We start from the raw sequence: 128,153 nt of genomic DNA, 5'->3' as shown, positions 1-128,153 counted from the left end.
AGGTCTTATCAATGTATTATCATTATCATTATTATGATTATTTATTTCAATTTTATTTTTTAATTCTATTTCTGTATATACTTGCCTCTTTTAACTCTCACGCAGTGCATGCTGGTAAGTCTGTGCTGATGGTGTTTCTTTAGAAACTTAACTTAATGAGTTAATTGAAATCTGTACAGAAAATTTATTTAACTCATCTAATCAAGTCAAAAGATATCATGTTGGAAGAACACGTCTTTATAACTTCTGAAGTATTTTGAAAATACTGGAAATTTTAAGTTTAATGAACTTGAGTAAATAAAACTTGTATATTTGCCTTAAGTTAATGAGAAAAAAATGGTTGATTCCACTACCACAACCAAATACTCTCAGCATGGTGGCCTACAGTATTTCTACTTGAAAAGCTGAAGCGGAAGAGCATGAAACCTGCTAACCTTTGCTTTAAAAAGTGCCTTGTTGTACATATAACTCATACATGGCTGTCTTGATATTCCAGTCAACAGGTCCTGCAGGGAGAACAACATTGTGATTTCTGGGAGGACAATTTAACTACAAAAGATTTAGGAGGAGCTTTAGAGGGACAGCAGTTCACTACAGTGCCGCCTTGTTTGAGATGTTAGGCCAGTTTAAACAGAAGAGGTAATGTTGTCAGACAAGATGCATAAAGAAACCAAACTCTCAGACCGGTCAGGCAACATTGTCTGTATACTTAAGACAAGCAGGGTGACAAAGAGAGAAAAATACTTCTGTTAAATGTAGCCTGTTTGTATGAGTGTTTGAATAGTGTCCATAATGACTCCTGTACTTTCTTTCTTAGTTGCATGCTTTTATCTTGCTTTTTTCAGTCTTGTTGAATTTAGGACTACATTATCATCATAACCACAGCTATTTCCAGCTATTTCTTGCACTTGCCTCCAACCAAGTAAAACAAAAAGCGGAAAGGGATTCAGTCAGAAACACATTTAATTTACAGCACTTGTATCACAGAGCAATTAGAAAAATATTAATCAGCTCAGGATGCTCTTTTCGACAGGTGGCCTGTTGTCCTACGGGGGTCGGCCGTAATTGTGTAAGTGCATAAGATTAAAGTATTTACATAAAAATAGAGAAAAGAAGAAAATGATTCATGCAGAAAATACAAAAGTTTCTTTAAAGACAACTATTTACAAATGGAGTTTAGCATCATTTGCAGAATGTAAAAGGCAGCCAGTAAACTTCATCTCAATATAATTTTTCTTCAAAGCAATGTAAGTTTTCTTTTTATGCTTCACTGTTACAGTAATACTCTTCATTTTCCATAACTGCACTGTAGGCATACACCTGTCATGTGTTATAATGATGTCAGCATTAATCATAACCCAGTTAATAAGTCTCATCAAGCCACACGCCACAAGTCACTCATACATCATTTAACACTATTATATATGTTTGCCTTCAAGTATGAAACACTGTAATACTCAACCAGGTGTTTAACTGAAGTGATTCGGCTTCACTTAAAGGATCAGTGTGTAGGATTTAGAGGCATCTAATGGTGGGCTCGCAGATTGCAAACACCTCATCTCTCCCTCCCATCGAGCATGTAGGAGAAATTACAGTGGCTGAGAAATGTGTGAAAAACACAAAAGTCTATCTACAGCCAGCGTTTGGTTTGTCTGTTCTGGGCCACTGTAGAAATATGGCAGTGTAACATGGCAGCCACAGTGGAAGAGGACCTGCTGGGTATCAGGCATAATAAAAAAAAAAAGTTCATTTCAGTTGCACCAGGGAAACAATCTGCATGAGCAATTTTTTTTTTTACATCTTTTGAGTTTCCCACATGTCCCAGAGACTTTACATTACGGGCTCTTGGACAGTTTTATAAATATAAATATATATCACAGTTCACCATGTTTGCAGTTCGAGGTGTCCTGTCAATAGTTTTACAGATGTCCCTTTAATCTTACACACTGAACCTTTAATAGTGAGTTTACAGTAATTTCATAATATTTAAGGTTTTTATTTCCTTATGGGCTCATAATAATTCCACACCACTCAACAATGAGTGCACGGTGACTTTAAGGTACTTCACTCACTATGTACTCCAGGACATTATACAGTTTTATTATGGTGAGCTAGATTTGTGATGTTATAAAGTCAATTACCATTTCTTCTTTCTAGATTATTTTCCTCTCTCAGTCCCTTGTCCAAATGTCCATCTTCAAGGTGTTTCCTCTCTTGCGTTATTTTTGTGCGTCTTCAGATGTTTTATAGATCTGCGTCGTAGGGTCTGCCGCTGTAGGACGTGTTGACAGACCGGGCTGCGGGGCTCTTGGCTCGGGGGAAGGACACGTCTTCATCCATGGAGTCCTTGGAGTAGGGCACACTGCTGCTGGCGCTGCTCCTGGCCCGGTTCAGGCTCGGCACGTCAACTCGTCTTGGCGGTGGCTTCTGGTGGCTGAACCGATTCGCGACCTCCTCCACCCGGACCTCCCCTCGGTTCTTACCCCCGCAGCACCGGCAGATCCCGATGAACATGACGAAGCCGCCCAGGATCTCAAATATCCCACCGATGAAGCCCAGGATGATGCAGTAGCCGACGCGCACAGTTGCGAGTGGAGTCACGGTGGTGATTGACTCGAGGATGTGGGTGTACCAGGCGATGGGGATGATAGTCATGACGCCCGAGAGGAAGATCAACAGCCCGCCCAAGCCGGCCACCGTCCAGTTAGGCCTGTCTTTCCAGCAGCGGACCCCCGGGATGGCCACGGCCAGCCCGAGCAGAGTCACGATGAGGGAGGCAACCATCAAACCCTGGGCCACCTCGATGATCTGGTTGCCGAAGTAAGTGGTGTCCTGCAGGCTGCACTCCTCTCTGGTGTTGGTGGAGGTGGCCCTGCAGATGTCCCAGATGCCCTGCTGGATGAACTGGTCGTCTGGGGTGTTCGGGACGTTACTGATGGTCCTCCAGTTTGGGGCCACGGTGGCGGTGAGGTCCAGGATCCAGCCGCACGGAGCCATGACCATCCCGAAGATCAGGATGCCCGGAGTGCGCAGGGATAAGCGGATCCATTCCTGCGTTGATCGCCTCGGCATGATTGTTGCTGCTGCTGTTGTTGTTGTTGTTGCTGATGTGGTTGTTCCAACTCCCAGACTCGGTGTAATAACTTAAAACAGCAGCGACAGAGTTTTGACAGCAACGGCTGCTCCTTAAAAACAAGTCGGACTGAAACCTGGCAGTGGGCGGGGCTTCAGCCTCACCTGTCTCACTCCAAAAGTCTCCATATAGGACAGGTGTGGCGCGCCGTGCGCAGCCGGGCTGCCTGGGAGCTTTTTCATCCTCACCTGTAGCAGCAAAGAGAGGGGAGTTTCGACGAGACGTTTATCATGCAAATGTAGGTGATAAGTGATAAAAACTGAAGAACAAGAAACAGATTTAAACTCTGGTCAGTGAAGAGTCTCTGGAGTTGTGCGCCTTTTCACCTTAAAGTTCTATAATTATATGTAAACGCACCCAAACTCTCCTTGTTCCATTAACTTTAGATGCCTGTAATAAAGGACTGTAATTCTCAAATACTGTCTAAAAAAGGAAAATCTAACGCTACTACTACTACTTTCTCTGTCCCTGTCCAGAACTTACAATCAAATATAGATTAGCTTAACAAAATACATGATTAATAGAAGTTCTCCCTATGATTTCTAACAATTAACCACAAAATATCCAACAAAGGAAATTATTTCCAGTCCAAAGTTTTATTCACAAAAGCATGTAGACTTATTTAACCAGATAGATATAAATGGGGTGCAATTAATGCAATAAACCAAGAATGAGATTTCTTAAAACAGCTAAATAGATTCCACAGCAGCCATTTTGACATGAAATAATTGGGATAACACAAATGTTACTGATGATACTATTTAATTTAGTTATGAATAGAGTCAGGATGCTGCTGTTGGCTTATTGGAAAGAGTCTGCTACACTAATTAGTAACATTGGTAACGCCTGTGTTAACCCTACAGTTTCATATCACTATGGCTGTCGTGAAAAAGGCCTATTAAATGAGAAATAAAACCAAAGCTTGTGGGATTCCTCAAACTTTTATAGTAAAAAATATAACTTAATTTAATACTTTTATGTATCATGGGCCTCAGCTCTGGAAAACACACAACAGGCTACTGTTTTTGAAAGTTGATTCAATTTCTATTTTCATTACATTCACATTTAAATACTCCAACAGCAGAACAGTAGAACACAGTCAGGCTCGAAGATCATGATGATGTCTTTGGTTGGAAAATGCCACCATGGCTGCGTGTGTGGGAACCATTTTTGTTGAGAATGTAGTTCTGCAGGAATCTTCAACAGCTCAAATACCATTCAGCCACATTGTGTCTGTCTTCTTGTCCTACCTCCTTCATTTACTCTTATTAGTGTATCTGTCTCTTTCCATTTATCTCTTAATTTATCTCTCTCTGACTACCCCTGCTCTTTCAGAGGTTTCCTCTCATGTCAGTCTGATAATCCCATGAAAGTGGACTATTTACAAATGCTAATTAAGTTTCTGCAGGGTGTTAAGTTCATAGATGCAAATTAATCTTGCTCGAACTCCTAACATGAACAACTCTCATTTCTTCATTGTGGATGACCCTGAAAGCAGAGGAGGAGTCTCACTCTCACACAGCCATCAGCATTCTCAACCTAACATGAAGGTGATTAAAAGAACAACTGGTGAACAGCTGATGTTAAGAGACTACATTGATCTGTCGGTTGCAGTAGCTGTTTTCAACAACTATAAGGTTTCCTGTGTGTTTTTTCTTTTTTTAAAAGCACCAGTATGCAGGATTTACCGGCATCTAGCAGTGAGCTTGCAGTTTTAAAACGCTTCCCATCACCCTCCCCTTCCAAGTGTGTAGGAGAACCTATGGAGGCCACAAAACTGGCAGAAAATGCAAAGGCTGAATCTAGAGTGAGTGTTTGGTTTGTCCATTCTGGGCTACTATAGAAATGTGGTGGGAGCAACAAAGTGGACTTTGGTTTTCAATTGGTTTTCAATCCAATACCAAGTAATACCAGGATGAGGATTGATATAATTAATAGCTAATGTACTATCATGTAAGGTAACAAAATATGTCATAATTTATTACCATTCTACTTCTGTATTACCACCAAATAATTTTAATGGTAAATAACAGCTGCTGGTAAATAAGCAAATTCAATATGTGACTGATGAGATGCAAACATTGTAGCACCAAGAAGAATGTAAATGTGCCCAGGATGTAATTTAACATGTGATGGATTTATTTTTTGTTTTTTCTTTGGTATCGACACAAATCAAGTTTTTACCTGCAGCAGGTAAAACTCCACCATATGTTGCTAATAAATCCCTATAATGCAATGCAGGGACTGCCTTTCAATCATCACTGTTCCTATTTCTTTTAATTTCCTCTTATTCATATTTCTTGTTTACTTACTTGCTTGATGCTTATTCTATTTTGATATCCCCTTGCAGTTGTAAAACTGCAGTTTTCCCCACTGTGGGACTTATAAAGGATTATCTTATCTTAAAGAAAACAAACAAATCTCAATACATGACCAGATATCCAGGCAAAGACCATTTGAATAAGACTCATGTTATCTCTAGGGATTTCAGTCCACAGAGGCATCTCTGTAAAATTTGTGCAACATCAATGTGATTTCAGAAGGAGCCAGATTTTATAGAATTTGAACTGACTTAGATTTTAATGTCCCCCAAGGGAAATTCATGTCCACAGCACTGTACACACTGGACAACAGACAACATACAGTAGCAGCATACAGTATATAGACAACGGTGTACACTAAAGTTCAGCAAGGCCTGAGTACAGTTCATGCTCTTGCAGGAAAGTATGCACCATGGAGAGAGATCGAAGGTTCGCCTTGTTCCAGCAGGCCACAGCTTCCTTGTAATCACCATGAGGGCTTGAAAGTTTTGTGATCTACAGTAAAATAGTAAGTAAGTAAGTAAGTAAGTAAGTAAGTAAAATACATCTTCTAGCACCAAACAAAACAACATCAAGCAGTTTTAACATAAAACAGATTCAGTGTAAACTGTAATCCAAGAATACAAGAAAGAAGTTTAAGCTCTTGACTTGAGTGAAGGTGTGTTTAATCCCTTTAAACGTGTGAAAAGTATACAAGCGTAACCTTTGTCACTGACTGTATACATTCAAACACGCGAGTCACATGTTCTTGAGGTCGTTGGGATCCTTTTGTTGTTGTTCTGAGAATAGTTTTTCAGGCCAGGTTTGAGCTTTGGCACACAAAGAGCAGCTGAAGGAGGTATGAGAGGTATGTCAACCAACCAACAACTCCACATACTCATCCTCTGACACCACCGTCTTGTTTTATCACATCTACATGCTGAATCATTGTTGTAGCAGTTGTCACGCGTGATCAGCTGTCACGTTATTGGTTACTACTTATGGCAGACTTGGAAATAAAAACGACAGAGTATCTGTTATGAAACACTGTACATTTCCACACGTAATTGGTCTTTTGGTACTGATACTACCACCAAGAGTACTACTACTACTAAGGCCTAGATGTATTTTAAAGGAACAGTTCACCCCAAACCCCAAAATTCTGATTTTTCCTCTTATCTGAAGTGTTGTTTATCCTTCTAGATAGTTTAGCCATAGAGATTTTTGGTACTTTGTGCACCACAAGCTGAGTGCCATCTACTTCTACTATACTTGAGAGAAGAAAGACATCTCCATAAACTCAGCAACTCACACCAAGACAATCTAGACAGATGAACAGGATTACAGGACAGAGGTAATATATGTGTTCTTGATTATGTATTTTTGATGTTTGGGGGAACTGTCCCTATGATGAAGTGCAAAAAATGACAATATCAGTGCGCCAAAGTCTAAAATCTGCATCTGTGGTAGCTTATTAGCTCATAGTAACTAATCAATTAAACTTTTTTGGCTTCAAGTGGAGATTTTGGCTCTTTAAACACACCTTCCAGCCCACACCTGAAACAAAACATGAAAAGCTCTCTTATAAAGAGTTTTACAAGATGTTCTTTACCTTTAACTTTTTGGAAAAAATGAAGTACCCCATCTCTGGAATTGGTCAGTATGTTTGGTTTTTAATTTAGGTTTTATTATTATGTTTTTTTTATGGCCACAGGCACTATGTTTTTAGGTAATCCCATTCTTGTCAATGCGGTATCTCAAGAACACCTTGGGGGAATTTCTTCAAACTCGACTCAAATGTTCACTTGGAGTCAAGGATGAATTGATGAGATTTTGAAGGTCAAAGGTCACAGTGACCTCAATAAACACATTTTTTTGCCAAAAGAATCCATATGCTAATTATGACAAAACTTCACAACAGTATCTAATAGGATAAAATGATGAGGTGATGACTTTTGACTTTCAAAAGGTCAAAGGTCAGCTTCACTGTGGCATCATGATGTTCAGCTCTCTATCAGTCCTCTGAGCTCCTCTGTAAAAACAGTTTAAGTGGAACTGGAAATTATTCACTGTAATCATAAATGTATTGTGATAATTTCCATTTTGAAAAACAAAACAAATTCCTTCAAAATCTTCACTACATATATTATTTGACTCTGGATGTGAGCTGCAACTTGACTGGTGGAGACATACAACTATGAAGCAGTAGTTCTATTTTTTGACCGCTCTGTTTTACACGACCACTGACAGCTGACTTCTCACTCTCACTTCTTAACCAACTGCCAGGCACCACAAGTGATCGTTGTTTTCTAATCTATTTATTCATGTTGTTTTTATCATCCTTTTTTGTATTTATTCTATTCTTTGCTATTTACCTTGGTTATATGTCACTATAGTGCAGGTAAGTTACCAAAAAAGAAACAGACAATGATACATCTGAGCAACAGTTAAATACCAATAAACCCACAAACAGACTATCAACAGTCATCAGTCGAAGAAACTGGAGGCTTAGCATCAAAATCTGTGGAGATTTAAATAGGAAGAGGTTCTAAAGACTGGAGAAAGTCCAAAGTAAAACACGTTCTCAAAATATTTGAACCCCAGTTGCAACCATCATTGTGGTTCTAGAATGTTCTCGGGTCGCTTATGTTTAACTACTTCAAAATCGAAGGGTATCCAGCAGTGAGGACATTGACTAACATTTGATGACTTACTGTTTTTATCTATCTTAAAAGGACAGTTTATCCCAAAACCAAAGATGCATATTTTCTCCTGGCCTGTAGTGCTTTTAATCCATCTAGATTTTGTGGTGTGAATTGCAGAGCTTGTCTGCCTTCTCTCCGATATAATGGGATTAAAGGCACTTGGCTTGTGGAGCTCAAAGCACCAAAAATACAACTGAAAAATTCAAAACACACGTCTCTTCCCAAAAATCATGACCCCATTACTCAAAATAATCCACAGACCTTGTTGTGAGCATTTTCCTGTTGGAACTACTATTACTTACTTTCTATTAGAAAAACAAGTAGATTCTACTGCAGACAGAAAGTAGTTCCTATATATGAAACTGCTCACAACAAGGTCTGTGGATTATTTTTAGCCAATAGGTCATGTTTTCTTGAAAGGGACATTGCTGTTGAGCTTTCCAAATGTATGTTTTGGTGCTTTGAGCACCACAGGACTAGTGCCATCTAGTACCATTACATTGGAGAGAAAGCAGACATCTCTTATGGCTGATATTTCCAAAACTAGGCAACTCACATTAAAACAGTATAGATCGATAAATAGCACAACAGGTAAAATAAGTTTTTGTTTTTTTTTTCGGGGTGAGCTGTCCCTTTAAAATAGCCTCTTCTGAAGGAAAGAAGAAAAAACATCAGTGTAACAGGTGATTCCAACCCTTTGAATGTACATGCTTCAGGGTTTAATGAAGTTCATGAAAACATGTTTAAACTTAACTTTAAAATGCTAATGACTTAGGATGCTGAACTTCATCTCAACTGGTAATTCCTCATGTGAGGCTGCAACACTTGTAGGATGTCTGCTACTACCTGGTGGCCAGTTGATGTAACTACTGTAATATTCAGTTAACAAACCCTCCAACATGAAAGCAGTACAGCAGTACAAAACATACAGCTCAGTTAAGAAAAACTACAAATTCAATAATATGTCATTGCTTTTGTCTCTTCTGTAATAAACTACTGTTTAGTGTATTCTGAGTGAAACGGACTGTTTTGACAACAGCTTTATTGTTGACAAGTACAGATTTCTGAATGGAAAACTATAGCTTCATTTGGACAACAGGGTGCAGCTTGAATGGAGCTGAAATGGAACAATAAAACAGACAAAACCGGTGTGGAAACCAGTCTCTGGTGGCATCTCACATGGCAGAGTGTGATAGGCTGAGTCACGTCAGTTAATCAAAGATATATTAATTAACTTTATCCAGTTAATAGAAAGAAAGTTTTTTTTAAATGCATAAAATAAACAACCATTAAAAACTTGTGACATTGTCAACCGAATACTGTAAAATGTGTTTTTTTTTTAATTGCACAAAGATAAACAGAAAGGTTGATATATTAAATATGGTTACATCAGCACTATATAGATTGTCTGTCATAAACCTGCTGTGTAATGTTGTATAAATGTAAAATCTGTAGTAAAATGTCCATGAGAGTTTTTCCAAATTTAGTTTTCATTGAGAAAATTTCATGAATTATTCTGTTTTACACCATAGACCTATCTCACCCTTACTACCATGAATTTAGATGTAATCACAAACTAAAAATAAAGTGCAAAGCAAGATAAAGCATTCAAACCAACATAAAAAAAAAGAGAAAGACACTCAAAAGACTTCACAATAATTGTTTTCCTTGAAGTGACAATGGTAAGGAAATTAATTCATCCATTATTTACGCCCTAAAAATGATAGAATAAAATAACCTGGTAAAAGGTATTATAAAGTATTATTTCCATTTGACACAATATGACTGAAATCTGCTTACTTTTAGCTTGAAAGAACAAGTCATTTTCTCCATTACATGAATATTTCATAATACTTAAGGTCGGGCTGTAACAGTTTTCTAGTTATGGTTTACACTTGTTGGTTGTCAGCAGTGGGACTGGTGCAGCTCCTGTATTCTGAACTTATTATCAGATGTCTCCAGTAGATGGCATTATTGTATTCAACCAGGCCAGCTGACATCACTCATCTCCTCCACTACATCACTGTGGGGCTACAGAAGATATTTCTGATGCATTTGTGACATTATTTTTCTCCTTGATCCAAAGGCTGAAAAGGTGATATATACTCAAAAAAGATAAGTAACTATTATTGTGTCTGCCGCTGCCACAGATGAGTTAATGCTTTTTTTCAACAGCATCAGTAAAGATAATATGACACCTGAAAGCTCCTGTTTTGCACAAAAAGTATATTATTACATAAATATTATTACTGTTATATGTTATTACATAAATAAAATATATAAATAGAAATAACCTGTGTCAGTTTCTCTTGTTTAATTTGCAGTCATGCTCCCATGCTAAAACTGTTAGCTATGTAATAGCTGCTTGGTGTGCAGAGCTGATCCTGACCTCCACGGGGCCCTGAGCAAAATTCTGCTGAGTGGACCTCTGAACTGACCAGAGAGCCACGTAAACCACTGGCCACACAGTCACACTCAACACCCCACTTCCACTACAATCCCTCCTCCTTTCAAGCAGTTTGCTCCATCTGTCGGTCAAAGAATAAGATCTGAGAATAAGATCAATATAGAACAAAATGAGGTACAAGAAAAACAATATTTATTGAATAGAATGTTTTGTGTAGAATCCTCAGATTAGTGAATATTAACATTAACATGAATAAGACATGTTAGAATATATAAAATATATAAAATATTAAATCATAACACTGAGCTTAGGGTCTGATGTCTTGGTAATTAGTCAGTTAAATTATTTTAAATTCAATATTATTCAATCAACGGTGAATATCAGTCAATTAATTTCCATCTTGCATTAGTTCAGAGTTGTAATCAGTGGTGGACTGTAACTGAGTACATTTACATCAATTACTGTACTTATTTTGTACTTGACTTGAGTTTCATTTTATCCAACTTTATGCTGCTACACTACATCCCAGATGCAAATATTGCACTTTTTTTAATCCACAAAGCTGAAAAAAGGCTGTTTTCTGACTTTTGGAAGATACATGGTTCTCACAGGACAGTGATACTACAAGACATTTAATGGTCTCATAGACCATGATGCATTGCTGTAGATTAAACTAGCCAACAGGGGCCTATTAAGTAGTTAAAATGAGCTCAACCTTTAACATCTACAGCAGTAAACAGAAGTAACATTAAAGCAATAATACTTATCCAAAAACCATCAGACATAATAACACTGACAGGGAACATTTTACTGCAACATGAATACTTTTACTTTATGTATATTTATCTGATAATATTTCAATACTTTTACTTCAGTAAGGATTTGTGAATGCAGAACTTTTACTTGTAGTGAGTTATTTTTACAGTGTGATATTAGTACTTAGTAGTAAAGGATCTGAATACGTCCCCCTCAGAGGAGTAACATCATGTCCATTTATTGTCTGGACAGACAGACTGGTCTCCACGCAGGCTGCTGCAGGAAAGTGTGCATGCGGATATGAACTCATGTTCACATGCGAGACAAATATCATGTATCAAAGTTTAAGAGACCTAACACTAACAACCTCTGCTGATGCTCAAACAAAAAGTGTTGCTAACATCCCTGGTGTCCCAGATAAGGATGTCTTGAATGATGCTTCAATTAACATTAATATTCTCTTTTCTTTTCTTTTTGCTCTATATACTTATAACTCTATAATTTCAATCTCATATTAATTTTTTATGGTCACTTCTGGTACATTCACAGCAATGTTTATTAATATGCTCTGTCCCTGTTAAATAAACAAATAAAACAAAACAAAAAATCTATAAATAATATGTAATATATTGATTAGTAACATATTGTTATGTAGATGTATAAATAAATTATATATATATATATACACAGATAAAAGTTTCCGACTAAATATAACTTATATTTGTGTAAATTGGCAAGAAATTACATTTCACAAGATATTTAGTTTGTAACCTCTGAAGGACAAAAAAATATAAAATAATGATTAATAATTATTCCATTCATTCATACATAATGATTAGATAGAGAGAAAACCAAACACGTTTTAGCAATTTGTATGTTTACTTTATTTGTATTTTTGTGTAGTTTTACATTTATTTATTTATAAAGTTATTAATTTATGCACGTCTAAATTTATTTATTTATGCTTACATAATTTTCTGTCCGTCATAATAATCCTGCATAGAGATTCTGTTCTGTCCCAGTAAAGCCTTATTAAACACGTTTTGAGGATATGCAGTCCAGTAAATGTAATCCCAGTAAAGCTGAGCGGAAGTGTGTCTTTCCTGGCAGGAAATTGTCAGCAGTGTTTTTGTTGCTAGTGGGGACTGACTGTTGTGTTGTGAAAATGGCGACGCCTCGTCGCACCTCTCAGCAGCAGCAGCAGCCAAACTCCCTGCTGTCCTCCCCGCCCCGCGGCTCCTCTCTCCCCGGCACCCCGCCTGGCTCTCCCCCGGCGCCCACCGACGATGCCACCCCGCTTCCCCAACGAGGAGCGATGGAGAACGCGGCTGACGGTGAGGTAACCCCTGCCTCTCCCACCACCACCTCCCCAGCTCTGGCCCTCACCGCCAGCAGCAGCAGCAGCAGCAGCAGTAGCGGTGGCGGCGGCAGCAGCAGCCGCACTAGCAGCAGCGCTAGCTCCCCGACCACTACCGAGGGGAGCGGGACCAGCCCCGGCTCTACGCCCGACTCGGGCAGCGGTCCCCCGGGCAGCAGCGGCAGTAGCAGCGGCGGCGGCAGTGGTGCTAACGGGGCTTTCAGGGAGCTGTTTGAAGCCTGTCGAAATGGGGATGTTTCGAGGGTGAAGAAACTGGTGGATGCGGTGAATGTGAACGCTAAAGACATGGCAGGACGCAAATCGACACCCTTGCATTTCGCTGCAGGTAACCACAACGAAAATCACCTTTAACAAACTGGGCAGCTGCACCCAGGGGTGGGAGCGAGCAGAAAACAGCCAACATTAGCTTAGAGCCTTTAGCTGAATGTTTTAGCACAACGATATCAACAAAACATCTGACATGCACCAACAAATAAAAACATGATTTTCTGTTCTCAAAAACATTTAGCTAATCTATGATATTTACCCTGTTGGACTCCTTTTAAAAGGAAAATTTACCATTGTTCTGTCCAGCAAAAACCTAATGTTTACTTCTGTTGTCAAAAGCAACCCCCCATCTCTCTTTTTCCAGGATAATGATGTCATGCAATGATAACAAGTAAACAACATGGGCAGAGTTGCCTTGGAAAGCTTTGAAGATAGAGATTTACAATTATTTGTTTAGAACTGCTGCTTTTGATCCTTTTAGTTTTCTAGTTTTCTTGATTCTTCTAGCAGTGATGAAGTAGCATCTTTAGCTATGCTACCATCCAGTGTTGCAGGCAGACATGGGCAAAAAAACTTGCTCATCAAAAGTATCAAAATGAAATACTGAAATAAAGAATGAAATAAAGTATTTTATCACAAATTCCATCTTTTTTTTCTGTCTAACAAAATACAAATTACAAACTTCTCAGACATAATTAAATATATATATTTTAAATACGTTTGATTGAAATACTGTCCATCTCTGGTTATAGACCTCAGGCACATCAGAAAACCCAAATAATAAAGTTCAAAAGGACACCACAAAGTGTGTATGTACAGAGCGTTTCTTCTATTTTGAGTAATTGGCATTGTTATGACTCTGTAATTTTGTTCCCTTTTTAGAATATTCACTCTAGGCTAGTATGGAAAGATTATTTGCAGTTTCATTTGATTAAAGTTGTTGTCTTAAAATGATGGCTATAAACATGTCTGGAAAATAACTTTAAATCAGGGCAGGGCTGTCATCTCAGTTTGTTTGAGTCAAATACTGCAGCTGCACAGTAGTTGGACAGTTGCCTAATAGGTTAAGAGATGGATGCAAAGGCAGTAAAAATACACACTACAGCACTGAAAAATCTATGTACACAAGAATATATATAGTTTTAAAAAGTCAATTTGTATTGGCAAAAGCAGTTTATGTTACCTGACATCTGTCTGTTCAGTGAGATCTTCATTTCTCTTGACACATGGCATGTATTGAAAGTTCAGTCTGCTGCAGATAAACATTGACATTAAAGGGATAGTTCACCCAGAAATGAAAATTCAGTCATTATGTACTCATCCTCATGTCAGGTGAATATCAGGTTTACTTTTTTACTCACAAAACATTGCTGGAGTTTCACAGGAAAACAGCGCTGCAGAATCACCCAAACAATTTAAGTGAATGGTGACCAGTTTTCAAACATTAAAAAACAAACATAAAATGCCTCCATATAGCTTGTCTGGTGTAATCCAAATCTCCTAAAGCCCTGACACGCCAACAAAAAGTCAAAATATGGTGATATGAGGTTTGCGCCCAACAGAAACGATATTTAAATGTCACAAGCAAATCATAAAGACTCATCTCAACAATAGACAAGATTAGAGCTGACTGCAACTGGATTCTTGAGTCTGATGTCTATATGTTGCAGGAAAGTCAAATATTGACATATCAGCTGATAGAATCCAAAATGAAGGTCACTGAAACAGTTAACTTCACTGGTAATTATGAATAACTGTAAATGAAAAGAACTCAAATGCACCTATACATAAAATGCTGCCTATAAAACTAAAAACAAAACAACAACAAAAAACAATCACTATGTATCTGACAGCATATACCCTAATACAGATATAGACCTATATAGCTGTGCTATGTAAATAATGGTCAGCTGATATATCTGTGTGGCTCTAGACAATTATTTATTTTTTCATCTTAATCCTCACTGTACTTGTTCATCAATCAAAGAAGTCCACAGTTATGAAAATTGCTCGTTGTCTCTTCATGTGCAGACTTGGCTGTTTTTAATTACTTCATCAGTGAAGACAAAAAAGATTAACAAACAAAAAAAAGGCACATCTGTTTTATATCTCAGGCCGTCCTAATCCTCAGCAGCCTGAACAAGAACAGTCTCTCTCGAGTCTCATGACATGTTTGTAGTGAAGACATAAGAAGCTTCACTTGTGCGGCACTTTCCCAAGCAGCTGCTACAAGCGCAGAACAAAATGTATAAATAGAAGAAAGCCCAAAAGACGATTTAGAGTTAAGCATTAATTATTAACATGAAATGGGAGACTGAAAACAGATACAGCAGAAGAGAAACAGGACGTAAAATGAACAGCACAGAAATTCCTGATTCAGTGTTCCAGAATGTATTGAAACCTCTGAAATCTTCTTTCAGAGTTTCAGATTTTATTGAGTCCTGCACAAAACAGTTATGCGGAAGTTTTTCTACAGGTGTGACACTGATTTCCATGTTCATATCTCCTCCTGTCCTTTCTCTCTTCCCTTACATCTCCTTTCTCTCCACTCACAACTCTCTCTGTCCTTAACTCTTAAAACTTAAGGTTTTGGGCGTAAAGACGTGGTAGACCACCTGCTTCAGACTGGCGCTAATGTGCATGCGAGAGATGACGGGGGTCTGATTCCGCTTCATAACGCCTGCTCGTTTGGTCACTCTGAGGTGAGACTTCGCACAGCAACATTTTGATTATTATTGTGTTGATTTTGTCATATTTCTAATTTTGCCACTGTTTTGCTTCTGAGTTATAGAATGTAACTACTGTAATTAGGCTACATTTACTCAAGTACTGTACTTAAGTATAAATTTTAGGTACTTATCCTTTAGTATTGCATTTTCTGCAACTTTATACTTTTACTCCACTACATCTTAGAGGAAAATATTGTACTTTTTACTCACTAAATTTGTCTGAAGCTTTAGTTATTTTAAATTTATTTATTTATTTTTTTAAATAAACTGGAGGATGAAGTATTCCTTTATGCACTGAGAAAATTCTTCTACTTTTAAGCTAAATAAATTCTTCCAAAAACCTTGGATTATCTGTTAAATGCGTTGCCACAAAGCTGAAACACCATGACACTGTGAAAAGTTGTCATTTTTAGAGGCGCCTGGTTCTCACAGGACAGCGATGCCACAACAATATGATGGCTTACCCACAAGGTTCTTACACATGCTGGAAATCCTGGAAAATGCTTGAATTAATGGAGTATTTTCAAGGTTTTAAAAGTATTTGGAATTTAGATAAAGTGCTTGAAACTGCTTGAAATTGTAATTGCATTATTTTCATAATAAATCGCTACCTGACTGAATAGTTTGCATTTTAGATAAATAAATAAAATAAGTTGAAATTGACTTTATTTGTCTAATAATTGTTTGATCAATTTATAATGGCGTAGCTATGTTATACAGCATGCCAAGTCTACTTACAGACAGATGGCAAATTTTGTAACATGAAACTTTGTTGTGTTCCTTAAAGTCTGTCTCTCGTCTGCAGAACTTTATCACAAAACCTTTTTGGTTGTTTATAGCACAATGACATCTGATTTAATGTCATGAAGAAGTGAAATAGGGCCTAATCATTTTGAGAATATAAATGTATATAAATATGTCATGTAACACAGCTGTAAAGTGCTGCACCATGAAAATGATTAAAAAGTGCTGGAATTTGACTTTGGAGAAGGTGCAGGAACCCTGTGTTCTGGGCAAGCAAGCATGCTGAATATGCACAAATCCACATGAGAGCGGTGGAAGGGACTGTGAGTAGTCATTAGGGCGACACAAAGGTGAAAAATGTGCGCTACTCTTCCTACATCCCGCTCGCAACAAAATAACCCTGCCAAGCATTTAATACTTCAGTAGAATTTAAATGATTGCTGGTGATAAAAAAAGTTTAGGAGGCAGTTTTGTGCACAAAAATTGGTGTGGTGGTAAAAATCCAGACTGGATGTAGGAGTAAATTGCAGCTGGTGTTGTTATGAGAGCAAAGGATGGTTCTGTCCAAACATGCAAATCAGCTCTCTCTAACGTGCACAGTCAGCCTGAAAGATCACATTGAGGAAATCTGAACATTCAGTCTCGCTGCTACTTTGATATTCTGGTCGTTCCTGTGCGTGATGATGTTTTGGAATATCTGTGACAGATGTGCTAATGCTTTTTGTCCTCGCGGCCATTAACCACAGTGATCAATCTAATGTTTACAGTTTCAGATGTTTTAGAGGCTTTTAGAGCTTTCTAGGAGAGCACTTTGCAACCTTGTCAGAGAAGTGCCGTGCTAATGCAACTGCATGATCACAGTGATGATTAGCATGGTGATGAGAGTAAACACTGTCCGAACTGAAACCAATCACTCAGCCTCTACTCAGCTGAACTGCTGAAAGTGGTCGTTTGCCTTTTTTGGTCTAAGTGTGATTTGGTGCACTCTTAAACAAGAGGTGTCGTGGGTGGCGATGCGAGATTAGGTGTATGAGCCTGGTTCTCGCATCGTGGAATATCTCACCTGGAAAACTATCAGTCACTGCTGTGTTTGAGACAATGTCAGAGGTCGGAATTTCACAGCTGAATTATCCAACTTCCGGCCTCAAAGCCCACTGGGTGCACAACACCAAGAGTAAACAAAAAACATGGCTGACCGTGACAAATTAATGACTTTCATAGGTAAAACTAACCTGTGGCCCAAAAAGCATATTCTCCATAAACCACCATTATGGGATAAAAAACAGCATATGGGATCCTGCTGGGAAATAGCAGGGTCCTGTTTCAGAGCTAATGAGTGAATTTGTGCAAAGACTCGTGGATATCTGACTGAGCATTTTAGGCAGTATCAGAGGCTTTTCTGATACGGGTATCTAGGGTTTGGCTCAGGGACGATCCCATCGTCCATCATTAGCCAGACCTAAGGCTTCACAACCTCTCAGCTTGATTAAAGTTTACAGACTCGAGCAGGGAGAAAAACACCCATCGATCGGAAGAACCACCTGGGATTTGACGTTTTCCTGCCAAATAAAGAGTAAATACAGATGTTCTGTGTGCTGCTTCCAGGTGGTGTCCTTGTTGCTGTGTCAGGGGGCTGACCCTAATGCTCGAGACAACTGGAACTACACGCCGCTCCATGAAGCTGCCATCAAAGGCAAGATAGACGTCTGTATAGGTGAGTACATGAACAAACGCTGCAAATATTGTGGGCTAAGTACATGAGTATGTATGAATGTAAGTGATTAGTGGGAGGTCTGATTACATAGTGAGTGTCAGTATGTTTGTGATAAATTATCTGTTGGCATTTGTTTTTTTGTCTTAGTGTTTGTTGACAGAGTAAGAATGACTTAATCATGTGAACAGAGAACACTGAACAAAACACTTCCTGCAGTTACATCGTTCCTTCGGTTACAATAGGTCAGTGATTCTTCTACGACAATACGTTCCATCATTTGCAGAGGGGATGGTGGGGCATATTGAAGTCACAACCTGGAGTTCTGTATAATCATACAGTAATTTTAGAAACTATAATAAACCACCCACAGATGGTACGCTATTATTTTCCATTAAGCACAAAGCAGCAAATAACCTGTAAATTGCAATTACTGTGTTACTGCTTATTCCTAAACCCACACAGGGGACAAAAGAGCATTGATTTCTCTGTGTCTTACGATATATATGAGCTCCCACCAACATAGTTTTCATTTAAAAAGTGAAACAGCACCACAGGCTTGGTACAGAGAGGACATCCGTAGCAGCAGCTGATCTTTTAAGGTGGACTGAATAATAGAGAAGCTGTGTTACTGATCCCTGAGGAAAATCAGAAGTAGACAAGACACGCCACAGCAGGAGAAGGATCTGAGCAGTATTTTTGATGGGTAATCTTTATGATCTTAATGGAAAAGCATCGCTCACTGTGAGTAGTAATAACAAATGGTCGCGTTGATGGTCCGCGTCACCTTGCTGCCAGCATCAGTCTGGCGTGCTGAGAGCAACAAGGAGGGAATGTTGCTCCAGTCATTTTTATTTCTCCAGTAGCTGCTGCAGAGCATCTGCTGCACCCCGAATGACTGCAGAGCAGCAGCAGAGGGCTTGCTGGAGCTCTGATGATCACCATGCACAAACTTTACCCTGCGGTCAGGCCTGAGATCAGTTATTGATTTATCAATAATTATGAATGGCACTGAAACGGAGGTAAAATAATTTGTTTTTGTTGTCTGACTTTGAGTTCATTCAACCATGCTTGTTGTTGATTTTCAATCTGAGCAGTGCTTAAAGGGACAGTTCTCCCTAAAATCAAAAATATTAATTTTTCGTCTTACCTTTAGATCTATTTATCCATCTAGATAGTTTTGGTGTGAGTTTTGGCGATATCAGCCGTAGAGATGCCTTCTCTTTAATATAATGGAACTACATTGCTCTTGGTGTGTGGTGCTCAAAGCACCAAAAAATACACCTGAAAAAAATCAACAGGAACGTCACTTTTCAGAAATCATGACCCTCAAGATAACCCACCGACCGTGTTGTGAGCAGTTTCACGCAGGAACTATTTTCTTTATACAGCTGAAAGAAAGTCCATTAAAAGCAGCTGACAGGAACACTTAAGAAATAAGACAGGAAATCTAGAAACAACAGAAATTGTACTTTGAGCTTAGACTCACCGGAATATAGAATACAAAAAAAGACATAAGGAATATATTAATGTCTTGCTGTGTTACCGTATCACCACCTCCATTTCTAGGTTGATGAATTAATTCAGGATGCCTTATTTAACAGCATGACTGCTGTGTGCAAAGTGAGTCTCTCAGTTGGTTTGTTTTTAGCTTTGTATCAGCTTGTTGTAACTTCTCAATGGGAAAAAGTGACTCCTATGAAGAGATTTGAGAATTTGTGGCATTCACCAATTCGTTCATAATTTGAATTTTCTCTTAGGCATGAATGAAGAGATTAAATATGATATCAAAATCAACTAAAATGTAAACATGTAACAAAATGAAACATAATACAAAGTGAACATTACGTTCATCTCTTAGTTTTTTCACTCATTCGTTTACAGATCTTTCTTTTTCTTTTTTGCTAGATTGTATGATTTATCATCATGTTGGCAGCATGACATCTTGCACAATTCAGTTGGCAGATTCTTGCAGCTGCCTGAGAGTCTATATTAGGGCTGCACAATTAATTTAAAATTATATCGCAGTATGGTCAAGTATATCCAAATTACGGAAGCCCAACAAATATCACATCATCAGGATTTTAATCAGTGAAAATGAAAACTGTGATGCAAATTGATAATTCCCACCAATCGTGAATTATATTGCAATAGAGTGCCTAAGTCACGCCCCCCTACTGGCTTGTCCCAGGGGACCTAAATTCATAAAAAACTATGAGTGGCAATCTATGGTTAGAGACAAATTATTTTTTTATTCCATGTGAACTATGCCCCGAATTATATATATGTTGTTTGTGAATTTAAAACATGATTTTAAAATGAAAAAGTCTCAGTTTGTGGTAGGTTTGTCATAGTTTAGTTTAGTTTAGTTTAGTGTGAAACTGCTTAGTGAACTACATCTGTCGTCTCGCTCAATATTCATCACCAGCACCAATCTCACTGCCCTTAATAACGTTTTCTTACCTGAAACAACTCCAGCAATCCCTGATGCTTTTATCTGCCATGAAGAGGAAGAATGAGAAGGATCTGTTGTTGTGTGACTACATCCCAGTACGAAAACAAACAGGCATCGTAGTTTCAGCAGCTAACTTTAGCTTTTGGAGGGAGAAAATCATGACGTTTCTTACATGACTGAGGTAGTCTTTCTAATTTCTTGGCTTGAAAAAATATTTTTTAAATTGACAAACCTCATGTGTGGCTCATTGCACAATTCATATGGGATCAAACAATAATTTATCTCTCGGCATTGACTATAGTTCATATTTTTTTCTGAAGTTTGGTCCCATTGTGGTCCACCAGAAGGGTCATGACTTAGGCACTCTGTATCTGTCAGAATAATCGTAGTACATTTTTTCTTTAAACTTATCATAGAGTTAGAGTCTGTATGCCGGTCGTTGTCCAGGATTGTGCTCATTTGACAGGAGAAAATCACCTACTGTATAATTTTGTCCATTTCCGTGACTGTCTGACCACTTTGATGGCCTCCCATCTAAGTCACAACACGCTTTGCTACAGAAAGATGTGTTTTAACACCAGTCCTTTAATGACATGTCATTAGCAGCAGTATGACTATGTTGGAATTGTTTCAGGTCCTCTGATACAGCTACTGAAACCGCTAAAACTGTCGTGTTTTTGTCTGTGGATTCCAGACAGCTGAACGTCTGAGCTCCTCTCTGAGCACTAGTAAGCTCTCCTTCTTACCTATGTTTATGAATAAAACCTGCCTTTATGTAGAGAGTAGCTGTGTTTCTTATTCTTATGATCAAATGTCATAAATGCACAGCTCCTCATGTACTAGTGGCATTTGTCAGGTTGCGACAGGCAAGTTTTTGCAGCTAAGAGTGGAAAATACAAGGGATGTAGGACAAAAATACTTACATGTTGTTGCATCAGGCCCAACTTTTTGCAGTAACAGTCACCAGGCTTTGGAGGTAGCAGGTCGTACAGAGGATGTTGTTGTTCTGAGGTTCCTCTTAGCTCAGTTGTGCTCTGTGAAAATGTTATTGTGACATTTTGTCCTTGTGACAGAGAGGACTCAACCTGTTGTCATACACTGCTCTGATCGTCCCAATAGATAGCATGACTTAGTCATGCGCCCTCTGAAAATACATCCTGGCACATTTTCTGAAGCAAGAGGGTGATGAATATGTTCTTCACTAACACTTCAAAAGGCAAATATTTTCAGGTCACATTACCAATTTGTAAGATAATTTGAAAAGCTGCCACCTACACTCAAGTAGTTCCCCTCTGGCACAAAGGATCATCATTCTCAAGTCCTGGATGCGAGTGTCCTTGACTACAGCAATAACATTCCTCTGCATTACCACATGACAGTAAGAAAGCTGATAAAATATAAAGAGGATTAAATGTTTCCCTGGATATATTGTGTATCTAAGTTTTGTGTGTCTGATTGTCATAGTGTACCGAACCCACCAGATGTAGGAAAAGTCTAAAGAAAAAAGTTATTTTCAACTGTTCTGCAGTAAATGATCAGCAATAATGCTGTGTAAACATGACACATGCAAAGAAATGTTAGTGTTTGAATAGAAAAATGCAGTTTATAACTGAGGTCTCAACATTATAATGTTAGTTAGTTCTTCACTAACCAAATAATGTAGTATAAATAATTTACATATGATGGTAACACTTCATTTGAAGTGGTGTACAGGAAATAATCATTACACTATCATATCCATGTCATGACGCCTGTCATAAACATGAGGTCCAAAATGGTACCACTTCATCAACATTCATAGACTCAAGACTTGGTTAGACATATTTATGGTGATGTGATGACAACGTTATGCACACCTCTTCAAATTAAGTGCATTTGATTTGACTCCATCACAGAACAACATTATCATTTGTTTTGAGTACCAAAAATCTGTACTCAGCCAGTCAACAGAACAGGTTAAACCACTCAGATGGACCTCTGCAATTGCACAAATCACGTGTTTATTAAAGGTTAAAAGCTTTGTTGCATTTTTATGTTTGGTTTTCCATTCTAACTGCACAGCTACAAGCAAACTAATGCATGTAAACACAAATCACATGACCTCTAGCGGCTTGTTTATTGGACTGAGTTTTGGTAGCCTGTCACCCTGCCAGGTTAGAGATTTGGCAGCGGGATGAGAGTCAAATCAACTGTGATTCAAACTGTAACTTCGGCTCAGCATGATGGACTCTCGATCCTCTCCTCTGGTGCTCTGACAACTTGAGTGAGAAATTAATCTCTCGTTACCAAACCTGCATCTCTTCAAGCTCAAGGTCTGGAGAAAATCTCATCAGCAAACTTGGGATAAGGAGATCTTGGAAATCCCTAAGGCAGCCGTGCGATTGGTTTAAAAACAGCTGTTGCCGTAACAGTTGGGTGCATGTTTTAACCGTGTCCTCAGCTCTCCTCAGTGTCATTTGACTGGTTAGTGTTATGATCATATGAGACTCCACCCTTTCTTGCATAACATTTGGTTTGGAATTTCTCCATATGTCAGGTTTGATGAGATGGACAGAAGTTATTTGTTTTTTGTGAAGCACTTTGTAATCGATTAATTTTGATATGTGCTTTATAAATAGACTTTTCTTGTTCGTCATTAAGGATCCATTTATTATTTGGTTGAATTGAATGGAATTGAATTGCCAGATGCCTTGGCCAAAGGTTTCAAGGGAACTTGCTTAGATGTTACGTGACAGTTAAAGACAGTTGCATTAGTTAATGTGCCATAAAATATTAAATGTTTACGCCATGAAATGACAGAAAATTGTGAAAATTGCCCATCACAATTTCTCAGTGCCTCAGGTGATCTTTAAATAGCTTGTTTTGGGTGACTAATAGCACAGAACCCGAAGATACGGATTATAAATTTTTAAACAGGGAAAAGCAGTGTAATCGTCACATTTGAGAGGCTGAAAGCAGTAAATATAAATGACTGTAAAAATATAATATTATATAAATATATAAAATTGTTGACTATTTTTCTATGAATCAACTCATTCCAGTTCTTTCATGCATTTATTTTTTGCTCTGTAGCTCTGCTTTCTCAGTTCTTGCAAACAGTGACAGCAAAAGCGAGTTTCTTATCTTTATTATGTAGGCTGGAGGTTTGACTTTTGCCCAAAAAAGTGCCTACAGCTCTTTGCCCAAAATGTTCACTTGTGTAAAACTGGCAAAAAGCCACAAATGTAAATTTAGACCAACTAAAAGCTCCCGTGCCCACGTCTTCTCACAGAAAGGCTTTTACTGTGAAGCAGCTGCAGGAAGTGTCAAGACAGCATAACATTTCACCCGTCTGCTATCTGACTGTTGTTGTCTGCTGCTTTAAAGGGATAGTTCAGATTGTTTGAAGTGAGGTTGTATCAGGCACTTATTTATAGTCGGTCTATTACCTGCAGTAGATGCTGGTCAGCACGCCCTCTTTTTGGAAAAGCAGGGAAGCAAAGCATTGCACTGCTTTGGAGAGGGTCAGCAAAAATAACATATTTTAACCACTTAAAAAACTTACCACTTACTATCAGTTTAAGTGTATGCAGTATTTAGAATAGTTTCATTGCTTTACCTTTCTGTCAGACAGCCTTTCCTTTCCTGTCTTGCTCAGTGAGACTCTTTTTGGCAAAAACAGTAACTTTACCTCACAGAATATGGGAGTTGCTGGTCTGCTGCTGCCTTGATCTGTTAGGTTGTGTGTGGTCTTGTGTGACTTTGGTGAATCCGAACTAATCTTTTAAAGTCACACCAGTCACACCAATTGTGGCAGCAGTACTCCAGCAGTTCCCAAATTCTTACAAGGATAAATAACTGATTTTGCTTCTAATAATCCAAACTCGAGATGAGACCAGTCTGATGTCAGCACTGGGGGCTGACACTGATGTATTTCACTCACTGGATATTGGACAAATGTCCTTGATCCACATTCCACCCTTAATCCTACAGACCCCCGTGTTGTCTATTTATAAATAGTCTGCTACTCCACATAATTAAAAGATTAACAATTAACATCATACTTCATGTCATTTCCACCTTGCCACTAAACACAGGGGAAACACGTCCCAAACAACTGACTGAAAATAGAGATCAGGCTTCTCATTTTCTGTTTCCTGTACTTAGATAAGCTATGTGCAACCAAATTTTGAAGACTGTTAAAATATGTTTCTGAGGCACCTGTAAAAGCAACATGTACTGTATAGTCACATCTTAAGTTAGTATTAGCAAAATGTGAATTAGTTAGTTAACTATTAATGCAGTGAGCATTTTGCTAATACACAATGGCTGGAGGACTCCATTACACAAGTCTGAGGCTCTGTAATATATAACAAAGAAAAAATGTAATAAGAAAAAAGAGCTCTGGTATCAGTATAATATTGATAATGGCAGAGATCCAAATTCAGATATCAGAATTGGCTCAGGATTGAAAATGTGGATCGTCCTTCTCCAGTCCGAACTATCCCTTTAATCTTCATCAGCACAGTATCCCAGTGATGGGGCCAGTTTTATCCCTTTTTTTTTCTTCAGTTTTTGCATTTGAACACCACACTTAGGATATACCTGGATACCGCTGAATGAGGTTACTGATCGGACACAGACATGGCAGATAGTCATAAGATCATTTTTGCAAATCTGACATTGTCCTGAAAACTAATCCTGTCCAAAAAAAAAAAAAAAAGGATTTAGGATGTTCAGAGAGGGCTTTCTCAGGTATTATAGGCGAGCTGCAAAAAACTGGAAACATAAAATTAGAAGTTGGCATTTGTAAATGAATCAGAAACAGTGGTTCAGACTGTATTGTAAGAACTGTTTTAACCTGTACACGTGTTGCTGTGCAGCTGTCCATCATTTCTCTGTCTGCCTCACTATGAGAATATCTTTATTCTCTTCATCGTCGGGTACCAGTATCTGTCTGTGTGTGTGCTCGCTCATGTGTGTGTGTGGGATTGGTGCAGAGCTAAATCATATTTTTGTTGAGGGGTGAGTGGGTGACTAAGGTCTGCGTCAGTGCTGGGGCAGAGGCACACGCACACACGCATACATGTGCACATAAATACACACACATAAGCCTGTTTATCTCCTCTTCTCCCCTCCTCTCTGGCTGGGGTTGAGCACGGTAGTTTGAAGTGTACACAAGTCAAAGGGCATGTGCACCAAGGGACTGCTCAGCAACCACAATAGTGGGAAGTGAGATGGAGAGGAAGGCAGCGAGAATATTGACATTAGCCCCCTCAAAAGAGCTTATTTACAATAAAACTGAGTGCAGGCACAGTTTGTTATTCAGCTCATACCTGTTCGCTAGTCGCATGACTCTGCCCTCTCTCCTCTCCTCTCCTCTCCTCTCCTCTCCTCTCCTCTCCTCTCCTCTCCTCTCCTCTCCTCTCCTCTCCTCTCCTCTCCTCTCCTCCCTTTTCTTTCTTCTCCTTTCCTCTCATTTCCTGTTTCTTTTCATTGGCTGTAGTTTTCTTTCCTTCTCTTCTCCTTGACTCTACTCTCCTCCCTTCTCCTTAATTTCTACTCTCCTTTTTTCCTTTCCTTTTGTTTCCTTTCCTCTCTTTTCTCCTTTTTTCTTGTCCCCACGTATTTCCTCGCATTCCCCTTCTACTGTCCTCTCCTCCCCTCTTCTTCCCATTTCCCGTTTCCTTTTGTTTCCTTTCCTTTCTCCTTTCCTCTACTCTACTCCCCTCTCATTTCCTTTCCTTTCTGCTCTCCTCTCTTCTTTGGTTCCTTTGACTTTACTTTCCTTCTCTCTCATTTCCTTTGCCGTCCTTCCGTTTCCCATTTCTTTTTGTTTCCTTTAGTTTCCTGTTTCTTTTTTTAGTTTCCCCTTTTCTTTGCTTTCCTTTCATTTCCTTTCTCTCCCACTCTCCTTGACTCTACTCGCTTCCTTTTCCTTTTCTATTGTTTCCTTTCCTCTTTTCTTCTCTCTTTCCCTTGTGTTTCCTTAGCTTTTCTTTCCTTTCTCCTCTTACCTTTTCCTCCCCATTTCTGTCTTTACTTCTCCCTTTTCCTTTCCCTGCTTGTCATCTTGTCTCTTTTCTTTTCCTCCTCTCCTCTCCTCTCCTCTCCTCTCCTCTCCTCTCCTCTCCTCTCCTCTCCTCTCCTCTCCTCTCCGTCACACAAACACTCTTGTTTTGTTTTGCTCTCCATCTCCCCTCTTTCTGTCCTCTACCTCTCCCATTCTCCCTGACTCTCACCACCCCTCCCCTCCCCTCCTGTTCTCCTCTCGTCTCCTCTCTCATCTTGCTCTCCGCTGCATCGCTCAGTCAGTTGGAGAGGCGAGAGTCTCTCCACTCGCGCTGCCTGCCCGCCTTGTCGCTGCTGCCGCTGCCACCGCCGCTGCTGCTACCTCGATTAGCTGTAGCCGCTCATCTCTCCCCTCCTCACTCATTTTTATTTATTTTCTCAGCTTTAATCATAGCCTCCTCCTCCGCCTCCTCCTCCTCCGTGGAAGTGTGATGTGTTTTGTAGCCCGTCACGTAGCCGCTTTGTGAGGTCCGCTGTTTCTCTGGCGGTGTTGCTGTAGTGTAGCTCTCGCTGCTCTTGTTGTGGCATGTCTGTTTACATCAGCAGCATGGCTCGCAGGGCAGGGGCAGCCAGGGGCAGCCGAGGGAGCAGCGCTAGCAACAGAGGAGGAGCAGCTGGAGGAGGAGGAGAGAAATGTGAAGCAGGACGCGCGGAGGGGCTGCCAGGAGAGCCAGGAGACACAACCAGAGGAGGAGGAACAGGAGGGCAAGAGAGAGAGAAAGGAAGAGCAGTTTATGGAGCAGGATGTGGCTCAGGAGCAGCAGGAGGAGGTGGAGGAGGAGGAGGAGGAGGACAAGGACTAGGAGGAGGTGTGTGTCGGGGAGTTTGCATGTCAGTCCAGGAGCTCAGCTACTGTCTGTGTCTGCCCTGTTGTTGTACAGTGTTACTGCAGCATGGAGCTGACCCCAACATCCGCAACACCGACGGCAAGTCTGCCCTGGACCTCGCTGAACCCTCCGCCAAGGCTGTGCTCACAGGTCAGTGTCCAGTCTTTTTGTGTATCTGTCTGTCTGTCCAACACATGTCTGTATTTCTGTGTTCCTCTCTATGGCTCGTATTGTGTTGCAGATTGCTTTAATTTTGTTTATATCTTTCCTGTTCTTAGTTTCTCGTTTGCTTCCTCTGTTTCTCTCTTTTCTTTAACGATACACTTTTCCACTTCCATCTTAATGTAACATTTTACCCACAACTTTCATTCAACATTCGTTTCCTCATTTTGTCCAAGGCTGCTGGCAGTATCAGCTTTTTTTTCCTTCTATCTATCACCACCACCCTCTTATTTTGCAAGGCCGTGTCGCTCATGCAATCACTATGCTTTTTATTCAGTCTTTGTGTCCAAGGCTGTACACACATTGGTCACTACATCACATTTTCTGTATTTTTCTCTGTGTGTGTATCAAAGGGTCATTAGTGTATTTGAGTTTCTGCATTCTTTTCTGCTCTCATTTATTTTTCTTTTTGACTCCTCATGGCAGAGGTTGCACTCATTGATCAGCTACTCAATGAACTTCCAATTCTTTTTCTTCCTTGCCCTTTTTGTCTTTCCTTTCGTCTTTTCTGGAATGTCACATCTTTCTGAAAAATAGAAGAATAATCAAAACAGTGTAGTCGCAGACTTTTACACAGCAGTGTTTTCTTTAATACAACACGTACGTACACGTAAGACATCATCTTTAATGTAAAGTTGAGATTGCTTTAGATGTATTTGTCTTGACAACTTGACATGATCAAACTCAAACTGTTTAGCTTTATTTTATATACTGTTATATGTGGTTGGTTTGGTCACTGATTATCATGAGACTATTATAAGTGTGTAGTGAATAATTTCTGGACTTGAACTAAAGTGGTACCATTTTGACGTAAAGATGTCATTAAATGTTATAAATCCAGTTTGATGTGCAGAGTACAGTACCAGTGTGATTTAGCTTGGTCAGAGTTAGCTGATGGACTTAAATTAGGCTAACCGCTGTCTGATGTTATTTGTAGTTAGTGTTAGCTAGTTGCCTTGGTTAGCCTTGGAGCTGGCTACCTGATTAACTGAATCAGCCGTGGGTTGCCAGGAGCCAAATCAGCAAGAAAACCACCTCAGTACTGTGCCTCTCTGTCAAACTGTCAAAGTCTGACTGTTGGTTAATGTCAAATTGTCATAATAAAGACGTCTCAAAGTCAACTTTACATTTAAAATGAACTGATTGACTGAATGACACTTAATGCCAACAGTCATAAACATTCATAAAGACTCCTCTTATGCATACCCCTTCACCCCTGAAGTGTTACTGAGGTTTTCAATATAAAACATGAATGATGAATGATTTGAATGTTTCTATATTTTAGTACTTTTTCAACATGTTTTGCACATCTTAACAATAACGTGATAATACTGATAACGTGATAATTTTCACGACTGTAATCGTGATATGATTTTCACACCATTTTTGGTACATCATGTCCCTAGATGCCATATTCTGGCAACTTGAACTCCTGCTTACATTCACCCTTAAAGTTGCTAGCTGGCCTTAGGTACTGTTACCTGTTTTTGACGATCACTGACGATCACCCACAGGGGGCCACCTTTGTGGAATATTTGGCAGCCACAGAGTAACTTGTTGTGGCTATGATTAATGTCGACTCTAGGACTGTAACACACCTTCCCCACCCCATCCATTACATACCGCTGTAGCGTTATGGGGAGCCAGAGAAAGCCTTCATCACCACCATCATCTTTATCATTAAACCACACCAAAATATTCAATGTTTTCTCTTTAGGAACACTGCAGAAAGAAGCTTTAAAAGCAAACCAATCGAACTCATTGGAGAGCTTTAGTGGACAACATGGGACAGTAAAACTTTGCTGTGAAACTCAGACTAATTACTGGTTCTTTCATTGTTACAAGCCCTTAAAGGCAGCAGGACTCATTACACTGGCTCGCTGGTAGAGAAACCACTGGGACACAGTTACAGCCTTTAAACGAGGAACTAATTAAAAATATATGTCCTTTAAATAAATAATTTTCAGTATTTTTTCTTTTCAATTTTTTCGTCAGTTGGACAGCTGAAAATATAGACACAGAGAAACTTTTTGCAGGTTTTTAGGCCTGAGTGTATATGTGTTGTTTGTGTCAGCTGTTGAGTTGTGAATCCTTATCTTCCTCTTCAGATTTCAGATGTCGAAGGTTGAAGACATTAACTGTACTCAGTTTTTGTTTGGGTGAAGAGAATCTCAAATTCAAAATCTCTTCTTGTGTTCACCGTCTCTCTCCGTGGTTACTGATGTAGGCTCTAAATCAGTTTTCGCAGCACCACTTCTGTGTTTACATCATCAATTCCCCTTGTTAGGCTCGGTGGCAAATGAGATAAACCTCGAGATACCACAGCGAGGAGCTGTGCCGTGTCAAAACATGAGGGTGGTGCTTCACCACAGCGGCCCTATAAAAAGTTATTGTTCTTTCCTGCTAGAATGGAGCGAGGTTATTTGGTGGCAGAATTATTGAACATTGCTGCATATGTCACAGTTAGCCCCTTCACCCCATCTCACTAAGTTTTATAATGGAGGTGTCATGGAAGTACAATTTATGAGCAGTGAAATAGAGGATTAGCCCAGGAGTAATTTCACTGATCTTATATATGTGATAGAAAATGTTAACAAAACACTTAATCAAATGTACATATATAGTATGTAATGATGGGCTGAGACAAACTCAAATACACTACTTACTGCTGAAAAATCGGAGTGTACTAAGTGTAGCTTTGGTGTTTTTATTTATTGACACTCCACACTGGCAGAGGTCATGACAAAATATCAAAGATGGCTCCAACTTGAGGATTTAAAAAGAGCTGTTCTAGTGAAGTCTAACTTTATTTAGTGCAGAAAGAAAGATGTGAGATTTTCATCTTAAGAGGTACAGAGAATCATTCCAGCATCGTAGCCAGTGCTGTGATATTTCAGACTAGCCTGGGAACTAGACGTATCTGCAAGCTCGTGTTTCATTTGCTCCATCAGCTTGTAGTCAGAGCTAACTTAGTCAATGAATGGCAGCTATTAGCCTTTCTGTGTCTGCAGCGGAAATACAGAGAGTTGGCTGAAGCGTTGACAGTCACTATGAAGCACACTCATGATCTTTGTAAAAGTGCTTGTGTGGTAGGTTGGCTGTGTTGTAACTGAGCTAAGTGTTAGCGGCTAATAGAGGCCAAGAGGGGATTGTCAGTATGTAGCCGTGGGCCTGCTGTTTATCAGTCGAGGGGAAAAACTGTAGTCTGCAACTTCTACAGCCGTAAAAAGTGCCGAAAATTTAAAAATGCTAAGCAGAGGGTTTGGAAAAAATAGTGTAAACCCCTGTTAATGATGTGTCTCGATGTGACTTGATCAGCATATATTTGAAAATGAGCGCTGGTTCACAGACTCCCACTCAACTGCTGGTGCTTGAGGAGGTGGGCTGCCCAACTCTGATTAACGGACCGAGTGGGGAGATGTTAGTGGGTATCGAAAGCTGCCGCCATATCAGCCAGTAGCAAAATGAAATTGCAGTAAATATGGAGAGTTTAAATACCAAAATGTCAATATTTGGACCTGAATCAATCAACAACACCACTAAGTACCCATATACATTTAAAACATACTAAAAAAGTGGGCAAGAGGTTGAGAAGGGACCAGAGGGACAGACTGATTTTTGTCCATTTCTTAAGGAATGTTGCCAATAACACCAGCATTTATGTGTTTCATCACAGTACAGTAATATAATAAATAATGTTAATCAGTTTTGAATTGCATTTTGTTCAGCGCCCCTTTGAAATGAAAAATGAACTGAGAGATCCCAGACTAATTTACAAATGTGTTGCCAGGCTAAATTTAGACCAGAGGTTTTCAATCTCTCAGGCGAGAATTGAAGGAGGGGCATGGAGGTAGAGCCATGAGGAAAAAGTAGTGCTTTGAGATGAAAGGGACAGGTGCCTGCTGGTGCTCTGGAAACAACAACAATTTAGTTATTGTATTTTTACCTGCTGGGTTGGCCTGATTCGCAACAGTCAGCTCTCGCGGCAGCAGTGGCTTTGACACAACTCATGGAGGCAATTAAGATGCTTAAGCTGTTTCTTTTCATAATGGCGCCATAACTCAGTCAAATCTGAACGCACAGACATGAGACACATGTTTCAGAATACAGTATGACTTACACTTTCTGAATATACTATAATTTGTAATGTCCATCGATAGATAAACATCCATAAATCGGCTTAGAAATCCTAGAAAAAATATGTATCTTTTACCTCCAGAATTTGCCAGAGATTAATCATGTTTTTATGTTTTCCTGTGTATCAAACTAATCTAGCTACAGGTGTCTTTACACTAAATTGGTACATTGCAAGCAGGAACTCCTAATGCGTATTTTGGCATACTTATAATGATGCCAGTTTGCTAAAATGTAAACAAATATAATCTTAAAAATGCCATGCTGTTGTCTTGGTTTTGTCTGAGGGTGCGCACAGTGTTAGGACTACTGTGTGAAGTAATCTACAATTCAAGTCATCAACTAGGTACATGATACAGATCATTGTGTCTTTTTCGCAATGAGAATACTGAAATTAGCTTTAGTGTGCTGAGGCTGCCCTCACACATCACATTCATTTATGAGACAGTGTTTTCCTGCTCAAAGTGAGGCAAAGGATGTATCTCACCTATGACCCACTGGACCTCGATTGTTTTTTAAAATGGAAATACGTTTTAACCGGATGTATGGTGCCCCATTTGCCTACCCTGAGAATCATAATGGAAAAAATATTTAGAATTAAAACATGTTTAAAAAAAAAAAGATCCTCTAAGTCATTATAGTGAGAAGCTTTTTCAAAACAATGACTGACTTATTTCAAAAATAATCAGTATCTCACAAAAATGACTTAATGCTCATTTAGGCTAAATGCTAGACACACATAAGGATATAGACAGAGCCTTCCATCCGTACTCTGCACTTAATTTGTCCATATACTCTGCACATTTTCTGAAAGATTAGGGACACGGGTGAAACTGAGCCTTATCTCCAGTAGTCATGGGGGCAACATAGCGGTGTAGCCAGTATTTCATGTGAGAAATGACCTGAAGAGTCTGTATGTGGGCAATGATGGTTACATTGTTTAAAAAGGACATATTTTTGTATGTAAAGGGGACATAAATGAACCTTTAGTATCTCAAAATAATGACTAAGTCGTTATTTTGAGAAAGTTTCTTATTACAATGACTTACAAGTTTTTTTTTTTTCTCGATCACATTGGCAGAAACAAGCTTCCATACATTTTAACTTGTCATAATAGAATAAGCATAGGTGTAATTAATAACATTATGGCTCTGTTCCATTCAGATGATTTATTAAGCCATTCCAAATGTTGGCACTGGCTCACCTAACTGGGATGCAGCCATAATTAAGGTTATTAATTACACCTGTGCTTTCCTAAGACATGTCAAAATGTCATCTGTGAAAAACGCCTATTAAAAGGTCGCCAAGTGGTAAATACAGATTAGGTACAGTGCTTAAAACACATAAAAATGGGACTGAATACTCATGATTTCACTCAAGACTAAGCCTCCAAAACGAGCAGATGGGCGCGTTTTGAAATTTTAATGAAAAAGACAACGAGGCATTTACAAGGACGGCGAAATGTTATCAACATCTGCCGTGTCTTCCACAGGCATTCAGCGATGCATTCAGGTGCAAATCAACACGTAACAGAGAAACTAGTTGATCCATAACACCAGTACTCATTAATACAGCACATCATCGTCCCCCTTCCTCCTGCAGTGGTTGTTCTGTATTCTGTCTGTGGTTCAGAACGGACAAATTTACCTCATCTTGTTAGGAAGGTGAATTATGCTTTTAATGGCGGGCACTAATTACCTAAACTATCGTCCTGTTACATTGTCTTTTCACCCACGCCACCCTGGAGTGATTCCACTGTTGTAATTACCATTGGAAGCGATGCATTTAATGCAGTGCTCTTAAAGATGGTTTTACTGTGGCCTGGATGGTCAGGTTTTGGCAAAAGGCCTTTATATTCTCTCATGTAAATGTGAACATGTATGATCGTGTTTGTGTGTTTGTAGCCTCTGCATAATCGACTACAGTGACACCCTGCAGGAGCCTTTTTTCCGTCCTGTGTGTTCTGTTCCTATGATATAGAGGTTCTGTTCTGTTCCTCATTTCTGCCACAGGCAAGCACAGCTTTCAGCTTCAGTCTGTGGTGATGGAAGTTTATATTGACCCATAAATTAGCTCTACTGCCCTGCCACATCCAACAAACTGCTCTCAGAAATGATAGCCTCTGTTCCCCTTTAGCTGGAGATGTGAAACGGAAAGACAGAGAGAATTAGTTTTTTTTTTGTTTTTGTTTTTTAAACGCAGCTTCAAACATCCTCATGCTGCATTTTAATTAAGTTTCCCGTCATCCAGTTTGTTTTCCTGACCAGGGTGAACATGTCAGAACAGGGCAGGGCGGTGTTGATTGTCAGGTCTTTGTTCAGTCCCTCAGACGTTCCACAGATACGCCTTTTAACCCGCTCAGACAGGGAATTCTGCAGTTTAGTCTACCAGAAGTATGAGACAACACTATTCACACCACAACAGGGGTCAGACTCACATCCACAACTGTACTTCCCACATACAGAATTTGGTGACAAAGTCCTGGGTGGTGTGCTTCTCAACATTATTTGCAGAACTGAAATGAGCTGGTAAGGACAAGCTCCTCCAAATAAGTTTATTATACCTATCAGAATCTGCTGCAATATTAATAGCACAATAAATAAGCAATTAAGTCTGATAGAAATGTAAATTGTTCAAAGCTGAAAAAAAATCTTTGAGGTAAAACTCATTACTCTATTGTGCTTTTTGTAGTGTAAAAGCTTACAGAATTTCAAGTTAATTATATTGTTCCTTATCAGGTTACAAAGGAGGGCATGCACAGATTTGCTCTGAGATTAGCTTATCGCTAAATGGTCACTGGCTCCTCGAGCTAAATTCGGATGTCCCGCGGTACATAGCATTTATCAGATGTTGGAGCGGAGCTGGTCTGTTTTGACCTGATTTACAGTCCTGCGTCAGGGTGGAACAAGTTGAAGAATGCTGGACGGATTTACATTTTATGATCAAGCCAAGTCATTTTTTAGTACAGTGATTGTTCTTTATCACAAAGTGAATGAGAACATGTACGTTGGGAAGCCTATATAATCGGTTCTGCACAACATGCTCATTTAGTGTTTTGATGGGCAAGTATTTCACAGAGTTCCTTTAAAACCAGAGTAGACCAGAAGTGGGGCAGGATTGTTGTTTTGCAAGTCACAAGTAAAGACTAATTCATCTGTAAGATACAGATATGAATGGAGCCTTCTGTCAGTAGTCTGTGTTCATTACATCCATATTTGTGCCCATTTTCTGAAAGCTTATCAATAAGGATGAAACTGAGTGGTGAGAGTTAGTCCCAATTCAAGACTGACGATGCCAAAGTAAAGTCCCAAGTCCTACACTTTAGTCTACTGCAAGTGCTTTGATTTTGTCAATTTGAGTATCAAGTCATCAGATTTTGTTTCATATTGGTAATGTTATTCTGTACCAGAGTACACCTACAACATCCTCTATGCAACGTTTCTTTATGTTGTTATTGTCTAGAAAAGCCTGCCAATTGCAAGATCCCAAAGCAGTCCACCGCCTTGATTTAGTATGGTAGTTTTTCACAACTGATGTGAACTGTACTCGAGACCACCTTTTCAAGTGGATCTGGGCATGGATCAGTGAACCACTGACCTGGTCACGGTACACAGACAATCCCTGTTGACCTGTTCAAACCAAGTGCCAACACAGGTTTTCCCAAAGTTCCGGCACTAATGTGAGGGTTTTACCTGCAACGTCCCGAATATCCAACTGCAGATAAGTAATTGAGAGAAACGCACAGTAATGATGTGAAAAGCCTTAGAGGAGCTAACTTAGGAAACAAAAGGATCACCGGGAGGATTCCTCTTTACATCCGTCTTTCCTGTCGTCGGTGATTGATCTTCCTCTGGCCAGCGAGCAGTGATTAGGACACTTTCATCAAGTTGTTTCTGCCCTTGACGATTCTTTCCCTTCTCCCCTCGTCTCTCCGTGGGTTTCTTTTTTCACTCATCAATTACAGCTTTGTTTAATGAGCTTGCAAGTACAGCATGTACTCCATCCGCCCCTCATCCTTACATCAGCCTCGGTGTCACTCTTTTTCCCTTTCACAAGTCATCCATACTCTTTGTCCTCTTGCCCCCTGCTGTCACTCAGCCACTTCAGGCTCTACACCAATCAGCCTCTCCATCTTTCCCCTGTGACATTTGTCATTTATTCTCTTTCTGCTCTTCACTTGAAATGTCTCACTCTGCCTCTTCCTCTTTAAATCTCTGACAGTAACATGGTTCCAGTGTTATATCAGTCTACAAAGTACTCATAGATAAGCCGTTGGTGTGTCAGAGACCTCGGCTAACCCTGAAAGGGTGGAAGTTGACGACTAAGGCTATTTGTCCACTACACCTCAGCCTAATACTTTACGACCGTACTAAAGGACAAAATCAACAAAATCTCTTTTTAAATTTTCTGTGAAGTGCATATTGTTGATTTTGTCTGCATATTTGGCTCTCACAGTGTTGTTTGTTTTTGTCTTAAAAAAAAAAAAAAGGAAGCAGAGACTTGGCTTTATAAAAACAAATATAGATTTTTTTCAAAGACAAACACCTGTAGAAGAAGAAGAACAGTTGCCTCAGCCTCGGGCGAGATGACAGAATGAGTGACAGGTGTGTGGGTTGAACTTTGAGCCACTGAGGGGGAGGAGGGCGTGACTAACAGTACTCTTATTGCACAAAGGTGAAAAGTTACTTATGGTGTTGAGGCTGAAAATCCTGTTCAGAGTATTCACATTTTTATTATAAGAAACAAACAAACATCACATGACAAATGGAAGCAGCCAACAGGGATATGTTTGATTTTAAGCAACAAGACTAAAAGTCTAGTTGTAGTTGACTTAGGCACAGTGGTGCTTTGAGCTAAAGACAAACACCATCATGCTAATATGCTCATAATTAAAATCCTAATATGCTGATGTTGCCATGTTTGTGAACATGATTACCTGACCTTCGTTAGACCCTGTGACCTACAAAGTGTTTTTTTTCCTAGCTGAAAATGCTAAGAAACTCTTCTGAGGTGCAGCATTATTACAGCTGTGATACAGAATATCTGTGGAAGTATTGGTTAATTTATGTTTTGCAAGTACATAATTTCCCAGATAGTTTGTGTTATCAAATACTAAATGTAAAAACGTTGGCCCAAGGTAGAGTACTTGTGGGTTCATGCGATTTTGCTGGCGAGAAAACATCTCCATGAGTACATCTTGTAAACACACAGTGCTCCCATGATAAACAATTCAAAGAATATTCTAGCTTTGGGAATAAACACTTTGGTGTACACGGCTCCTTCATTCCGGTTTCTGTTCCAGAGGTAAAAAAAAAACAAACCCACATTAAAAAACACAATACAAATGAAATTTGTATCAATATTAATTACCAGAAACAAAGTCTTAGAATGTTTCTCACTTCATATGTTTAGCTAAGTATAATAGTTTAAAAAAATCTAATATTGTTGTTATTGAATGGGATACTTGTTTCTTACAGTGGCTATTAACAATCACTATGTCCCATAACCACGAGACCATAGCAAACTTTGTAGTTTTTTGACAGCAGAGATTACACATTGATTGTTGAAAATGTTACCTTGGAAGTCATGACATTTTACATTTCTTATAGCATGTGTTGTATTGGAGCTGTCTTGGAAAATATACCTCAGGAGCATGCTTCATGTAAGACTAATGAAAAAAAATGCAGATTGAGAGATTGCATTGAGTTGCAGAAGCTTGCAGAAAAGAGGCTAGATTGTGGATCTCTATTAGGGCTGAAATTGTTAAAAATGCTTGTCATAATTTCCTGCTGTTGAGGTTGATGTCTTCAAAAATGCTTGTTTTGTTTGACCAGCATTTGAAAATCCAAAAATAATGGCTTTACCATGGTATAAAGCAAAGAAAACCACACATCTGAGGATTTGGATATCAGTTTTCAAAGTTGTTGGTTAATTTTCTGCCAACTAATCGATTAATGGACTAAACAGGATGTTGTCACAACATAGTTTCTGCCTGAGTGCACCAATAAAAAGAGAACAATGGATTTTGATATACCGAACTACAAATCATGTGCTGTTTACAAAACGAGGCTGCATTTCTTTTCTGCTTTTGTCTGGGTCTTTGGAGACACCATTGTCTACCAGTTATGATATATTTGGTCTTGAAGCTTTCGAAAGAGACAGGCCCCTGAGTTGGCACTTGGTGTTTGGCCATGCCGACAAGGGCACAGAAACCTGTTTAAATGGAGTACAGGTGGTGTCTGAGGCAGCAGATACAATGCTGAATCTCTATCAGCATCCAGTGATGGAGATGTTTTGGTAAACTTAAAACTTTTCACAGCTTAAAAACTTGGCAGAGATAATACTGAAACCTTTTTCTATTTGGATTCAGTCATTACAACCCATGTGAAATGTGTATATACAATATATGTGTTTAAGTGTTGTTTACAATCTTGTTGTATTGTTTTTTCACTCACTACATGGAGATGTCAGTTCAATGCTGAATTTAATGGAGTAGAAAACGGTGGCCACCCGACTCAAACCGACTCAAATCATGAGTTTGCTTTAGATACGGAAGTTTGAAATGTCTTTCTGGAAGCCTATAGCTTAGGACAGTAAATAAAGAGGGAGAGAAAAGCCTGATTATTCATACATGTATTCATTATTGCTGCATAATAAAAAGAAGAGAAACACTAGAGGGGATAAATAGAGACGGAAGAGAGGCGAGAACAGAGAGAGGGAGTGAGAAACAGAGTCCATTAGCTGCTATTAATTACCTCTGATTGGTATTCACAGACTAGCCGCTTCTGAGCCTCAGAGAGATCAATTCTCCACTCTGGACCTCAGTCAACACACACACACACACACACACACACACACACACACACACACACATTCACACTCACACATGCTTGCTTATTTCTTTGGCCTCTCTTGTTTTAACTCTTACTCACAGTTTTGCACACAAATTCTCTCTCTGACTGCATTTTCTCTATACGAGTTTTAACATTTGTTGCAGCATTATAGGCCTGTCAGGCTTGATACCAGCATGAACTCAGTGGTTATAAATGACAGATGTAAGCTGAGTAACATTAGGAAGACATGTTGTCTTTTCAGAATGAGCTTAATTATCACTTGAAAGAAATTACTCCAGGTAATCTGACAAAAATGTTGATGAGTGTGGGCTGTAGCTTCTGATGTTGTGTCTTGTTGCCTTTCATGCGAGAGCTGCTCATTCAAGCTGAAAAAAAAGACAAAACATGGCAACTGTCTTGCACGTAAATTCCAGCGCGAATTTTAGTCCCTTGGATGGCTGCAGCAAATGATTCTTTTCATTACTGATCAATCTGGCAATCATTTCCCTGATTAACCGATCAGGTATTTGGTCAATACTTTGTCAGAAAACTGTGGAAAATGTTGATAACTGTTTTCCCAAAGGCCACGGTGACATCCTCAAATATCTTGTTTGGTCCACAAGCAAAGATATTAAGTTTGCTGTCACAGAGGACCAAAGAAAGCTTAAATCAGAGAATTAGGTTCCTTTTTCTTAAATAAATTACTCAAAACGATGAGACTAATTCACTATTGACTAACTGTTGGCCATTCATTGTAATAGTTGACAACTAATAAATTAATCAGCTAATTTACCCCAATTTCACCTCTAGTCCCTTGTAGAACAGGTGGGAATCTCAGGATGTGTGCTCTAAATTATGGCTTATCTGATGATGTCATCTGATGGAGTAGACTTAAAGGAATATCTCTACCTTCAATCCACCCTCCACTGTTCCTGTGTTTGTGTTGCATTGAACATGATGTCAGAGCAATTTCATATGGTGTCAGTTTGACAATCAGCCAAGAATCCTGCCTACATTAGAGTACTATCTTCAGTGGAAAACAAAATGGAGAAAAGTACCTGGTACCAAAAGTGGTTTGAATTGAGCCAAGCCATATCTTGCCACGGAAACTCGGCTTTTGATCCTTCTTTCTATTTTTATTCTTTTTGATGCAAAATAGGGGGCGCATGCACACACACACGCACACACACAGAGTGATGCTCAGTATATGTACGGAAAGTGCAAGGCAATATCTGTGTGCCCTTTTACCAGACTGCTGCAGATAGACAAGTGAGTAAAGGTCCAGGTTTCCCCTCTTGGTCAAAACAGCCGATCAGAGGATATATAGGACGTATGATACAGTCTTTAGATTAGTGGACTGAAATTACAGCAGTTTTTCTAGCTTTAAAAGTGTGGTTGGATCTTATGAAAGCAGCCGAGAACAGAGGAAGAAATATTTCTAAGTGGCCACTATGAGTAAATGATAAATGTGAGTTTTTCTCCCCATTATCTTTCTTTGATGAATCCTATTACTTCTACTAAAGCAATGACCTAGTTGCCCAATGAAAATCAATTGAGTCATTGTGTCTCATCTTAGTAATTGTGTAAAGCACGTTTGAACATTTTCAGCTTTAGAGGCTAATCAATTTTCTGAATTGAATAAACAAAGCATTAGTCTCACTTAAACAAGCTGAATGGTCAAAGTTGGCCTCACTCTTAAATATAAAAGTTTTGACTTGAACAGAACTTCTTCGATTTTCAAATCTGTATTGTATTGTCCTATCCCCTCAGTATTTGCTATTTCAGTCAAAAACCCTGTCACCCAGGCTTAGTTCAGATATGACAGATACAGTATGTTTCCCCATATGGTAGAGGTTTTCAGCTCCATGTCCAGCTGTAACTTGGATCTTGTTTCATCTCCAGTCTATCATGAAGGCAGAACGTGGACAACTTGAAGAGGCTGAGTGAACAAATTCAGAATCCAACAGCTTTGAACAAGTTTTTTGTCAAGAATTCCCCATCATCTTGTCATAGTTCGCTTTTCATCATCAGGAATGAGTTACAGATGGCAGTAATGGGCTGTCAGTGACAAAGGAGCTGCAGCCGTAAGGATATGAAGATATGAGAGGGACAGGGAAAAAAGGAATCTCCAGAGAATAAAATGTTTTTCAATTGTCCTGCTTTACTACAGTGCAGATACTCTTCTCTCTTGCTTTCTGCTTTGTTTTAATTTATGTATTATTTCTGCTACTTTTCCTACTCTTTTTAACTACAAGGCGAAAGCGGTTCCCTGTCACAACTAACTCGTCATCATTTTTCTTTTTGAGTTTGAACGTTCATCGGAAGGGCAATTCATGACAGAAACTCTGGGTCATGATCATCGACTTGCAACTGCTTTCAGTCCAACAATTTACTGGACTATTGACAGCAGTGCCTCAGACAACACCATTCCTCTAAATTACTACAGAAGATTGCCATACTTGAAGCAAGAATATTCGAAGTGGAAACTCTCCCAGTGTCTTCTGCCGGTCAGTTAGTTCAGCAGGAATCAGCTTGATACAGTTTAAATGGACTGCTAACTCTAAATGACACCATAACTTTTCCCAGAGTCACTGAAACAAAAACAGTGAAGTCATACACTGCGACTGGGATTTCTTCCTGGTGGGATAATCTGGGTGCAGACCCTAAAGATAAGCGCAAGACTGCATTCCCACTGAGGCCAACATTTATGGCTTCTGGCGGACGGCCAAACGCAGACATAAACACATACTGCAGTCGCCCCAAGACATTAAAAGTAGAAAACAGGTTTGACACATCAATAAATCTCCATGAGACAGAGATGGAGATGGGTGCTGATAAGACTAGACAAGGGAGAATTATGAAGGGTTTGAGCCACCAGAAAAAGGAAAAGGGGGCAGATACAAAGGAGGAAATATCCATCTGAAGAAACTGTTTAACCTGTAACTTTGGTTTTTGAAGATCACTGATCAGCTACAACATTTAAACCACTGACAGCAAAATGAATAACAGTGTTCATCTCATTATAATGGCACCTGTCAGTCATGGCAATATTGTGATGCCTAGATGACTGTGTCGGAGGCAGTGGTCACTATGAATAGAAGGATGCCAAAACACACAGTCCATCACAGCTTGCTCTATATGGGGTTGCGTAGTTGGAGACGGGTCAGAGTGTCCCTGCTGACCCCTGTCCACCGCTGAAAGCACCTAATGTGGGTCAGTCAGAGCTGGACCATAGAGCAGTCGAGAAGAAGAACGCCTGGTGTTGACAAGATGCTGATCTGGCCTCCATTTTTCCCAGATGTCAATCTGATCAAGCATTTCTGACTCCCTGAGTGGTCAGATAATTTGAATGTACTGTTTCACAAGTGCTACTACCTGTGTCATAGCCTAAAGCAGTGGTTCACAAACTGTGTGCAGAGGCACGCTGGGTGTCCAGATGCGCCTTGGGATTTTGTGACAACCATGCATAATTATTGCAATATACTAATGTACAAAAGATTTTTTTTTTTATTTCACATAGAAGTACATTCTACACACTCATTTCTCACTTACCATAAAATACATTTCCTATTATAACCTTCGGTTATAGCAGCCCCAGTTTTCACTGTTAATGCAGTTGCCAGATGGTGGGAATTATTGACAGTGTAACATATCTGAGGTTCTCAGTGATTGATTGAGGCCCATTTTCCTCCGCCTGCACTTCAGGAACACGGCTTCTGATTATTACTAGGTTGCTCTTTTCTTCTGTTGGTTAGACTGGTTGTAGAGAACATGAACATGCATGAACATGAATACAGGTTTGCCTTGAGATTTTGGCTTGCCTTTTCGTGTGCTGTTGGCACAAAAAGTTTAAAACCACTGGCCTAAAGAAGAAATCTCATAATTGATATTTCAACATCCAAAAATTAATTAAATTATTTTACATCTGGGGGCCAATGATGTTTACAGAGACCAATCATAAATGCTAAAGCAGGATTTGATTGAACTGTTTAATGGCCTTTGCAAACTGGGAGGCCAGTTGCTTCTGCCAGCAGTCAGCAGATTCAGCAGATCATTGAATGCACGGCTTAGCTAAGCCTGTGGTCTGAAAGAGAACAACTACATCGATAACTTTAATCTGTTCTTGGGACGTAGTCATCTTTTCAGAGCAGATGGTCTCCACCCAAGTGAATCCGGAGTACTGATGAACCATTTTTTGAGTGCGACACTCATCAGCTAGACCTAAGATGACACACAACAGCCCCCCAACAGCAAATCCTCAGTGTCAGTGTGTTGACAATTGTGGATCAGTCTTCCATTTCCTTCTCCCGTCACTCTCCCCCTGCCTCATGCCTTTTGGGACTCACTGACAAAATGGACGAGCTGTTTCTCTTTCTTTTTTATGTTTTTAATGCATTATGTAAAGCACTTTGAATATGAAATGTGCTTTACAAATACACTTGTCTTGCCTTTTGCGCAGCATCCCTGTCATCTTGTCATAACTGGAACTGGTAGTAATCAAATTTTTGTCATTGCCAGACAGGTTTTCATCTCTAGGAATCAATTAGGGGCTTGTGTCCACCCTGTGCTGCTTTTCAAGCTAGCAGTGCTGAACAGAAGCTTTGGGAAGCATTTGTCCCTGCTCCTGCTGTTGCTGTGTGACTAGTAGCAAAAAACAGTTTGAAGCGCGGTCTACTTTAACAGAAATTGTGTGTGTTTCCATTAAAATGATATTCCTGCTATGCTTGGTGTTGAAGACATGCTGTCAGGAAGCGCTTCCACTCTATTGTAAATAAAGAGAAAAAGGAAATTGTTGCTTTGAAGAGAGGGCCGTGGTGGGCAGGCGGCTTTAACATAGCAGAAAATTAGCCAGCACGCTCTCTCATAAAGGTTGGCGGAAAACGAAGAGAGATTTAAGAGAGCGAGGGTTGGGAGAGTGGACTGGGAGATGGAGAGAAAGTCGAAGGACGAGGGGAGGGGGAGGAGAAAGCCAGGAACTGAGAGAGGAAAAAAAAAGGGAAAAAGAAGGAAATGGATAAATGTAGAAGAAAGGAACTAATTCAGCAAGTGAAAGAAAGAAAAGAACGATTGAGGGTGAAAAGATGACGATGCTCAGTGTCTTGGGTGACAGACGAACTGATGCGACGTCGAGTGAATGCAAAGAAAGTGGAAGAGAGGGCGGCTCTGATCGGTGTGTATGTTAGCAGCCTAATCATGAAGACAAAGAACCGCTGTAGCTGCTCTGAAGGCTTCGTCCTGCTAATGCAGTGGGAGCAAAGGCAATCTAGCACCTGTGTGCACCTTAGTGCCTCTGAGTGTGTGTGTGTGTGTGTGTAAAAGAAAGTGTGAATTCCTGTGGCTGCAAGGCCAAGTGTGTAGCTTTCTTCCTCTTATCAGTGACATGCTCATTGATTACCACGATGACTGCTGTTCGATTGGTCCCCAGTGATGAATGAGCCCCAGCCCCATTTCCAAAATGACCTAGCAAGAGAAGCAAAACAAAGTGACTTTTTTTTAGCTTGTGTGTGTGTGTGTGTGTGTGTGTGAGAGAGAGAGAGATGCACTTCCAAGGTTCTCTCACCCCATTCGGGCCATTTTCCTGCAGCTGAAATTGCCTAGTTTTCCACACGGCCGCACAGCTCCACAGCACTCAGTGAGTTGGGGGGGGGGGGGGCAGTCAGCCACTCTGGAAGAGTAGACTGACAGAATTTGGTTAATGAACTCAGCAAAAGTAGAGAAAAGAGAAGTACACACGAATCTGTATCTCCTGGATGCGGAAATCTTTTGGAATTGCTGGAAATGCGTGCATATTAAACTTGTGTTGGTAGTCCAAAAATGCATGATTGCAGCTTGGTTTGCCTTGCAGGAATTTTAAAATGCTTTACACTTTCCCAAGTGATTCTTTATTAATCATTGAGGAACGCAAAATTACAAAATGAAGTTCTATATCCTCAGGAAACAGCCAATTTTACACTTCCCATAAGATCACTTGTCTGTGTAAAAGGGGGAAAATTCATTAAAATATTAAAATAGCTATATAATTAAGAAAATACACCCTGTAAAAGGATTACCAATTGAAGTTACAACAGTATCTGATGAACATTAGAATAATCTGTTTTCATTATCTGTCATGAGTCACTGTGTGGAGCAGCCTGGCAGACTACCGAGGATCAGATGTGGAGGAACGAGCCGTCTGCGGTCTGTTGTGTTTTTCCTCGGTTGTTGCGTGACTCCTGTTTGCGTGACACACTCAGGACAGCTGCAATATGATCTCATCTTATCCATATTCATTTGTCCGCATCTAACTTAGTTGTTTTTATTTTTATATATTTACTAGTAAGAAGAGGAGTGGGTGCTTCGACCTCCCTCCGGTCCTTTTGTATCTGTTTAATGAACACTGAATGAGAATCCATGCTGATGTGTTATTGTGGCTTTTTTTTCAGCCACGCTAACTAGTTTTCTGATACTATCACAAATTAACATTTGATTGTTTTTTGTTTGTCTTTTTTAATTGTTATCCAGGAAAGCTTCTCACAGCCCTCGGGGGAAGTGTTGTAGCTGTTAGGCAAAGAAAAGTTTCAAACAGGCTTTAAAATCATCGGACTTCAACTCCAGTCTCAGGAACTAAGCAATGTAGTTCTGTGTTTGTCAAAAACAGTAATTTAACTTAGAACGCTGGAGCTGTTGGACGTCCACTGCCTTGATGTGTTAGTTTGTTATGTTATTGCATGACTCAAGTGTTTTTGACACATTAGTTTGGATCCAAACTAAGGTTACTTGCTGTTGATCAAGGCAGTGGTAGATCACCAACTCCTGTGTTCTGCATAGTAAAATTACTTTTTTGTCAAGAATTGGCTTCAGTTCTCAACTCAATGAGAGCAGACAGATTTTGTTCCACCTGATTGGTAAAACATCATGGATTTTTTTTATGATTGGTTTGCATAATTAATTACGTAATTTCTATCATAAATGTTTGAGCATAATCATGCCCAGTTCAGACCTAATAACAACAAAGTATGTAAATCTTTAATTAAAATATTTAAAATTTTGATCAAAACTAATTTCTGTTACTTTTCAGAGGCCTACTACTATATTCATTGCAAAGTTGGAATAGCATAGTGAATCTATCTTGAATCAAAGTCATGTCACTCATGTCACAGTCCGTTCCTCTGTCACAAACCAAAATTAAACCAAATTAAAAGCACCTCTGGCAACACCCACAGTAAAATCTAATTGTATCAGTTCAAATAAAATGATTTGGCTGTGCCCACTCAAGGTCACAGACAGAGACACACTGATGTTATAACATGATAAATTACAAACAGTCCGTCTTCTGGATCAGAGAGGTACACACTGACAAAAACATCCACATTCTGAGAGGGTGGAGTGGGTGGCCAAAAAAACACAGTTAATCCAGAGCGGTTCTCTTTGGTGCACTGTGTGAAGCAATTAATCACACAGTGTAAGTGGTGAGTGTGTGTGAAGTAAGCTGAGCCAGCCAGCAAAGCGCCCAAAACACCATCTTTTATAATTTCCGCTCACCTCCCGTTTATTTATTTATTTCCCCACTTTTGATTGGTCTCAGCGCACACAGATCCACTTACAACCTCAGCAGTTGCGACCTTGCTGAGGTTATAAGTGGATCGCTCAACTCCTGACTCAAAGCCAGTTGTTGTATAACAGCGGATAAACTGCTTCTACAATAAATGATATTTGATTTAAACACACACCAACACACACGCACACACACACACAGACACACACACACCCCAACACACACAAGCAGACAGCTGGGCACTGAGGCGACTCATGGTCCAGTCAGCATCAGTCAGCATCATCTGTGCTTGTACAGCCACTTGGTACACACACACAGACACACTCACACATACACACACACACACACACACACACACACACACACACACACACACACACACACACACACACACACACAGAGTACGCTAGGTCCTTGCTGCATGGTCAAGATATATATAGGATTGTGACTGTTTGACATTGACTTGTGCTTGTACTCACCTGTGCATGATCCTGGACACACTCAGGCATGCGCACGCATGCATGCACGCGTACACACACACACACACACACACACACACACATGCATATGAAAAGGAATGCATGTTTTTTTTCACACAGCAATTGGAATTCAAACAGTGATCGGCAGTGTCTACTACACTCTGGCAAGGGAGTGACACACACACACACACACACACACACACACACACACACACACACACACACACACACACACACACACACACACACACACACAAACACAAACACACATAATATCATCATTCAGGACACAGCTAGACTGTCCAGAGCTTTAACCTGTCCTTGTCTTTTCTGTTTGGAGTCAGCAGGATTGTCGACACCACACACACACACACACACACACACACAAAGATGAGACTCAGATGCATTCATACATACTTAAATACATGCATCCTCTTCTCTTAAATCACATAGCTGCCTGAAATTTGCTGCTTTAGGTGTGTAGGTGCAGCCAAACGCAGGTATCTGCGTCTGTATTGAAATTAATATTTTATAATGTATGACATTTGAAGTGTTTTGCTGACTTTGTGACTCCGTATGACTTACCATGAGGGACTCTGACTTTGTCTCACTTAAAAGAAGCTGTTAGGATGAAGCCAGTCTGTCCCCCTCACATCCTTTGTGCTGCTCTCTTCATCCCTGTTGTTGTCATCACAGACATTTAACCGTTTTAACAAGCTAGCCACAGCTAGGGTAGGGGATATATTAGCACATTATTCTGGCTCCAGCAGAGCAGTCTATTGATGAAATGTAGTCTTAAAGTACAGCCATGAGGATATAGTTAAAAAAAGGAATTAATGAATTAAATGAACTGAAGAAACTAAAGATACTCTTGGATTGTATGTTGCAGAATTTGTGTCTTTGGCGACTCCTGGTGGTAGTATCTAAAAGAAAAACTGACTATATTCAAACAAGAAAGTTAGAACATGACAGCGGATATAGAAAATGAAATCAGACAAGTGATGGGAAGACGGCAGCATGGTGAGTAAGTGAGAGGAAACGGGACGGTGTATGTCAACTCACTGTCGGAGAGAAGACACAGCAAAAAGTGCACCTGGTAAAAGTGTAAAAATTAGTATTGGAAGCATTTCAAATATTCATGATTGATATTTAGTGATATATCAATCAATGGTACGAATACCATGATAAAAAGTAATTTTTTTTTACGATATTTAAGAAGAAAAATGACCACTTGGAAAAAAAAAGAAACATTTCCGCAATAAATGCCAAAAAACACTAGAGTTATATGTTCTGTTGAGTTTGTGTTTCCAACAATGTTCAGATGCAGAGAAATCTGTAATTGATTGAAGGTAATAGTGTGTTTCCTGTCAGCTGTTGCAGGCTAGCTGCAAGTTGCTTGGCTGTAACTTCCAGGAAAAAACAGGATATGTCGGATACATCAGAGGGCGAGAAATGAAATTGGCAAACGTGACTAAACGAAATGTGACTGAAAGTTTAATATGTTACCTTGTCCATGTACGTGATTGGTGCCTGAGTCACGTCAGACAGATTTTCATTTGCAATAGTGGTGGTTTAACAATGAAGACAACAACTTCCATGCTCCCACACCACTTAACAATGTCATCAACTTATAGATTGTGCCTTTAATTGTATTGTGGCATTTTTGAATGCTGCCAATATTGTGTGATTTCTGTGCTGTTTGTATAGTTTTTCTTCTTTTGTTGATATTTTATTTTTGGTGACATTGATAGAAAAGTGCTGGTAAGTTGTTTGCTTACCGCTGGCTCGCTCAGCTCAGATGTCTGCACTGTTTTGAGGTTTTAATTGGTTTGTTTGTAAGATATTGGTGAAATGTCCCACTGTGCAGCTGTTAAACCACCAACATCTGAGTCACAACTCCTGGTATTATCCTCTATGCACCTTCCCTTTACTTCCCCAGCAATGTTGCCAGTCTGCTGCCGCCCATCAGTCACAACTTCAACACAATTATGTGTGTACAGCTGCCTAACAGAACAGGGCAACAGTCTGTAGCAGTCTTTTCATACAACAGAAAAAAAATAGATAAAATCATTTTTTTAATTGTGATTTTCGATATATTGTTACATCTGTAATACATATGTAAATAGAGTATATATGTATATATCTTTTGCAAATGAGCTGTAAATGAAGAAACAAAGACATAATTACAGAATTTTTCCTGCATATTACAGTAGTCATGTTTTGATGCGGAGCCCAAAGTATGGGAAGTGTAGTCCAGCTTGTCCTTGCTTTGTGTGTGTGTGTGTGTGAGTGAGAGAGCGAGAGAGCGAGAGAGAGAGAGAGAGAGAGAGAGAGAGAGACTAATTAAAACTGCTGAGTCACAATCACTTTGGCTTTCAGAGCATAAATAATATTGGAAGCAAACTCTGGCCGAGCAAAAAGTATATCTGGTGTCGCCTACAATTCATTTGTATACGCCTTCATTTGCACACTGTGCGTGACAGCAGACTCAGCTGAACATAATGATATAGAAACCGTTTTCGTTCAGGTATAAGTTACACTCTAATTGAATTGGGACACTGAGTCACTCCCTTCCTGTCATTAGTCACAACTTTTCCTCTTTAGATTCTTAGACTTCAAGTGGCAGGAGGCGTAGCCGAACATTTTGATGTAGAACTCATGTCTGAAGGTTGAAAATTGTGGGAGTGAAATCATTTAATTTTTTTGGTTGTTTTTTTTTTTTTTTAGAAAACCAGTCCTGCACAGAGAAGTTGGTGACTTCACCCACTCTAGCCATAGCAGATATCAAAAAGCTCAAATTTTAAACCAATAAAGTTCAAAGTGTGATGATCGGTTTAGAGTTTGCGCGAAGACTGCGAAGTGTGACAAATTTGTTAAGACTTCAAATAGGAGTGGGGTTGAGCCTTCCTCCCATCTCTTTTCCAGTGTTTCTTATGGGGAAAAAGAATTTTGTAAAATTCATACATGTATCCAACCAAAGGATGTAGACAAGTTGTAGTCCAATAAAAATTAGATTAAGAAACATTAAATTAAATATGAAAGATAGATGTGTGTGATGTACACGACTATCTGTGACTGTCAGGTGTGTAATGGAAAATGATTCTGTCTCAGCACATAAATTGGTTCAGAATTACAGCGTCTAATTTAGCGTCTTGATCTCCCTCTGTACGTTTCTCTCTTCTCTCTTTGTATTCATATTTTTCTATCTCTCAGCCCCTCTCCGTCTCCCCCTTTTCTTCTTCCCCTGACTGTTCTGCCTTAGCCTCCCTAACACCAATTATACTGTGTCAAATCCATGCATGTCAGTTTCCAGATCCCTAATCATCCCTTCTCTCTTTCATCTGCAAATCCTTTGTTCCTCCCTCCTCCCCCTTTTCCCTTCTCTGTAACCTTTCTTCTTCGCTCCTCGCCCTACCCCACCCCTCCGTCTGCGCCGTGCACACACAGCCCAACCTCCTCATCCTCTTCCCATTTATCTCTATCACATTTACCTCTCCATCTTCCTTTGGGTTTTTTTTTTTTTTTTTTCCTATTTCAATTTTATACCTCCCGCTTTCTCTCCGGCCCCTTTCAGAGATGAACTTTGTTACGTAAATGTGTGCTGGCAATTTTACATATTGGTTTTTATGTGTGAACATGCCCTGAAGTTACTTTTCAGTAAAAGTTGCAGTCTTACTAAGTCGGACCTTGTCGTGTGTTTTTTTTTTGTAAAATGTATTGTTTCCCTTGGAACCTGTCACCTGCAGCTGTACATGCAACATCTCACTGTTCTCTTTTCTTTTTCTGCTATTACTCTCTGCAATAGTTGTCACCCCAAAATCAAAAATGCATATTTTTCCTCTGGCCTGTAGTGCTATTTATCAATCTGTACTGTTTGGGTACAATTTGCCTAGTATTGGAGACACTAGAGATCTCTGCCTTCTTTCTAATATAATGGAACTAAACGGCACAAATCCTGTGCTGCTCCAAGCACCAGAAAAAAAAATCTATGTCAGTTGTCTGTGAACAGTTTCATGAAGGGAGTCACTTCCATTTTACAGTAGAAAGCACTGGAAATACTTAATTTTAAATAGAAAAAGAAGTTCCCTCATGAAACAACAAGGTCTGTGAATTATCTTGAGTGACGGGATCATGATTTTTGAAAAGAGACACTGGTTTGGAATTTTTCAGACTTTTAGTTTGGTGCTTGGCACAACACAGGACCTGTGCCATTTACTCTATAATATTATACTAGAGAGAGGGCAGACATCTCTATGGCCGATCAAAAGTCTTCAACTCGCTCCAAAAAAATCTAGATAGATAAACAGCACTTCAAGCCAGGGGGAAATGATGTACTTTTGATTTTGGATGAACTATCCCTTTAAAGGTCATGTGTGCAAGATTTTCAGAATATTACAAAAATGGACTTTAGTCCAGTATTCATAAGTATGTTTTTTTTGTATTGAATTAGCAGTGAATCAGAGAAATGAAACATTATTTTCTTGTTGTTGTTGTTTCACAGTGGTTACTGTGTGTGTGTGTGTGTGTGTGTGTGTGTGTGTGTGTGTGTGTGTGTGTGTGTGTGTGTGTCTACAATAGCTCACCCCCACCTTTGGTCAAACAGACACACAGACGTGCAGCTCTTTATACATTCATGACACAGACAGAGAGTAGAGGAGAGAGACAGACCCGGTCAGTACATTTTTATAGAGTTCCTTCCTCAAACACTGCACGCTGTTGGCTGTTGGCTGGGTGCAACACACTGCTGCCCAAAGTTTGACAGCCAGAGACACCCGAAACACAGCAAAATAAAAAAAAATCAGGCAGAGGGCAGGGGCAGGGGCAGACGCAGCCACACACTTCTAGTGTCGTAAATGATGATTGAAACGAATTATTTCACATGAGTCTATTAAGCCTGCAATTACCGATTATTTTCATTATTCACGTGTAATCAATTGATTGTTTAGTCTATAAAATGTCAGGAAATCATGAAAGGTTTTCATCACAATTTATCAGAGCCTAAAGTGACGTCTTAAAATTGCTTATTTGGTCCAACTAATCGTTAACAAACAAAAAGACTCTTTGTTTACTGTCATAGATGACAAAGAAAAGGAGCAAATCATTACAGCTATTTAAGAAGCTGGAATGAACAAGTGTTGCTCATTTTAACATGATATTTTTGATTGAAAAATGACTGAACCGATAAATAAATAATCAAAATAGTTGGAATACTCATAATGTTTTAATAACTTCCATAACCGTTTCCTATAAGCACAGAGCAGTCCCCTAAAACCAAAAGATACCATGATGTAGCATGTTAATTAGTGATATTTGGATGCTAAGCTAATCTCAGATAAGTTAACTGTCTCTCCTGGCTCTACCTTAAATCTTACTGGGAAACTCCAGCGATTTTACTTGAGTTCAGTTTACTCATCTGCTGCTCAGCTTGTAAAAAATGCTGTGTCTTCTTAGTAAAACTAAAATCATGATGAAGTGACATTTGTTTGGGTCTGTACCAAACATCTGGATTCGGATATTGCAGTTGGCCATATTACGATTTAGATATTATTATAATTAATTGTGCAGCCAACATTAGAAGGCAGACTGAGTTACAAACTGGAAATGTAGAGTTTGAAATAAATGGGCTTTCAGGAGGCAGGATCTGGGAAGAGCAGGAGGCAGTGTTTTGGGAACTTGACCCATGATAAGGAGTAAAAAAAAAAAGTCAGATATTTGCTTTTCTGCTGCCTTAATTTTCTTCTAATCTGCCTCATTTTACTCCCGAAAGTTTCAGATCTCAGGCTGTTTTAATTAGGCTATGTCTCAGTTATGCATGTTGAAAATAAGAAATTACCAGTGGACTCGCACAGCGGACTAATTGGGATATTCATACAATTCATAATACATTTTAATCAAATAGTGCACCCCGAAAGGAGACCTATGTTTGAATGCCAAACAGGCAGATGAATGTTACATATTCCATGTCTGAGAGAAGCCTCCATCGCCCCCCACCCCTGTCTGCTTCCCAGGCAGAAAGACACATATGGGAAGGTGTGTGTGTGTTGTCACTGTAGTAGCAGGGGGGCAGGGCTCGGAGAGAGGGAGAGGGAGAGAGAGGGAGAGGGAGGTAGGGGGAGGGGTTTGTTTATTTCTGTTGTGTTTTTTTGATGGTAACTGCGCCTCCTGAGCCCACAGGGGGAGAGAAAAGCAGGGAGACAGAGACAGACAGAGAGAGAGAGAGAGAGGGACAGAGATGATGGAGAACGAGGGAAGATGGTCGGCAATATGAGCGGCGGCCGAGAGACGGAAGACAATCGCGGCAAAGGAGGGAGGGATGGACGGACGTACGGACGGTTAGAGGCAGAGCGCGTGTCAGTCTGCCGCTCGTCGTCCAAACAATGAACGTGCTGTGGTCGCTGCCGGCAACGCATCGTCACGGCAACCGGAGCCAGAGGGGTGCGCACTGAGCGAGAATGGCAGAGAAAGAGAGAAAGAGGAGGGGGGGAAGGAAGGAGGAGAGATAGAAAGAGAGATGGTGTCTTCCTCTCCCCCCAATAGATAAATCCTTCCTCTGTGTGTCTTTATTTGTGTGTGTGTGTGTATGTGTGTATGTGTGTGTGTGTCTGGTCTCTGGTTGATCATGTGCGTCTGTGTGTGGTCAGTGTGCGTTCGTGGCCAGTTGTCTGACACCATGATCTTCTGTAACCATCTAGGTGAATACAAGAAGGATGAGCTGCTGGAGGCGGCGAGGTGAGTACCAGACTTTTCTTCTCTGTGACATCCTTTCATGTTTTTTCCCTTCCGTGCTCATTTTTTCTCTTCCTTGTTCACCTGTTCAAGTCAGGTGGCTCCCCTCCTTCCAACTTTCTTCTCTGCTCCTCTCCTCTTTATGTTTCCTGTCCCTTCCTCTTGTTTCCTTTCCTTTTCCACTTTATTCTCCTCCCCTTTACACTATTTCCCCTCATGCCCTATTCTTATTTTGATCCTTTTGTCCATTTTTTATTTATTGCCCTTCTCTCTTCTTTGCTACCTTTGCTTTTCCTCTTCCCACTGATCCACTTTTGTTTTCTGTTTCTGGTCCTTGTTTCTTTTCTTCCTGTCATTTCTTGTTTTCTTGCTTCCTCTCTTCTTCCCCATTTCCTGTCTTTTCCTCTCATCTTTTTCCCATTGTTTTCCCTTCTCAACTTCCTCCATTTTTTTGGATTCCTGTCTGTTTTGTTTCATTTCTTCTCTTGTTTCTTTCCCTAGTCCTTGTTTATTCTCCTCCAGTTTTCACTTTCTTCTCATTTCCTCTTCTTATTTCCTCTACTATCCCCTTCCTCTCCTATCTGATCCACTTTTGCTTACTTTCTTTTCCGCTCCTCTCCTCTTCATGTATCTTCGCACTTCCTCTCCTGTGTCCTTTCCTTGTGCTTCATTCTCCCCTGTTTTCATTATTCCCCCTAATTTCCTCTTCTTATTTCTATCCTGTTGTCCATTTTCCCTTTCATTATCCTTAATCTCTCTCCTCTTTTTTTGTTACCTCTCCTTCCTCCTCCTCTCTCCTCCTTGTGTTTCCTTTCCCTTCCTCTCTTTTTCCTTTCCTTGTTGCCTTTATTCCCCCCAAATTTCCTCTTCATGCTCTATCCTTTTGTCCATTTTCTCTTTTACTTCCCTTCTATCCTTATCTCTCATCTTTGCTATCTCCTCTTCCTCTCCTCTCGGATCCTCATTGTTTTCTGTTTCCGGTCCTTGTTTCATATCTTCCTCTCTCATTTCTTGTTTTCTTGCTTCCCCTTTTGTTCCTCATTTCCTGTCTTTTCCTCTCATTTTTTTCTTTTTTCTTCTTGTCAACGGCCTGTTCTTTTCTCACGTTTCCTTTTTTTTGTTTTGTTTGATTTCCTCTCTTGTTTCCTTTCCTTGTCTCTTTTGTTCACCTCATCTTTTCACCATTTCCTCTCATTTCATCTCCTTCTTTCTATCCTTTTGTCCATTTCCTCTTTATTGCCCTTCTTCCTCTTCTCTCATCTTTGCTACTTCCCCTTCCTCACTTCTCTGATGCACTTTTGTTTACTTTCTTCTCTGCTCCTCTCCTGTTCATGTGTCATTTCCCTTTCTCTCTTGCCCCCCAATTACATTCCCCTTCTTTCTCTACTCTCCTCTCCTTCTGTCATATCTTGTTTCCTTGCTTCATTTCCTCTCTTCTTCCTCTTGTTGGCTTTGTCTTCTCCCTCTTGTTAAGTTTCTCTCTACTTTTGTTTGAGTTCCATCACTTGCTGCCTCTCGTCTCTTGTTTTCTTGCTTCACGCCTTGTTCCCCATTCCTTGATTTTTTTCTCTGTCATATTTTTTCATGTTTCCTCTTCTTGACTTCCACTTCTTCTCTCTTGTTTCCTGTCTGTTTTTCCTCCTGCACTGTTTCTGTTTTGTTGTATTTCCTTTTACTCTGCTTTCCTTCTCTCTTGTTTCCTCGCTCTATTTCCTCTCTTCTGCTTTTGTTTCTTCCTCTTGTTACCTTCTTATTCTCCTCTCTTTTAAGTTTCTCTCTACTTTTGTTTGAATTCCATCATTTGCCACCTCTCATTTTGTTTTAGTGCTTTCTCCCTTCTTCCTCGTATTTTCTCGTTTACTGTTTTCTCCTTTCTTGTTTTGTTTTCCTTTCCTGTCCCATTTCCTTTCCTCTTCCTCCTCTTTTCCTTTTTCCTTTCCTCCTATCTTGTTTCTTTGTTTCACTTCCTCTCTTCTTCCTCTTGTTGGCTTCTTCTTCTTCTTCTTCTTCTTCTTCTTCTTCACTGTTTCGTCAATTTTGTCTCCATTTCTGTTTGCATAGCAGTTTTGCTTTAATGCTCTCTCCCTGTGTCAAACTGTTTATGACTTGTTTTTTCTTTCCCTTCATCACCACACACACACACACACACACACACACACACACACACACACACACACACACACACACACTCATCTCCTACACTAGACAGGTGTTTCAGATCCAGAGAGCTCAGAACATGTAGGCCAGGGACACTTGTGCATTTTGGAGGCATGTTATGGTTGCAGGCAGTACATGTGGGCATTGTGTTTGTGTGTTCATGGATGTGTGTGTGTGTGTGTTTTTGTCTCTTGCATGTGGAAATGGCATAGCTTTCGTTTGGGATTGTGTGTGGGTGGCTAAGTGCTCAATGCCTCAACAGCCTCCCTCCCGCTCTCCTCTCTCCCTCTCCCCTTCTCCCTCTCTCTCCCTCTCCCTCTCCCAGGCACTCACTTACTCACACACACACACACACACACACACACACACACACACACACACACACACACACACACACACACACACACACACACACACACACACTAGGAAGCAGCTGGCCTAGCATAGCAGCAGTACCCCAGTGTATTATGGGGTCAGCAGGCTGTTTAAGTGTGAACTGTGAACTCAGTGTGCCTCTATCACAGCTGAGCCACTGACTGGCTCATCACCAATGTCATTTTTCAGAAGAATATCTTCTTCTCTTTTACTTTTTTCAGTGTTTTGTTTGGTCAAATAACTCCCACACACGGCTTATGGGATATTGTTGTTTTTCTGCTTTCTTTTTTCCTTGTTATTTGTGGCCCAGATAGCATTCTTGCTCAGTGGTATAGAAGAATAATAAGCCAATCTAGGACAAATAGCTTTACATAGTCCGAGAGTAATGCAGTGACTCTATGCATTGATTGAAAAATATGATTGTTGATGGTCATGACAGCAAATGTATTACAGCCTCTCTGTCCAGTCAACCAAATATGTTCCCTTTCAGGCTGCCAGTCAGCTGACAAACAAGCAAGCAAGTCAAGTCTTTGCTGATTTGCACAACACAACAGTGACATATTATCACCTTTCAAAGTTGATGACTGAAATGTTAGCAAACAGTTGCTCATTTACACATCCAGGAGACTCAGAGCAACATTAGCATTCCTTTGGAGTTGTGTTTCTCTGCACCTAATGATTGTAAGTCCTGTATTTCACTCTCCTTTCAGCTCTGTTTTTGGTCTCTGCCAACTACTTAGCTGCTAATTGCTCAACTGTGTTTATGTACTTATCTTAAGCTTTGTCTACGTAAGTATTAGCATAAAAGTGTAGTGAAAGTACTAAAAGTAAAATTAAGTTTGTAGCTTGCAACCAACTGAATACTGCTCACCTCACCCTTCCCTTCCAAGCATGTAGGAGAAATTATGGTGGCCACAAAAAGCCCTATTTAGAGTCAGTGTTTAGTTTGTCTGTTATGGACAGCAGTAGAGACTAGAGATGAGGGGAAAAAATAAATTGTTTGATGCATGACAATGTGGACGTGGAAGATTCTGCATCAGTTTACAAATGTTAAAAATCTATTTTCGAAATTTTGGGGAAAAAAAGGCAGTCTACAGAGAGCACATGCTAGAGGTATCTTATAATTAAACTTAACATAAGGCAGCGGTTGTGCGCATTTTTTGATTTAATATCTATTTAATAACCTTTCTGAGATTAATGTGAAGTATATTTTGAATAATTTGTACGCCATCAAGACACTAGCATCCTACCCAAAGATTCCCACCCCTAGTAAAAACACAGCAGTACATCACAGCGACCTTCATAGGAGAGGATCTGCACCCTCTGTTGATATAACAATCCCATTTTAAGATAACAAAAACACAACAATATGTATTTAAACGTGAGTGCACATTTATGAAAACATGCTTATGGATGTTGTGTTCCATTTCTGCCATGTTCTGTCAATAAATCCCCCAAAATCTTATACACTAGACCTTTTAACCTAAAATAACAGATGATAATTTATTTGTGGAGTGTTAAGTGTTGAGTAGTAAAAACAATTATATTTCCTTTGGAAATGTAGTGGAGCAGAAGTATAAAGTAACATAAAATAGAAATACTAATAGTGAAGTAAAAGTACCTCAGAGTTTTACAGAATTTGCATAAATGCACTTGGCCACTTTCTAGTACTGGTTCGTGTACAGCTTGTTTATCTGAGTTTTTTGCTGAAAGCAGCTGCCTGCTGTGTCTGGAAACAAGGCTGCTGTGATCTGAGAACCAAAACAGTAAGGTTGTGAGCAATAAAAACAAAACAACGGCTTGCGATTTCTTAAAATGCTCCCCAGAGCTGAGGAGAATGCAGTCAGGTGTTAATATTCTGTTGCATGTAGTTACTCAATCCGTTGTTGACAGAAAAGTATTTAGAGCAACTTTAACCAAACCAAATGGAAATTCCTAGAAGGCTGTTATTTATCTTAAACTTCATACCATAATTCAACATACAGATTAAGTGATTTGAAAGTCTTACTTATGAAATATTCATGAATGGTTGTGAGTGTTGTCCCTTGTGGGCCATTGTAAATCATTTGTGTGAGAGCAGTCCTGTCTTTAAATTGGAATAGATTTAGATAGGTTTTACAATAAAAAAATAAAAAAAGGCAAACTGTGTCACTAATTGCAATTTTGAATACTTAAGTGAAACAGAGTTGGCCAGAATCAAAATATGATACATGACTTGTCTCTGGATTTATGAATATGGTGGTATCCAATTCTAGAGGCAGTGTAATGGACCGACTTGAAAGGAACAATTTCAGCTTTTTGTAAATATGCTTATTTGTTTTCTTTCCAAGAGTTAGATGAGAAGATCGATACCAGTGTCACAACTACAAGCTAAATTTGAAGCACGGGCTGGGCAATATGTTAAAATTTCCCAGCTGGCCACTATCAACCCAGCAATTGGCAAAACAAAATAAAACTTCCCAAAACTCCCTTGGTTTGTCTTTCCACTGTTCCAGCAATCACCAACTCTGAGTTATATTCAAATAAATCCTTAATTAACTATGTTAGATGTGAAAATATTCTAGCTGAACAGCCTGTTTTCCCTCCCACTCAGTCTCTAGCTCAGTTGGTGTGTTTTGTGCCACTGAATTAGAGCTTGTCCCTGAGTTAGACCATTAAATTAGCAAAATAAAACACTCAAAAAGATTGCCCATGAAAGCCCCTGGTGATTGGCTCATGTATTCATCGAACTGCCCAACCCAACTGGGTCCTTACGGGTAGTTTAGCTTTGGTTATCATAAAGACGAGACACACCTAGCCAGGTGGCAACCTGCTGCTGGGAGGGGACTCCTATTTATTCTCAAGAAAATGTTCCAAAATGCTTCAGGGTTTTACTTCTGTCTTTTGATTCATTTGATTTATATCTCTGTTAATGGGCTTCATGCTAAGCTGTGTTGTCCATACATCTTGTAAACAGACAAGGACACACACTCATACCACCAGCCATGTCCTCCGTCCCTGTTAAATCCTCAAGATGTCGTTTGCATGGAAATGAAGGCTCTCTTGTGTACGGGCACCAGCAGCAGGAAATGGCTCGTTGAGCAAAGGAAAGAAGTAAGAGTGAGAAAACTAAAAGGAAGATGCTGAGCGGTGGAGGTAAAGGTGCAGAAGAGGAAACCGAGGGTGAAGAGGGAGGGCAAAGGTGGGCAGTTTAGATGAGAACAGAGTCAGAGGATGTGAATGTGAAAGATACAGAAACAAAGACAAGGAAGAAGAGGCCCAACCAAAACTAAACAAAAGTAAAAGGAGAGAGGGAGAGGAGTGGAAACAGAGGAAGAATACAAGAATAATCCTTTTCTATCCATCTGACAGCTTCTTCCTTTACGGCTGTCATGGGGATGATGGTTGGACTGGGCTGCTGCCTTGGCAACACTTTCTTGGTGGTCACCCAATGCCAGGGCAGTGAGCCTAGGAACCAGGAAGCACAGATCACCAACATAAACAAAATGTTAACTCCTCTGTTGCTAGGCTAAATGGTCAGATTTCCTTTAGTTTGTTGCAGGCAGGTTTACGAGAAAACACACACATATACACACACACCATTCAATCCAACATTTTCTTTATGTCAGTCTGTTTCTGCAGATGAAATTTCTCTTTTCCCTTCAGTCTCAAGCTTCTTATCTCACTCGCCCTCATTTTCTCCCCCACACTCTCCTGCTGAGGAACAGTGCTAATCCTCCATGGTGTTGGATGTTTTCTATCTATAATGTGTGTGCGTTTGTGTGTACATTCGTAGGAGCGGAAACGAGGAGAAGCTAATGGCCTTGCTCACTCCGCTCAACGTCAACTGCCACGCAAGTGACGGCCGCAAGGTAAGAGCAAAGAACGAAACCACAAACAATACGCGGTAACAAGCTCATCGCTGGCGTTTTCTGCACCTCTGGAAAGTCATTAGGGTTACAAAAGCCATCAAACTGGTGCTGAAAGTTTTTCTATTTTTCAACCAGGAAAGTGAAACAAATGCTGTTATTGGCATCTGCGGGCCTTGGTTGTGTCAAATAATCTGTTAGCAGGCTTTCTTGGCTGTCAGTCATTAAAATAGATTGAGACACAAAGTCGTCTGCGCTGAACAAGCACAGCAACACGCAAAGCACTGTCAGACTAGTAGAAACATGATGACAACAGATAATACAATCCAAGTGCTGTTTTTTCTGCTTTTTTTTTGAGGAATATACAAAAGGTGGTAATGTTTTTATTTCGTTTTTGGCAGTGCCTGTGGTTTGCGTGTAATAGCTTTTCTTCAAATAAATTAGTTTTCAAGAGTGAGAGGAGCAGACAACAGTATTCCTGCAGCTGCTTTGTACTAAAATTTTATTTTGGTTAGTTGAAAGTAGTAAGCTTCCTACTTAGCCACAGAATAACAGAGATTTGTGTGGGTAATGGGCTGCGAGGTGGCTGGGGGTTGACCACCACAGTGCTCCATTCAGAGAACAGAGAACTAGCTGGGCTAGCCAGTTAGCTAACACTTGACAAGGCTGATTTCCAAATAAACTAATTTGTAAACTGACTCTTAACCAACATTACAGTGGTACAATAAGCTCACTTAACATTGACATGACGTGCAATATCAGGAACAACTGAGAAAGAATTGAGTGATGGTGGTGTGTGAAGCTAACAGCACAACGTCAGTGCAAGATGGCAGAAAGGACAGACTGTTTACATGAACATAAATAGACAATAAAGCATCAACAAGAAAGAAGGCCTAAATACCTATTAGTGGACAGATGTTGCAGTACATATGCAATGGTCCAGAGCTGCGGAGGATGGAGATGTGGAATAACTTTCTAGTGGGCTGAACACCTTGTATGGTATTTGTGCCCCGATGTTTACAGATAGCTCTCGCTGAAACAAATGGGACTCCACCTTCTCGTCCTCTCTCCTAATGCAGCTGTGGTTGAGTCAGGGAAAGCCTGGTTAATTAAGGGCCACCCAAGTATGTGTTAATTTTCAGTACTGTGATGCAAAAAGCTGAACATATTGAAAGAGGTTCAGTGAACCAGAATGAGCTCAGTTTTTCTGGGTCCTCTGTGTTATATAGAGTGTGTAACCTATTTGTAATTACCTGCATGTTTTGCTTGCTTGACAAGTACTAAAAATTAGATCAGAGTTTAACAGTCGGCTAATGCTGCACTTGGGAGTTCAGCCTGTGTACGTTGGAACTTTAGGGCTTGAAAAAATGCTGGACATGCTAAATGAACTGCCAGGTAACACCAACTTGCCAACAGAGGAAAGTGCTGTATTATATCACTTAACAGATTATTTTGTGGCCACAGCGTCCACTCGTGCTTCCTCAGGGAGTCCTGAGCCCCAGCTTGAGTTCTGCTGCGTCCTAGCAGTTCGTCTGGCTTTGTGACTGATTAGTCCCCCGGATGAATAACTGGAAGACCACTTTCTGGTTGTGTATTTTCCAGCTTTAGTCAAAGTGCTCCCTGTAGTCCACCGTATCACTGTTTTCCAACCTGGCAGAAATAAAGACTGCTGCTGACTCGGTTTTTTCTTTAGAGCCAATTGAGATTGAAGCTTCACTCTGAGGTGGCAATTGGCCAGTCAGGTTTGGGGTCCGTCTTGACTTCTGTCACTGTCTCGGGGCTTTACTGTTAAGCTGTTATTTTTGATAGAGTATAAAGGCTTCTCAAAGTTTATCACGTGAAAGCACAGACGGTATTTCAGTAGACTACCATTTTAAAGCCTCGAGTTTGGCATTATAGAGGTTGTCATATTGCTTATTTGCAACTAGAGCATGGGTAGTGCCAACAGGAGCATAGAGCTGGTGATGTACTGAGACTTGGGTGGTGCTTGCTTTTGGCATGTCCATTCAGAAGGAAGTAACGGCAGCATGCTTTGGTCCAATCTTTCTTGCGTTACAATTAAACAGTACACCAAAATGTTTCTGAAAACATTTCAAGCCAGAAATAGGCAATGTAGCAAAATAAGCTTGATCCATATTTGATCAGGACTGCTTAGTTTGACAGTTTGATCTGAGTTTTGTGAGGCTCCATTGTGTCTCGAAGGGAACCCCAGATTTGTGAAAGATCTTGGGAGAGAGTGATCATTTTAACCCAAGCCATAAATTTTCCATAATTTAGTTTTTTTTTGGTCCCTAAACTTACCCATATTCTAACCACAGTGTAAAATTAGTTTAATTAGTTTGTACAACTTGTACAATGAAGACACAACGCATACAAATCTCGTGAGAGTCTTGCAAGTCTCGAGTTTTCGTCTAAGCAAGACCTGGCTGCCTGGTTTTTAAGTACACTTTAAGCGAGAAATTACCAATGTAGTAACAGAATCTTGATCCACATTTGATCAATACTGTCTAGTTTTGCAGTTTAATCTGAGTTTCCTGAAACGTGTGCACACCGGATGGACTGTCGATCACATGGTAACCCCACCTTAAAACATACCCTGCTTTATCATCTATTTTACTCTAAATACAACAATAATTTACTATCTGAACATGGTGCTGTTTAGAAGACTTGAAACTAACAATTGAGACCATACTGTAAATTAATTAGGAAACTGTTTACTGAGGTCATAAATCAAGTGAGAAGTAGGATCATTTTCATGTAAGACATACAATCTGACTTCTTTTTGCAACCAACGGAGCCCCCCCCCCCCCCCCCCCTGCAATGTAGACTGCAGGTTTAAGCCACTTCTGAACTGGCTTCACTTTTCAGTCCCAGAGGCTCTGTCCACTTCTTCTACTGCCTATGTGTAAAACTAAAACTACCCATTTGTTATAAGACATCTCGCTCCACCTATTTGATCAGAGAAGATGTTTATAGACACAAATGATCACTGATCTATAGTTTCGTCTTAAAAATCTGATTGGTCAGAGAGATTTTAAAGTAGACTGAGATGGCTGTAATTTATTGGTTACTAAAGGGGAGCTCACTGTATTTTATTGGTTGCTATGACAACTGCTGGGACAACCAGGGAGCCAAAAGGAGCTTTTTTATTCTGTGCTCTTGGTAACTGTCATATAAATGCTATAACAGCCTTGAGGAGCCTCTTTCCTATAATTATGGGTACTTCAGTGTTGTTGATGATGCTCAGCTGCAGCTTGTATCTATCATATCACCATCATACCCATAATTGTACGAGAGCATCCTCGGGCTATTATCTGTGCAGGTGGCCTGCTGGGGGATGTGATACCCCTGAGGGAAAACCGTGTAATTTGAAATTCTTTGGAGATGCAGGGGACAAACACAAGAGCTCATCGAGAAACGCTGAAATTTAAAGGCTGTTAAATAGATGAATGCAACCATGTCCAGAATTAAAAAAAAATGTGCTCAGATATATTCTGAAATGACCATTTCTGCACAATCTGTGTTTGTAATGCTCTTTAATTGCTCAGACTGAAAGCAGTCGTGCACAGTAGATGGAATATATTTTCACGCTGGTGCAGTTTTATCCTTGTTATGGTTGCAGGGTAATTTAATGGGGTGACGGGGATTTACATTCCCACCACTAACAGAAATTATAGAGTGAATTCTGCAGACATTAGGTGAAACTGAGGGACAACAAAAACTTTCCCACTTGTCATTCTTGTCATTCTTGTCATTCGACTAAATGCAGTAATGGAAATCAAGACAGCAGGACAGAAAATGGATAAATGCCTGTCACATAAACACGAGCGGTGTAGACACAAATATGAATACATTACTCCAATATGAGCACATAATGCTCTCTGAAGAGATCATCTAGATTGATTTAGTTAATCACAAATCTCAATCACATCAGAGACATAGCTCAGTCAAATAGAAACACACGAATTATAAACACTCTGCAATAACTGATTAGCTGAAGTGAGAGATCTCAAAGCGCATGCAAAATGGCCAAGAGAGCAAGATCAAAGTTTGTTTTCATCTTAGCCTCATCCTATGATAAACACAACCTCAACTTTGTAAAGAAAAATCATGCAGTATGGCCCGATGTATTTCTCACTTATATTTCCCCACTGTTAAATCCCTCTTCCTTAAACTCTTTTATTTTGGATCAGTCTGGATCTACTTTTACCTTGTTTTTTTTTAATTAATACAAATCATGCTTTAGTATAAGATTGGTTTATGTATGTGGTTAAAATATGATGTAACTGGGTATATCTTACAGTAGAGGTGTGGACATATGACTTTGGAATCGAGTCAGATTAGAGTCACACATCTGAAGCTTAGGAGTCTTTGGGCTTTACGCTGAACTTGACAAAATTAAAAAACACCACAACTCCCCTTGGACTTTAACACGAGTGACTCTTAAATTAATTAAACAAATGTGCCTCAAAAGTGTGCGGGGGGAGACATCACAGGTTGGCAGTGGTAGGCAAGACTTCATCACAGCCTGCTCGGAGGCGGGTTGGGCTTGTTTTAGTCTGCAGGTATAAGTCCTGCCACTGGTTGCTTGCCTCAAATAGCATCATGGCATTCGTTATCAACGTTTTCAAAGTCCTTGGTAAACAAGAACAAACTCAGAGTTGCAACCTACATGCTTAAAATGGCAGTTTAGCGCCTGGGTTGCTAATGGTTCAAACATATGAAAAAGCAGACGGCTGTTACCTTTTGTTTTGCAGTGATGTAGTCATTTTAATGCCAGAGCTCGCCTCTCATCATGCCAATGCTCCGTCAAAACAATTTACCCCTCAACACTGTTGTAGCAACACCGTCGCTGCATCCTGGGCTAAGCTCTCCCCAAGAATTTAGTGATTACTTTAAAGAAATGCAAACAAAGCAGGGCGTTTATTCACTTATAACAGAAAGTGTATGCATGGAACCAGACCTTTCTCCAGCACTGAGCGCTGTCGATAGATGTCTGGCTATGCAAGACTAGGCTCGCTTAGGCACCACTCAGGACAAGGTCCGTCTCAGGCGCAACTGAGCACAGCTCAGTATATTAAAACTGGTAATGGAAATGCAAATCAGCGCGGCATGGTTTGACTTGGTGCAGCCAAATGTAACAAAGGAAAACCCCCAAGACTTGTGATTTGACTCTCAACTTGTTTGTTCTCAATTGGGAGTTGACATGCAACTTGAATGCAAAGACTTAAGACTTCGTCCCACCATCGCTTTATAATATGACAAGTGTAAATGATGGTAAAAAACAATCTAATCTCAATCTCTAGTTAGAGGCAATCTTTGTGACATAAACAGAGACGTGGGCCTTTGATGACAGCGAGTTTGAGTAACAGACAATTAGATTGAAATATGATAACTATTATATAACTTAATGAGAAGTGATTTAAAGTGAGACAGATAATGATGTGACGCAAGACCGTTCTCCAGATTAAATTCATGCAAATTTGTAAAAAAAAAAAATACACTGTTGGATGGTACATGGAGCATCACTCAGACAGCACACACACAAGTTGACACGTACACAGACAAATTGTTACGAGGACACTAATGATAATCATGGACAAAACAGAGCGTGGCAGAATCCTAATGATTGATAATAATGATGCTTCCTTTAAAATTAGACATGAGCCGCTTCCTCCTCTTTCCCTCTCTCTCCCCTCCTCCCCCTCCTCCTCGTCCTCCTCCTTCTTCCACGTTTCATTTTAATTAGAAGTGGCACAGGCTCTCCGTCTTCCTTCTCCACACCACACACTCACATACAAACAAACAACACAGATCTGGAGCATAAATGTTTATTGCAGATGCCTCTTGGGGAATTAAACAGTTCTGCTTGTACACAGCGTATGCACATGAGAAGAGAGGGAGAGAGATGTATACCAAGTGGCCAAACACATATGGACACCTCAGTCTACATACTGTAGTTTTGGTTTGGAATAATTTTAACTACTGTGGCAGCACAAAGTTTGGGGTGGGCTCTTTCCTGTGTCAGCTTGATTAGACCCACATGCTCCAGGTCCATTAAGACATGGGTTTCCCAGTTTGGTTTGGAAGAAGTTGAGTTTTTTGTAGACCAAAGTACTTCACACAGTAACACAATAACAAAGAAAACACATTAACAAAGACATATTTACAAATGTAAAACCCATTAGACAGCCAGAGAAAACAAGCAGGCTTTTAGCTTGGATGTGAAACATTTCAAGATGGGGGCTGATCAAACATGTAGAAAGAGGCAGTTCCACAATTTGGTCCCATCTACAGACAGGAGGGAAGGCAGCTGACATGTACTGGCGCTTTCCCGTTCAGCAGGGGAGATACCATGATCAAGAAGGTGCTTCACCCAGGGCAGGGCTTGGCCATTGCACTCCTGGTTGAGCTGACTCTTGCAAATTCCCCAAATGTAGGAATCTCAGCTGCATATTTCTGGTAGTGGGGGACTGTGTTCGCGCTCTCCCCTGATAACGAAGGGGTGGCGGTCGGGGCTCAGGCTCGGCTTGGAAACCGGAGGGTCACCGATTCAAGTCCAGAATGGATCAAAGTAGCTGGAGTGGTGCCAGTTCATGTCCTGGGCACTGCTGTGGTGTTACAATCTCTCCGATGTGTGTATAGCGGTCCTGTTTGTGCATGTGTCTGTATTTTGGGTCTGTTTGTAACAGAAAAATATAATTTTCCCTAATCTTGATCAAATCTTGAACAAGATGCTCAACAATCACACATGGATCTATTGTTGGATTGTCCACATATTTTTGACCTTGTAGAGTACTGTTCCTTTTTTGGCAGACTGTTTTTCCCTCCACAGCTCTAATTCTAGTAAGAGCTTTTTGTTCTTATTACACTGCTCTATAGTATAGGCGACGGCAGTATAACAGCCGCCTCTGTGTGTGTGTGTTTGTGTGCGTGTGCACTCAAATGATTGAGGGCCTATCAGAGTGGGATATTATTAACACAGCTGAGTGGAGAGCGTTATCAAACTGCCTCTATTGAAACCTACCGCTTACTCCCCCACATACACACACATACACACACACACACACACACGCTCCTGTAGACATTGCTTCCTCAGGAAAAAAGCTCCTGACTACCCACTGAACACACACACACACACACACACAAGCCAAACAGACTCATTTGTTTTGTTCCCTTGTTTTTTTTTAACATTCCTCGTCCTCTGTACTTCAGCCAGACTGACTATCAGCAGTCGAGCTGGAAATTCAGCTTTCTGTTGATTTTTCAGGGAGTATATTTCATGTTTTGGACTCTGTTGAGTTCCGTCTGTTGTGAATGTGTGTTTGTGAGCGTGTTTGTGAATATTGTGAGTTTTGGATCTATATCTTACCAGTGAGAATCATCGCACCCACTCGCGTCCTAGCTGGCACAAACATCAAAGAGACAGACAGCTGAAGAGCAAGACCAGGATTCAGATTCACAGGGAGAGAGGGAAGAGAGGAGAAAAGACTTTCATTGAAGCCTTGTTTAAATGTTGATTATGGGAGCTTATCCAGCTGAGAGCACCACGCAGTGACTGACAGTGTTCTTTCATCCCTATCGGGTGAAAAACATGCATCTCCAAAAGTGAACTTTTCAGGAATATTGTAGATATTTAACTTTATGAAAAGAGCAAGAGGCCCAGTAATAATTTAAGGCCATTTGAAGATGAAGATATCGTTCAGTTTTCAGTTTCAGTCACTGAAAGTAGACACAGTGTTTTCTGAGCAGCCCCAGAACTGACTTGATATAGTTTAAGGTTGTCAGACTAGTCGAAAAGAAGACTGAACACATCAAAAATATTTCCATTTTGTTAGTTGTATAATTAAAATTGAATGTAAACAATATAAAGCTTCATGCATTTTCTTAAACCTCTGCTCACATAAACCTGGACTAATCACTTCTATGGACATGCAAGGATGTGCCCATCTCATCGTTTATGAATAATAAGAAATGGGAATGTGGTTAGAAAAGGGACATATTTGTGGGGAAACATGACAGATTAATAGAAGAGTCAGATGAATAAAATTTTAATCAATATTATAATATAACCTATTGGTCAGAGGCAGGTTTATTGCCAAGTAGGTTCATACAAGGAATCTGGCTTGGTATATTGCTGCATAAAAATGAACATGGCAAGTAAAAAAGAATAAATATAAATTAGAAATGTTAAAATATGAAAAAATGCCAAAAAGTTGTACACTTTGTGCAGAAAATGTGCTGAACATTGACCAGGGAATGAACAAAAGTGCACAGTGTGAGGTAAAAAGGGAAATGTGCAAGATAGGAATCCCAAGAGATGTGCCTTAATGTAACTGATGTAAATGGTGGTAAATGGACCAGTTGATTGGAGAATTTTCAACCTCTATTTTCACTCCAACATTATTATTTGTTAATGTATTCAGCCTGGGGGTGAGCAATATGACCTTAAAATAATATCACAGCATTTCAGGGTCAGGGTTCTTATGGGTGCTGGAAATCCTTTAAAACACTTCTCATGTTTTCAAGGTTTCAAAAGCGCTTCAATTTTGGATAAGTGCTTGAAATTTATTGAAAGTGTAATTGCATTACTTTCATAATGAATCACTCTCTGACTGTGTGGTTCACTTCTTTGATAAAGAAATGAAACAAGTGAGAGAGAGACTAATTGCATTTGCTTTCTGCACAAAAAGATGAGTCTGCTCGAGCCTCACTTGCCTCTCTGCATGTGTGGCGATATTTAGTGTCATCTGTCAGTCTTTGTTGATGCGTGCCCTTTGATGGAACGGCGAGTGAGAGGCTGACTTGTAACCAAACCACTTGCACACCACTGAAGTTCCTCCCCTTTTTTGGAAGTAACTCCACCGTGGCCCTGGTATCAATGTTAGTTTCAGCCAGCTATCATTGCTGTGACCTGATTACGTCAACAAGTGGAAATACTGCGACGATCACAAATAGTTAGTTGTTTGCTGAACTTTTTCTGAGGTTCCTTTCATTCCCGGTGCTGACATCTCTGTATTGAAGAGAATGTGCCAACTTGCCTTTGATATTAAGCTCTCATTTGTCAGTCTCCTCTGGGGTCCTGATGAGTCTGCGGATCAGAGTCGAGCCCGCTGTGGCTCTTGCATTGGCGGAAGTTGGCTGGTGTTTACAAACTCAGGCGAACATGAACAAGGACGTCGGAATGACTGTGTGTTTGTGCTTGACGGGAGATTTTTCACATCAGAGTTGGTGTGTGTGTGTAAATGTAACCTGATGCCCTGTCTGAGAGAGAGATTAGACTTCTGCTCCTTTGTACCACAGAATAAAAATATCCAGAGGCATTTGTTAACTGTTCAGGTGACAGATGACAAATAGGGTAAGGAAAAGTTTTAATAAACTTTTGTCAGTGACAAATTTAACCACTTGGTTTCATGTAAGCCCATGGCATGTTGTTGTCCCAGGACCATATATGCAGCTGTAGACCTCTGGTACGCAGGTAGTTCATCAGGAAAAATCAGCTGTCACAATTTCTGTTTCTCAAACTAAAAAAACATTTAATCAAGTGCTGAATTAGAATTCAATTAAATTGTTGTCCTTTGTTTTAAAGAGTGTTTAATTGTGAGTACTAAATGTTAAAAATCAATCTGGATTATCTTTTAGGACACTGCTTTTCTCACCTAACATTAAGTGTCATTCAGGGTCAGTTTAAGATTATTTTTATTAATTCTTCTTGGGGGTTTGACTTCACGGTAATATATATGTTTTATGGCAGATAAAAATGGTAACAGAACAGCAGTGTCATCTCTGAATTGAGAACATGGAACTGTGTCCACTCTGCACTAAGCTCTGACTTTATAGCTGAAATGCATCAAAACCTTCTCAAGGTTTGCTTCACAAGGCAACACAGATCACATCAACAGTGACGGTCAGTGATGACTGACATCTTGACTTGTAGCTTGTAGTGTATTCTATTAGTAGATATTTGTGCAAACCTTGATACAGGTGGTTTGTTTTCTGTTCTGCCAGGCTGAAACTTTTTTTTATTGCCAAAGATTAATCCTGACAATTCAGCTCAGTATCCAGAGGAATTATGTTCGTTATGATCAATCCTGCAGCACACAATTTATGCCCAGTTGTGCCAAAGTTAAGTGTCAGCGCATGAAGTAGTCTGCCCTTTATGTAGCTAAGTAGGCAGTTAAGGTGCAAGGTCAAGTTGGTGGATGAATATCTGAAGGCTTGTCTGCATAGAAGGCGTTTTTCTGTTCCTTCAAAAACATTTTAATCAATACAGCTTATACCAACATCTTTAACCATACCGTTAGCTGTATTTTGACGTATCACGGTAGAAAAGGTTAATGGAAACAGCAGATCTCGAGAAGAAAATGTCCTCAATTTTGCAGAAAAGGCTTTTTGCTTGCTTCAGGTGGTTTTTGCCTTTTTTGAAAAGGGTGGAATGCATTCATGAAGAGATTGAAACGGTTTCAAATTAGTTCTGACATGACTCACATGACTGAACCCCACTGGAGAATTAGTGCCACCTACTGCTCTTCTCGATGAACCAAATAATAATAATCACATAACGGTATTGGGTGGAAATAAGCATTGATTCACATTTTCTTTTGCTGATTCACTTGAATTTTTTTTTTTTTTTAAGGAAATTAGCATCACATGTCATCTGTGATATTAACTTTCTGTTCTGGTGATAATGAAAAAGTGAGTAAAAGTTTATTTATAGAGCATGTTTTCCAAACCAGGGTTACAAAGAAGATCTTTGACACTGGTTTAGAGCAAGCGGTTCTGCAGTTGCCAAGTGATGTGAATACTTAGAGTGTGACACATCAAGTGCCCTGATTGATTGATTGATGCCTAATTTTCTTTTGACTATTTGATTGGCTGTAATATTCTACTTGTTGCCTGTGTTGGTTAGGTTGGTTATAGGCTGTTTTGCATCGATATGAATACAGTGCCTTAAGATTTTTGATAACCACTGATTCAGAGGACTTTTACTCGACCTATAAAACAGCTGACAGCAGGTACCTAGAAAAATATAAAACTGGCTTGTCCATCTCAGATTGAAAGTAAGATGGACACTTTCTGTTGCTTTCAAGGAGTGTTTTTCCTGAAGTTACTTTCTTAGTTGCTGAGCTTTAAACTTTCCATGGAGCCCTCAGCTCCTCGGAAAAGTCGGTGTTTATAGCTAAGAGGCAGAGCAGATTGACAGGTGATAGCTGAGATATCAGCGTGTGTGTTTCTGTGTGTCTGACTGTGTGAGTGTGCACGGAAAGCATAAGATGAGAAGACTAGCTGTAGGTTATTTATCTTCCAAACTGTTGGCTGGGCTGAGCTGTCTGCACCTTGTTGTGTGTGCTTGTGTGTGTGTGTGTGTGTGTGTGCCAGTCAGAGGAATAGCGCACAGATTTGCTAATATGTTTATCGATCCAGTCATCTGACACTGCTCATCTTGTTAGTGCATCCACCTGCTGATGCGCAGCCCTGACCAGACTACTAAGACAGCTGAAGAAGTAGAGCAGAAATTAAAAAGATGTTCCAGTATTTATTTTAATATGAAACTTTTAGTTTTATTCCTATATTCAAAATGTTGTTTGATAAACTTTGTTTGAAATGTGTTAAATGACAGCAGCTTACATCAACTGTAAATTAACCACCTCTTCTCAGTCTTTGCATAATAAGAAAAGCTTTTTGAATTTAATGAATCACTATGACTACATGCACTTAAGGGGCAGGCATGTGTTAAACAGACTGACTGAGTCTTTAATTTAATTATGTCTTGTTTAAAGATAGCTTTTCAAGAGAGACCTTGAGAGGAATGTTTTAAAGCACCTGGACACGTGTCTAGTTTCAATTTTGTTTTGAGGTTATGCATGTCTGAACATTACATTATTGTAGCAGAATGACTGTATAGATTTATTCAAGTGCTAAATGCAAGCAGCAGCAACAACAGTGGATTGTTTTAGTTTGGTTTTGACACATTAGGAAGATGTTTTAAATATGTGAAATATTACTTTATGAAGCACAAATGAATAGAATGATAAAACAGTAAGGCTCGTGCTCAAAACGGCTGCTCTTGTCTGTCAGAAAACCTGTGAGCTTCGGAGAAATGGTACACAAAATATACATTATCACTATCAGTTAATACGTTTTTAATCTGTTAAAATCTTAATGGCAATTAATTAGTTTAGTCATGACCATCCCTCACCGAGGAACATCAGTAACTGTTTGTCCATGATGGAGCACAGTATTATTATATCCATCCTTGCCATTGCCAGTACTATACAGCAAAATATAACAACTGGAAAAATGTTTGTGTCAACTCCACAAGGTGCATTCTGTGTTTCTGTCACCCTGCTGATCGATTGTAAAGAATCTCCACACCAGCGACATTTTTTTCTCAGCAGCAGAAAATGTTTATCACCCCAAGAGTGCGTTTTGTGAAAAGGATAGCTTGTCTTAAAGATGAAACAGACAGATTCATTTGCTGATTGATGCTCAAACCGACGCTGCAGATCAAATCTTTGCACCTCTGGTTTCCGCACCGACACAGCACAAAAGGGGAAAATGTATTTTGTTTCACTTAAGGTACAGACAGTGATTTATTTCACTCATGGTTTCTTCCTGTTCTCAGTGCAGAAAATTACATTGTAAGTCATTTAATTAACATGTTTAAATAATTTTCTAGAACGTGAATCTGTGATGTGAAATGAAATGATACTGGGAAAACTGAATTATCCAGCATAATATGTTGTTTTAAGTCATTATTAGGACACTATGTGTGTACCTGTGATCAGACTGGCAAATTTACAGATTTCTAGGGTAAATAGGAGACTGGTTGGTCCTGCGGGGCAAAGTTAAGGAATAACATCCGAGCTTCATGCACTCATGCAAACGACACCAAGCAAAATGGTCCAAATGTGGCCGTTCACCCTCCCAGATAGATCATTTCTCATTGCTATGGCAACTGCTGACAGCTAGCAGTCACCGTTGTCATGGGAACAGCTTGACAGGCTCGTAAAGAGAATAGGAAGACGGAGAGGGAGGAAGAGAGAGAGGAGGATGTAAGGGAGGTTAAAGAAAAATGGAAACACATAACAAAGAAGGAACTAGCACAGCAGCAGATTACACACCCCATGTGTTTTTAAATGGTGTGTTAGATCTCTGTGTGTGGTTGGTATTTTCGATCATCTGACTTAGTTTTCATGCTGGTTGTGAGACGATGTGTTTGTTGTTCGTTGAACAAATAGGCAAAATCAAATTTTGTAATTTGATTCGACGTCTCACATCTCTTTGCTGCTGCCATTCAGGTGCACAGTGTTTCTGTGGAGGAGGGGAGGTATAAATAAAAAGAAGATAAATGCTACCAAGGGAAGTCAGAAAGAAAGATTACTGTTTTCCATCTTGGCTTGAACATGCCCTCCCCGCATCTCTCCTCGCTTCCTGCTTCCTTCATTTTCCTCACATATTTCCCCCCTTCATCTCTTTCCCTTGCTCCACTCCTGACTCCCCTCCCTCCACCTCACCAAAAGGCTTTTAGGTGATTAAAACACAACAGAGTGGGCTTTTTTTTATTGCTTTTGTTCACTTTCAGTCTGCCGCTGTGAGTGCGGATTGCCTCAGCTTGAAATATCGTCTACTAGGTTTTTCACTTTAGGGCAATATAATTCATCAATTCTCAGAGTTGAAGGACATGGAGCACCAAAAACAAACCAGATCCAACTAATAGCTGGGTTTAGTTCGTCAACAATTTTTTTTTAACAACAATAACAAAATTATATAGCATTTTAAAGCTTTGGATGTCCATTTGCAAGGAAACCTTATTGGCAGAAAAAATAACAATCAAAAAGATGGTTAGATGGATGGACGGAAAGATGGATGATTTGTTGGTTCAAAGGTTACTTTAACTAAGCATAAAAATGGAAGCAGGGGGACCAGCTAGCTTAGCTCTGTCAAAACTAAAAAGCAGTGTTTCTGCTTCCATTGTTTATGCTAAACTAGCCTAACTGCCTCCCAAATCCAGATTTATCTTTAACAGGCGGATATGAGAGTGATACCACTCTTCTCATTTCATTATTCAGATGTAATGCTGCTGGGGCTGGGTATCACCTGAAAAATTAAAACACCAGCATCAATACCAGTACCCTTAAAATTGTACAGTTACCAATAGTGGACTTCATTTGATACCTTTTTTTCTACTGTATATGATACTCAAATATATGATACTGAAATAATCCTTCCACATTTTATGGATTTATTTTCATCAGATGCCATAGTTGTAGAACAGCCATACTTTCAAACATTTTGGTCGTTTCTTGGCACATTGAAGTGCCAGCTCAGCTAAATACACCACGCTTGACTTTACCACACCACACACTTGAGGGATTGTTGTTGTTACCAATCACTCAGTGCATTAAATCAAAGACGCTTGCTGCAATTGCCTGTAAGCAAAACCATACAAATAGTATTTTTTTTTCTACACCAAAAATTATTGAATGCTGATATCATTTGACTTGAGAAATTTTGAAAAGTATTGATATCAGCCCTAAATCTTGCCTGAGGTGGGTTTTTAACCTATAGAATTATGATTTCTTCAGTATTAAAAAATATCCAGGGAGTTTTATCTTTGTACGTCTATGGTCATGCATTTGACTGTACGAAGAAACAGAGTGTCCTATCATCATGTTTCTCCTGTATCCCTGCAATAATGACTCCCTCCTTGGTGACAAGATTCAATGAGAGTTTACAGCCATGCTAGCTGCTCTGTGCAGCTGTACTAAGGCATAGTGGTGCTGACATCAGTATGCTTATATTTATATGAGTGAAAATGATCAAAAGCATATTGCTCTTACTCTCACATCTCTCCGGATAAGAGTTGTCACAATACCAGAAGTTTGAACTTTGATAAAATGCTTGTATTAAAAAAAAAAGCTTTTTCTGACTTTTATTAACAGCTTTACAGAACACTGTAGGGTTTTGCTGCAGGCCAAATTTTAAGTAGGACAATAAAGACTGAACTGAAATGGGATCTAGAATGAACACTTGGTTCCTTTTTTATAGCTTCTCTCCCTTTGATACTATATTTAACAGATATTATATTGTTCTAAATGGATTGCATCAAAAAAGCATGGAAGTATTTACACTTTAGACAAGCTCACTCTGAATAGATATTTCATTTGGCATTTTCAGGCAACTGTGTAAAGAGAACCAATCTGACCATCACCACTCTTGCATCACTGGCACCAATAGAATTTTTTTGCTTGTGTAAACAGGAATATTTAAAGACCCTTATTTTTGCTCACTGAACTGCTGATGTACTGTTTTTAAAGAGCGTTCATTAAAAAGAGATATTTTTTCTTTTCTTCTATCTGTAAGGTCACTATATGGCCTTGAAAGTAGTTAAAAATACTCAAATAAATATCTTTGCTTTCTAAGTTCAGTACAGTAGAAAAAGAACAGGCTGCAGTTGAAGATAGCTGGACGTTGAAGGTTGGATGTAGGATGCCTCAGATAATAAATGGGTAACACTTTTGATTACTTGCACTATTGGCTTGTGCCTGCAGAGGCCAAAAGGATCATAATTAAAGTTTCGGCTGGAGCTGCTTTTTTTCTTACTTAAATCCAAATGAGCTTCTGTGTGGAGACGCACTGAGGCAGTGTTGCTGTTTATGGTGGCAGAGGGTACACACACACAAATATGCATGTACCCGCTCCTCTCACAAGGCTGACAGATTGAGGAGGTGGAGCTTAAACTACCCAGTCTGACCCTGGCAGCGACATTATGGTGATGCAACAGCACATGCACGTGCGTGTGTGTGTGTGTGTTGATGACTCACTGGTAGCTAAAGCTTCAACATGTACTGAGGACTTGATTAATGCTTTACACATTTGTGTTTTTCTGTATATCCACAGCAACTTGCAGTAACATGTACACAAGCACACGCAGACACGCACAGAACGACGCTGCATTTAAAATGAGGATGATGACTAACTGTGTACCATGTCCTGCTCCTTCCAAACGCTGCTGTCACATCCTGTAAATACGAGTGTACCATCTGTCCACCCAGCTCTGCCTCGCTGCCTCGCTGCTGCTGCCGCATCTCAGCTCAACTCCTGAGTGAGCAGCAGAGATCACCGCAGATGATTCTTTTTTTCAAGATGTCCTCAAGCAGGAGTTGGGCACAAAATGAAATGGCACCTGGAGCTAAATTTTCACTTTTGTCAGACTGACAACAAACCCCTTAGTTGCCACCACTAATGCAATTTTTCTGATCAAAGTAAAACTTATTTCATCTTTAATAGGAGTTCCAGGATCATGTCCATGTAACCTTTTGAAACCGTCCTGCGTAATTTACAAAAAAAAGGAAAGCCAGCAGTGAGAATATAAACATTTTCTTCGTTTAGTTTGTAACTGAAAGTTAGAGGAGTGCCACTTTGAAAAACAGTTTTTAAATTTTTGATGTTGCCAAGGTTTTGCATCATGGCTTATGAAATGTTGTAGTCTGAGTTTTTAAAGAGAGATGTTCCTCTGTAAGTCATCCGGGAAAGTTATAAAACTGGGCTTTATAACAGGAAAATGTCAGGTAACCGATACCAATGCTCTCAAAAATACAGCTAGACATTGTGGTCAAACCTCAGGTTGTAGTAGCGTATGTGCATTGAAATGTCTAAAAATGCTAGACATGTTATATATTCTGTTGAGTTGTGTACTTGCATTAATCCCAAATGTTTCCTGCAATCTTCAAACGCACAAAAATCCATAATTTATTCAAGATAACAATGCATTTCCCCCTAGCCGTTGCTCGCTAATTGACCCTTCCTAAGTCCCATTCTGTGCTCTAATGACAGTTGAACAAGCCTTGTAGCTCAGTCAACTTTTCTGTTTCCTGTACTTCTGTTTCCTGTATGTGCTATGTGCTATACTTGTCTGTTGAAAAGAAAAACAAAATTTGGAGATGATTTAAGAGTGTTAGTGGGAGACCCATAACAGCAATATAAATTCACATCATAAGTGAAATAATATTAGTGAAACTCTTGACTACCCAACTACTTACGTAACATAGCTAGCTAGTAAGTTTGTGTTTGAATAAAACTTTGATATTACCTCATCCAGGGGCATGATTTTTGCCTGTGTCATATCTGATAGATTCTAATTTGCAAATCTGGTCGTTGAAGAGGAAAAAATTAAGAGAAAAAATGATCCCACACTATTCCACAACTTTATCAAACTACTTTTGTTATTGTTTTAATGTCAGAGAGACCCCTAGTGGCAGAACTATTGTGCATTTGTATTTTGGCATTTCTGAATGCTGCCACCATTGTGTGACATCTGTGCTTTTTTTCTTTTTTGTTTTGTTGATTTTCTTTTTTTTTTTTTGGCAACATTGATAGCAGAAAATGCTGGTAAGTTGTTTGCTCACAGCTGGCTTGTTCAGCTCAGACTGATCCTCTGTTTTGAGGTTTTAGTTTGTTTGTTGGATGAAGATCCTGGTGATGTTTTGCTGTAGGTTCTGAGTGAAGTGTGCCACCATTTAGCTGTCAAACCACCTACATCTAAATCACAGCTCCTGGTCTTATCCTCTAAGCACCTTCCCTTTACTTCCCCACCGATGCTGTCAGCCTGTTGCCACCCCACAATCACGTCTTGCCGGGGTTGTCAGTGGAATCACTTGCATTGCAATGACATGACTGGATGCATGAAATGGAGGAGTCTTTGCACTTTCACACCAGATCCCGAGGGGTGATGGCACTGAAAAGAGTCGAGAGTTGTTAGCTCAGTGGCTTGCCAGTTGTTGTAGCCGGTTCAGCTCACATGCTGATGTTGATGCCAGAGCTGTTGAGACAGATCTTGACACACAAGGAGGTAGACTATAACCTAAAAGTCAATGGAGAACAGCTGTAGCTTTTAGTTTGTAGGAAACAAAAAGCCCCTCTTCTCACTTACCTATCCTGGCAAAAAAACCCAAAACATCTTCCATGCCATCACCATGTGGGTCCTCATCACTACTTTGCTGAAATCAGCTGGAATGTAAATATAGTCACCGCATGCATGGTTATTGTTTTAAGCAGAAGGTTGTAGCCCTTTTCACACATGATAATTCAATACATTAATTGCATATCTTGAGAAGCCAAAATTCATACTGACATTATGAAGCGGATCAGGTATCATATACAAAGTGACCAATCCACATCTAATACAATTTCCGCACCAAACCCTACCCTTCTGTCACCATACATACAACTGATCGTAATGCGTTTCGTGCCATGAGGTATATGGGTTTTAATTTTAGGAAAAAGAGAGCTCTGGTATCTGATCGATACTTGGTACTTCAGCAGACACCCTGAGTTTAGAATTGGTATCAGCAAAAAAGTTAAAAAACAGTATTCAAGCTTTCATAGTTTCCAGAAAGTTTGCCAAAACAAAATACAATTTAATGTGCATTTCCATCCACTACCATTGCATGAAGTTGGAGATGGTTCATCAAGATAGTGGATGGCACTAATACATACGCATACAAGAGAGCACATTGGGATGACGTAATTAAAATAGCAGTAGTGGAACCCCAAGTGGTAGAAATCATGATGGAAGTATGACTTTTATTATGCCTCTGTACCAATGACAGCCATGTCTGGAGGCATTATGACATCGGGCTGTCCATTCGTCTCCATTCCATTCTCATGAATGTGATATCTCAAGAACTCCTTGAGGGATTTTTTTCAATCTGGCACAAATGTTCGCTTGGACCCCGGAAATTTGTAGTGTTGCCACCGAGCTTGGATGGAAGTGCACTTACAGGCCCAGTTACTCTAAACCATAGACTTTGCTGTGAACAGTTTTTAGTGGAATTATTAGCCACCAAAGATATAGTTAAGATGGCATTAATAGATAGAGACCACTAAACTTCATTGGGAAAATACTTCCCTTTCACTTATCACCCAGGGATCTTAAACCATTTTTGTTTTTTCAGTGAAGTGTTCAATTCACAGGAATTTTAGCAGGTTTTGAAGGCAAATTGGTGGGTCAGCTTTCCTTGAATAGGTCCTGACTCTTGGCATGCACCAGTCAGAGAGGTTTGCAGGTCAAATGACATGTGTGAAAAGACTCTGTTATACTTAAAAATACCGCACAGTTCTAGCTCACTCAGCGTGGACTATCTTAAAACTTTTATATCTGCCTGCTGCATGTAGTAGCTTTAATCCCAGCCCTGCTCACAGTGTGATCTCTAGTACATTCACTGTTGTAAAATTGCTTTTATATCATGACTTAGAGGCAGGTTGTCCATTATTTTTTCCTTAAACAAGTTCCATATGACTGAATGATGGGAATATTCTTGTTGCTGTAACATTTCACCACCAGCCTGGGTGTCAGTCCAGGTTTGAGGAAGAATGGCCCTCGCTGAGAGCATATAGAGGGAGCTTTACACGGCCAGCTGAAGCCTCATCTCAGTTCCATCCTAAAGCCTACAGAACTGAAGCTTTTCATCAGTTTAATGGAGGAAATAAAGTCAGGCACTATCACTGTAGACTGATTCAGTGGTGGGAAAGCTCATTTCTCACTGAAAACTCGTTCTTTAAGAAGTGTTCATACATCTGGCTGCTCAGTGAGGACCAGATCGTGTCCTTCTTTACTGCACGCTTTGTGTACAGGACTGATGTTATGAAATCATGATGACAGGCTGTCGTGCTGTGGGATGAACATGTGGGCTAACATTTACTTTATATTTCTCTCTTTTTTCCTCCCACTCTGTCTCCTACCTCCCCTGCCTCTTTTTTTTTTCTCTCTCCTCTTGCTCTTATTGTCCCTCTTTGTCTCTTTTCGTGTCTTTTCCGGCCTCTCCAGTCCACTCCTCTCCACCTGGCAGCGGGATACAACAGGGTGAGGATAGTTCAGCTGTTACTACAACATGGAGCAGATGTTCACGCCAAGGACAAAGGGTATGTATAAATAAATTCAAATAAAATAAAAACAGTTTAAAAGCAAGAAATGGAGAGAGCAATTTTTACCAGAATTTCGACCTTTTGGAGAATTAAATCTATACTATTTCAGTGTTAGTAGTGGTAGCAAGTAAGCTGGTGAATATATGATGAACCGTGCTTTCCATCACTGAGACAGCATAAAGAATCCACGCAACACCTGACTGGATGAATACACGAATCCCAGGGGTGTTCTTGGCTCTCTTTTGATTTTCAAACAAGACATGGTGGAAATAAGAAATCTCATAAAATCAAATTTATACTGCGTTCATTAGAATTGCTTTCTGAATAAATTTGAGGTAAAACTGGGCCATTCACTTACTGAGACGTGATTTATTTTGATTATAGTTTTGGGAGTTTCAAGAGTTGGCGAGTGCACTTGCTATTTAAGACTGATTCAGGCTGTTGGCTTCAATTGATGTTATTTAAAACTAAAATTAAGCTCATAAGATTTCGGCAGCCAAATAGAACCCCCCTGGTGTGAGAGATAAAGAGGTAAAATTGAATCCTTCAGAATCTTTTTTGGTGAAAGTATTGAGTTTTTATCCATGCTTGCAGCATTGATCTCAGGATGACAATGTCAGCCTGCAGGGCAGTCTACCACTTTGATCAATAATGAATTTTCACATCAGCTGTAAGACGCAGATTTTCTACAGACATTCATGGTCCCAAGAGGGTGAACCTGACTGACTTTTGTGATCCTCTGACTTTTCATGTAGCCCCCACCATGTGGTTGACCTTTGTGGTTTTGTGTGAAATGTCTCAACAGCTATTGAAGGATTATCATGAAATCTGGTCTCACATTCACGTCCCCCTTTAGGATGAATTACAGTAACTGTGGTGATCCCTTGACTTTTTATCTAGTGCCATCATCAGATTAAAGTTCCAGTTAGTCTAATTTTCTGGTACTTCTCCAAATCTAATGACATTCCCATCAGCTTCAGTAATTACATTTGTTTAGTGCTAATTAGTAAATTTTAGCATGGTAACACACTAAGCTAAGGTATTAGCATGGATGAGAATGTTAGCATGCCGATATTAACCATGTGTCTAACCATGTGCTGCATTTGAATGGAGCTTGTTATGAAATGGGAATTCATGTGCATGTTATGTTTGGCAAGGTAAAATACACAGGATTTGCCTAAAAAGCAATGCCTGGACTCCTGAAAAAGTAATAATCAAAAGATCTGTCTCACAACCCACCAGAGGTTTGTGGTGGCACCTGCATCCGCAGAGATCCCACCTTCCATCCAACCTTCTTATTTTTTCATTATTTTGCTGTGCTCACAAAACATCTGTATCTGATGTCCTGGGAATGACACTTGTTTGTGTTGAGAGTCATTGCATTTTCAAACAGCGACTGACAAATAGCAATGGCTGTTGGGGATATCAGCATTTTCCACAGACATATAAAATTTGATTTAAAAAAACATATAACTAAAATTACAATATATTAACTTCCCATCCACAGAAAATGAACTTCCATGTCCTCTGCCATATGCAAACATTAGCCAACTTGTCACAACTCATGGACTTCTTGTTAACACGGTAAACATGACCATCTTTGAAGGCAGCAACAGTCCCAGACAGATGCTAGCCTGACTGGAGATTCACAAAATTTGTAATTGAATTGAAGAATAAAAATGTAACGCAGAGGTAAAGAATGAGGGTGTGAAGTTCTGTTTTTGAATAGTGAAAATTTATATTTATTGTTAACTAGGTTTTGTGTTTTTCCCCTTCAGTGGTCTGGTGCCTCTACATAATGCCTGCTCCTATGGACACTATGAAGTTACTGAACTGCTGCTAAAGGTACACACATGCATACACACTCACACACACACACACACAGGCTCGCTCAGTATTTACCTAGACAGTGACACTGACTCTTAAAGAAATATGATTATATTTTTTTACTAATAATAAAACTGGAAATTGAATCCAAAGAGAATCAGGTTCCACTGTTTTGTTGATTTTGTTATTTTGTTAAAACATGGTAGATATGTACCAACTATACACCAGTCTTGAACTGTGTTTGTAAAGAATGAATTCAAAGAAAATGGTTCTCAACAATGCAAACTTCTTTCCTCCTGTTATTCCATAGTCCTCTGCCACTTGTTCATCCACCGTTCCTGTTTTTTGTTTTCTTCCAGCATGGAGCATGTGTGAACGCCATGGATCTGTGGCAGTTCACTCCGCTCCATGAAGCGGCATCTAAAAACAGAGTGGAGGTGTGCTCACTGCTGCTGAGCCACGGGGCTGACCCGACGCTGCTCAACTGCCACAGCAAGAGCTCTGTGGACATGGCGCCCACTCCCGAACTGAAGGAGAGACTTACATGTGAGTGTGGCGCTTCATTTACATAAACTGCAGCTGCAGTGTACATCACTGCTAAATGTGTCATGGTGCTGAATTAATGAATAGGTTGTTTCAGGAAGAGGGTATGTTTGGATCCGTTAATTTGAACTTATTTTTTAGCATTGAGATGATTTAATAGATGAATCTCAATATTTTAATTAGAGAACTATTATTTTCTGGAGCTGAAATCATGCAAGTATGGGTTTGAAGAGAGACAGATGCAAATATTTGATAGCCAACAGTTCCATGGACTTGGACTTGACATCTCTTTACTACTACTTAACTGTATAGAAACACCACAGAGGAAGAGTGTGGACATGTCTTTCAATTTGAGAAACTTTTAAGAAATGAAATAGAAGATGTTTGGACCTTAGCTTCCAAATTCTAGACTCTGAAAAGAAAATCGGACTCTCTCAAATGAATTTTGTGTTCAAGTCCTGCTTAGCTTGTAATTGGGGTATTCGATATGACAACCCTGATCATAATTTTAACAATTTTTAACCAAAAATGCTAAAAATTTGCAGCTTCTCAAATTCAAATATTTGAATATATTAGCTTTGAACCGTTTCACGACTTTTGGACATCTCATACACCATAGACAGTTAAAAAAAATAATCAACAAAATAAGTGCCAGGTTGATAAATAATGAAAATAATTGCCCGACAGTTAGCAGTTTTCTTTTAAACTCTTCATCATGACACTTTGTGTCACCAGTATTTCTTAGCTGCTTAACATCTGATTTAGTGCCTGGTTCACTTCTGCAGTGAGGATGTCTGGAGATGCTTTCCAATCGTTTACACTCGTCTGGAATTAATTACCTCCCTGGCAGTAAAACTTACAAGCTGTCAGAAACTCCTTCAGGTTAAACTTGGTCAACACTTGTAGGGCTACTCTAAACCTTTAAACTCCAAAAGATGCTCTATAAGCTGTATATGGACTTGAAACTCTCAATCTGAGCACCATTAAAGCTATACACAAGCCTTCAAGTGAAACTCCATCAATTTTATACCTGAGAGTCTGTTTACAAGTGTTGGCGAGTACTACTGCATATGTGAATTAAGTTGCATAAAGCCTTTTGTGGCTCCAGAGGGAGCTGCACAAAATTTAATGAATTGCCTCAAGTGTTGTCACTTGACTCAGTGTCAGTTGGGCTTGAAGAGCAGTTTCAAAATGAAATAAATCTGGAGTTTTGGAGTTAGAAAGAAGTGACTGAACTAGACATTTGTAGCCCGCTCATCAACTCTGCTCGAAGCTAGCGGCCCAAGGCCACATCAGCTGCTGCCAGCATAATAATCATGATCCACAATTACAGGTAGAAGAGAGCCAGCTTGCATCTCAGAGGGTGTATTCAGTTAATACACATGTTGGGAGATGTACTGCATGTACACTCTGTGAACTGCCTTCAGTCAGTGAGTACTGTAGAACACAATTAAAGGCCAAGAATCCTAGAAAATGTTCAGCCTCATATGTAAGTAAAGTAAGTAATGTGGAAGTGATAGAGAAGACACCAGGGAAAAAAATGCTGTGAGGTTGAGGAGAAAAGGAGGTTTCACGAAAAATGGATGAACTCATACTTTGTTGGACTTCGAAGGACAGGTAAAGTGGTCTCTCTTTTCTGCAAACAAGTGAATTTGGCACTCAAGGAATTCTGAGACCAATCACAAATCAACAAGTTCATGGTTTTTCTTTCTGTGGCCCTCAATCGTAGGCTGTCTTGCTAAATTAACTATCACTTTGAGCACCCTTGAATTAATGTATGCAGACACTGGCATAAAAACACACTCATGTGGACTTATTAAGGAAACTGAAATCCATTATTTCCCTGCTTGCCTGTGAGTGACATTCGTAGCTCCTGCCTTTGAATTTCTTTCATACACTAGCACATTCATAGAAGCAGTGCACCTTCACCTCAAGACATTTTTAATAAACCTTTCATTCGAAATATCCTTGAACAAATGTACATGTTCCATTGCTTCAGATGTGTACTTTTACTCTTCTTCACTACTTCTAAAATTGCTTGTCAGGTTTTTTTGTGTTTGGAACATGTGGCTTTTATTTGTGCAGCCTTAAAAACTGCACCTCCCCACACGTGTGCTTTCTTTATTGAGCGTTTTGCAGATGTACAGTAAGTTCATTGAAAATAAAAGCACACTACAGTTAAATCCACGCAGCATTTCCTTTACGTCTGTTGCTGTCTTGGAGTCAAAGCAGACAAGCTCAGTCTTTGTCTCTGCCAGTGAAGCTCTCTGCAACTCTTTGAAAGTTAATTAGTGAGTGAGCTCTCTCGCTGCTGCACTTGTTGCTTCATCTTTGTAATGAGGCAGATCAAAATAGAAATCAAATACTACATGTATCATAAGCCATCTCAACTTTGTGTACAACTGGAGAACAATTGCTCCGGTTAGTTTTTCCTTTGATGATGGCGTGCCTTTGAAAACTCGTCTCAGTGGGACATTTTCCGCAATAATGAGACATGTCACAGGAATACAAACCTGAAACTGAGAGATATTTCTTTTCAAAATCTCCATGGCATTCTTCCAGATTCTATATTTTTTCCGTGTTTGGTATGGACTATACAATTTTAGTGTGAAGATTGGACCTTTAGCTTATGAAAGGAGGTTTCTGCCTAATTGGACAGTAAGCAGTAGGTTGTGTGTCCCTGTCTGTGTTTGGTGAAGGTATAGATCGTAGGAGTTCACATGAGATTCTGAACCAGCCCTTTTCTTTCCCTGGAGACAATTGTTATCCAACTAGAACTGACACTGAAAAGTACATAAAGGTTTGTTTTATTGAACCGTTGATACCCTGACATTAGCCTTCTATTGTCTAAAATACAGATGTGGGATACAAGGTTGTTGTTGGCAATAAAATAGAAATTTAGTTTGTCTAGATAATGTAACAGAAGTGAAAGTAGTTCAGGGTAAATGTTTTGATATAGGTAAGTATACAAGGCAGGATTCAACATTAGCAATGGCTCTATGGCTTGTGGCCACAAAAACTTAATCTATGGCCACCAAATATGTAGGTAGCCACTTGAGGCCATGAAGTTTTCTCCCCTTGCCAACTCATTATAGTTTCACAGACAACCTGATTCCTTTGCACCTTTAAGTTAAATTTTCTACAAAACCAGCAGACAGTACTTGTCACCGGCCAGCTACCTATACTGTATGTCAGGACGACTGAAGCCTGGGCTTGTTAAGCTTACTCAAACATGATCCTTACAGAAGCACCAGAAAGATGAAAGGCAGACAGTGGAAAAAGCTCAGAAACAATACCTTCAGAAATCCCTGCATCACACAGTTCAGGGGAAAAGTGAACAAGTGTCACAGTTAAGGAAGGCTGTGTTAAGTTGTGTTAAATTGTCAGAATTAGGGGCAAATTGGTGGCCCATGGGTGCCGTGCTTAAAAATATTAGTGTGTTCCCTGCCAGGTATAGTATTATAAAGGAATAGTTTGCAATGTTGGGGGATACATTTATTTACCTGCTTCTCACCGCTGTGAAGTTGTTAAACAACCAGCGGAGACTCCAGGAAGTCAGTACACCCAGCTAAGATATAGTCCAGCAGCAATCCCATGTAGAACCACAACTCAGTTTTTGTATGACTTAAATACACAAGGTGTGACATGGTGATTGGTGGCAGGTACATTGTTTTCAAGGCTAGCTGTTTCCCCCCGTTTCCAGATTTTATGCTAAACTATTTGTCCTCTGGCTGTAGCTTCATGTGTTTCAATGCTCAGCAAGAAAGTCAAGCACATTGCTCAAAATTATTCCTTTAAAAGGTCAGTATGGATAGTACGTGATGTCACTGAGTTTAGAGGCAATTGATGAAATACATAAATAAAGAAAATAAAATGCAGTCTCTCTGCATTTTCTCTGCAGTCAGGTGGAAAAGAAATTGCATATCGGCACCAGCAACCTCCAAAATGAGGTGGAAAATATTAGCATATCGGAAATGGGTATGAATCCAATATCATGATTCGTGAATCAGATAAAATTTTCACTGTAATTTCCTGCCTGAAGCATGTTTCAGGGCACTCAAAGGTTGACTTTCATACTTTCTTGACATGAAAGCACTTGAGCATGGACATCAATCTAATATTTTGTATAATTGCAAATACCTCGCGGCAATGCAGAATAATGGCAAGTTGTTGAATAGTCACCTAAGATGTCGGTGTCTAATCACCGGTAAGTGTCTCATCAACCTTGGAAAGCTCAAGTATACTCACAAAGAACCTTCGCACATTATAGACACCAGGATAAGACCTAAACTTTTCATGCATGTAAACCTGTAGACTCTGTTTCTGTGACACAAAATTATGTTCATAACATCCTCTTCGGAGCTTTTAAAATCCTTAAAACGAAACAGAGAATGAAATATCACTTGTCTACAGTGCTTGTCTACACGAACGCTGTTGGCTGCGACAAAGGCTGAAATGTAGACATTTCTTCATTTTATGGGGTCACAAACCCAAATGTTTGTGAGGCACTGTGGTGGACTAACAAAGATGAAAAATGTCTTCAAGTTTCTCTTAGAGAAAAAAACTGCAGAGGCTGCTTCTCAATTGATTTTCTTTCTCTTCTTGACCACGTCCCTGTTGAAGATGCGTCTTCTGTGTGGCGTTCATACCATTTGTCTAAATGTCTAATTATGAATGCATGAATGCTGCTGCTCAGTCAGTAGATGGACTTGAACAGACTCCTTTTATTCAGGCTGAAATGCTTCTGAAGCAAAATAGTTTGTTGTTTGTAATTTTCAGTCCTCAGGGGGAATAATCACTTGTTTCCGCTCCAACTCCGGCACACAGACTGTTGCATCATAAGTTATTAGCTCGCTGGTAAAAACTTTGAAGTAATCTGTCTGAAGTATCGCATGCTCCAGGGTCATTGCAAGTGAAAGAATATATTCTTATGGCTGGTTGAGAACCTCGTAACTTCAGTTTTGATCAATTATTTCATTCAGTTAAAGCAGCAGATTCTCCTCTGTGGGCATAGATACTTATGCATCTTTTGGGTTTGTCAGAAACCTGTCAAGACAAACACAAAATTTTGTTTTCTCAGTACCTAACATGTTGACATTTTGTGTGTGTTCAGATGAGTTTAAGGGCCACTCGCTGCTTCAAGCTGCTCGGGAAGCTGACATGGCCAAAGCTAAGAAGACCTTGGCGCTGGAGATCATCAACTTCAAACACCCTCACACACACGAGACTGCACTGGTGAGACAAACACACATGCTTTGCTGCACACACAGATCTCCTTGCTGTTGTGCAGATGCTAAGATGATGTCTCTGCCTGTGTGTGTGCTTTAGCACTGTGCAGTAGCATCACCACACCCGAAGAGGAAACAGGTGACAGAGCTGCTGTTGAGGAAAGGCGCCAACGTAAATGAGAAGAATAAAGAGTGAGTACTGCTGTCATCTGCTCATAAACACTTAGTGAAATCATTATTATATTTGTATATGAACTGTCGACAAAATGATATCCGTAATTTTGGACTGAAGCTGCCATTACTGTAGGTGGTATTTTGTACTGATGATTAACAGTAGTGTAATGATTCACCATACTCTTGGTTTTGTCTCGAACTCTGGTTTTGTTTGATGTTTCTTAAACAGCGAGTCCATTACTTGTTGTTTTTTTGAGGATTTTCTATCAATCTGTAGTAGTGTTCCTTAAAATCATGTTTTAAACCTTGTCCACGTGGTGTTTATTATGTGTTACAAGATATATCAGGAGAGAAATAAGCAGTAAACGCCACGTCTGAAACTTCAGTGAGCAAGGACAGTCCCAACAAAACGGATTCGGTCAGATTGGGTATATATCAAGGGAGTGATGCAATACATATCATTAGCGGTGATGCCCAGCCCACAGGAGAAGCTGGATGTAGCTAGTTACCATTACAAGCTAACAAAACAGAGAAGCAGTGTGCAGCTACTTAGGGGTAGGGGTGGGGTCTGGAGAGGGCAGGGGCTATTTGCATATTCATGAATTCTTGAATGCTAAATGAAGGCGAGGTTTAGAGGTATGTAAGCCATTTTAACAAGGTATTTGAACTTTTTGACAAAAAAGTAAAAACAGACAATTTATTACTTCTTGCAGAGCATTTTATATTGTTTAAAATATGGACTGTAAGTATTCAAATTAAAGTGTGAAGAATATGTTTTCTTTTCAAAATGCTATTTTCCCAAGCCCTTCTAAAAAACATTTTCCCATGTGACAGTGTTGCTTTTCCTACAAAAATTTTGTTGACAAGTATTAATTGATGTCCTTTTATTTCATGACTAAATGGTGACAATGATGCAAATGCAAAATATAATGTAAACAAAAATTGCAGTGAAATCTGTTCATAATGTCCTGGTGAACATTTAATATAATTCAGTATTAGTTTTAGTTCCATGTAGAGTGAATAAACATGATGCTTCCCAGATAATGCTTGTCTGCCTTGACACCATTTTTACCCGTTTTATTCAAACTTGAGTGAAACATGACACTGATTTTAGTAGAAGACCTCAGTAAAATATAAAAAGTTTGTTTTGAAAGGTAATAAACATCATTAGTGTCTGATTACCAATATTAATGATGTAATAATGACCTGTTTCATTTTATATAATAAAGAATGTGTCAGTAACGCAATCTCTTAGAACGCCTAGAGAACTAAACACAGTTCAGTGTATGCTCACTTCTCATTGGAGTTTTTACAGCCAGGAGAAACATCCTTCAACCAAACCCATTACAGTATCATGAAACTGTCTTGAGAAAATTATGACTAAAACATTGACTATAATTATGACCGAAACACAACTAAAACTGATGCATGTTTCTGTCATTGCTATGTAAACCCCCTGGTTTGGAGAGTGGAGGGCTTCTAACGTGCATCAGTACTTTTTCCCAATGACTCAGTGGGCATTTCCTTTTGAAGAAGCCAGAGAAGAACGCAGATGATTTTAATTGATATTAAAAAACAAAGTCAGACACTGGATGAGCATGTTTTTGTACAGTTTTTCAGCCGAACACTCACCTTGTCTCTCCTCTCTCTGTAGTTTCATGACTCCTCTTCATGTGGCAGCAGAGCGTGCTCATAATGACATTATGGAGGTGCTACAGAAACACGGTGCCAAGGTTAGTCATATATCTTCATTTTCGTCTTCATCCAGCGATCTATTTATGTATCTGTTTACTTCCGCTGTAATCCTTTTTAAATATATGTAAATATGCTCTTTGTAATTATATATAAATCTGTTTATACATCCATATGCTTATCTGTACATGCATAAAAATTAAAATCACCAGGGTTTTTTATTTTGTTTGTTTTGTTTTGTGTTTCTCTTTTTCGTCCCCATGTATAGAGTCTACAAAAAGTACTTACCTTAAACATTGAATCAGAGTAGATTTAATGTGGCTTTTCTGGCACTGATCAACAAAAAACAACCCTTTTAATGTCAAACTGAAATGCAGCAAATGTTTCTGCAATCTGCGATCAACGTCAGACATCAGGTTTTTGTGTGTCAAATCCCCAGTATTAAAGAGCGAGGCTTAACTTTAAAAGCTGATATCCATCAGTCATAAGGGATGAAATTCAGTGTGAAAGAAGCAGTGATATTTACACATTAGCAGAAAGTAGACCGGAATGCAATGCAGCAACACAACCGTGGGTTTTCAGCGAAAGTGGTGACTCATCTCATTGAAAAAAATGTGGCCTCTTGGTCTTACCGTCGCTGTTGATAGTGAAGCATGTAAGTATGTGACGAGCATGTAAATTTGGGTGAGAACACAGGGACGATGTCACAGCAACCCCCTGAAATTACTGTAGCTTACATCGTCTCAAATGTTTCCTTACTTTATGCCTGTAACCACACCAAACCCACTGTAAACTGTCTGATCTGATACCTCACCATCATTTTTCACATTATAGCTATTAGATCTAATCATTCTGCTGTGCTCTTTCTGGTTGTTTAGGGCATTACATGCAGCATTGTTAATCAATATCAAGTACCCCTGATTTGTCAAGTTTTTATTTTGCAGAAGATACAGTCTATCACTATATAAGTGCCATAATATACTGTAAAGTCTTATTGTGATTGAAGATTTTATACTTACATTGCCCATACCTAGTTATTCTCAATCATTTTAGCATAACACCTAAGCATGGTTATTAAACTGCACTACATGTAATGTAATAACTAAATGCAAATATATTTCTTTCTTATTTTTTACAGATCTTTGCTGATCAGTATCTCAGATCAGATCCAGATGGAAACTTATAATTACACGTTGATAAAATATAGGGAATTATCAGCTAATAATACATACTGTAGATGAGGCTATTAGACAAGCCACCAGAGGAGTAAATTACATACATTTTATTCAAAAATAACTCATCACAGTTGTGTCAAAATTGACAAAACTGATTGAACACTTAAAGGCTATGAATTAACTCATGTGCTCCAGTCCCTTTTGCAAAAATTGTTGTCCGTGTGCTGAGAAGCACCTGATTTAGCTGCATTGTGCTGGAAGATGTGCAAAGACCCCTGCTTTTTCTGGTAAAATAACAGTTTTAGAGCATGTTTATGTGGAATTCTTTTCAAAGAAGTCAAGCAGTTTAGGTAGAAAAAAAAATGTAGTAACTGAGGGTCCTTTCAAGTATCATAACACAAAGATGTTTGTGTTTGCAGGTGAACGCCCTGGACACACTGGGTCAGACGGCGTTGCACCGCGCGGCGCTGGCAGGCCACCTTCAGACCTGCAGGCTGTTGCTAGGATACGGGGCAGACGCCTCGCTGGTGTCACTGCAGGGCTTCACTGCTGCTCAAATGGGAAATGAAGCCGTTCAGCAAATACTCAATGGTAAGCCACCCTTTGTGTGTGTGTGTGTGTGTGTGTGTGTGTGTGTGTGTGTGTGTGTGTGTGTGTGTGTGTGTGTGTGTGTGTGTGTGAGAGAGAGTGGGTGGCTGGGTGTGCAGATGTGTAGGTGCCCTGTTTTGGTTGCTATGCACTAGCTAGCAACAGCAGGATTAACTGAATATGTTTTTAAAAGGTCAATCAGTATTGATAGTTTCAGACTGAGGTGCAGATGGAATCAACCAACAAATCTGTAATTAGTCTCATACTGTGACAAACATTGTTAAAACGATTAGATAATTATTGTTGCATTTTTTTACATTCAGGCAAATTTTATTATTTATCAAATTACATACTGCATGTGAACATTTAAGGGTCATGTAAGCAATTCTGGAGAGAGCGAGTTGATTGTTGGGTCTTATTCCCAGGTGGTCGAATTACTTACTGCACCTTTAAATGAATAAATAAAAATCTGTAAAGTGGCAGATGTAAGTGCATGTAATTTTAAAGGAATATTGTGACGTTTTGTGAAATGCTCTGAGTCACTTTCTTGCCAAACGTTAGATGAGGAGATTGATACCACCTCCATGTCTGTTTGTTGAATATGGAGCAGAGTCTGTGCAAAAACAGAAATGTGATTTTACGGTATCGGGATTTGTGATGTAGAATGTCTTAGCAATGAGCAGGGACTTTCTGGACTCCTGTCATCAGTATGAGGTTACCAGGCAACCAGTGGAGACTTCAAGAAGCACCCAGCCAAGAAATAAACTGGCACAAAACCATTGTTAAAATCTCAACTTTGTGTTTTTTGTATAAATTAAACATTAACTGGTGAGCTTTGGAGATGTTGATAGCTGGCTGCTATGTATTTACCTCACGGTCATGAAAGTGGTATTGATCTTCTCATCTAACTCTTAGCAACAAAGCAAGTGCATTTCTCTAAATGTCAAACTATTCCTTTAAGAGCAGCTGAGCGTATCTGCCTGGCCTGATTTATAGGTAAACTTTTGTTCTTACTTTGTCTTAGTTTTAACCACAGCTCTCCAATCAGTTACAGTCATTAAGCAAATCAGAAAAGATGATTGTGAAGATTTGGACATTTAACAAAATTTTTACCTGGAAAATGTAGTTCTGTAAGTTGTTTGACATTTTCTGGTGGTAAATGCCCACCCTAGAAGCAGTCCACAAACTGACATGTGTGACTTTTGTCTAACGTCATCTTCTCTCTTCACCTCCACCCATTTGCAGGGGATAAATTTACACTCATGGGGATCTGTAGCTTTTACTAATGTTTGTGCACAGCTTTATTGCGTGACTGTTTCTTCAGTGTTCTCCTGTGTGTTCTGCTCTGCAGAGAACGTACCTGTAAGGAACTCAGATGTGGACTACAGACTTCTGGAAGCTGCTAAAGCTGGAGATCTGGACACCGTCAAGGTAGGTTAATTGTAATTTTTTACTCTCACTTGAGAGTTTTTACTTGCAATATACATTTTGATAGGTTTACATTCAGATACAGTGTCTGATATCTCTCTACCTTCAGTCCAGTAACGTAACAAATCTTTGAAAGCTTTATGTCCAAATTCATTGCTGACATCTGACAAATAAAAATAACCAGTTTGTTTTCATTTAGGTAGACCACACCTGAAAGTGGTTTGATTATTTAAACCAGACAACCAATTCCTCTCCAAACAATCGATACTGACTTCATTTGAAAAATAGAAATGGACATGGGGGAAAAAAGATCATAACCTCAGTAGCCTTGGGATGTGTAATGAAACCAGTCGTGGGAAATAATTTGCTCTGGGGGAGCAGAAATTTTTAATTGCCTCATTATGGTTTGGAAATAACCAAATGTTGGACCCTGTCCAGAGAAATGTGTGAAAGTTAACCAGCTGCATGACTGAACATGGACTGAATTTTATGAAGCCTAAAAATGAACAGACATCCTTCAGGTTATACTGCTGAGCTCAGCAGCCAAGAAGAAAAAACATGATGAATGTATTAGTTTATTGTCCTTAAATCTGTTAAAACTTAATTGTTTAATAAGTAATGAAGGACTTAAATTAATGTCAAAGTGAAGCAGTGAAACACAAGAGAAAATAATGAATTACAGATTTGTATAATGTGTGCTTGTATAAAATAAACTTTGAAACTGTGGCACATATTATCTCATCCGCCAACACAGACTCTTGATTATCTCTATCAGGTGTAAGATAAAGAAATAAGTCGTGTAGCTCTGTATGTGTTCATGACGGCTCTGTTCTCTACCAACTATTGACTCCTCACTCCTCTTAACTGGCCAATAGGGGCCACAAGTTATCAACAAGTGCTAGGCTAAAAACAAGGCTTACTGACTACTTGGTGGCAGGACACATTTTGGCCTTGATCATGGCTCAAAAACTAACATCTCTAGAAAAGTTTTGTTTCATCTTAAATCGGTACATCTGCAGATTAAAGACAGGCACAAGATGTGATGAATAAATCTCTGTTTTATTAGCTTATCACCAACTCCGCTATGCGTTCGTGCAGTCGCCATATTGGAGTGTTAAACGTCCAGTAGTAACAAATGAAAAGTGCAGACTTCCCTACAAAATTGACTGTAACTTCTGAACAGAAACTTTGGTTTGTTTTAAACCTGAAAAACTAAACATGATAGTGGTTACTTGTTGGAACCGATTCGGTTCAATTACTGCATCCCTTCTTTCAAATATTTCCACCTTTAGACACTCTTAACACTGATTTATTGTCAGAGAAATCAAGGTTCTTCGCACATGTTCAAGCACAGTGCAGCTAAATCAGGTGCTTCTCACTGCAAAGACATTTTTCAGAGTACAAAAGGTACTGGAACATACAAGTTAATTCACAGCCTTGCAGCCTTCCTGAGCAATATAACCCAGTGCCAAGTACGGCTGAAACTTTTCCATTCAAACAGTGCTTGCGTTTCATCCTTTTTGTGACCAGATCTAGAAAAAAGACTATTTGTATGGTTTTGATCGCAGCCCATCAGCGCATGTGTTCTTGGATTTAATGTGACATGTCATTGGCCCAGTAGTGCAGCAGCTTGAACCCAAACAGTGGGTGTGGGTCTGTGGTGTGGTGAAGTTGAGCGTTGTGTATTCAAACCTATTAACTGATTATCAAAATAGTTTGCGATTAATAATCAGTAAATCTTTTAAGCTCTAGACTTAGCCAGTTTTTTGTTTCCTGGTTAAATTTATAGTTAGGTAAATCCAGGACACTCTGATACAATATCAATACACTGTTCTTAAAGAAAACTGAGATCTGAGCTCTACTGGGTGACTTTTATAGTTTTTAAATGAAAATGGAACAAAATGTTCTGACCTTTGTGGCTGTTCTTGTTGCTCTTATGGAGTCCTGATCAGAGTGATTTTTGTTAAATGTCAGGTGGATATCAAATGTTTTCTGTGCATGTCTTTGTTTTGTTGTCCACATTGATTCCGGCGAAGCAGCAAACATTTCTTCTCGTTAAAGGCCAAATTTCCCATTTCATAACATTTCCTACCACAACACTCAGTATAATCACAGTCATCGTCTGCGGCTCTTTGTGCTGCCACTGTTAGCAGTTTGATTTGCACTGGGCCCACTCATGTTAGGAATGTGGGCGCTCATGATGCACTGTAATATGCCTCGGATAAAACCACCCACCAGATGTCAGGACCCGGGAAGATTCGCTAAAGTATTTGACAGAACTATTTGGTGTTGAGTGAAATTCTGTGTCTTTACCCGCGGAGACAGACAGTAATGGGGTTATCCAGATGAAGAGGGTCTGTCAGTGTGTGAAGTGTGATGCTTTGGCAGGTTGGCAGGGGATCGTAGCAGCACAGACGATGAGCTCTGGTCTGGCTCTCTGTCAGTCTCTTTTTACCTGACTCTCACACACACACACACACACACACACACACACACACACACACACACACACACACACACACACACACACACACACACACACACACAGAGGGACTGAGGTTAACTGTCTGTCTGAGCCACTGATTGACGTTTTAAGAGAAATAACAGTCTGCACTGTTCCTGGGCTGATTTCTGTCATCTGTTCAGATGTTGAGGGCGTCCAGGCTGTGACTGACTGTTAGACCCTCTACGACAGGTCAAAGAAAGACAGATTGTGTCATTCAAGAATATTTGTTACGTCATTTGAAGCTATGTATAATTACATTTAGTGATATTTTGAAATACTATCAAAAAGCAAACACTAATAAGAACGTTTCCATGAGACCCTGGGTATAATTAATCTTTTTATAATAACAGTGTATTGAATGACACTGATAATTTAAGAGGTATCCTCATAGTGATGATGATATTTTATAGAGAATAATCAGCTTCTTTCAGCTTTTTACAGAGCTTTGCAGTGGGGTTGGACGACATTGCTTATAAATAATATGTTGATATTTTTAGGCTGTTTTGCAGTATAAAGTATATATTTTGATTATTTTCTCAAAAAATTTCATGCCATAAATTTGTCAATAGTGTAAACATCTCTCTTATTTGACATTTCCTCACTCCTCGTTCCTCACGCAAACCAAAAGTTCTTATGGTCCACAATCTTGCAGACCATCCCAAGTCTCTTATTTTGGCTCAGAGGGTACAGGATACACGAGAGCAGCCTTCACACAAGTCTTTTAACCAGACATCATTTACTGATTGGACGCTGCAGCTGATCAGACTGATCTGACACATGACAACATTACTGGATTTTTACACCAGAGTGAAGACAATTAAACTAAAGTGTGTCACTCCCAAGTTTCATGTTTTATTTATTTCCTGATTTACCATCCAGTTAAAAATCTGTGTTAATTGCAGATCTGTGAGGCTCATATTGCAGTTAATCTGTGGATCTGGTGGGCTGGTTCATAAAAATTAAATTAAAAATTAAAAATTAACTTTATGATTAATAGCGGATGGATCACGGGTGGAAGTGGTGCGCAATTACGCACTTGGCACAGGAGCTGCACGCAGGGAAATGTCTGTGGCAGGCTTTCTAATCATTAAATTAAATTGCTGAAGAAAACACTCAGACTTAAATACAACATACAGTGAAGAGATCACCAGGAGACTCTGTTATGAAATCTGAGAAAATAATATGTTCAGGTGGTGGGTGGATGATTCATGTGCACATGAATCATTAAATCAAGTCAGCCGACTCGTTCAACAATAAAAATCACCACAAACAACCTTCTTCATTTATTAGAAATAATTTTCTTTTCAAGATTTGTTATTTCAACCATTATTTATTTAAATTAAGATTATAATTAAAGTCAGAGCGAGGAGAGTGTCTGTCAGTTAGAAACACTTTTTACACAATTTATCATCGTTTCATTCTGTCACTTGTGAGGGTGATCATTCCTGACCGTTTCATACAAGCTGCATTATTTTAATTTTCCCTGAGACATTTAGCTTAATAAATAATTTCTGATGTTGAAAAATACATGATCATATTGCTCAATAATGAATTCACAATCAGGATAGCAATAAATGAAGATACAATTAATGAATAAATAATATAAACGCATTCTACCTCTGGTCAGGGCACAGTAAGTCGAGTCTGCAGGCTGAGCATCGTGTGCAGGTGTTTGTTAAACAGGTAACACTGATGATAGCTGTGAGCCTTTATTAACATTAACACAGCACACATGTGCGCAGACACAAACTCCATCAGAAGTCTGTGCAGCTGTTAAAGCCAACTGACAGCTGATCCAGCTGTGATCAGCTGGACGGTGCTTTGAGCCAGCAAATGTTTTTTTCAGTTTTCACTTTGTGAAATGACTAAAGCAATTATTTGATTATCAAAATAGTTGCTGATTAGTTTTCTGCCACTCAGCTCATGGATTTATCGACTAAATTTTAGAGCTCCACATTGGTTATCGCTGATATTACCGCTAGATATCGAGTTCTTCTTACTCTTTGTGAAAGGGAAGATACCCAGCCAGTCACAGTGAACGCACCATGTCAGCTTGTATTGATATGAAAATCTTGATAGCAAACATTCAGAAGCTCCAGCACAAACAGGAATTGATCCATTAATGACCTCATGTCAGCCTGACCTCACCATAAAGTCTCTACTCGCCATTGTTGATGCAGTTTTGAGTTGTGTGAAACCTAATGTCTACAAGTTTAATCGTACCCGCCGCCCTCAGTCAAAACTAATCACATCATTTTCATTGTATGCAGGATTTAAATGATGCAGGCTTCAGTTCCTGGAAACACAGCGTTCATAAACAGATGCCGCGCTGCAGTTGAAGTGAGGGATAATGGCTTAAGATTGAGGAATAAGTCTGCCAGCAGGATGTTTCATTTTATCTCCTGTAAAACAGCCTCTGAGAGTGTGGTGGAAGTAAACTTTAAAATAAATTTCCCACTGTGTCTCTTCTTAGTTCTGAACTGAGGTGTAATTGGATCTGAAATAACAGAAAAGCAGAGCTGTTATTTTCCGTGAACAGCAGGGCAGCAGGTGTCTGCCTCAGTTCAGCAGACATGCGTTTTTTTTTTTTTCTCAACTTCAGTTAATAACTCCATTATTTTTGCCGTCGCTGCGAAACTTTTTTTTTTTGCACATATTTCATTTCACAGATATATTTTTTCATCATAAATCATGATGGGCAGGCAGAGGAACTATGTTACTCTTTTCTCTGTTTTTGTTTTTGTTCCTTGCTGTCTCTCAGAAGAACTGTTTATCTTGTTCGATGTTGGTTTTGGTTCGCTCGCTGTGTTTTTGTAGGGAACAAAGATGATGTAAATTTTAGAACCTGGGTGATATATCACCTCTTCACAACAGGTTTCTACTCGGAGTGTGTCCTGATTTGCTAGCTTACTTTGAGGAAAATATTTGTCAGTTGCAGGCTACTCTATATCTGACCAGTGTTGGGAAGTAGCTTGCTGCTAGTTCACCTACATTTATATTTGCAAAGTCGTTGAAGTAGTTAAATTAATTTTTTGCCATTTTATGTAGTTAACTACTGAAACAACAAAGAAGTTCAGGCCGTAACAGAAAGTAATGATTTTTAAAATCTTTATTTTACCAGCGTTTCTCTGCTGTAAGACCCTTTGACTACCCCTGCCCCTTTTTAAGCAAGATATTCTGCTCTGACAAGTAAAATGTCAGGCCTGCCCATTGTCTAAACCACTGTTAAAGCCATTCATACTGTTGTAAAATTTAAAGGTTGAACTGTGTTGTTTGTTGAGATTGTACAACTCAGATGTTAGTCTGTAAAACCGATGAGCAAGACAGCAGGCCCATTTTTTTTGGACAGTGTGCAAGTCGGTCGGTCTAAAAAGGTGCATGTTAATTTTCTCTTTGTTGTATTCAAATAATACAAAATCAAGATTTGTTTCTGACAAAAATATAACATTGCTTGGAATTTGTCCTTAAAAAGCCCATATGGGTCTCACAGTTATTGCAGGAAGGCTTTTTGCAATAAACTGAGTGGAATGACGTTTTTGTTGGCATGACTCTTTTTTAATTATACTTTGTTATATTTTCAAATTGGTGATTTTTACAAAGTAATTTTCTAAATAGTTTTAGTTAACCAAACTAGATTTCTCCATAGGATATCTTTGTTGTAGTTGAGCATCTTTCAGAGTGAAGTAACTGGTAACTTGCAAAACAATGATTTCAAAGTAGTGGTACTGAATATCTGACATACAGTCGGTTTAAAATGATGAAGAGTCTACGGCCATGCCAGCAGACCCTTTAAGCTGAATGCTAATGTCATGCCAGTGACGATGCTAACATGCTGATGTTTAGCAGGTATGATCTTTACCATACTCATCATCCCACTGAAGTGTGTAGCATGCTAATTTTCTAATTAGCTCAAAACACAAAGTACAGCTGAGGTTGATGGGAATGTTATTACGTTGGGAAGTATCTGGTCATGACTTAAAGTACGGGGGGCAAATAAAATATGGATCATATGATGCACGTAATAATAACTAACAAAGTTAAATATTCACCTAAGTTATTAGAATTTGCCTGCAGCAGATTTCATGGCGGTTCATCCAGTAGCTGTGGAGACAATTGACTCACAGCCTAGAATGTGAACCTCATAATGGTGGAGCATAAATGGCTGTTCAGTCTTTCATGGCAATCCATCAGACATTTATTGAGATATATAAAAAAATGTTTCTAGTTAATATTGAGAAATTAATATGATAAAACAAATGTCACTGTATTAATCAAAGAACAGTAACAGCAGGCCAAAAGAGAAACAAAGACTAAACCTGCAAAAATTTCCATGTTCATACTTTAATATAAATTACATTCAGTTTTTTCTCCATTTATCAGAGAAAAATGATGTGCCCTGTTTTCCTGGCAGTCACTTTTTTAATTTAGATTTTTATATAATGACTGATCATCCATCTTCAGTCAGAAAATGCTGTTATTGCATTTGCACATTAAAAGCAAAAATGTCACATATAATTGATGAAAAACTTCTTGAAATGATTAAACCTTTAAATCAAATATTTTGCAGAGAAACTTTGTCTTTTTAAAGCTAAATAACAGAAAGTCTAATGAAAATAAATCTTGATTGCAATTACTCCATGATTGGTTATGCAGCCATAGAGAATAGATTTATTTCCTCAGCTCTTTAATTTGAAAACAGAAATTCATTTTTATCTGCTGTCTTTGTCTCTTGTTCTGTCTCTCTGCAGTCATTGTGTACGGCTCAGAATGTGAATTGTAGAGACCTGGAGGGACGACACTCAACTCCCCTTCACTTTGCTGCCGGCTACAACAGAGTGTCAGTGGTGGAGTACCTACTGCACCATGGGGCTGACGTGCACGCCAAGGACAAAGGGTGTGACATTTTATTAATGGTTTCATTTGCAGCAAACATAAAAAGTAACTTTGGTCCATTTAAGTTTACACGATAAATTAAGAAGTCGTTGCAAAGTTACGGAAGATAATAATATAACAATGTGTGTGTAACTGTTGTCTTCCCATTACAGTGGTTTGGTTCCCCTTCATAACGCCTGTTCATACGGTCACTACGAGGTGGCTGAGCTGCTGGTCAGACACGGAGCCTCAGTCAATGTGGCCGACTTGTGGAAATTCACGCCGCTCCACGAAGCCGCTGCCAAGGGGAAATACGAGATCTGCAAACTGCTGCTTAAGGTTAGAACTGCGTTTTCCTCTCTTCACTAACTTTCAATACCACAAAATGCATATACAACTCACAGGGATAGTCACAGCCATGAAAATCAGACAAGTGTTCAATGTTTAAAGCTGCATAACACAACTGTTTAGATAAATATACACCCTTCTCAGACTAAATCACAGTTGGTTGAAGTAGACGAAGGTATCATTTACTGCTGATCGATAATCAGGTGGCACTATATTTAAAAATCCACATAACTGTATAAAGGATACATGGGCTGTGGAAAACATTGGAAAACTGTTGTCAGTAAACACAGTTTGTTGCTTCATCTACAAATGCAAGTTAAGGCTGTGGCATGGAAAGAGAAAGACATTTATCAACAACAACCAGAAACGCTGCAGACTTCTCTGGGGCTCAAGCTCATCTGAGATGGACTGATACAGAGTGGAAAAGTGTGCTGTGGTCTGATGAGTCCACATTTCAGATTGTTTCTGGAAATCATGGACATTGTGTCCTCTGAGCTAAAGAGGAAAAGAACCAGCCAGACTTTTGCTAGCATGAACTTTAAAAGCCAGCATCTGTGTTGGTATGGGACCCGTGGCATCATGGGTAACTGTCACATCTTCAAAAGTCTCATTAATGCTGAGAGGTACGTACAGGTTTTGGAGCAGCATGTGGTGCCATCCAGATAATGTCTTTTTCAGGGACGTCCCTGCTTATTTCAGCAAGACACATTCTGCACGTGTAGCAGCAGTGGGGCTTTGTGGTAAAAGACTGTCCATTTTACACAACATCCCAGTTTATTATAGTTATAATGTCCTATTTAAATTTATACTAAAATTTTGTGTTTGCTTGGGTATTCATGCACAATTTGTTCAATGAAAGCATGTTCAAAATAATTGATTTTATTTCTTTATTCAGTAGGAATAGGCTATTCAGTGTTTGCAGTGTACCTATTCAAGTGGGACACACAAGGAACTATATACCTAATATGCACATTTCAATATTTATTAATTTATTCATCACAAGTCATACAGACATTGCAATATTGAACAGAGTTATAGCACATTTCAGATTTTCCTCATATCACGCAGGCTCAGTATCACCTGTATTCTTGTGGTTTTGGATTGTTAGTTGTTAGATTGTTTGTATCCCTTTGACTCACTAGGCATGTTCACAATTTTCTGACCTTCTATCGACTGAACGATAAATCATTAATGAAAATAATTGTTAGTTACAAGCCTAATGATTTCACTTAAAGGAGCAGTTCTTAAACCACAGTGGTGAATTGTCCAGAGAAAGCCGGGCTCACAAGCGTCACGTTTTTCCGGTTGTCTCTTCGCTTCCTTTGATATTAAACATCACACCAGTCACATTTTCAAACATTGGCATGCTGTTTGCTGTGACCATACAGGACTTCAGGGTGGGTTAAAGTCCGCAGGATTCAGACATTTAAATTCTGCAGCCGTTTTCTTGATGCAGCTTTAACGGTCTGTAAACACACACTTTATCCTCTTTTACATACAGCTTCAGAGGACATTATTCATAAGACATGACCGAGTCTCAGTGAAATTTAGAAGTCTGGTCTGCCATTTAATGCAAAAGCTGGTGATACAATATCATCCGTTACTAATGCAATAAATGACATCTGGTGCCCGATGTGCCTGTGAATATTGTGTGTTATTCAGCATGGATAGAGCCCTTTAATTGGCCCATCAGAAGCTCGGACTAAAAGGTACAACTTGTCATGCTCTCTGGAAGTCAGCTCAGGATAAACCCTAACCAATCAGACTACAAGGCTGAAAATATCTGCCGTGTGATACCTGACTGTCACATCTTGTAGAGTCTAAATGAGTCCTGTGAATTGTTGCAGTTTCGCGGCTGAGATGTATTTTTGTTTTTCCAATCATAATCACCTCCAGACAAGGCTCCATCACCGCTGCGTTGTCGCCATATGGCGCTGCATAAATTATTATTAGATCAACACTGTTGAATTCACGCACATGAACGCACACAGCAAAGCAAACACACATCAGCTGCAGGAAAAATGTGCTGCCTAAAAGACTTTAAATTATAATGTCTTTACTGTCATTGCACAGTAAGTTTATGTTTGGAGCAATCTGTATTATATTCAAGAAAACAAAAGAACCAAATAATAAATTAAATACTTACAAAAGCAGAATGTAATAAAAGCCAAAAACTACAAAATTAGGTTTGTAGAAGGACAGTGAGAGAGGTAAAATATATTTCTCATGGTCAGTTATTGCAAAAAAAAAAATAATGAGCTTGTGCAACCAGAGAAGTTGTTCTGATATTGACAAGGTCGGGCTGAGAGGTAACAAAATAAAAATGTGATGATGCACTGAGTGTGCATGGATGTGGTGTATAAGGTGTGTGGAGTTGCTGGGATGACAGTTATGGTCGAGAGGAGTGGGCAGTAGGGAGGGGAGTGTGAAGGGAGGTGACAGCTTCGAGGAAAAACAGTTTCTTATACTGACTGTGCAGCTGTTCAGAGGCCTGGAAAACAAACATGCACAGGTTTGTGTGGGGTGAGTCTGTAGAAAGTCTGAGTCTGTTAAGTAATTTTCTGGTAATTTCCAGTGATTTGAAAGAAACCCAGGGTAGCTGACATTTCTGATGATTAATGATTAATTGTTGAAATTATTTATGAAGGAAAACGACAAATGTCAGCTGGTTCCAGCCTCTTTAATGTGAGAATTTTCTGCTTTTCCCTGTTGTATCATTAAGTGCATTTCCATCCAACTGTTATTATGCACATTTTCAATTTGCACATAAAAGAAAGTGGAAACTTGCCTGAGGTGGAAAAGGTGATATCAATAAAAACAAGATGCAAAAAGTAAATCATGAATAAAAACTTCCGTAGATCTGTGTGGAGCCATGAGGAGACACTGTTGTTCCTCAGATAAAATAAAGATAAAGGCCATCAGGTTTTTCAGATGGTTTACGACACGACCCTTTAAGCCAATCAACTACTAACTCACGTGTGTTAGTGACATGACTTCCATTTTCTTCTGCTCTGATGAAGGCCACTAGGCCAAAACATTAGCATGTTTGTTGACACTGCCTGAATAAACTGGTGAAATTGAGCTTAGTCAGCTTTGTCTTTGAGATCTGTGTGCGTTACCTTTTTACCTTTGGGTATACAGTGTTCAAAGTATATGATGATGGTTTCAGCACCACAAATAAAATACTGGGAAAGCTTCCTTTCAGTTATCTAGCTCTTATAATTACATCACCTCACTGCGCTCTCTGCTTTTGCAATGTTTTTATGGCACCAAGCTGGATGTAAACCTGATTACTGTTAATTAAGTATCTTTGGGTTTTGGACTATTGGTGGCAAAAAAACAAGCAATTAGAAGATGTCATCTCCGACTCTGGGAAACTGTGATGAGCAAAGCTGTTAATCATTGAGAATAATTCAGTCATCTGCATTGTAATGAAAATAATTATCAGTTACAGCCCTACTGTGTGTGCAGTCGTGTAGGTTCAGTAGCATTCGCTGTCATGCTGTATGTCAGAAATAGATTCAATGGCGTTAATAAGCATCTGTTGGGGAGGCGTGCTTTGTTCATTCCCCTCAAGAAGTAAAGTCTTCTTTAAAGCTCCTCTCCCAGTGTGCAGTCATGTGCAAGTTGTGAAAAGCATAGTAGTAGTAGTAGTTAGATCTTTGATGCTGAAACAAAATCATATTTTTCAATGTTGAATGCCCAAAGGTAAAATGGTAACACCCACGCAACAACCAAAACCAAAATTATTGTTCCAGTCTAGTGGCCTTCATCAGAGCATGGCAGAAAATGGAAGCCAGTGACAGACATCAGTTAGCTGGTTACCTGCTAATAAACTGGTCAAATTGAGATGAATCAGCTGAAGGTCTATGTGTGTCTTTCCTTTTTACCTTTGGGAATCAACACTGGAAGGAGGACTCAGTACTCCCAGTGCTGCTCTTTTGTCTAGGGTTGTGGTAGAGAGGGAGTGGTCTGCTGGTGCACAGTAGTGCTTTGAGATCCAAATTATACAGTATATGGAGGCTAAATCATAAAACAGGATGAGGTAAAATCTATTACATTTCAGTACATTATAATATTCTATCATACCAATTGACCTGACTGCCCCAAAAGGGAAACTGATATTGATCAAAAGTGGGAGAAAGAGTCTTAGGTCTTTTTCTTGAGTGACTTTGTGATTATGTAGGTGCCAAGGGGCAATAGTAGTTCAAACTATTAACAGTTGATAGTTTTGTCAGTGGACTAATACAGATGGGTTACAAAGAAAAAACTGAATAAACGCTTGGAGCAACATTTGCTTCTTTGGAGAGCATGAGGTGTCACACCTATAGAAGATTTTGGGCGGACATCTTTGCGCTCTCCACCATAACCCCTCAAGTGAAGGAGTATCTTTTGGTGTATGATGATCTGTCCAGTAGAGACTTTACAATCCAAGTTAAACACAACTTTATGATGGTTTTGCCTTTAATCTGCATCTGTAGTTGCTAACATGAGTTAACTGGGACGTTTGGTATGTTTATGATGCTCATGAAGACTGGTTCCATAGTTGGTCAGCAGCAAGACTTCTGCACATGTCCAGAAACACCATCTGCTTCAGCAGCTTTGTTTGTGTTTATCCAACAAAAGCCTCGATTAACTTAGTGGGAGTTTATCACAAGTGATTGTTCTTCTTCATTTGGTGTAACCTCAGTGATGGTTCTCTCTTTTACAGCATACAAAGTAGAGTATCTGTGCAGCTGCCAGGGACCATTTCTCCTGTCATTAGCTTTATCGTTACATATGCAGTACCACATGAAACGTATTCCTCATTGTAAGTTTGTGTCAGCTCATGTGTAGATAAATCCCACTTGGTGCTCTCCAAACAGTCCTGGAGTTCAGAGATACAGCAGCACCCTCAGGCCACTCTCTCACTGATCTGATGGTTGCAATAAGAGGTCTGGAGGCAGAGGTTAGAAACGCAGGCAGATGATCGATTGTTCAAGGTGGTGGGAAGGTTTGGCATTTTTCCACGGCTGTTGGAAAATCCTCACGCTGGCAAATTTCTGTTGGATTTTAAGCTTGTGTTTGTGATTCCTGCGTACAAACGACTGCACCCTCATTTCCCCTGTAACACACACATGCACACAAGTTACAGTGTGTTCCCGCTCTTTGGTGTTAATCTGCCATGGCCTCGGGATGTAACTGTTCTCTCTTTTTGAATAAACTATTTCAGAGTTCAGCTGTGGGTTTTCCTTTGTCTCCTCGGTTTGTTGTCAACTTTCTATTGTCCCTTTTCTGTGTTGGATTTGTGCTCAGGATAAAACTCTGCTGCACTTTGTCCCAGTGCTGTGATATTGAGTAGGGATCTTGTGAGACATACAAAACGCATATTAGCATTTTCTTTGTCAGGAAAGAGGTGCAAGAACATAATGAATTTCTCCTGGATTACAGAAGAAACTGTCTTGTTAGCACTAATGTGAACTCGTATGGCGTATGATCTTTGGCTGGATGTATTATCGTCTTGGAGACCAACTGTCGATCAGCAGTGTGACAGCAGTGTTTGATGAAATGTCAGGAAATGTCAGCTTCTGTAGGTGTCTTTCTTTTGTTTGTTCGGTCATTGTAGCTCTCACTGTTCATGATGAATACCCAGCTGTGCTTGTGTCTGCAGCCATGCTAGTGGCATGGCTCTAGGAGTGACAGTGTCAGTTGGCTGGTCAGCTCACCACTTTGATCTCACTGAATTATCCCAATGGATTGCCATGAAATGTGGTACAGATATCCATGGTTCCCTGATGATGAATCCCGATGACTTTGGCAGACATTTTTCTTTGAGATGAATTGTTATAACTTCAGTGGTCTGTGAACTTTTCAACTAGCACCACCAACCACGAACACCACCCTTTTACAGCTGCTTCTTTCACAATCCAAGGTCTTTTTGGCCCGCAGTGCGTCACATGATGTTGTCATTAGGGTTGTTGCAATAGCAGAATTTTGTGCTTTGATACAAGGCTAAAAAACAATACTCAATACCTCTTCTGATACCATGGCACAAAGAAAAAGGCTAGGCATCCTTGGCACACAAAATAGGATGTTTTTCTTTTTTTGTAAAAAAAAAAGCAAATGATAACGTTAACGTGGTAAACTAAGACGGTAAGCATGGCAAAAATTACACTTGCTTAAGGTCCAGATGAAATGGCATTTTGAGAGTAACTAGCTTCCGTATTGTGACATATTTCCAAGTGAAACAGGACAGACAGACAGGAAATAAAGTTTTGGGACAAAAAGGAATTTGATTTGAACATTGAGAAGTGGGCATGTCTTAACTCAACAAATCGTACTGTTGCTAAAGAGTATTAGCTCTGGGCCGCTACATGGAGGAAAACATGATTGGATTTTATTATAAGACTGCAAAGAAAATGTTGGCATACTTTGTTAAATCGGTAGACAATATGACCGGGGATATGATCTGAAAGTGTTAAAAATGTTTGCACTTAGATATAAACATCACTGTGCCTAATAAGAACGTCCTCACAGAGCAGCCCCCATAGCTATTGATTCTTTACCTGGTTTTAAAGAAATCCAAAATGTAAAATTTGCCAGACAATTGTTAAATCACAGGAGTGAGTTTACAGGTTCCAACGTTCTTCACTACTGTAAATGCAAAGTTTGTCATGAATTGAATATAAGATGAAAAAAAAAAACTTAAATTTATTTATATGTAAATGTCCCAATTCTTACTTAAATGGGTCTCCATTCTAATTTTCCTGGATAGAGAATAAATTACAGTGAGAATGTGATTACTTCAGCAGCAAAGAGATAATAGAAATGGAGAAGTAGGGCAGAAAAATCATAACATGAATAGGTTCAAATAAAACTTTAAAATAGGGGAATACAGCCATGAGAGATGTGTAACGGACATTTTCAGGCCAGCGCTTGATACACAGGGGAGTGGTCCCACAACATCAAATTTTAATGAGTGGATTTCAAAACTTACAATGAAATGACAAGTTAAACCGTAACCTAGGAGACAGCTGAGCAATGAAAATGTCTGCTACCCCCCCTCCTCATCTCCAGGGTATGTGGTGTTTTCCACTTCACTGGATGTCCTATCCTCACCTCTCTACCTCCTTTCGTCTCTCCCTCTCTTCTTCTCTCTGGTGAATTACCTTCATCCTCTTCTCACTCGTCACTTGTCATCGTCTCTTCCTCTTCTGAGCGAAACGCTTCCACTGGGGTTTAAACGATGAGGGATTTTGAGGGATGGTATTTTGTAGAATCAAGTTTTGTGCCAACATTCAGACTTTAAATTTAGTCATTGTTAAGATGGATTAAGCACTGCATTTTGATAATAACCACAGTCTGCATTATAGAATTATAGAAATGTCTTATATTTTATATTATATTTATTATTATTTTGTTTGATTGTTTGTTAATAATTGTTACGCTGATAATACACAACTCTAACGTTAAGCCCAATGACCCCTTAAATTTAACTTCTCTGCACAAAAGTCTGGACGAAATTAGTAACTGGAAATAAGGTCCCCACTAAAATCCTTCAACACACTTGGCTCATCGGCCACGAATAAAAAATCACTGGCCAAAAACCTAGGCATTGTTTTTGATCACCAGATGAAATTTGTAAAAACATGTCAAGACAGTTATATAGTCCTGCTATTTTCCCCTGATGAATATTGCTAAATTTTGGCCACTTTTATCTTTCTATCAGTTGGAAAGGGTTATCCATGCTTTTGTGTCCTCCCATTTAGACTACTAAAATTATTTATTGCTATTATTCCTAACCTAAGACAGTTAACCAGTTCTCACTAAGACCTCTTATCTCTCTTGCATCAGCCTCGTTCTGATGTCTCCTCATTGGCTCTTCATCTATAAGGCTTTGAATGGTCCTCTTCCAGAGTATATCGGTGAACTAATAATGCTGTGCACCTCTGTGGGGCTTCTCATGAGCTCTGAACAAGGCCTGCTAATTGTTCCTCATCCCAGACTGAAAACAAGAAGGGATTGTGTGTTAGCTGTCCTGGGTCGTAGGCTGGGGAGCAGTCACAGCTGAAGATGCATCTTCTCTCTAAGCGTATCTGTCCTTGAGTAATGTGCAGCGTTTCATCTTTGTTGTTTTTAATTGCTTTTCTTTACTCTCCTGTTGAAGTGTTTGGATTGTACTCCTCTCTTTGTATTCCTCTGACCTTTTATTTTTAGTTTTAAAAGGTGCTATTTAAATAAAATCTTACGTACTCCTTAAACATATCTATCTGTTTTTCATTCTCCATCTTTTCTTCCTGTCACATTCAACTTCTCCATTTCCGCTTCCTCTCTCTAGCACGGCGCAGACCCCACCAAGAAGAACCGAGACGGGAACACGCCTCTGGACCTGGTGAAGGACGGGGACACGGATATCCAGGACCTGCTGAGAGGAGACGCCGCGCTGCTGGACGCCGCTAAGAAAGGCTGCCTCGCCCGGGTGCAGAAGTTATGTAGCCCAGACAACATTAACTGTCGGGATACGCAGGGACGCAACTCGACACCTCTGCACCTCGCAGGTAACATGCATGTGGAAACACAAAACAAACACACACTGACACACATTCACAGGTAATTTTAATCCATAAACACCTCCATAAATTGGGTAAAGCTCACTTTACAGATACATGAAAATGAAGGATAAAGCCAGAGGTTTTTTGTTACTCTTTGGCTGAAGTTTGCAGGATTTAAGCCACTTTGGACATGGTATATTTGCGGGTGCCAATCACTCTGGCTGCAGCATCTCAGAAACAGCCGACCTCCTGGGATTTTGGCTGAGTTCAGCGCCAAGAACAAGACAATAAACACATCCAGACAGCTGAGGACAAAAACACTTTGTTACATAGACAGGCGTGCTGAGAAAACTTAGCAATTTATCAATAATTTTTGATGACAGTAATCTGGTGGGTAGACTGAAACCGCTCTTAGCTTACTGCAGCACTACAATAAATTAATGAGAACACTTAGAAGTTATTATCAACGTGGAATATGAGCTCCTTAATGTCACCACCAGACCAGTTTCTCTTTGAACCTTTTACAAGTTATATCCATGTTTTCTTAAATAACACAATTTTATTAGAGCTGGGCAGTATATCAATATAATGATATCGTGATGTGAGACTAGAAATTGGATAGATTTTGGATATCATCTTATTGTGATATGGCATAAGTTGTTTTCCCTGGTTCCAAAGGCTGCATTGCAGTAAAGTGGTGTAATAAACTACCAGACTGTTCTAGCTGTTCTATTATTCCCACTTAGTCATTATATCCACATTGCTTTGGATTATTTATTAAAAATCTCGTTGTTGCAATGTCTATTTGGCGAAAAATATTATACAATATTTGATTTTGTCCATATCGCCCAACCCTGATCATGTGTTTGCAATATCTGAATTTATGATGTGTCATTTTAGAGAAAATATGTATATCAAGATATAGACTGTGTACCTTAAAAATATGACCATACTGCCCAGCCTTAAAATTAATAGTGATAAATGTACTCTATTCTTATATAACTTTTCTAAACACAGTTGCATTGTTTAAAGGCAACATAGCAGAGACATAATACAGTATGATTTTTTTTAAAAATAGAGCTAACAAGGCAGGAGAAGAATGGTGATAGTAAAATGATTTTAAAAATTAAATGGAATAAATTACAATAAAAACAGTGAGGATATAATACCGTAGGCATAGTTTGAAAAATATAGGCAGGTAAAATAAGAGCTGAACAGCTTAGGGGGTCTAATGGACTGAAAAGGCTCCTGGTAATATAGCAAACACTGGCCACAGGGATCAACATGTCTGAAATATAACTAGCTAATCTAAAGATTTAAAATATCAGCAGCCAGCTAAAGCTTTGTGCATTGTCCATGTTTACAAAATCAGCAAATGTTTTTATATCACTGAACAGAATACTGTGCAGTTGCCAGTAAAAATGGCAGTAGTAAACAAAATGAAACTCATTTTTTGCATCAGTCAAACAACATATTTAGCAAATCCACTTTTCTTCTTCCAGAGTGACATATCGTCCAGTTTCAGCCATAAAGTGATAAAAGTTAAAAGTTATTGGCAGCATGTTGGAACTGGTTCTAAAATGCATCAGTAACCAGATACGTTCTCTTTTCCAAGTAATTGTTAAGAGCGATGGACAGCACTTTGGATAAGCAGGAGACGGGCAACTTATTTATGGCTGGGTCTTGAATAAAGGGAATCACATTAGTCAAATCACTCCCAAACTGCGCACGCTGTCCTTTCCCTTGAATGACAGATGACTCAGCTGTGACTAGACAGAAATGGTGCCAAATGAAAGAAACTCAGATTTAGGTTATTAAGTTGTAAAAAGTTTTGAACCATCCAGCTCCTATCACCACATTTACTCATTTAAAAAGGAAAAGTTTCTTCTTGTTCAGTTATGTTATGTTCAGTTATTCTGACCAAAGACTTTGTTTTGGCCCGCTGACAAGATTTGAGCATGAATGTTTTGGCCTATTGGAACATTTTTAATTAATATTCATATCTAAATAATGTCCTAATTTACCAGCACAGTAAAATACCACGTTGTCACAGTTTAGTATATGGTATGCATAGTATATACTAAATCTGCAGCTGTAGTGTACTGTAAAGACCTTGAATCTCCTACAAACTTGATGAAGTTTTAAAATCCTGATAGCAGAGATACTGTCGCCTCTCAGAGGTGCACACACACACACACACACACACACACACACACATACACATATACTCATGTATTTATTCAGGATCTGTAATCATGATAACATCAGCTTCAGAGATAACAAGAGAGATAAACATCATTCTGCTGTTGCACCTCACAGGCATAAACACACACAAACACAGCTGAAAAAAAGTCTTCAAACCTCGCCTCAAAATGAAGCATCAATTTTAGATATTATGCTTTTATCTCTGTGCTTATCACAAACTCATGATGACAAAATGATAACCTGGTAATTACCTGTTAGTTTGCTGACAGCTTGCTTAAGGTTAGGTTAGGTTAAAGCTTTGTGGAAAACAAGTTGTTTTGAATCTGGGATTGAACCGGTGTCGTCATGGTTGAAAGCCTCTGCTTGTCTCTCAAACTACTTTATGTTTTTCCAGCAGTGTTTCTGCTTATAATCCTCTTTTGGTGGGGAAAAACTGATTAGCCTTTGTCTTCTTCTATGCATTTTTAGACTCCGTATTTATAGAGACTTTCACTAGCCTCCGTACGATGATAAAGTATATCTTAATTAGAAAATGTTTTGTGGCATGACGGGCACTTTTAAAGTTAAGAAACTGCTGAAAAACACTTTGAAGGTCTGTGATTTTTCTGAGATCTGACCACTTAGACACACACCCACGCACCCTCTGCCTTCATGTACTTGCTTGTGAAAGGAAAAGATGATTATACGCTGTCACACCGCAGCTGATGTAGGCTGACATGTCTCTCTGTCTTTCTCTCTTTATTTCCTCCTCCTTCATTACCTGACTACATCTTTGTTTCTCCTCTTTCTTTCCATTTATCTCTCATCTGTCGTCTGTCCCTCTTTCTTGCTGTCTTTTTTACGACGCCCCCTGCTCCCCGCCACTCTCCAGCCGGCTATAACAACTTGGAGGTAGCAGAGTATCTGCTGGAACATGGAGCTGATGTGAATGCGCAGGACAAAGGAGGACTGATACCTTTACACAACGCGGCTTCATATGGGGTATGACACAAGCACACACACTTTTGCTTCACTCACACTGCAGCCTTGAGCTTCAACTGAAACAATCTGTCAATTTAGTTAATTACACGATCCATTCACAATAAGTCAACAACAATTTGGATAAACGACTAATTGTTTATTAATTTAGAAAGGTCAGATGCTGAACATTTACTGGTTCCAGCTGCTGAAATTGAGATTTGGTGCTTTTCTCTGTAAATTACAAATGAAATGGTATCATTTTAAATTGAAATGCCTTTGTGTTTTGGGACTATTTGGTAGATAAAACATTAAAAACACCACCTGGGAACATGTGAGGGCCACTCACTCTCACTTTTCTTAACCAGCTGATTGGGACCACAAGTCATCAACAGCTGCTAAGCTAAAAACAAGTCCTGCAGGTAGTCTGTTGCAGGCCACATTTTGGCCTCTGTCATGGCTCAAAAAGTGACACTGATAAAAAAAAATCATTTCATATTAAACCAGAGAATCTACAAATTCGCTATGTAGTATGTTATAATTCACTGAAATTAGGTATGATATTAGATGTGTAAATCCCAGTTTTGTTAGCTGCACTGCCATCTCGCTTGTGCTGTGCTGTGCTGTGTCCACTACTAAGCACATCAAAAAAAAAAAACACTGTAACTCGCTTAATTCTGAACTGATTTTCATGAAATTTGGCTTGTTACAAACCTGAAAGATTGATGATAGTGGTTACTTGTTGGAAATATTACAAAAAAAAAATTCAGTTCCTAAGGGGGATTTCTGAATAGCCACAACCTCAACTAGAACACAAGACTATACTATAAAAAAAAAAAACCTCATCTAAAACTTTCCAGATCTTTGCTGCCAGCTGTAGTGGTGTAGCAGTAGGTGACTGGTGGAGATGTTCACTCTACAGAGTGCACTCTTCTGGTTGTTTAGTTAATTTTAAAAGCACAAATGCCAAATACTCACTGATTCCAGATGCTGAAATGAAGAATGTGCTTTTCTCTGAAAATTATAGTTGGACTTTTATTTTAAATTGAACACCTTTGAATTTTGGGACTGTTTGACAAAACAAGCAATTTGTCCAAAAAAAACACTTGGGAACATGCTGATTATGCCTCATTTGTCTTAGGTGGCTCTCATGATGTTCGCTAACTGTTCACATTTCTAAATTCTTATTTTAGACTCTAAATCTATATCACATGTGGAATTCATGCATCTGCATCTGGATTTATAGCTTACATCTTTGTGCTGATGGAAACTGAAAAACTGCAGCTTACGTCTGTTTACAGCCCAGATAAAGCCTGCAGATACTTAACATTCTGATTCTGATATGGGACAAAAATTTTACCCATTAAAATTGTTATTATAATCATTATTTTTACACTTAGGTTCTCTGAAGAAGTGCATGCATGCAGTTTTTCCTTCATCTGGATTCACTGGTGGTGTCTCAGTCACATTTTCCTTATAACTCAACAGCAGTCTGCTACTGAAAGAGTCATGAAACACATGTTTGAATGAAAATTTGATGAGCTCTGCGTTTTTGAGACACACACACACATACACACACTTTAGCTTCCCCCACTGGTACTCAGGAACAAGCTACATTGTGTTTGACGCTAAGATGAGAGCTGGAGACAGACGACCAGGGAAAAGAACAGGAAAAGAAGGAAAGGAAGGACCGACGGGAAAACAAGAATCATGAGGGAGTTAATAATTCACACAATTGCTGTTCCAGAGACTCCCACGTATTGCATTTTCTCTGATCATGATTTTTATAGCACTCATTCACCAGACTTCACACATTTGCTTTTGTGAAATGTTTTCATTGCTGTTGTCTCTTTTCCTCCTCTCACCACCTCCTCCTGTCCTCCTCCTCTTCCTTCTGCTCACATTTCTAATCTCTCCTCTTTGCTTATGTCTATCATCACCACCTACTTCCTCCTCCTCACCTCTACCTCCTCTCCTTTGTCTAGCATGTGGACATAGCTGCTCTGCTGATCAAGTACAACACGTGCGTCAACGCCACAGACAAGTGGGCGTTTACACCCCTCCATGAAGCGGCGCAGAAGGGGCGGACTCAGCTCTGCGCTCTGCTGTTGGCTCATGGAGCTGATCCCACCATGAAGAACCAGGAGGGACAAACGCCGCTGGACTTGGCGACAGTGCGAAAAGCTTTCTTAGAAATGTTTCATAGTATTCATCCACAACACATGTTTTGAGTCAGCACATGCTAATATCATTAGCTCAGACTGATGTTTGGCTTTGTCACTGGTATTTATTCAGACAGTGGAGCTCATGAACAAAGTTTGCAGAGATTTAGAAAGAACAAGTAGCTTCCAAACTCCAGGCACCCTTATAAGACTTCCAGTAGTTTCTTGTTTGACTGTAGGCGCCATAGTTTGAGAGAACCCAACGTTCCTGCAGCTTCTTGCTTTACATTAGCCCACAAATCTCACATTAGAGACTTGATGAGATTTGTGTACTTGTTGACTCTGAAAAATATAGTTATTTAATACAGAAGATGCAGTCAATACTTTCCAATCAGTTAATTTGTTGACCATCAAACTGAGGCTCAACTTCTATTCATCCACTTAAGAAAAAAACACTGGTTATTTGAGCTCCCAACTTGAGTGTGCAAAAATAGAGTTTGGAAAAATACAAGCAAACATGGAGTTCATAAACCATATGTCTGTCTACATCTTGTCATTCTGTCTGTATCTTGCAGGCTGATGACATCAGAGCACTGCTGATTGACGCCATGCCGCCAGATGCCCTGCCAAGCTGTTTAAAACCCCAGGCAACTGTGGTGAGTGTCCACACACATGCTTACAAGTACGGACAGCGAGACCTCAGATGAAACATAGTGCTGCAGAGGCCGTATTTGCTGTAAGAAGAAACAGCTAGCATACTGTATGTGGAAACTAGAAAAGGCTCAATTCAGTTTGAGCTGAAGGCAGTTGAAGTATCATTGCTGATTGGATTTGAAATTTCAGCTTCAGTTTAGTTTCAAGTTGAAGCTCTCTAGGCAGTTGTCAGTTTACATGTAGGCACTAAAAGCCTTTGAACTGTCAGCTGAAGTGTAAGAGATGAAAGCAGCTGAAATGTCACTCGAAAAGTTAGAAATAAATGTTGAAATGTCAGTGGAACAGTAAACAGTGAAGCAGTTTATATTTCAGTTGAAGTGGTAGAGAAGTGCATGTACTTTAAAAAGTGTCAGTCAGTTTGAAATGTCAAGTTTAGCCATAAAATTTGATTCACCGGACATTCAAACCAAACCTCCTCTCCTCCACTCGCAGGTGAGCGCAACTGTGGTAACTACAGGTGCGTCAGGGGGTGTGGTCATCTCTCCTTCTCCATCGCCGTCCTGTCTGTCTGCAGCCAGCAGCATAGACAATCTGACCACACCCCTCAGTGACATAACAGTGGGTGGGGCCACTGGACCAGCAGATGGCGCATCTGGGTCTGACAGAAAGGAAGGAGAAAGTACGTAGAGACACATCAGTTGTATCTCAGATTTTCCTGCACAGTAGGTGCCGTAGCCGTTGTGATGTACAGATGTGTAACAGCTAGGACTGTGCTGACATCACGGTGTCTCTGCAGCTCTGCTCGACATGACCATCAACCAGTTCTTGAAGAGTCTGGGGCTGGAACACCTCCGAGACATCTTCCAGCGGGAACAGGTACTCACACATTTTTTTTAATGTGTCTGGGAGAAGACGAAAGTGAGAGGAGACAGAAAAATGTGTGAAGAACTGCAGAGGCACATACAGTACTGAAGGTACAAGGGGGGTAAAGAGAGAGAAAGTTTGAAAGACAGAAAAGGAAAAAAAAACTTCAGCTTATGAGTGAAATATTTTTAGGTTATATTTTTAATGTACATTTCCAACTTTGCAGTTATTTTTTTAACCCTGTGGTTTATTTCTCTGAGGGTTATATACTGATTCAGTTTTGGTTTAAACTAATGTATTTAATCAATTTACTTTCACCTCTTGTTCAGTTTTCCGTCAGTTTTATCCACAATAGTGGAGTTGCTTTGGGGATGGTAATCTCATGTTGTTTGTCCACTGCTTTGGTGTGGACTGAAATACATTAACGACAGATGCATGGCCATAAAAATTTGCTCAGACACCCATGTCCCCCTTAGGATGAATTGTAATAACTTTGATGATCCCTGAACTTTTTATCTAGTGCCATCAAATTTTTAATTTATCCAACACTTTTATGGCCAGTTTTATGGCTAAATACCTGCAAAATTACTGACATTCCCCTCAGCCTCAACTGTAATTCGCTAATTAGCAAATTTAAGCATGCCAACAAGATAATGTAAGATAGCGATCATGTTGAGCGTCACACCTGCTGAACACATGTCAGCAATGAGTCTGTTCAGACCTGGTATGAACATGCGTCTTGTGTGATCTGATCGCAAGTGGACAGCTGAGCTCGTGAGTTCACCCCTGGCATTACAGTAAAGTTCACAAACATCTGCTGCAGGTTAGAAAGCTCCTGCGTAATTTGCATTACAATTAAACAAATGATGTACTTACAGGACGTCAGTTAAGGAAGCGGTCTTTCGGTGTAGTCTAGGCTACATTGCATTCACTTTCACCCATGCGATTAGATCTCAAACGCATGCCGTATGGTGTTCACGCCTGTACTCATAGCTCTGCACTTGTGATTGGATCACCCAGGATGCACAGTAATATCAGGTCTGAACAGGACCATTGTCATTGTGACATGTTAACGTGTTGGTCTTGGCGGTAAAAACAGTACCTTGCCCAAGTACAGCCTCACAGAGAGGCTGACTGACTGCAGATTCTTATTCTCAGTTTTGCTCTTTTGTAAATATTAATGCACAAAAAAAGAACAATAGCAAGAGACAGAAAAAAGACGCAGATGGACGGAAGAGAGGCTTGAGGAGAGAGACGTGGAGAAAAATCGAAGGACAGAGGGAGACAATCAGACAGATGGGGTGACGGAAAGAGGAGAAAACAGACAGGGAGACGGACAGAAATAGAAAGTGAGATTGAAAGGTGACAGCGGGCAAAAGGCTAGGCATAGAAGGCACTGTGTGAGCAATACAGAGGATTTGTGCGTGTGTGTGCGTTACATTTATTCTTGGCCCTCCTTAAGGGAAACAAGCTGTCATTAATATTCAGATGAAGAGTGAGATGGAGGTCAGCTGGGTGTTGGCAGAAAAGTCCATTTTTATTTCAGATGAACATAAAGAAGGACTCAGAGTTAGAAGAAAGAAATATACAGTGCTTCAACTGATAGTTGGTCATTATAAAACCATACATTTACTCATTATGTAGAGAATACACTATTTTGCTGAAAGTAAAACCAAATAACACAACTCATTTTAGTTGTGGTGACTAATAACTTGTATCAGCTGTGTGGATTTTTTCTCTCTGCAAAGTCTCACTACTTACTTGTTTGTTGATGTAGATGAGGATTAGTAGAAAACCTTTGTCAACATGAAGTTTGATTCAGTTTCTGCAAATATATCGGGACTGGTCCTAGCTAAATCACATTGGTGCTGTAGTGGTCATATTGATCTTATTACATTTAATGAAATCTTTATGACAACTCCAAATGGTACTATTCTACTTTACTCAGGATGTTATTCATGACACTGTCCCAAAAGAATTTGACAGTGTAATAAGCTTGATTACGTCATTATGACAAGTGGAAAATGCACCACTTTACCCGAGGTCAAAGAAAATTTTCATAACGCACTTATAATACTCTTATGATGGCCATTGTCAAACAACCACATATGACAGTGTGTAATGTTAAACCATAAAGCGAAACTATTTCTTTAAGCTTGATAAAGTTGTCATAACAAAGACATTTACAGGTTATTTTGTCTTGATTAATGTCAAGTTGTCATAACAAAGACATCTCAACAGAGGCAACTTTGCAGTAAAAATGATATAATTGACCAAATGACCAACAATCATAAAGAGTCATAAAGACTCCCCTGTGTTCATGACAGGTGTTTTGACATGGTTATGACAGTGTAATGACTGTCTTATGCACACCCCTTCAAATGAAGAGTTACCAACAAAATGCAATAATTTTGCAAGGAATTAGTAGAAGTTGGAGTTGGATTTTCTAGATGGCTGATTGCTCTGATGCTGCTTTTTCACCACTGTGATCAGATTGTAAGATGGCAGCTTGAAGCATCAGTCAGTGGCTGAATTGTAACTTTTATTGGTTTTCGTTGATTACATCAAACTGGGTGTTACACAAACTGTCTTGCTCTGTTGGAGAGATCATACAATACAGGCTTCTACAGAAGTGTTTAATCTCTTTGCTGTAATTTCTGAAATGAAATCTAACTTTTGGTTTCAAACATATTTCCAGTTTGTGTTTTGGCTCGTTCTGCCTGCCGCCTGTCTCATTTAACTCCCAGCAGAGTATTTAGGCTAAGATGATTATAGCAATGATCACAGCAACACGGAGGAAAGTAGGTAAAGGTTAGCATTTGAAAAGCTGAGTTATCTCAGCCTCCAGCATGAGTTTCATCTCTGCTCTCCCCGAACAAACTCACAAAACTTCACCACCACCAATTTGCATATGAATGGCTTGATTACTGCCATTTATTCATTGACCTTTTCTTCATGCTCCTGCCGTCTTTCTCTCATGAATATTTGTCAGATCTATTGTCTCTGCAATATGTTTTAGATCATTGAACTCTGTATTGATCTTCACAGTTTTGATGATCTGCTGTTGGCCTGACCTTCTGTTGTCACCAAAAACTTTTTTTTAGTTTGTCTAGATCTCCACAGTTAAATACAATAAAACAGCATTTGATTTAGTTGACGGATTTATATTGAGAAGTATAGTTAGAAAAGTTACTGCACATTATGATTATAAAATGTTATTTTCTTAGCAATTCTTTTTATTTTAGCAGCAGCCACAGCAGTAAGCAAAACTTTTTTTGTTGTTTCTTGGCAGATTTCGCTGGATGTGTTAGCAGACATGGGTCACGAGGAGCTGAAAGAGATCGGCATCAACGCTTACGGTCACAGACATAAACTCATCAAGGGCATTGAGAGGCTGCTGGGAGGCCAGCAAGGTCAGAAAAGACACATATACACACACGTTACACAACTGTTTCCAGAAAAAACCTCTATATATAAGATTAGTCAGTGTCAACATGTTTGTCTTAAAATGTACTTGATGAGCTATATTGAACTTTTTTCGGGCTAAAGCTGAACTTATATAAGATGAACTGTACTGAAATTAATATTTAAAGGGCAGTTCAGTATTTTCAAACTCCTGTTTTTACATATTTTTGGGATCTGAATGACTTAGAGGTACAAAATGTTTTACAATGGTCCAGTAGAAAAGCAGGCAGCAATAACTGCCAAACAAATACTAGGTAATTTAAGTACATATATCCTAATTAAGTGCAAATTAGATACCTTTATTTAATACATTAAAGGTTTTACAGAGAAACAGTTATTTTAGAAATTGTCCTAAATTATTACAGTCCTTAAATAAAGGGATAGTACTGAGAATTCTACATAACATAAGCTTTAAGATTACTGTTCACATTTTCCTCAGTCAAAAGTACTTCTACTAAAAGTGCTTGTTTTTTCCTCTGACAAGTGTCTGACAACATTATGGGATGGATCATTACAGAGAAAAACATTTTTTATAGTAAGATCCTTTATATTTAACCAGAAACGGCCGTTATATCACTCTATTCAAAGCCCCCACACTCCACTGATAAAGACAGTAATTGTACCTTGCTAGTTTGTTCGTGTTTGTGTGTGACTGTGGTGTTTTAAAGGGTTTGATTTGATTTTATGTAACGTATAACATTACATCTATTCTATATCTGTCTATTATATATGTGAATATCTGTCATTTATGATGTGAAGGAACTGATTATTTTCCCATGAAGCTGAAGTCTTAACATGCTTCTGTAACTAATCTATCGGACACACAGAGGTGATTTTACTTTGATCAGAATAAATGTTTTTATAAATGATTATTTGACATGTAGTCCAGATGCCTGAAGGGTCAGTGTCATCCTTTATTCTTTGTTTGAATCATCGTGTCCCTGATCAGCTCTCAAAATGTGTGTTTGTAGGTGGAAACCCATACCTGACATTCCACTGCTCCAGCCAGGGCACCGTGCTGATTGACCTGGCACCGGACGACAAGGAGTTCCAGTCAGTAGAGGAGGAAGTATGTAAACACACTGAAACACTGACACTCACTTACAGGCCGATTGTGGTTATTTTGTCACCTCACAACCTCCATGACTTGATAGCAGTTTGAGCAAAGTATTTATGATTTCTCAGGTGGGTTTTTAATATTAAATTTGAGCATGTCCGTCATTAGTCATCTCAGCCATCTGGTAAAGGACGTAACACTCTGTACAAGAGACTCCATAACAGTGTAACAGCTCCACTGACTATATTTCTCTTGTAAATGAACACAGTAATTCAAAGAGACAGCAGATATCAGTCTGAATGGGTTTAAAATTAATGAGGATCTGTCAGATGTTAACAGGTAATTTAAACTGTAATTCTTACTTGAGAACCTGAAAAATGACGAGCGTTTGGTCTCTCTAGACTGTTTTTAGGTTTGAATTATTAATCAAGGTGGACACTGGATGTCACTTGAACGTTTTTTTTCTGAATGCGAAAACACGTCTGGGCTGCTGAGGTTTAAAAAATGACTCATCACTGGGTTTCTTAATGCTAACGGCGTTGAGAGAGCTGTATGAATCACACCTTATGTTGTTCACCTTCACATGATATATGGAAAGTGCAGTCCATTAGCATGTTTTAATCCCACACATTTCTCATTTTAAGCTTAAAAAATATGCATATGTGGTCATTTTGATTGTCTTCTATCTGTTTATTTCCTCCTCAGTTGCAGAGCACCATCAGAGAGCATCGTGATGGAGGCAACGCAGGTGGAGTCTTCAGCCGATACAACATTATTAAGGTGTGAACTCAGCGCACGCACACATTCACACACACACAGACCAGTTTTCTCTCTCTATGATCACAAAAAAGGAACTTAAACTTAATTTGGTGGCTTGTTTGTCTTTTGCAAATAGATGTTAATTTGTAATCCACAGCATAAGTGACCCTTTTCTTTACTTTTCTCTCTTTATTTGACTCTTCATCTGTCCCTCTGTTCCTGCCTATGACTCTACAGATTCAGAAGGTGGTGAATAAGAAGCTGCGGGAGAGATACGCACACAGACAAAAGGAAATTGCAGACGAGAATCACAACCACCACAACGAGCGAATGCTCTTCCACGGTAATTTACCACGTTGCATAGTTCAGCAGGCTTCCTCATCATGTGTATATTTTAAATGTTTCAACAGTTCTTGTTTCTTTACTGACATTTTTTGTGACCTTTGATTATTTTGTCCCTTGTTCATTACTTTTCTGCTACTTCTCTATTTATTTCTAATTTGTGTGTTGATGATCTGTTGAGGCAGGTCAGCTTGTCACAGGTCTCCTGTGTCTCTGTTGTCCAACCGCAGCCTCATCTCCACATGACTATTCAAAGCATCATAATGGTGAAGCTACAGAAAGAGTAATGTTAACATTATGGCTTTTAAATTTTGCTGGCAGCTAATATTTACAGACTAATTTAACAGCGCACAGTGCAGCGGTCTGAAGTCAGTAGTGTTACATCAGAGAACCGCGCTGACACTGAGCTGACAAAGAGCAGTAAGTGCGTCTGTTGTGTTGTGTTAATGCTAATATGTTTAATAACGTACACACAGTATGCTGTGCTTCAAGACAACTCCTCCTGCTTTCTGCTGTGATGTTAATATTCAAGATAACGGTGTGCATTTTATTAGTCATGCTCTTAGCCTGAGGAAGAAACAGGAAAGTAGTCGTCCACAGGGACAAAAGACACACTGCTTGTATTTCATAACTGACTGGTATGTTTCAGCCACATATGGTGTTCTTCATTTCAAAGTGAAGAAGTGAACACACCTGAATTTATTAGGTGATTAATGGTGAAACCTCACACTCCTCCTCTCCTAATAAGCCTATATGTGTCGTCTGATATGAGTACTACTTGGTATATTTGTCAAATATAATACAGGAGACAACAAGCAAAGATTCTCAGTAGATAGGTGCCAAAGATGTTCTGGCCAGTTTTAATCACCTGCTGCAGAGTCCTTCTGGCCTGGGCCAAGCACATCCCATGATGCCAGTTTGTGATGTTTCCAGTCAGGATGTTTTCACTTGCTCTTCTGTAGTTAACAGGCGCTTGGCACCGGAATTTTGCCTTCTTAGATTTCCTTTAAAAATACGGCCATTTCTTTACCGGGATGAAAATATGACGTTTCCATGACAGTATCTCAGTGCTGCAGATTCCTAGGAAACTAAAAAACTGGCTCTTTGTTTGTAAAAATACACCAAAATCTGGTTGTTCCCAAGTTGAAGCTGCATGTCAGGAGACTAACTAGAGCCCGGTGACAGTTTTCAACATTGCTGCCATGCCGTTTTGATCACATCATCTCCCCTGTAGTTTCAGTCACTTCCTCTTAGTCGACAGAAGTAAAACGCAGCCTGGTCTCCTGCATCAAGGTTCAACCAGTCACTTGCTCCCAGATGAACTCCACTTTGTATTGCAATGTTTTCACTCTTGCAGCCTGACCGTAAGCCTGAACGAACCTCATTAATCTTCCATGTCCCCTTTTAACCACAGGGCTCAGTCAGTCAGGACACAACCCTCAGGACTGCAGTTGAGTTCAGTTTGAACACTGAAGAGTAGAAAAACCCAGGAAGTCGTCTGGTTTCTGCAGTGCTTGAAACACTGTGCCTGGCACCAGCAATCGTACCATGTTCAAAGTCTCTTAGATCATGGATTTCCCAGGATAACACTTAGTCAAACAGTATCTGGATCTCTCTACCTTGTCTGCATTCTTTATCCTTTGGTGCCTTATTTATTTGTGCCTTGCTGTCTGGATGTCTGGAGGAGAGAAGTGTTTATAAAAGGGGATGTATACTAATTACAGCGGATGGTGAATGTCGCCTAAACATCAGAGACACTGTGTTTTTATAACTCTCTCAGTTATTATCGTTAGCTAGTTGCTTTTGGGGATTCTGTCTGTGGAGGCTCCAGAAAAGGATGTAATACTTCATGTTTTAAAGCCAAAACAAACAACCAAGTGTTTTGAGGTTTTCCAGGTTCTCCTCAAGGAGACATGTCCATACAGTTTCCCCTGTCCCCACACTGGAGGTCTCCAGGTGTAGTTTTTGCAGCTGTGTCTTTTCAAAATTTTTTTTACCGTTTCTCCTGCCAGGTTCTCCCTTCATCAATGCCATCATACACAAGGGCTTTGACGAGCGACACGCCTACATCGGCGGCATGTTCGGTGCCGGGATCTATTTTGCCGAGAACTCCTCCAAAAGCAACCAGTACGTGTACGGGATTGGCGGGGGCACGGGGTGTCCCACTCACAAAGACCGCTCCTGCTACGTGTGCCACAGGTGAGACATGTTATTACTTTAGATAAAAAGTGTTTTCTCTGCCTTGACCTACTAGTTAGTATTTGTGTGCTAATTCTAACCAGGCTTTGATTGTATAATTCAATCACACTGCTGTAGTGACAATTTAGTCAAAGGTGCTGCTATGTATATGTGGTCCTTTTGATTTTTAGATATGCTTTTGATGGACACTATGATCATAAGTCAGCTTCACAAACACCTTAAGCTGAGGTTTCAGTGACAGTGGCTATATTTATATAGCGCTCTTATCCAAAGTGCTATACAAATTTTCTGCCACTTAGGGTTATTGATGCACCATTTCACTCTGTGTCCAAAATTCAGTGAAATCCAATACAATCCATTAGCCTAAACTATCGCTCAAATGCTTAACTAAGCTCTGAGCGACATGCCATAAAGAGAGACGTGTCGCAGTAACACCAGTGAGCAAGTTGTTGTGAATGGTAACTAGAACATGAGTGAGACCTGCCAGCAGTGCTGCCATCATGTCAGCTTTGTGGAGTTATTTTAAGCCGAAGGAAGAAAAAAGCAAAGCAATCAAGTGCAATTATGCAGTATTTAAATTTCATTTTAAATGTCTGAATGGTGCTGACCAATCAAAAATGCTGCTAAAATGTAGTATGGAAGAGAAAGAATAGAAATTAGATAAACTTTTATCAAATTGAATCTCTGTTGTGTTATAGCAGAAAGCAATGCAGAGGAGAAAAATTGAATTTAGTGTAACATGTTATTACTCTGTTTGCAAATTTCAGGCAGATGTTGTTCTGCAGAGTGACACTGGGTAAGTCGTTTCTTCAGTTCAGTGCGATGAAAATGGCCCACGCCCCCCCTGGACACCACTCTGTTATAGGACGACCCAGCGTCAATGGGCTGGCATACGCAGAGTACGTCATCTACAGAGGGGAGCAGGTAGGTACACAAAGACACTCTTTAATTACCATAAGCTGTCTGTTCATGCATGTACCTTTTTTTCTTTTTTTTTTCTTTACATAATTTTATAAAAATGGATTTATGAAGAGATACAATGGATAAAAACAGAAGATCATTTCAAATACATTACTTAATCCAGCATTCTCATACTGTATGGACACATTTTTATTGAGTCACCAATTGGCAGAACAAAATGCATATTATATTTCCTGAAATACTGATGGGCAGTGATAGACGATAGACATTAAGAAGCTCTCAGTGAAGTTGAGACTTTCAGCATTCAGCAGACGAGACAAGAAGCCTAAAGCACAGTAGCAAAATACATCTGGACCTGCTCTTGTTTGCTCTATTAAAGTTACTGCATCACACTGTTAATACAAGCTCAACACTTCCTGTATCCATTAAAAGCCCTCTAGTGTTTCAGTCGACAGTACAAGTTCATAATGAGGTGGTGAGAAATTTAACATTACACTTAGCAAATGTATTATCGCTGTGATGTCCTTTTAATAATGAAGTTAATACATTTCATATATATTTTAAATTTGTGGTTTGCTGTGTTCTTTGTCTTTAGTTTGTAATGTATGTTGTTATGGTGATTTATGATGTATTTTTGTAAGTTTGGATCGCAGGGGGACTTTTCTCTTTTGGGTCTCAAACTGAAAACGTTTAAGAACCCTGATTTAAATGATCAATTGAATATCAGCACTTAAATAAGCCTGTTATTTAATTTTACTTCGATGTGTTCTTTGTCCTCAGGCGTACCCAGAATACTTGATCACCTACCAGATTGTGAAGCCAGAGAGTCCGGCCGCACCTGCCGCCACCTCCGAGCAGAAGTCCTAAAACGCAATCACAGCTGGACCTGCAGAAGGCCAGGCTGCAGTGGACTAGAGGCGCTCTGTGAGAGGGCTACAACTGAACTAGAAGGTGTTTCAAACCTCAGACCCTAAATTAAGACCCCCCAGAACTGAACTCAAGGTGGGCGAGGCGAAGCGTCGTTCAGGCAGGAGTTCAGGCAGATCCTCAGAAACAAGACGCAGACGTGTCTGAACGGAAGAAGAAGGGGAGGATGAGGAGGAGGCAGCGTCTTTGAGTTTTTGGGGGACGATACATGCTCAGTGCAAAGCAGCAGACAGGAAAAATCCATCAGATTCTTTAATTAATTGGATCTAAGTTAGCAGGAGAAAAAGAAAATGGTTTGATCAACACTTCTCAAAGTGTAGCAGTAAGCTAATTTTTAAATTTGCAGACCTCTGGCTTGAGCCTAAAAACAATTAAGGAAGTAATTAGAAGAGGACACAGACCAAAGCAAAACAAACATCCCTGATTTTGCACCTTTGCATTGCTTGTGTACTTCTACCCCCAGTTTTAAATGTGTTGTTTTGATATTGTGTCCTCTTTTGGCTTCGTGCATCATCCGTAGCAACAAAACAACACCCCGGGGCCACTTCCAGAAGCAGCGATTGTCGTGCTGAGAGAACAGAAATCCAGTTACAGCTTGTCACATTTCTCACCAATGAGGATCGTGTAAACAAGACGCGGCTCTCTCTCCACGTTCTCTCATGTCTCTTCTGCTGTGAGCAAAGAAGAACTGATGAAACACGCGTGAGCAGGGAAGAAGTGAAACACATAACAGCAGACAAATACCCAGAAGTCAATAAGCAGAAAGCAAACAGGAGACCACAATCCACTGCTGTTGCTACCAGTGCCAGCTGCAGACTTTCCCACTACAGTCCATACTGGGACCATCTTCAACATTCACAGTCAGAAGAGAGCTGCTGCCAGCAAAACTTCAAACGCATACAGCTAAGAGAAACATGGACATCAAAGTTTTTCTTTTTACTAGGCCAGTACGTAGTTGTAAGCAAGCAGCAACCACAATAGTTGAGTGTGACAGGCTGAGACATCTGTCAGTAAATCTATAAATTGCTCTTTTAGCCTTAATTTGCTTGTAATGAAGAGGGCATTTTTGAATTTTGGCTACAGGACATGCGTAAAACCGTCTTTCAACCTGGACCCCTATTTTCCCATGTTTTTGTGTCGGGTTCACATCAGCCTTGTTTAGTCCAGTTGAACCCAGCCCTGGAGCATTAATCCCATCGATGTGATTTGTTTAGGTTGGTGTGAACAGTGGATTCAAACACTGGTGCAGACCAAACAACCACTCTCTGGTCTGCCTGAATGGGTGGTCTTTGACCGCTGTCTAGTGAACTCTGGAGTGATTTGTTTCTGGAGCGAGAACCAATCACATAAGTGTACCATTGTATGTTTCTCAGCAGCGCATTTGCTACCAAAATGTGGACTGGCAGGGGACAAACCGGGACTAACGACAAAGTGTCAGTCCACAAAACTTAATCCTAACTCAAATCCTACAATCCTGCAAGTACAATTAAAACACTGACTCTGCATCGCTACAGAGAATTTTGAGGCTTTCCAGTTCGATTTAATGAAGTAGTCTGGAGACTGTATCTAGCGCCCATTATTGGAACTACATCTTAAAGTTCATGTAAAGGAAAAGGGGTTTGTTTTCACATTATTAATGTTAGAAAATAGTTCCTCAAAACATATGAAAAAGCTGAGAACTATGCAGTACTGAATTGTGGGCTTAAACCATTAAACTGTTCACAATTTCGTTCAAATTCAAAAATTTGACTGGGTGGTCAATAACATGTTTCTGTGATGTGACAAACTCAGAATGCCTTTATTGTTGTTTTCCAAGATCTTTTAACAACTTCCACATTGACCTGGACAGTCAAACATGGTGGTTGCTGCTTGTTTCGGCCCAATTCAGATTAAAACAGTTGTGCATGAACCAGAACCAGGATGACCTGGTTCTGGTTCATGCACAAACACACGCATACATACGCTTGACTCACACGGTTCCTCTTCATTTGTACCACAGCTCACTTGAAGCTGCACCTGGCAACTCAGACGTCTACAAAAAAAACAGTTGTGAGAGTTTGAACTTCAACACAGAGAAATCTTGGCAGGTGATGTCCCTGAACTGCACACAGTGAGCTCTGTGTTTACTAACCCAGCAGCCAGTGGGTGATCTTTGATGCCAACAAAAAGACAAAGATCAATGTCCTCTCTGGACAGAGCGCTTGCTTTTCTGCTGTTGTAAAGTTTTGTTACATCACCTCCTTTGGTCTTTGGCGTTGGAAGTGACTGTTACCGACATAAGAAATAATTCAGGGACAAAGGTTGCCTTCAAAGTGAACACTGGGGGACAAAGGGACGTTATCCTCCGTGAAGCCCATGTCACTCATGTCCACTCACATCTAGAACATCCTTTTGTTTTGTCTGTTAATGTCTCACAGGGACCCACATCTTCCCGTGTTGTTGTTTACATGAACCTGCTGCCTTTTCGCCCCTTTCCTCTCCACCTTTAACCATCGATGCCCCCTAGTGGTGCAGCCGAGGAAGTGCGGCCTTGCAGTATGCAGTTGAGGAAAACACAGTACAGTACAACATATTGCTTATCAGGAAGACATTTTTGTAGGGATGTATTTCCACATAGCACTATTTATTTGTGTTTTTCTGAGGCATATTCCAATTTCATTTTAATTCTTGCACCATCCATCATCTTCACACTCCTGCGTTTACACTCCTCAAACATGTGAAAAATGTGCCTGGTCTCAGTTTGTTAGCGAATCATTCGAGCTTCACGGGCTTCAAGAAGATATTTATATAACCAGATATCTACGGGTTGACTGAGGTCAAGGATGATGAAAAAGATGATAGGTATGTTGTACATAAAGAAAACATATCTGTTTGTATTAACCATTAATGGTGACACACTAACATCATAACAGCTTATCAAACAAACACAATATGTATTGAAAGCTTGAACACTTTTTTTTTTACTATACTGACCATAATTTTTTGCTGATAGTTTATTTATGATTGTTATTTTGTTAACACTTTGTTAT

General features: G+C 39.6%; 2 protein-coding genes and 1 pseudogene across 2 annotated transcripts; 2 read left to right on the top strand and 1 right to left on the bottom strand.

Moving 5' to 3' along the window:
• Positions 1 to 2,079: 2,079 nt before the first annotated feature.
• Positions 2,080 to 3,156, bottom strand: LOC146308234 (claudin-23-like). Its single transcript, XM_084746556.1, has one exon. It carries the CDS (start codon positions 3,070 to 3,072, stop codon positions 2,245 to 2,247), a length of 828 nt encoding a protein of 275 aa, XP_084602682.1. The 5' UTR covers positions 3,073 to 3,156; the 3' UTR covers positions 2,080 to 2,244.
• A 9,267-nt stretch (positions 3,157 to 12,423) lies between these two features.
• On the top strand, positions 12,424 to 125,222 carry tnksa (tankyrase, TRF1-interacting ankyrin-related ADP-ribose polymerase a). The gene is made up of 29 exons (XM_084745898.1): positions 12,424 to 13,004; positions 15,533 to 15,648; positions 18,025 to 18,133; positions 27,518 to 27,613; positions 53,358 to 53,394; positions 59,699 to 59,774; positions 79,603 to 79,697; positions 81,479 to 81,545; positions 81,887 to 82,073; positions 87,184 to 87,305; positions 87,399 to 87,490; positions 89,127 to 89,205; positions 90,759 to 90,930; positions 92,279 to 92,358; positions 99,610 to 99,755; positions 99,907 to 100,072; positions 108,399 to 108,618; positions 111,689 to 111,798; positions 113,760 to 113,948; positions 114,512 to 114,592; positions 115,083 to 115,269; positions 115,387 to 115,466; positions 118,747 to 118,867; positions 119,891 to 119,988; positions 120,682 to 120,756; positions 120,973 to 121,078; positions 123,090 to 123,276; positions 124,044 to 124,200; positions 124,978 to 125,222. The coding sequence occupies exons 1-29, from the start codon at positions 12,467 to 12,469 to the stop codon at positions 125,062 to 125,064; spliced, it is 3,876 nt and encodes a 1,291-aa protein (XP_084602024.1). The 5' UTR covers positions 12,424 to 12,466; the 3' UTR covers positions 125,065 to 125,222.
• On the top strand, positions 66,113 to 66,264 carry LOC146308233 (U1 spliceosomal RNA; annotated as a pseudogene).
• Positions 125,223 to 128,153: the final 2,931 nt, after the last annotated feature.

Source organism: Lutjanus erythropterus, chromosome 20 (genome assembly GCF_056507025.1).
Source record: "Lutjanus erythropterus isolate fLutEry1 chromosome 20, fLutEry1.hap2, whole genome shotgun sequence".
Lineage (NCBI taxonomy): Eukaryota > Metazoa > Chordata > Actinopteri > Lutjaniformes > Lutjanidae > Lutjanus > Lutjanus erythropterus.
The sequence above is the reverse complement of the archived record's forward strand: the minus strand, read 5'-3'. Positions and strand labels throughout refer to the sequence as shown.

Excerpts from the sequence above, each read along its gene's own strand:
- LOC146308234 (XM_084746556.1), bottom strand. The coding sequence starts at position 3,072 with ATGCCGAGGCGATCAACGCAGGAATGGATCCGCTTATCCCTGCGCACT.
- tnksa (XM_084745898.1), top strand. The coding sequence starts at position 12,467 with ATGGCGACGCCTCGTCGCACCTCTCAGCAGCAGCAGCAGCCAAACTCC. Across the intron at positions 100,073-108,398 it reads TCTGCAAACTGCTGCTTAAG|CACGGCGCAGACCCCACCAA; the intron begins GTTAGAACTGCG and ends TCCTCTCTCTAG. Across the intron at positions 115,270-115,386 it reads TGACAGAAAGGAAGGAGAAA|CTCTGCTCGACATGACCATC; the intron begins GTACGTAGAGAC and ends GTGTCTCTGCAG.